The sequence below is a fragment of the Notolabrus celidotus genome, chromosome 22 (genome assembly GCF_009762535.1).
Source record: "Notolabrus celidotus isolate fNotCel1 chromosome 22, fNotCel1.pri, whole genome shotgun sequence".
Taxonomy (NCBI): domain Eukaryota; kingdom Metazoa; phylum Chordata; class Actinopteri; order Labriformes; family Labridae; genus Notolabrus; species Notolabrus celidotus.
This window is the reverse complement of record NC_048293.1, coordinates 328,034-472,212: the sequence shown is the minus strand read 5'-3', so window position 1 is coordinate 472,212 and position 144,179 is coordinate 328,034. Positions and strand designations below refer to the sequence as shown.

The 144,179-nt window shown below is 41.1% G+C and overlaps 4 protein-coding genes across 19 annotated transcripts in view; 2 read left to right on the top strand and 2 right to left on the bottom strand.

Annotated features, from left to right (window-relative positions):
* The window catches only part of bag5 (BCL2 associated athanogene 5), a 28,220-nt gene extending 5,610 nt beyond the window's left edge, over nucleotides 1-22,610 (top strand). For all 3 annotated transcript variants that reach the window (XM_034674919.1, XM_034674918.1, XM_034674917.1), the window contains exons 2-3: nucleotides 10,076-10,972; nucleotides 13,851-22,610. In XM_034674919.1, coding sequence (XP_034530810.1) covers nucleotides 10,110-10,972; nucleotides 13,851-14,391 — 1,404 coding nt within the window. In that variant the 5' untranslated portion in view covers nucleotides 10,076-10,109 and the 3' untranslated portion in view covers nucleotides 14,392-22,610. The remainder of the gene's footprint in view (nucleotides 1-10,075; nucleotides 10,973-13,850) is intronic.
* A 27,576-nt stretch (nucleotides 22,611-50,186) lies between these two features.
* Nucleotides 50,187-72,569, bottom strand: trmt61a (tRNA methyltransferase 61A). Its single transcript, XM_034675801.1, has 4 exons — nucleotides 72,398-72,569; nucleotides 70,032-70,384; nucleotides 59,498-59,764; nucleotides 50,187-50,905 (listed from the first exon to the last, which is right to left on the bottom strand). Exons 2-4 carry the CDS (start codon nucleotides 70,360-70,362, stop codon nucleotides 50,589-50,591), a joined length of 915 nt encoding a protein of 304 aa, XP_034531692.1. The 5' UTR covers nucleotides 70,363-70,384; nucleotides 72,398-72,569; the 3' UTR covers nucleotides 50,187-50,588.
* ckba (creatine kinase, brain a) lies at nucleotides 71,852-77,458 on the top strand. Of its 2 annotated transcripts, none has more exons than XM_034675800.1 (8): nucleotides 71,852-71,984; nucleotides 75,106-75,293; nucleotides 75,408-75,562; nucleotides 75,697-75,829; nucleotides 76,255-76,426; nucleotides 76,525-76,648; nucleotides 76,749-76,938; nucleotides 77,074-77,458. In XM_034675800.1, the coding sequence occupies exons 1-8, from the start codon at nucleotides 71,962-71,964 to the stop codon at nucleotides 77,250-77,252; spliced, it is 1,164 nt and encodes a 387-aa protein (XP_034531691.1). In that variant the 5' UTR covers nucleotides 71,852-71,961; the 3' UTR covers nucleotides 77,253-77,458. The 2 variants fall into 2 exon arrangements, with proteins under 2 accessions (XP_034531691.1, XP_034531690.1); XM_034675799.1 differs by lacking the exons at nucleotides 71,852-71,984; nucleotides 75,106-75,293 and adding exons at nucleotides 73,823-74,002; nucleotides 74,447-74,648.
* Nucleotides 77,459-78,865: 1,407 nt separating this feature from the next.
* Nucleotides 78,866-143,924, bottom strand: mark3a (MAP/microtubule affinity-regulating kinase 3a). 13 transcript variants are annotated; one of them, XM_034674553.1, is made up of 19 exons: nucleotides 143,570-143,920; nucleotides 143,251-143,493; nucleotides 135,518-135,700; nucleotides 133,617-133,670; nucleotides 121,792-121,840; nucleotides 119,293-119,358; nucleotides 116,105-116,175; nucleotides 113,504-113,560; nucleotides 107,893-108,129; nucleotides 107,026-107,166; nucleotides 102,830-102,929; nucleotides 99,083-99,195; nucleotides 98,618-98,765; nucleotides 97,465-97,682; nucleotides 96,831-96,934; nucleotides 92,113-92,385; nucleotides 90,214-90,240; nucleotides 81,268-81,312; nucleotides 79,450-79,795 (listed from the first exon to the last, which is right to left on the bottom strand). In XM_034674553.1, exons 2-19 carry the CDS (start codon nucleotides 143,299-143,301, stop codon nucleotides 79,450-79,452), a joined length of 2,283 nt encoding a protein of 760 aa, XP_034530444.1. In that variant the 5' UTR covers nucleotides 143,302-143,493; nucleotides 143,570-143,920. The 13 variants fall into 13 exon arrangements, with proteins under 13 accessions (XP_034530442.1, XP_034530447.1, XP_034530448.1 ...); XM_034674551.1 differs by having other exon boundaries at nucleotides 78,866-79,795; nucleotides 143,251-143,894; XM_034674554.1 differs by having other exon boundaries at nucleotides 107,047-107,166; nucleotides 143,251-143,894.
* Between the last annotated feature and the right edge of the window lie 255 nt (nucleotides 143,925-144,179).

The following is a 144,179-nucleotide window of genomic DNA, read 5'->3' as shown; positions in this document are numbered from 1 at the left end:
GGCCAAATTAAGGCACGAGGTGTTTGCCAAGCTGGAGTGGATTTTCCTGAGATTATCCTAATAAATACTCAGATTTGTGAGCTCTGGCTAATGCTGTTCATCCACTCGTCTAAAAAAGCCCGGCCCCCTCGCCCCTCTTACATAAAAGTACTTTAGGGAGATACTAATACATAATCCTGTCTATTCTAATAAGTGTCACTGATGCCACCAATAACAAAACATCATGTTGTGGCTTACTCACATCCAACAATCACATCATGCTTCCAGGCACCTTGGCTAATAACGACAGGCTGTCATATGACGCAACCTCTCCCTCTGAGCCATGTTCCTGTGCAGAAACTCCAATCCGCTCCTTATCTTAATCCTGTGTTTTAGCCTGTAGATAGAAGCAAGTCGACTTTGATGCAGGCAGGGCGTCTGTGTGTGTCGATGGGGGGAATTTCCTCACAAGCAGCTTCCCTTTACTCTCTCTGTTCTTTAATTTATCTCTCTTTGTAGACCTTGTTTTAAGGCTGGAAGTAGTCCTCTGTTTTGCAGACTGAAGAGGTTTGCTTGATCATCATGGATGGATTACTAAACTGGCTTATCAGGTATAAACAGAGAGGCTAAGAGTATACATATGAGTTGGCTTTGAGTGCAACTCCAATTTTAGCTCAGTTAAAAATAAAGCTGCACAATATAAAAATACATGCAATGACATTGTTTAATAATGCAATAATGAAATCAGCGTTAACTCCCATTTCAATGTCTACCTGCTGTTCTTTGATAAACAACACCAGTGTTTGCAGCATGTTTCTTCTGAATCCAGAATAACTCTAGGAGGCTTTTTTAACCACTAAATATGCTCTGAGTAAAGGCCAAATCCCAACAGATCCGTCTCCGGACTGTCTCCGATCCGTCATGGCACCGGATCTGATAGGTTTCTATTCTAGTCAATGTGTTAACTTCCACTGGATCTGCTCCGTTGCGTTCCGGCTGTGTTTCTGATCCGGCAGGTCGGAACCAAGCGGCAACCTCCGGTCTAAAAATATGAGTCCAATGCGGAAGTGCTAAAAACTGCAGTTCATCGAGGATCCGCTTGAGGCTGGCTCCGGAAGTACTGGAAACCACATACACACCAATTCAAAGAGACGATCTTTACAGCAGAAATAAACATGTTTACAGCCTGGTTCAAAAGACCAGTGTAGTCTGGATAGATCATTTCTCAATCAGCACACACTGTACGGGGGGTGAATTTTTTTCTAACACGGCAATTTCTAAGATATTGAGATTACGAGTCTTCCAATGAGAGGCACAGCTGACTTGATTGACAGACGGGAACACTGTAGCTGTTGGCTAGGAGGCTCAAAGCCCGCCTCTTTACCTCACATTCGCTCGACAGCAGCAATATGGTTGCCGCCGCCGATTGGCCTCAAAACAGTGCTTCAGAAACACATGGGTGACGTCACGGATACTCCGTCCATTATTTATACAGTCTATGGTCGCAACGGATCAGATACGCAAGACTTTTATCCGGATGCCGGAGCACAACGCATCAATCTCAACAGAGCAGATGGAGCGGGACAGGAAGTCAGGTTTCACCAAAACAAAATGAAAACATCTGGTTAATTTTCAGAATAAAACACTCTGTGTTATCACCAGATCGTATTTCACTTAACTACAACAACAAACCAAAGTCATGATGAGCGGAGCCAGGCCTGGAGTCAACAGGTCAGAGGTTTTCAGAGGACCAGAAAGACAACATGGATGAGGAGAGGAGGAGGAGAATCCTTGATTCACTGATACCACGGGAAAACCTCGGTCACATGACTCCAGCTGTCCGGCGGTCCTGCTCCGTGCTGCGTTCTAAAAACGCAACCGGTGTGTGTTGACGGATGAGAGAGTACGGAGCCGGACCGCAGCGGATCAGAGACGGACCGGACACGGATCTGGTGGAAGTCCTGTGTAATCTTAGTTTAACTGTTGATGGCTTTAACTTCATCTGACTGCAACAAAGTGGTGCAAAAGTAGGGGCATTATAACCACAGCAACATCCAACAGGTTAAATTATGGATATGTTTTTAAAAGGATTGCACATGTAAAAAAATATTCTTTTTTTTTGGCAGACTTTTGTCATTTTTGGTCTTAAACCAGATCGTATTTTTATTATTGTTATATTTATTGTTTAAAGTTATATTTTTGGGCATTTTTACCTTTATTAAAAAGGGCAGCTGAAGATAGACAGGACAGGAACATTTGAAAGTATATTATCCTGTAGTTATTGCTGTTCATGTTGGAGATACACACCACACTGAGGCTCTGTGTCGGGATCTCAATCAGACGATCAGAACACTTCCCCTGTCAGAAAATAGAGCCTGAATCTAAAGCTCCTCTCAGTTTCACATACACTCAGTACAGAGCGCTGCAGTATTCTGTGTTATACTCACTGTCAGTGTAGATCTGCTGTAGCAGGAAGCTTTGAACTGGAGACAGACTCCCTGCCTTCATCTCCAGTCTGAAGTGAGCTCTGAGGTTCAGGTACGGCTTTCTAACCTGCTGCACCAGAGCGCTGTGAAACGCCGACAAAGAGATGAGAAAGACAAAACTACAAAATGAGACACAAGAGCAGCTACAAAGGATAAAGAGAGACCTTAACTAATTTGAAATGATGACAGAGACATGCAGAAGGATGACACAACTACCACAACTACCGAGACCTCGAAGCGGGGTCCAGAGTACATTTTTGGCAGCCTGGATGTCAGCCTTGTAGAGCTGAGTAATCGCAGAAGATACTTTGGAATTTTTCTCCTCTCAAAAAGCACAAAGCATCCTAATTAGCAGACAAAGAAGAAGACTCAGCTGCGGTTAGTGTCTGATACATCCACTCCAGCTCTTTGTTGCTGGAGCTGCTCAAACTCTGGAGCACCAGCCTTCGACAACTCGAGCACACAAATAAACAATGTTGATGGAACTCAGAAGGTGTGTTTGAGTAGGCTCAGTTATAAAAGTTAGGGTCATCTACATGGAAGTCATTTATTATGACCATGGCGAATAGGTTATTGGGGTGTGGAGGAAGATGATTAAAAAGAGAGATAAAAGGAAAAGATGGCAAACACAACGACATAACGAGTCACAAAATACAAGAACAAAGTCAGATTTGATTCAAAGAAGATCCCTGAGGGCTGCTTTGAAGTGCCAAACAAATACAAGGATACAAAACAAACTACTCAATCAGTGAAATGACTACAAAGAGACAGATGTCTTCTTCAAAAGACACAATGTAAAAACAAAAGAACTTAAAAAATACAAAACTACAAAGAGGCAAACTGAATTCAAAGAGACCCTTCTACAACAAAGCACACACAAAAAGGAGATATGACTACAAAGGAAAAAGATGGTGTTAAGACACAAAACACGTCAACAAAAGGCACAAAACCCAGAGACAAGAGATAAAACTACAAGACACAGAACAAAGTCAAAATATTCACTGACTGGCTCCAGTATAGGTCTTAAACCTCGCCTCCTCCATGTTAACAGATGGGACATGAGCCTTCTCGAACACAGTTCCTGTCTTTATGGTTAGTTAATAACAGAGGATTGAAGACCAAGAGTTCATTTTTCTGACTTTAGTATTAGATAGTTATTAGATGCTATAAAAAGTGGTACAATTCCACGATTGACACTCCTTTTGACAAATAGCAGAGCAGAGTAGGGGAGGAACAACAAGAGAAGACTTTAGACTTTAGACTTTATTGTCCCCTTGAGGAAATTCTTTTTCACAGCACCTTCTGCGTTTCCACAGACATAGACATTCATGGAACATACTGTACACTGCACGTAGGGCTGGGCGATATAGCATTTTATTGATAGATCGATATCTTTAAGACATATCTCGATACACGATAAATATATATATTTATATATATCGATATTTTTAGGCCATATCTTGATACACGATAAATATAGAGAGATATTTTTAGGCCATATCTCGATACACAATTATGTCTCCATATTTTTAAGCCATATCTCGATACACAATATATATATATATATATATATATATCGATATTTTTAAGCCAGGGATAAGGCTATTGCCTCATCCCACTACCTGACGGGAGTGGGATGAGGTAGGTGTTGTTCAGTGGGTGTATGATGTCCTGGTCTATAAAGGTTGCGATGCGTATGATGGCCCTGTTGTTTAAGTCTGTGAGGTTTGGTGTGGGGAGATCGATTATTTTAGAGGCTGTGGTGATTATGCGTGTGAGTTTGGCCAGTTTGCGCATGACTGACAAGAAGAAGACATGACAAACTCTAACACAATAGTTGATGAACTTTCCATGACCTTGAGTGTTTGTGGCATCCGTAGGTTAAACATATTCGGTTTGCTGAAGCGGGTTGGACGTTAATAATGCGGTTTCGAGATACTGCACAGGTTCTGATTCCCAATGCACAACATACCAGCACAAACAACACTCTCTGCTGAACTCTTTTTAATTGAATCTTCTGTTTTTTCTTGAAGTCAGTCTCTTAAATAGCACAAAACATGAAGATGTTTATCACCACTTCCTTGAGCCCAATGTGACATCTTTAAATATCAATACATATTCAGTTTACAAGGTCTTAAAACAAAGAAAAACAATACATTAGAAGAGAGAAGATGTGACATTTTGGCTTTTAGGATAATTTAATCTTGTTAGCTCAGTGAAAAGCGCTTTCATTAATGTGACTCAAAAGTCACATTTAGCTGGCGGCACATTTCTAAGTGGTGTTGTTGAATTGGGAGTACATTTCACAGCTTTGGGCACCTGTGACACACTTTATTTAACCCAATTCTCCTGCGTGAGAGGGAAGACGCACTGAACTGTTGCATATTTTGGGTGTTGGTCAGCCGCGTTTATCTCTCAGTATTTAAAGCTCTGTTTGCAGGCAGGATCGTTTTAATGTGGATTAGAGAGCGATCAGCTTCATGTCAGCCAGCGAGCCGGATAGAGACACACAGCAATACTCCGACCGGTTGTCATGTGGGTGTTCTTCATTTCAAGACCAAATGTAGGTTAACCTCATTCATTCTCTTGCATGATGGTAATGACGTGGTTTCATGAATATGTGATTCGGGCATTCTTCTTGTCTCATGTGTACTTCGGGTGTCAGTCCATCGATCTGAGTCCTGCAGAAAGAAAAGACTGATAAAAGGGTCAAGGTTAAGAAAAGACTCTCTGTTTGCTGATTTGTTAATTTTGCTTAAAAGAAAACCTCTTCCTGTGATAGTGAGGGCTCGTGGAGGGACATATTCACAGATTGTGACAGGCTGTGTTGAGAACACACAGGATAATTTCATTGTGGAGCAGATTATAATTTCGGAGGTCAGTGGCAGCAAACTAATCTGGATGTATGTTTGAGCCAAAATGGGCTCTTTAGTTTTGCAGTTGTTTCATTGTTAAATAAACTTCAGGTTACACAGCTCTGTGTTTAATTTGTATGCAGGTCCAACATGACCGGAGCAGCGTGTGTAGGTGGAGGCAAGAAAGTTTTTGACTATTCTGGTGTGTTGGAATGAAACAAGCTTTGGTTTGAGTTTCTGTAGCTTTGTTAGAGATGTTTTATTTAACAGAGTATTTGAATCCATTGTACCATGAAACTTACATATAATCCTCCTAATATCCATACTACAATTATTCGTTCAACGTTGTATTTCTCACCAGAACATGCATCTTAAATCAGTTTCACATTTCACCCTTCAGGGGCTTATTTAACACTATATTGTTTTTTGAAAACTGGTCTCTGAGACACACACTACCAGTCACAAGTTTGGACACACCTGCTCATTCAATGGTTTGTATTTATTTTAAAGGTGACATATCATGCAAAATGGACTTTTTAATGGTTCTCTACCTGAAATATGTGTCCCTGGCATGTCTACAAACCCCCCGAGAATGAAAAAAATCCATTCTGCCCCTGTTCTGATTTCTCCACCTTTCTGTAAATGTGTGTGAAACGAGCCGTTTCAGACTTCAGTGTTTTTCATACGTCACAACAATATCCGGTCTGTAATGGAGTCAGAGCTCGGAGCTTGTTCAGCCCATAGACCGTATAAAATAATACTGAATCCCTCCTCCGTTTTTCATTACCTGCACACATGTGTGCTAACAAGGAGCTTAGGAGGGAGGCATGCTAGTTGTAGGCTGTCTTAATAAACACAAAGGTCGGTTTTACTCCCCACGTCTGCAGATTTGAAGATCTAGTGGATGATTTTTATTTGTCATGGATAAGTGCTAGCGCTAGACACACGTCGACATACTGACAAATAAAACAAGAAACACAAAATCTGTGACCAATCCTTCAGAAAGGTCCTGCTACAGGCGCCTCTCCGTCAGGATCAGATTCTGGATCAGATTCAGAGGGTTGAAGTAACCCGGGTCTGTGAGCAGCCGTGTATATTCAGCCAACATGTAAACATTAGATCAACGTGCTGGACAGCCGAGGCACATCCACTTCCTGAGGGGGCGTGGTCAGAGAGAAAACAGAGTGTTCTGAGGAGGGCTGAAGAAGAGGGTTTTTCAGGCAGACCAAAATCTGATTTCAAAGTGTTTTTTTGAGCATAAACTTTAAAGACATGTTTTGGGGACCTCTTAGACCAATATATATTGATGAAAAAAGCGTGATATGTCACCTTTAATTATTTTCAACATTGTAGATTAATACTGAAGACATCAAAACTATGAAATAATCTGGTTTTACCATAATCTGGATTACAACAGTAGTCAAATAGGACTATCCATTGTGTACTAACCCAACCTCTGAACAACACAACTGATGGTCTCAAACACATTAAGAAGGCAAGTCATTCTACAAATGAACTCTTGACAAGGCTCATGTTCATTAGAAACCATTCCAGGAGACCACTTCATGAAGCAGACCGAGAGAATACCAAGAGTGTGCAAAGCTGTCCTGAAGGAAAAAGGGGGCTACTTTACAGAATCTAAAATATAAAACAGATTCTGATTTGTTTAACACTTTTTGGTTCATTCAATAATTCCATATATGTTCTTTCATAGTTTTGATGTCTTCAGTATTAATCTACAGTGTTTACAATCATTACAATAAATACAAACCCTTCAATGAGAAGGTGTTTCCAAACTTTTGACTGGTAGTGTATTTATATTAATATAACATTTAAAACAGAAGTATTCTTCATCTCTGAAAAGATCATTTTAATTTTTGTTAAAATGTTAAATCTTTTGTTATATTGATAGAAAATTAAGGACCATTACTTAGCATTGTGTCTGCATCTAACACCAAACACACAGCAGTGGTTTTAGGCATGAATTATAACACAGAGAGAGAGAGAGAGATGATCCATCTGGTTTGGTGTCGTAATTATTGATTTTGACATATTTCATAACCTAAGCTAAAAACTCTTCACAGGGACTTAAAAGCACTACATCCAGTAATCCCTCTGTGTCTCCTTTACAAGGTAAAGTTAAGTCACTAATATCATGATGTTCAGTTCTGATTAACTGTTAGAGATGTATTCATTTAGCACAACTGTATTAGTGTGGTTTTATACCAGGACCGTATTTTGTTAAGAGGCGGTTCTTTTATTTTGTTAACCTTATTAGCATAGAACAGGTAGAATAATGGACTCGCAATATGGTGCAATCCAAACTGAGAGATAGAAACACAGATACATTTTTACCTCTCTGACTGCAGACCCAAACTTTATAAAAGTAGGTCTGAGCGATATGAACTCAAAATAAAATCATTTTTTATGCTGCATATGTTAGTGTTTTCTGGTTTGCTGTGGTCTTGAACAACTCTCAGTGCCTCAAACATCTCCCACTCGCCTGCATGCCTCTGACTGTGATGCATAAATAACTTAGTTGTGCTGCTGCTGCTTCTTTATTTTTTGTCACAGAAGTCGGGCAAAACTTTGCAGCGGACAGTGTTTGCTCGAGGTCTAATGCTGCAAAACACGACCACGTCTGTTCGACTGAGGGGCCTGTTTTGAAAACAAACTCACTGTTATGTAACGGGGCAGTGTATAGTGAGCAGGCGGATGGGCAAATTAGAATCTGGGAGGGTCTTGAGGAATTAGATTAAAATGAACATTTCCACTGACGGTAAAGTTAGACGAGGTGAACAAGACTTCTGCAAGAAAGCTACGTTGACTTCTGTCCTCAGACTGCTCCCCTACTTAGTGGACACCCTGCAGAAACTCGTGTCGACACATCTTTAAGAATAAATGAGGCAAATGTCACAACTGTTTGTTGCTACTATCACTACCCCTCATGGTACTTTGGAGCCATCCGCAGCTTGCTTTAGAGATGCTCTTCCCAGGACAGTATCCAATGATATTCTCCATGATGTCACTGAAGAACACCAACTAAGATTTCTGCCAGTGTCAACAGGAAGAGGTGAAAAGTGCCCGACTTCTTTACGCAGATTGATTTATTTAATATGACGTGTGTGATCAGGTTGTCCCTAGCATCGCCATTGCTACTGAGAATTAACTGCTTTTGTTTTGGGTTGTGACCATCGGCTGTATAAATAATGGACGTAGTATCCGTGACGTCACCGCTCTGTTTCTGAAGCACTCTTTAGAGGCCAATCGGCGGCGGCAGCCATATTGCTGCTGTCAAGCAATTGTGAGGTAAAGAGGCGGGCTTTGAGCCTCCTCACCAACAGCTACAGTGTTCCCGCCTGTCAATCAAGTCAGCTGTGCCTCTCATAATGGAATGGTTATGAAATAATTCAATACAGTGTGTGCTGATCGAGAAATGAGCTACCCAGACTACACTGGTCTTTTGTACCAGGCTGTAAACATGTTTATTTCTGCTGTAAAGATCGGCTTCTTTGAATTGGTGTGTATGTGGTTTCCTGTACTTCCGGAGCCAGCCTCAAGCGGATCCTCGATGAACTGCAGTTTTTAGCAGTTCCACATTGGCCTCATATTTTCAGACCAGAGTTTGCCGCTTGGTTGTGACCAATCAGAATCAAGTATTTCACGCGGCGGTGTAATAATAAATAATGTCACTCAAAAGGGAGTGCTGTTGTAATGATTATCCGTACGGCTTGGCTTGGTGCCCTTGCTATTGTTGTTGACAATAGCAGCTGCTATCAGAAGCCACGCCCCTTCTTGATTCTGATTGGTCAGTGATTAAAAAAGTGATACTGACGACACTGAACTGCTTTTAGGTTGAATAGAAATTAGATGCTTCCAGTACAGAAACGGAATCAGTGGACACAGGCCCTGATATAGACATTCATATTCATACAGTTATGTTCACCTCCCTTAAAATAAAAACTGAATTTGTAGCAAGTAATAGAAGGATGGAGGTTCAGTTTCTCAAATGACATGACAGTTCCAGTTAGATAAGGCTGGTAACAATGCCAGAAACCAGCAGCTAGTCTGGAAGTGACAGCAGAGTAGTGGAGCGTCAGGATTGCTCACACATAAAATGGATTATTTTCATCTTTAATGACTCCTCAGCCCCCAGGCTGCTTTTCTGACACGTTGAGCCTGACAGAATGGCCTGCAAATGGGAGATACAACTTTTTATGCTCGACTGAATTTTTGCCTATGATTTTTTCTTTTTGTGCCTGTGGGCGACCGTGCAACATAACAGCCATTGTATTTTATCAAAAGGGCATATTTTATAGCTGTAACATATTGTCAGCGTGAGGATGCTTTTGCTGTAGATGTGAAGAGAGATGCATAAAAATCATACTTGTGTTTCCACGTGATGCCAACACAGCAAGGCTCATTATTAACTTACAGAGTAGCATGTGGAAACAGGGTTAGAAACATTCACATCAAAGGAAGCACATTGATGAAAACTTCTCTGGAGTTGGCCGTGATTTAAATGTGTGTCTGAGGTTGCAGAGTTTGTCTTATTGCCAGCTGCTTTGGCAGAGATCCAGACCGTAGTTGGAGGTCCTATTCAGCCCGTGAGCATCTGAAAAGAAACTTTTGAAGTAATCCTCCCATTCTGATCTGTAGAAAACAATGCTAGCTCTGCTGAGGCTCTGTTCCCGCCTGCTCTGGATTGTGTCTCATTGTTCTGACTTCACTTTCATGCTGCCTTCTTTCTTCCAGCCTGTTTGGGAAGCCCTTTGATGGAGGGAAAAGGATGGACCATGGTGTCCCACAGCAGCAGCAACAGCATCCGATGGAGCAGCAGCACCAGCCGTACCACCCGCAGCATCCCGCCATGATGCGGCTGTACGAGGTGCAGAAGGAGGTGGCGTCTCTAGGGCCTCAGGTGTGCACCTTCAGCGGCATGCAGAACGACCGAGACTACAAGCGATTGGAGCGTGAGCTGACGCGGTTGCTGCTGGAGGTGGACCAGGTGGACACTGAGGGAAAACCAGAGCTGCAAGGGGCGAGAAAGAGGGCGGCGCAGGAGGTGGAGGGCTTACTGCGCTACCTGGAGGAGAACGCCACACATCCATCACGCGTGGCCATCGAGGATCTTAGCAACAAGGCGCGGCAGCTGGTGGATGAACGCGTGGTGGAGCCTCAACGTTCAGGTGGGGTCACTGAGATAAATGATGAGCTGGTGGACGCCCTGCAGGAGATCGTGCTGAGGCTAACCCAGGTGAAGACTGAAGGGAGGGTGCCTCTACGCAAGGCACGCTACCGGGCGCTGACACGACTCTGCGCGGTGCAGGACGTCCTGGAAGGTCGCACGCAGCAGCAGACCCTCTCTCTGCCTCTGTCAGGGGAGACCCATGAGGCTGTGAACCGCATCAACCAGGTGATGGTGAAGGTGAGCGTGGCACGCAGTCAGCTGGTGGCTCTGCTCATGGGGCTGAGCGGGAGGGACAGCTGCGCCCACCTGTCCCGGATCCTGACGGAGATGCAGGTGGAGCTGGACGCTCTGGATGTTTCCGGGAACGCGGCGATTAGAAACTACAGGAAACAGGTGGTGGAGGAGATAAACGGGCTGCTGAAACATCTGGACCTGGAGGGGGAGGGCGAGGACACACGCAGGTATGCAGAGGAGGTGGTTGAGTAGAGTGGAGGCGTATCTATTGATTAATGTCATTATCAGTTCATCTTCAGGTCGCCTTTCTTTACAGATCAGCTCTGTGAAAACTGATGAATCCAAGGTCTTCTGTTCGGTCGGGCCAATATTTCCCAAACAAAGCTTTTCAGTTTACTGTCAGGGAAGACCAAACATCAACACTTGACGTTGCTGAAAAACCCTTTATAACCATGAATAAAGCAAGATTTCAATTCATCTTGTGTTAACTGATTGTTAACACAAAATCCCGGCAGTACGCTTTCTGCTTTTCATTAGCAGCTCGGGTGATAAACCGGAGGAGAGAGCTGTGTATTGTTGTTGAATTTTAATTTTGAAATTTGAATTGTATTTCACCGTCAGGACTGAATTAGACTCCACTCACCCGAGAGAGAAACAACTGCAATAAAACGCCTACCCCGCACTTCATTATGTACGAGCAGACGCCAGCATTGATTCAAGGGCCACTCCATTCACATGTTGTTATTTGTGCTGCCCTGTTTGGAGGCTTCAGTTACAGCTAACAAGAAGACGACTTTCATATTTTAAAAACATAGAAATATGGAGAACTCTGCATTTTAATATTCATACGCTTCAAAGTGTCAGAACAGACGGAATAACAGATCATCAGAACATCGTACAGTGGAATTTAGAATAAATTACATATTTGATTTTCTTTAAAATATGATTTCATTAACCAGGGAAACCTCATTGAGATGAATTATCTTTTACAAGAGGTTTCTGCCTGTTAAAGGAAGTTTGTCCTTGCCACTGTAACTTGCTAAATGCTGCAAAGTGCTCTGCTCATGGTGGATTAAGATGAGATCAGACTGAGTCCTGTCTGTAAGATGGGACTGGATCTGATCCTGTCTTTGTTAATAATATAACACAGAGTACGGTCTAGACCTGCTCTGTTTGGAAAGAGTCTTCAGATAACGTTTGTTGTGATTTTGCACTTTATAAATAAAGATTGATTGATTTAAAGATTGAGTGACCTGGTGTCCAAGATCAGCAGCAGAGCGTTCCAACAGAGTTACAGAAAGACAACACATCATTTGAAGGCATGACGACATATCCTGGATCACATGACAGGAAGTCATCAGTCAAAGCATCCACAAGCTGATGCATCCTCCTCCAATGTCGAAACATTTCGATTGAAGTCTTTGGAGGAAGATACATCAGCTTGTAGATGCTTTGAATTATGACTTCCTGTCGTGTGATCCAGGATATGTTGTCATGTTTTTAACCCTCCTGTTACTGTCAAATTTACTAACATCTTTTATCCTTGGGGTCCCCAGAGATTTAAACCTCCAGAAACTGATTGTTACCCAGGTTTATGTGTCAGGTACTTTATGTTTCTTTGTTGTCTACCTAAATAGCCTTTAGATAAAATACATTTTAAGCATAACAGAATTTAAAGCATTCAGAAGGACTTTATTATAAAAACAGAACATCAAACTGCTGCCAGTTTGTCATGCTCTTGTCGGCCCTGCCTTGTTTCTATGTTATCAAAACGACACAGGACTCATCATTGAATGTCTTTAGAGACATGGTGGCTGGAAATATTAGATCTCAGTCTGAAGGTTGGCGGTTCGATCCAAGGTCCTGCAGTCACATGCTGAAGTGTCCTTGGTTATAGTGACCTCAACATCATCCAAAACAACCAAAACAAATGTGGGTAAATTAAAGAGGTTTCTTATGTTATATACAGCTAAAACAGCCTGGGGTCAAACTGACCCCAAGGAACACTGATGCGTAATTTTTCTTTTACAGGAAATTGGAACTTAAACATTTTAATTTTATATTTTCCCAGTTGTCCCCATTAAATTAGAAAAAGTCATGAAATATGAAGCCAAAGTAATGATGTTAGTCATTCATTTAGAGACGTTAAACATTGAATGGGGTCCAATTGATCCCAAGGATAACAGGAGGGTTAAATGATGTGTTGTCTTTCTGTTACTTTGTTGGAACATGCTGCTGCTGATGAGTTTAGCCAGATCTTCCTAGATGAAGATTATTTTATACGACAGGCAAAACTCACAAAGGCTCCTGACTCGTAAGCGTATAATGACATCAACACCACACATTTTTTTGTTTGCTTTTTTTTGCTTTTTCACCATTTTATTTGCTTATATTATATACATTTGATATAATTAACCATTACATGCTGTACAGGTCTTTGTAGTTCAAGAGGACACTATGTTAGTCTGATTACTAAATGAGGCTGAAGACCACAGGTTTGAAAAGAATCAAATATATTTGAGTTTTGGATTTCATAGAAGCTTGACAAAACTTCTACTTCCTCTCCATCTCTTTTTAAAATATTTATTTTATTTTCATTTATTGCACTTCATGTAAAATGTCTTTAATCACTGAGAAATGACCTGTATAAGTCTTACCAATGATTATTATTAGCCTGCTTCTCGTCTCTGCAGCAAGAAGCACAATTATCTCTGGCAACACTGTCAGGTGTCCAGTTGCATTGTGGGTAATGTTCCTACCTTGAATGTGGACCAAATCATGTGGAATAGAAGTAATATTAATAATTAATAATTGTTTAAGATGATATGGTATTCACACGATAATGTATAATAAATATAATGAGTAATGATTTCAGCCATTTCATCGAGACGTATGAGCATCTTATCTGCAGAGTTATATTACAGCTTATGAAGATGCTCCACTCAGGCGGTGGTGTTTCTTACAAGGCAAGTTTAGTTATTTAGCACTCTGCAACAAAAAGGAAATTCAAAGACGTTAAAACATCACAGAGGAGGACATTTAAAAATCATTTAAGTTAAAGTTGTTGAGTTTTCAAAGCAGTGATCGCTGTGTTTGTTTCTTCAGGTACGACTTGGCTCAGAACAACTCCATCCGTGAGATCGAGGCGGTGCGAGCTCACGTCTCCCACCTGCGAGAGGGCGTCCTGCGGCACTCCATGATGGGCGACCTGAACTTCAGACCCAAAGCCGAGCTGCAGAGCCTCCTCATCCACCTGGACGCGGTGGACACGGCCAAGAACCCGTGCATCAGAGAGGCTCGCCGCCGCGCCGTGGTCGAGGTCCAAGCCATCATCACCTTCCTGGACCTACGCGAGGCTCTCCTCTGCCGCCAACCCGGCCCCAGCGAGCACCCGTCGCACCGCACCGTATGGCTGGTCCTGGGCAGCCTGTCGGACCTCCAGGCGCAGGTGCTCGGCTTCGACGGGAAGCGGGCCGATAAGAGCTACATGATGCTGGAGGAGCTGCTGACCAAACAGCTGCTGGCGCTAGACGCTGTGGACCCGCAGGGCGACGACAGCACGAAGATGGCGAGGAAGCAGGCGGTGAAGTTTGCGCAGAACATTCTGAACTACCTGGACATGAAGACGGACGAGTGGGAGTATTGATCCACGAGGAGGGGGAAGCCTTGTTGCTGGGCGGGGACACCTGATGAAACATCGCTGCTGGAATGAAAGGATGAAAATGTGTGTAAATAAAAAAGAATAAAAACTGGAATGTTGTCGTTCCAAAGGCTGTAAATATCGACTCAAATCCCCAGAATGCACCGCAGCAGCGCTTTTCTTTCGTCTCTTTGTGGTAGTTGTGGCTGACCCTGCAACACTGAACTCTTTTTGTGGAACACTCTTTTTATTTCTTTGGGTGCTCTTTTGAAGATTTTCTTTGAAACTCCTGTGCGTGTGTGTCTGTGTGTGTGTGTGTGTGTGTGTGTGTGTGTGTGTGTCTGTGTGTGTGTGTGGGTGTGGGTGTGGGTGTGTGTGTGAGAGATGTCGTCAGTTGTCGTCATGTTTGGTTGTTGAAGCCTGCTGCTGCCAAAGCACTAAATAATGCCTGTTATCGTAGTTGTTTCCTCCAGACTGCACTTGATATTGACTAATTCCCTGAATGTGATGGATTGCTTCACAGTTCCTTCCCTGTCTGGTCTGATTTAACCAGTTGATGGTGGAGACAGCAGATGTGTGTGTTTATCACGGTGACCTGATTAGGGAGAGTCCAGTGCTACCATGAGACCAGACCTCAAACCAAAACACAAAAATATCAAATTTTTTTGAGTATTTTTACTCATTTTGTATTGAAATTAAACTCATTCTGATTCAGTTTGATCACTTAAACTAAATTCAGATTGGACATTAATTCAATCTGCAGTGAAAGTTGCTTTAAACAATGAGACTTTTAGGGGCATTTATAAAGCAGCATCAAACGGTGAGCCAGAGTTGTTTCCACAAACCTCACGCTGCTGTTGACGATGTGCAATCTGTGTTTAAACAGAGATGTAATTAGAGACAGATCAGTGGGAGTTTGCAGTACCGGTGTAAGGTCACCCTCCACCCTGTGTGACCCTGTTTATCCCCTCAGCGTTTGGTCAGTGTTTCTGGTAGCGCTCCAGTTCACAGGACTGTGACAAACTCCCCAAAACCCTGCAAACTGCAGCTGTCGCAGGCAGCCGGTCCAATAACAGACACAGACGCATCGATAAAGTGAACAGGAAACCGAAAATCTGTGCAGGAATATAATCTTGTCAGCTGTGAACAGGATGTTTGAGAGAAAGCAGGATGTTTGAGAGATAAAAGTACCTTCCCCTCTTTGCTGCTTGTGTAGCTGTTAGTCTGTAATGTGCTTCAAATGTTTGTTGTGACGTGTGTGATCGCGTAAGGCTATAAATGGATCAGGTTTGAATTCAGAGCTAGAGAAGAGGAGGCAAATTTTCTTTTCTATTTCTTTTTTTTTTTTTGCTGTTGCTGCTGCTTTTTGTTTCTACCCACTGCTTTCTCCTGAGTGTGACTGTGAGAGGTCCCTGGAGAGAGAGGAAGAGGAAGGGAGGCGGCGATATCCTCTGGATTGACACATCAAGGCTGGAGATAACAGGGCCAACAGTTGAGTCCTGCGCAGCGGAGGGTATTGACGGTGATCAAGGCCGACTGAGCCTTCTAGAAACTTCTCGAAGCTGCCGCTGCTCGAGACAGTGGGAGGGAGGGAGGGGAAAGACTGTGAGAGAAGTCCAAATCTCTGTGCCTTTATTTTCACCCTTCCCTTTGAGCTGGTTCGTGTCGTGCAGCGACTAAAGCAACGCAGCTGCTCAATCTGATATGTATCCATGCTAAAGCACTGAATGTGTTTATGGAGAGCACCTTGGCCGCTATCGCCACGAAACATTTGCACTACTCGTCAGAAATTTTCAATTCAGTATTTGTCCCCCGATGAAGACCGAAGGTGATGGCATTGTGGTCTGGTCAATAATTTGCAGCATCACAGAAGGATAACAATCCATGCTGCAGGCAATAAAAATGAGTCACAATGTGCTTTCACACTGCAAACAGCCTCCATGACAGGGTGCTTCTGCAAAAAGCAATTTGGCAGCTGAAGCCCAAAATTTATGGGACAAAACTGAATAATTAGCAGATTAAATTGCATCACAGCGATGACCTGCAAAATAAATACATTCTTTTTGAAGAGATGGAAACTGAGATTATATTCTCTGCAGAAGACTTTGAGCACTTGACCTTAGAGACAGCAGCTAACAAATTTAAATGAAAGGCGTCTCATTTCGGAGCTTTCATTCATATCTTAGAGTCTCTATCGGCAGATAGACTTTTCCCAAAATGTATTGAAATTCAATTTTTTGACGAAGAATTAACTTTGCTGACTAGAATCTTTCAGTGTGAAAGGCTCACAGAATGTAATGGATCTATAGCAAATGACAGAGCAGTTTAGCCTCTTTCAGCTTATTGTTGTTGTTTTTAACAAAACTAAATTCCTTTGAGCCGCTCTAAACGCTCTAAACGCTCTACAGTGTCATTGTAGCCTAAAAGCTTTGACAAGCCCTCTATTCTTTTTTTTAAGTTTTTTTTTGCCTTTATTGATAAGCAGGAAATGTGGGGAGTAGAGAGTGGAGGAAGACATGCAGCAGATGGTCACAGCCGGGAATCAAACCGGCGACATCTGCGACGAGGACTGTAGCCTCTGTATGTGGGGAGCTTAGACCGTTAGGCCACCAGCGCCTATAAGTCCTCTCTTCTTTTCCTTCTTTAAAGCAAGAAACCACAGCCAGTGAGCTGTTGGTGAACATTGTAGAGCATTTAGCAGCTACCAAACCACGATTTCTCCCAGGAGCTGGTGGAGACCAAAAAAGGAGCAAAAAGAGACATTAATTCATCAGATGGGCACAAACATGGCTCCAAATGAAAACCTCTATTATTATCTAAGTGGTTCCCAAACTTAATCTTCTACTTACATCACATCGCCACATAAATACATCTCCACATACACTAAAACACACGGTCAAACACTGTCTGCAAATAGATGTATCTGTTGAATTATTGGGAATGCTGTCTGCAATAAAAACAGAACTGCAACTTCCAAATTTCTAATGTCCATCCATCAAAATCCCTGATTGGTTGCAACCCAAAGTTTGGGAAGCACTGTATTACTTCACTGGCTTGCCATATTGACTCTTAAAGGTTACAATGTGTCTGTGTTGTGTTTGCTGCCCTGAAGTGACCAAAATATCCGTTACTAGAGATTTAAAGAAATAAAAGTGTCAGCAATTCTAGAAATGATTTTAAAACTCTTTGGGCAACTTGAAAGAGAGGACGCCCAAACCTTCTCAGCTGCAACAATTACAAGTCTCACCTCTGGGTTGACAGACTGATTGTCCTCAACTGTGCATATTAAAAGTACTTTAAAAGATTGGAAATGTAAGCATGGGAATTACATTTTGCTGAAAAGAATTGTGTCATGAGAGAAATTCAATGTTAGATTGTTTTGTCAAGAAGTCCTGGAAAAAAAAGAGGGAAGCCTTGGATCTCATCTGATTTTGTTTGACAGCTGATGACATCAAAAACTTTGCTCTTTTGACTTTATCAGCTTATTTTCCTCTTTGCAGTGTGAACACAACATTTAAGGGTTCAAATGTCCCGAAAGTTTCAGAGCTGTAACCAATCATTCCAGCTTTGTTACTCATCCCAGCCTCTTTGACACTCGTCGTGTGTCGATGCTTTTTGGATGCACAAAACACAATCCAGTGAACTCCCACAGACCCTTTTTTTCGTGTGCATTAAGCTGCTGCTGCTGGAGGCTTCTTTCTCCAGCTGGTAGCCTGCAGCGCGGCCTCCTGGGTATGGAGCTGACTCATGTGGGAGGAGATTAAATTAAACAGTGTTCATTAAACATTGTCAGCCTGCCTGGCTGCTGTTGCAACAGATGCTTTCTCACAGTGAACCTTATGCTCTCTCAGACCAAACCAACCCGGACACACCTTAAGTTCACATGCTCTTTTTTGTATGCAGTATTATATATAAATATTGTACATTTGATCTTGCAGTTCTCTGCATTTCTGTACATTGCTTGCTTTTTAAACTTTCATCTGAATAATTTATCAAAGTTTTACACTATATAAAGAAATGTTGCTTAGATCCTTTTCTCTATCATTGTTTGAAGTGTCTCGAAACCATTGGATCATTTTTATTCTGTATTATCTGCGCCTTCATGAGTGGGCCTTCTGGCAACCCTACACATTTTTACTCTGTGGTTCAAACTTTAAAGGAGGTAGGCAGTGAGGTAAATGTTTCTAAATGTTTTCCTGAAGTGGAGGTTGTTTGATGTAGTCTATGCCAGCAAGGCCAAGCGTGTAACCCGCCCAAAAGTCCAAACTTTTACGCGTGCACATCCTTTTCTGTGCTGTGTACATACGGACCCACGTACAGAGTAGACTCGCAAACCAATTTCTCTCAAAAGAGCTTGAATTGACGGCAGTGTTTAAATGCATTTTGTGGCTGTATGTGATTCAGAGAAAGAAACACTGATTTTCTAGTTCCAGAATAGTGATTACTTATTTTTATGACAACGAGTAGTCCTTGCATGAGTGTGAATGTTTGTCAGTGACTGATTTAAAGGACTAGCGACATTTAAAGGATAAGGCAACACGTGTTATCTTTCTAACTTCTGTCTCTATCTCAAGAAGACCCAAACCATAAATCTTTCCCTTAACAGAACGCTAACTTTTCACATCAGGTAAAAAAAAAAGCCTGGTCATTATCTTAACTGTAACCTTTTTAGGAAACGTTGGCGCGTTTGAAGAGGATTATTTCCATCTGCAGATTAATCTAAAGAGGAACATGTCATCTGGTGACAGTGAATATGTTAACATGCACAAAACACTCTTTTTCTGACAGTAATCTGATTACATGGCAGACAAAAACATGGAAGTGAAAACAATTGAAGGTCTAATTCCTGAATATTTTCATGTGCTGTTAATATGACTCCAAATATATTAATTCAGCTACCTTTTACTAACTATTTTGTCCCTTTCTTTAAACACCATGTCAGTCAGGATCACCCGGGTCAAAGAGAATTTTCATATGCATGCAGGAAGTTATATTTGTCTATATATGGCTCTGTTCTGAGAGCTCCCCACCCTTCCACATGTGTACGTGGAATGCAAAAGCCTGAGGCGGGGAAAGCACACCTTGCCTCGCTTTCATGTGCATACATGAGAAGCCAAGGCAGGGAGAGCAGCAGCAAAGACCCCCAGCTACAGAACAGAGTGAGCACCTGTGACAATATATATGAAAGTGGTAAAATCAGATACAGCATAAAAAGGAGGAGCTGGGGTGGAGGGGGGGTGCACACACCTGTCTGAGCTGTCAGCTGACAGGGGCTGAGTCGACTTTGGGTGAGCCTGAGCTAACGTGATGCTCGATTAGAGAAAATAAAAAGTGAAATATGGCATGGATAGGGTTTAAAATGTAAGATTAGATTAATAGATGCTTTAATAAGGATGCAAATTTTAAGTTAGAGTAAAAGTGCTTTACTGAATTAATAAGGTTCACCTGCTCCTCCTGCCTGCACTCACATTCTCCTCCACCAAGACGCCCTGTATCCCTGAACACACAGCTAAAACACTAAAAGCAGCTCCAGGTCGTCTAGAATATCTGAACTTGGTGGCACTGGAGTCCATTAGTGGAGCGTTTCAAAGATTCAGATCCAGTGGGTATTGAAAGGCAGCTGTTTGATGTCCATCAGCCCTTTGGAGGACGATGCATTTACACTGAACAACAAATGGAAAGTGTCCTGCAGATTCAGACGTTTGACGTTTTTATTTTCCTTTCCTTTGTATGAATGTAGCTGTTGAGGAATGTTTTTTTTCTTTGTATTTTATGGTACCAAAGTTTATTTCAATATGGAAGGATTATAATTCATTTGGGGATTTGAGATGGCGACAGAAAGGTTGTGGAGATGATGTCTTTACAGTCCCTTGGGGAGAGTATGACGTTCATGGTTGTTAAAGGAAGGTGAAATGTTCCACAAATCTCCAAAACATGGCTGAAAGAAAATGTTTTTAAAGAAAGAAGAACTGAACACCAGCTGAAAACCTTTTTACAAACCACAACCAAAGTGATCCTGGGTGTGATTTTAACTTGAAGCTGTTAACACCTCTCCTGTTGATGTTAAGTTACAGGTTAAAGATCGGCGGCCACTTGCACCAGCTGAAGGTTGAGTCTCAAGCCAGTGCTAAAATGACCAATTCTGAAATGTGAACCACTGTCAAAGTGATGAGTTGTCATTATTTATTGTATAAACCTAAATACCTGTGGATGCTTCAAATAATCAGAGCAACAAAACGTGACGTAATCCTGAGCTGGTTTAAGAAGTTCCAAAACCCAAACCCCAGGCTTCTGGTAGAACATGATACTCAGGCTTTTAACGTTACAGTATGATCCAGTTTGTTGTTTAATTGAAGCGGTAGCAAACCCAGAATATTCCAATGTCAGCGTCGGCCATCTTGGTTGTTTACATTTGTAGCCAGTCACATTAGCAAGACAGTTCTTACCCAGTATTGGTTGGTTCTTGTTATTTTCTTCTTGTGTACTCTAAACTTAGGGCATCATGCAAGACCATTTTTGGATGTTCTAAGTCAGGTATAATGTACAGTAAACAGGTGGTTATGCAAATTAGAATCCTAACAAGGTGAGCAGGACCCCAACGCAAGGAGTCACCCTGTCAGCTCCTCCTTCTCTGAGCGTTGTAGTTGACACAACTTTCAAAATAAATGAGGCAAACGTCACAACTTTGAACAGTGTTGCTGTTCTCACTAACCGTTAAGTTGCATTGTAGCAATCTGCAACTTAAGGCTCATTTGTGCTTTCTTTATGTATGAGAAAAGTCCCACACGTCTTTTATGTTGGGTGTGTAGATGATGCATCCACAAACTTGCCTCACTTCTCCTTCGAACCGACATTCAGTACCCGTCCAAACTCCGCCCAGCTGTCCTGACGTAGTTGTCGGTCAGTGACTAGGTGAGTTAGCATTTTGCGGATGTCTATAGTTTTTAACCAACTAGCACACTCTTTCCTCAAAACATTCCTCCATTTCCAAAGTTATTGTTCTTCGTTGTGTTTTTCCGGTCTAGCTTGAACAGTTGGCTACACTGCTTGACATTGCCTCCGCTATTTCCAGTGGTCATGCAACCCTTGATCCGTATCCGCAAGCTTCCAGAAAATGTGCAGAAATACGGACAAAATGAACCCAGAGTCTGGCAGAAGGCTCCGTCCATATATGCGTATTGCACATCGGGTATAAATGAGCATGTAAAGATGCTCTCAAAGCGTTGGTGCTGTTGCCTGGATTGCAGGACAGGACCTTATAAGAATTGGTAGGGGCCCAGTAGCTCCTCAGGCTGATGTCACATCTGTGAACTCTAACTGTCATTATTTCCCAACAAGGATGAGGTTTTTGCCACAGTGTCAACAGGCAGAGGTTAAAAAATGACTACTCCTCTCCTGGATTGATTTGATATGACGTGTGATCAGGCCGTCCCTGGCGTCACTTTTGTAAATTGCTATTGAGAACTAATTAATGATGTTATGACGTTTCAATCAATCAGGATAACGTATTTAAAACAGCGTGTTAACTTTTCCTCTTCAGGATTTTTTAAATGTCTGCAGAGGTTTTAAGCTTCACTTAATCTATAGCTCTCTGCAGGATTAACCTTTTTAAATGTTTTTCTATGTGTCACACAGTCCTGTCAAATTATATAACAAGTCTTTAAAGTAAAAAACCCATTTTACAAATTCAGACTCATCCAGGTTTGGACTAAATCTCAGCTGGTGCAAATCCTGCTGAAGTCAGAAAACCTTCTATTCAATGCAGGATGAACTTGAAGTGATGAAATGAGGTGATTTATGAAGTGGAGGGAAGGATGCTAGAAAGCAAAACTGAAGGAGAGGCTGCAAATTTGACAGGAGAGAGAAATTCACCGAGCCTGGAGATGTTCCTTATTGAGCTTGAGTTCTTTTTTTGTTGTGCACTTTTTATGTTCTTTAGTCTCTGTTTGTTCTCACTGTTTTGCCTTTCTTTCTGCGAATGGCAGGAATGTGTTCTGTAACGGTCAAAGGTTCTGCATTGCTGTTATTTTCCAGATCCGTTTTCTTAAGTCGCCTTTAACTGCATTGATTGTGACAGACTCTCTGCTGTTTCTCCTCTGAGACGCGCTTGTACAAAAAGCACACAAAGACTGGAAAAAATAATCTGTGTGAATGCTCCATGGATGGTTGTGTTTTGAATTTGTATTCCCACTGCAAAATAAAGACAGTGCGTCTTGAACACTGAATGTTAATGTCTTTTTTTGTTATTCCTGAGTCTTGCGTTTCTCTGGGGAATGTGTGAGGACCTGATAGGTTCCGTTAAAGGTGATCACAAAGTGGGGGAACTTTTAAAATGCTTTCTCGGGTTATTTTAAGAGAATGTACACAGAATCGTCGGGGGACACTGGATAAAAGACATTTCATGGACCACAAACTCGCTCTGCTGTAAGAGGGGCATTAAATTTTCAGCTGATGCTCTCATCCAGAGCAGGTGTCTCCTGCACAAGGGCACTCCGACAGGACACATGGCTGCTGCGGGAATCAAACGTGCTACCTTACAGATACAGGACAGTTTTATGGAGACCTACAGAGATTGTATCTGTGATTCTTGAAATGAGACTTAAAGTCCTGTGAAGAGGTTTAATACAGTTATAGGACAATTGATCAAAAGTTATGCTGATGAAAACCACGAGGAAACATTTTATCACCAGCTGCTTTCAGCGTAAGGAATAAAACTGTCGAGCCATACAGTCAAACGCTACTGATGGTGCCTTTAAATGGGGTTGTGTTTACTGTATTCATGAGCAGAGACTATAAGACCGCTCACCTCTCGTGGTATTCACATCCTAAGTCAAATTTTTCTGAAAGCTCCATGTTCGCAAGTTTTACGGTGCCTGATGCGTTTTCAGAAATGGCAACTCTCATGAAATCTAATTTTATTTACATTAAGTCTTTTTTCTTCATAGTTTTAAATATATTGTGGTGTAAATATTAGTTATACTGCAAAGTGTAAAAGCTGTATTACAACTATCTTCCTTTTGATCATTACACACTACCAGTCAAAAGTTTTGACACTTTCTCATTGAAGGGTTTGTATTTATTGTAATGATTGTAAACACTGTAGATTAATACTGAATACATCAAAACTATGAAAGAACATATATGGAATTATTGAATTAACCAAAAAGTGTTAAACAAAGCAGAATCTGTTTTATATTTTAGATTCTGTAAAGTAGCCCCCTTTTCCCTTCATGACAGCTTTGCACACTCTTGGTATTCTCTCAGTCTGCTTCATGAAGTGGTCTTCTGGAATGGTTTCTAATGAACATGAGCCTTGTCAAGAGTTCATTTGTAGAATGACTTGCCTTCTTAATGTGTTTGAGACCATCAGTTGTGTTGTTCAGAGGTAGGGTTAGTACACAATGGATAGCCCTATTTGACTACTGTTGTAATCCAGATTATGGCAAAACCAGATTATTTCATAGTTTTGATGTCTTCAGTATTAATCTACAATGTTGAAAATAATTCAAATAAATAAAAACCATTGAATGAGAAGGTGTGTCCAAACCTTTGACTGGTCCTGTACTTCCAGCAGTCTCATCTTTTCCCAACGTTAGCTTAAAATCCAGGTTGCCATTGCCTAACAAAGGTGTTCCCATTCGGTTAGCACTTGAACAACAAGCCTTTCCTGTACACAACTTAACATAATACTATAGAGACAGGGACTGGCTGGGCTAGTATAACAAGTCAAAATGCTGTAGGCTGCATTCTAACATCTTAAGACTACAGCAAGTTCCAAATGTAAGGATAACATTTGGAAGAGACAATCAAATAACAGACATTTGTATTGTGAGTGAAAACAACTCCCTGATATCAATATAAGAGATGATTCTGCAGGCCTAGACAGGAACTGAATGATAATAATATAATATGTCTGTTTCTGGGTGAATGAGGGACTTTACTCCAGGTTGTTTTCACCAGAGAGTTCAGGGTTAATGTTACAAATTTAAAGTATTTAAAAGTTTTTGCGTTTACTTGGGAATTTGAAATAAGGTCAAGAGCTTTCTAGTACACACACAGTCTCCCTTGTGATAACGCAATGCAGGTCAGGGGGTTTCAGGGGTTTTCCCAGTGATGATAACACCAGCGAGAATACTGGACTGAGACAAGACCACGGTCACGTTGACTGGTTTCTGACCGCCAGTCCGCCTCCACAGAGAGACTCTCCATGTGTGGGATCAGATGACCTTTCACATCGTGAGCGGCCAACACTGAGTCTCTCTCAGCTCGAGCTCACGTCCGCCCTCCATCACCAGCAGCTCTAACTCGCCGAGCAGAGCCACCCCTCAGGTCAGGTGCATTTACATTTCATGGATCTGAGCCGTTGTTTTTCATTCACAGGCGCTGAGATTCAGTGAAAGGGAGGAGAAGCAGAACACATTCCTCGACTGCCAAGTTTCTCTGTTCTCAGAGAATTTCTGCCAAGTGCCACATTGCTCTCTGAGTCTTTGATGCGTTTCCAAATGACACGCTGGAGGGGGACGAGTAAGTGGGTTTTAATCTGCTTAATAACACTTAAAGACAGGCTTAAACTCAAACTGAAACAAATGGATAAGACTCGTTAAACATCCCAAACTGTCAACAGCTACACGAATACCATTTTCTTTTTTAGGGGAAAAAGTATCAAAGAATGAGAATATGTGGATTCTTTTTCTATATATCCAACAGGAGTTTAGTTTTACAATACAGACTGTTAACAGTGATGAATATTTGAATCATTTACTTCTTTAAAAGGCCACGGGGGAAAAAACTCCTCTCTGAATAAAGGCCTGTTTTCAAACCTTAGAGCAAAGCCAACATACATTCTGACTGGATACAGATAGAAGTGAAAACAAACAACTCATTCTTTATTCTGACAGAGAGGCTGATGTCCCGACCATGTTCATTTCTAACCTAGTTGCTTGTATGCGGTTGAGAGCGTTATGTTCTCCATGGGCCCCTACCTGCATCGACAGCCTTTTATTATTTCACCTTTGTGGACCCCTCTCCCATGAGGGCCTCATATACTCAGCACACTTTCCCCCCCAGTCCAGTGCCCTCTGACTGAAATAGCATAAAGCTCTAAATGAATTGTTGTGACGTGGTAGCAGGAGATAAAATACATTTAAAAAACGTACACAAAGTTCCTAAAACTTGTACTTTGGTACAGAGGATCAGTCAGGTGGAGTGTTGTCCTGTCTCTGACCTCTGACCTCCTTAAAAAGAAAGTTTAAAGGAAAAGAAACCTTTTAGTGAAGAGCAACATTTCAACATGGGACAGTCCTGTTTCACATACAACCACCAGAGGGCGCCACATGCTTAGGCTCAGCTGGCAGCCTGTCAGACAGAAATGTGTGAGGGGGATGGGGTGAGGGGACAGATCTGCTCTGGGCGAGGCTCCACACTCTGACACACACACACACACACACACACACACACACACGCACACGCACACACACACACACACACATGCACACAGACAGTGGCAGACAGTGCATGGCGTGTTAAAGCTCTCTGCTGATTGCATAAGATGTAACATAGAGGTGATAAACGCTCAGGACATTTCTCTGAATCACCAAATCAACATCAATACTATCAAGGCTGTGACGACTTAACAGAGGCTTAAATTAAAACTCGATGAAGATTAATGCTGCGGTGCAACGCTGCACAATGTATGAAGGTCAGGATTCAATATCAAAACGACCCTTTCAACACTTCTGCTCAATAAATTCAACCAAAACTAAGGAGTTGTTAATGTTTGGTTTTGTTAAAATATTTTACTGAGTGTTATTTTAATTTCAAACTGTATTTAGAGTGCAGTACTGGAGGCATACTTATATTACTTCCTCTATCTGGACGAATCAAAATATTAGACCAAAATACACGACAAAGAAAGACAACATCCTGAATGATTTTTAGCTTTCAACCAAGCGGCAACCTCTGGTCTAAAAATATGAGTCCAATGCTGAAGTGTTAAAAACTGCAGTTCATCGAGGATCCACTTGAGGCTGGCTCCGGAAGTACTGGAAAAACACAAAAAATTCAAAGAAGCCGATCTTTACAGCAGAAATAAACATGATTACAGCTTGATACAAAAGACGAGTGTAGTCTGGATAGATCATTTCTCGATCGGCACACACTGTATGGGGGATGAATTTTTTTCTAACGCTGCAATTAAGATATTGAGATTACGAGTCTTCCAATGAGAGGCTCAGGTGACTTGATTGACAGGCGGGAACACTGTAGCTGGTGGCTAGGAGGCTCAAAGCCTGTCTCTTTACGTCACAATTGCTTGACAGCAGCAATATGGCTGCTGCCGACGATTGGCCTCAAAACAGCTCTTCAGAAACTTTCAGGCTTTACATTTCAACAGATAAAACTCTCTGATTTATAAAGTGTATGAGCAGAAAAACAAAAACAGTTGCTACAATCAGCAACCAAAACCATATTTACCTCCAAGGCATACCTTCGCAAATGTAAGCTTATTGGTTAGCTTTAATGATAGCTTTACATTATTTAATGTTTTGTGCAGAAAAAGGAACAAAAAAAGAAAACAGGAGCTAGGGATGTGCAATTCGAATATTTGTTCACTTTGTAAAAATCAAAGAGTTACTTTGAATATTTCTAAATTTTAAAAGTACAATTTTCCATCGTTTTTACCGGTGCCTAGTTGTAATACGGTATTCCCGCCAGACAGTGGCAGTTATTCGACATATCGTCCAATAGGAGCCAATGATTATGGAATAGTATTTTGGCTTAAATGCCCATCCCTAACAGGAGCTATGACCTGCTAACAGCCACAAATTAACTTCAATCCATTGCCAAACATTCGTCAATGTTAGCTTTTTTGGTTAGCTTCTAGGCTTTCAATTTCTGATTATAAACCAAAGAAGACGAGAGCTAAGATAAGCTAATAGTAACTTCCAAATAGCCTCCATCTTTTCATTGTATTGTCAGCTTAAAGGCTTATGGGACTTCTAAATATGAAACATGATTTTATTTCTGTGTTGGGCAGATAATGAAAGAGAGAGAGAGGAGCTAGGTGGGGGAAGCATTGTGACATCTGAACAGTTTAGTAATGATCAGACTCACTGCACACTAAAACACTCGATTCATATTTTCTTGTTGGTTTCAAATACATGTAAAAGTGAAACCTTGTGTTTGACCTCTGAGGCTGGAAGCTAGGCTAAAGAGCATCAAAATGGGTAACTATGAGGATGAGCTTGCAGAGATTAAGAGGAAGGGAATGCGTGTGTGTGTGTGTGTGTGTGTGTGTGTGTGTGTGTGTGTGTGTGTGTGTGTGTGTGTGTGTGTGTGTGCGCGTACGGAAGGTTATATCATGAGGAACATAACATCCAAAATGGACAGAGACCAAGACATGAATTAATCACAACAAGCATGAGACTCTGAGAAAGCCAAGACTGTGGTGCAGAGCCAGTAGATGAATAAATCCCTATTAATAAACCGAGTGTATGTCTGCTTTTTCTGCGTAAAAATAGCCACATAGAAGAATCAGTGTGAACGAGAGCGAGGCAGAGAGAGAGGCAGAGGGAGCCTGGGGGTAAAACAGAGAGGAGGACATGGAGAGATGAAGGGAGGACAGTGTGTAGTCAGATGTGTGGGGAGTTATGTCATGCAGTATGCAGCAGGGTCCCTGGCGCTGTCAGCTGTGCAGCGGTGCAGAAACAGAGGAGGAGGAGTGTTATGTAATATTCCCAGAGCCTCTTTTACTGGGTGAGAAAAGCCTGCATCGATTAGTGTAAGCTGCTATGACCACAGGGCTGAGGGGGTTAAAATAAAACCCTTTATAATCTGTTTGACCTCTGTGGTGGATACAATGATGCATCAAAACGGGGAAATCTGCACAATCTCAGTCAGATTTTCCTCTTGATGTGTTCACTGGTGAAACCCATCCCTGTTATAAAAGCCTCTGAAGATTTCTGCAGAGGAGCTTTAGGTAACAGATTGATTTCCTGTATGTTCGCTTACATTTTGCTGCTGAACTTTCAAAATAAAATACTGCAGTATGAACATCTGTACTTTGAGTCACATTAAAATGCATGTGTGGCAATAACTGATCCAGCCTTAGCTCCCATATTCACCTCCTTAATGATGATTGCAGCCCAAATGTCTGAGGTTTATTGTTTCACAGAGTCTCAGAACCAGGGTGAAAGTGCATTACCATCATCTACAGCGCTGGAGCAAGAGTTAATTAACCCTCTACTGCGTCAAGGAGAGACGACCTTCAGAGTAAGGGCGCAGGAAAGACTTTTAGCTACAACTTTTTTATGCACACATCCATGACCCACTAAAAATTGATCACAACTCAGGAGATTTATTTTAAGAAATTATTTTCTCATCACTTTTTAACATCTGCAAAGAGTGATGAAGTTTGGAGCCTAGAGGCCAAACACAAACAATGAACAAACAATGAAATCTCTTTTTACAACTCACTTTTACTGACTTGTTTTTATGTGACTTCACCCTTTTGACCACTTTTTAAAAATGTATTTAATTTATTTAGATTTTTTATCAAACTAATTAATAATTTTTAATTTTATTTCATTATTTGTTGTTTTATTATTTCTTTTTTCATTTATTATTCTAATGTTCATAATCAATCATTTTCTATTTTCTCTGTTGCAATGTCGTCATCTTCTTACAACCTTTTTATTGTCCTTTAAAAACTTTATTTACGTATTTATTTATTTTATTTATTTATTTTAAACCTCTATAACAATGATTTATTGGTCTACTGTCTCACCACTTTATTCTGTTTAATTTGCATGTATCCATTATCCAAATCCTGCCATGCTTTCTTTGTTTGTTTGTCAAAGCAGTTTGTAAACATTTGTTTTTAAAGATACTATATAAATAAAGTTATTATTATTATTATTATTAATAATAATAATAATATAATGTTCTGCTGCTTTGATAAACTTTGAAGCTAAACGACGTGAGTTATCTCACTGAAATAATATTTTTAAATGCAATGACAAATTACAGACCTTGTTGGAAGAGTGGGTGTCCCTTCTAAGGGCCTTTCCATCATGATAATGTTGACTTCTATTTTATCCCAAGAATGTAATCTAATCTAACCCTGTGTTTCTCCAGTATAGGCATTGTAGGGAAAAACCAGCTGCGACCTAAATTTCCATGTTACAAAAATACAAAGTTTTGTCCTCTTTAAAAAATAGAAAGTAAGGGATTATTAAAATGATCTTTACCTGACTTATTCAAACATTGTATCATCTAACCTTCTGAGATGTGATATAAACCATTGCAGTTCTATGAATATGATTCAAACAGATGTTGATCAGTAATGTAGATCCATTAAATGAGAATATATCTTTAAAAGTGAAATTAAAATGCAAATGTTTTGATTTAATCTGAGAATGATTCCCACAGAGAGCATGAATCAGGAGCAACCATCACCCTGAACAGAGAGAAGCAGTCAAAGGTCCCTGGTTTCAGAGAGCAGGCGTTCTGTTGCACTATGATAAGGATGTTTTTTTATTATAAGCTCCTTATATAATTGAACTTAATGTCACGTTTGAGTGTGTCTGTGGTTGTTAACTGTGGGGGGAAACTGTGGGGATTTTCCTCCCGTCTGAGGACACACGCAGCTGGTCTCCAAAATGTAAACAATTGACTCTGATGCTATGACCTGGTTTCGGGGTTTAAGTTAACATTTTTTTATAACTCTATAAATAAACTGATATGTAACCTACTCTACACCGGCTCTGCAGTCACACTTGTATTCTGCCTTTATAGTAAATATTCTAAAATGTCTTACATCATGTTGTTTGTCTCTCTGAATAAATTCAGCTCTTTTTTTCTCTACATGTTGACACACTGCACAGCTCTGAGTTACATAACCACAAACTGTTTTTTTACAACATAATTCATCAACAGAAGGAAAGCAGCAACACAGAACTGGTCCAGCAGATTGACTTTATGGATGGCACAGTCACACACTGCTTTTTGATTTATCGCCATTAAAGTCACACACACAGACGCTCATGTTCTCCTGAGGATGGATCTTACTCTTGTGATCCTTTGCTTTTAGCTAAATGAGAGGTTGAATGTATGGTTTGAAGTAAGTCTTGACATTTTTTTATTATAAACTTAGTGATACATAATGATGGTACCAGAAGGATGAGCTCCAACGACTAGCTGAATCTAGTGACTCTTGAGGTTGCATCATTATCATTGTAAGCTTTAATAGGGAAGACAGTTTGGAATTTGAGTTAAGATTAAAATGTGTTTATTATGTAGGTGGTAACTATTTACATACAAGTTTATGTAAGTTATTATTGGTGCATGTACGTTGTTATAATTATTTCTACAGTGTCATTTAGTTGGGACCAAAACATGTTGAATGTACTTCTGTGGTTCTAATTACATTTACCTGGAGCTCAGTCATCCTGGCCTCTCATTGGTTGGTTCTGTGACATGTGATTGAGCGACAAGGAAGTGTTTTTATGCTGATCCAGTGTGCCTAAACTAAAGGTGCTTCGAGAAAGTTATCCGTCTCCATCCTGCTGTTTCTTATTAATAGAGTGATCCAACCCATCGAACCCTCACATTACATCATGTTAATATTGTAATCTGTTAAATACTGTGGTTTAGTGCTGATAAAACATCACTCATTGAGCTTGTCACCAACAATGTTGATTTATTTGATTTGATTTGACTGATTTTTGAGCATTTTCTCAATTAAAAGTTTATATCTTTAATAGAGAATGTGAAGTTATGTCACACCATGTTGCATGATGGGCTGTGTTCACCATCTTCAGAGGTACATGCATGGCAACAAACTCCGCCTCTGATATCTACCTGTCTTGTTTGCCTGAAATCCCCAAAAATGACATGATAGAACAGTGCTGCTGCATTAAAGACAAGCAAATACAATTATTTCTCAATTCCTAAGTGGAAAAAAACAAATTAGCCCCAGTGTAAACTTATGTCAGGAAGGAGGGCAGGGAGACAGTAAATTGCCATATTGACATTTTGTCTGCTGCTAATTGTTATTGAAACAAACAAAAGTTGCTTTTCCTCTCTTTCTTTAGTGACTTCATTTCTGCACCCATGATACGCTATTCTGGATGATCTCAGCTGCTCTTCGTGTTTGCTGCTGTTTAGCTAACATTAGCATGCTAACACAGAAAGATAAAATACCCCTCGTAAGAAATAACATCGCCATTATGCTTTTTAAAGTTACTTTTAGGGCACAGACTTAGCCTAATGGTTAAGACATGCGCCCATGTATTGGTTGGCCCAGGTTCCATTCCAGCCTGCGGACCCTCTCCTGACTGTCATTCCCCCAGTTTCCTGCTCTATCCACTGTCCTCTCCTGTCTTAATAAAACTGTAAAAGCCCTAAAAATATAAATTAAAAAAAAGGTATTTTTAGGGCTTTTTTTTAATCATTATTTGTCGTGATTGACTGATAACAGATCAAAAATGTGGAGAGAAGAGAGTGGAAGGATGACATGCAGTAAAGGATCAAGAGGCTAGGAGTCAAAGCTCTGGGATGAGGACTGTAGTAGCTCCCATGCTCTTCACATGGGGTGCAGCACTTCAACTGCTCAGCCAAACCAACGCCTGGTGTCATTATTTCTGGTAAGCATCAACATGTTGATGAGATTTAAGAACAACATTGCATCTTCTTCCTATCTGTTGCTTTTCTGGTGACTCAAGAAGAAGACCACTTCTGATGATAGCAACAATGACTTATCTCAACAATGTGAACTATTTGGACGTTTTTTCTGGACGTAAACAAATATTCAAAATCACCAAGGAAACTCGCATGGATTTGGGTTTTCAACTCTACACCGTCGCTTGGGTCAGAGGAGTGCTGGGGATTAGTGGGAAGCATCTCAACGACTCTTCACCGAACTGGAAACCCTGGCTGTGGTCCAGGGTCCATCTGCCTGCTGTAGTGGTCACAGTGACTAATTTTACTGGAAATTTACACAGAGGAGCATTCAGCTCTGGATCAAGGCAGCTGGAGAGGTTTTTTGTCCTCTTTTCGGGTCCGTGAGCAATTCAGGGAGTCAACCGAATTTATGTACTGTCAGTTCATGTAAAAAGACGGCTCCAAGGTTGGGGACTGCAGACAAGACTCTTCTTATTTCACTATTTAAAGTTCTCCTGCTGAGCGTTCTTCTGTTTTCATGCGTAAAATACTGAAATAACTGCCAAACAAAACAGATCTGAATCAGAGCTGGCTACTTCACTGTCTAATAGACTGCATTTGTGTATGTTTGACCCTCCTGTTTGAAGATAAAGATAAACTGACTACAGGGTTCAACAGTTGAACTTCCTTAATTATGGGAACCGTATCTTTATTTTCCTGTTCTACAAGATTCTCCCCCAATAAGACACGGGATTCAAACTGGCCCTCCAGAAAACCAAAACACACTTCTCTGTCTTTTTGGTTGCTCTGACCCGACAGCCTGAGGATTTCAGACATTTGGAGAAAGCACATCACGCTCCAGTTGAGTCAGGATTTATATAACCTCATTAAATACAGACCTAGAGTAACCTCTTTTACAAAATGTTATAGTTCAGACCAAAAAAACTGTAAAAATTACATTCAATTAATTTTTTTCCCCTTAACCATGTCACATGTCCACATGTTCTTAACATCTGTGAGCAAGCAACAGTATAAGTACAAGTTCACTTACATTAAGACCACAGTAGTGATTATTGTTTTGAATAAATTGTGGAGCTCAGGGGCGGAACAGAGGAGCAGCCTGTGGTGGCTTCGGCCCACTTTGAAATGTAGAATACACATCGCGTTCCAAGCTTCACCCTACGGCCACCGTAGTTCCACCAGACCAGTGTCTAAATAATATTCTATTTCAGTATTTAAAAAAACTAAAAAACATGAATTACAGGATCATATAATTTATCGCCAAGAAATAATGTCAGATATTTTGTCATTTAAAGATGACTTAATTAGTTTTGCACAGTTCTTTATGTTAACCCCACCTTGCCCCTTATGGCCAGTCCCCATTGTTTAATTTTTTAATTTTATTTTTTTAAATTTAACTTTTATTTTACCAGGAATATCCCCAAAGTCTCTTTTACAAGGGAGTCCTACCTACCTACCTACCTACCTACCTACCTACCTACCTACCTACCTACCTACCTACCTACCTACCTATCTATCTATCTATCTATCCATCCATCCATCCATCCATCCATCCATCCATCCATCCATCCATCCACCCACCCACCTACCTACCTACCTACCTACCTACCTACCTACCTACCTACCTACCTACCTACCTACCTACCTACCTACCTATCTATCTATTTATCTATCTATCTATCTATCTATCTATCTACCTATCTATCTATCTATCTATCTATCTATCCATCCATCCATCCATCCATCCATCCATCCATCCATCCATGCGTCCATCTCGTGAAGGATCATTGTGTAATGAAAGGGGCTGTAACATCAGTACCTGACAGTGAAGGGGACGGTCACGGCCCACAATTGGCCGGTTTCCACGACAACAGCAGGAATTACACACTCCTCCGCTGCAGCTGCCCTGTGTTTGGCCCGCGGATATTATTGTGTCTCCACTCCCACGTTTTACATCTGCAGCTCACTCTGAATCTGAGTGCAATCCAAGAAAGAAGGCAAAGAGCAGCAGTGACAGAGTTAAGTAATGTGAGCTGTGAGCTACAGTAAAGGAGATTTTAGTGTCATAAAAGTCAGATTAAGAAGACATTCCTGGTGTTGAAGTCAGCTTTTTGTGGAATATAAACAGAGATATTTATTTCTTCTTTGCACAAACACACAGACATGTAGTTTCCCCCTTGAGGAGCATGACTCCTCCAGAGAAAGATGGCACATGCACTTAAGTATTCCTGCAAGCAGAAACACAGTAACAGCATGCCTGGATCAGTGGGAGCTTGAATGCCATGTTTTATTCACATCCATACAATCGAATGTAAAGTGCTATTCACAGCAATGGAGAGCCGGGGAGAGCATCCACTTAAAGCTGACGTCTCTATTTCAGGATGTGAAGTACTCATCAGCGTTGGCTGGATGACAGGAGACAGGGCACACCTCTGTCTGAGCTGCAGGGGGCAGCCGATCACTGGCCAGGTCTGTCTTACCTTTCATGAGATTTCTGCTGCGTTTGGGTTTTTTTTAACAGAGTAAAACTACTGTTCACTCACGCTCCCATGTGGGAATGAGAGCAGTTTGAACCTAATCGTTATAACAAATGTCTTGGAAGAAAAGAGACAAGAGGGGGGAAAAAGAAAATGGGCCTCTTCTGGTTGCGCTTCTGCAAAAATCACAGTGAAACAAGTCTGGATGGAGAGTTGAACAATCCTTACAGGGGCAAGGGTTGTAAGACTGGTTTATAGGGAAGTGAAAGAAGACTGAACAATGAAGTGAGTCCTCTTTTTGCAAATGATTGTTAGGAAATGTCAAAGCTGCCCTATTAAAATCAATAAAACCACATTTACAGTAGAGATATGGGACAATCTCCTGCTCAGATTCTGACCCTTCGTTCAGTTTTATATGACGGTTCTGTCGGTGGTTTAGTTGTAAATTCTGACTTAAAAATTAAAAATGTTACATCACGGCTCAAATTCCTGTATCAATTTAGGTAATGGGGAGCAAAGTAAAAGGACACATAAAAGTAAGCCAGGCTGAATCAAAGAGTTTTATAGATGGACAGTAATCGCTGACATAGAGAACAGGCAGGCGTTCAAACAGAGAAGTGTTAAAGCTTAAAGGCACTGTGGAGAGTTTAACTGATTTTGAAATAGTCTCACTTTTACACTGATGCCGCTTCATGTCACACAGAGCAACAGGAGCGACAAGATTGGTTATTTCTTTACACTGAAGTTTAGCGCCTGAGATCAGGGCGGATTTTGGTCATCTCCCTGAAGTGTCTCTGTTCACAGCTCTGCTGGTAAAGTTTGGCCGTCAGAAGTAAGTCAGCGAGCAGGAGGAGTTTTATTTTTTAATCATTTTCTTTTGACATAATGTTTTATCCTCATGGCTGATTTTAAAGCAGGATTAATAAAATGATGAACACTAAAGAGTAAAATGGTTATGAACAGGATTGGTCTGTGTGCCTGCGTGTGAATACTGCTCTTTGAGGACAAGAGCGTTAAAAGAACATTAAAAGAACATGGGGGTGCAGGTGGTCTAGCAGTCTAAGCGCTCCACATACAGAGGCTACAATCCTCATTGCAGAGGTCGCCGGTTCGACTCCCACCAGCAGATCAAGGCAAAAAAAATCCCCAAAATATAACTTAGGAAAACAAAGAACATCATGACCAAGCGGCAAACTCCGGTCTCAAACGATGAAGCCAATGCGGAAGTGCTATAAATTGCAGTACATCGAGAATCCGCTTGAGGCTGGCTGCAGAAACACCGGAAACCACATAGATATGAATGGGAAAAAGACGATCTTTGCAGCATTAATAAACATGTTTACAGCCTGGTTCAAAAAACGGCTTGGCCCTATGAAGCTAATCCCACTAATGGCACACACTGTACGGGGGTGAATTTTTTTCTAACGTGACGGTTCAGAAGATATTAAGATTACGAGTTTTGCCCAAATAAGGACATGACTGACGTGACTCCCGGTCGGGAACACACAGCCATTGGCTAAGAGGCTCACACTACGTCACACTCTGCCTGGTTGAGTTCCGCATTACCAATATGGCTGCCGCCGTCGATTTGCTTCAAAACAGCTCTCAGGAACAGATGGGTGACGTCACGGATACTACGTCCATATTTTATACAGTCTATGATCATGACACATTATCAGAGATCTGTACTCCATGCATTTGCTTCCACAGCAAATGCATGCTTTTGTTATGACAGTGAATGATAGTGCTCATGGGAAATGCAGTCTTCATCCCAGAAAAACACGACTCACTCTGACCAAAGATGTCACCAGTATCAACGCAACATGAAAACTCCTCACTGTGTCTTTAATTTACTGATTTCTGACTGTAAAAACACATTTCAGATTTTTCTCCTGCCAAAGTTTGACAGATTTAATTCATTTTTATTTGTTCAGCACATTTTATAGAGAGTTAAACTTCTGCTACATCCACCTGTGGCGACATCTCAGCAGCAGTGGCAAGAAAATCTTCCTTCCGAGGCAGAAACTTCAAACAAAACCAGACTCATTGGTGAGGAGCTTTCTGCCTGGACTGGATGGGCTGGAAAATATGTGATAGAGGGAGATGCAGAAAGACAGAAATGTATAGGGACAGACAGACGGACACATAAAGGAACAGACTAAGTACCAGCTCTGTTCAGCAGGGACCCTTAAGAGGTCCAAACTGGTACAGTGACTTTTGTTTCCTGTTAAAGTTGAGACTCACCAGAGGCTTCAGGGATTAACTTTAAACAAATTGAACCCAATGAAAGTGATGGAGCGTCACGTCTGTTCTGCATCCTGGCACTGCCTCTCGTCTGCAGCAGTGTTGTTCTTCGGCCAAAGTCCAAACTGCGGCTTCATGTCTGCCCCCCCGTGCCTCGCTGCACGTTCACCAGGCGCAGGACGAACACACAGCAGCAGAAATATGTGACACACCTTCTCCTCTCTGCAACAGCTTTAATACATGCAGAGAAACACTGCATCACTGCACCACTGCTGACACACACACACACACACACACACACACACACACACACACACACACACACACACACACACACACACACACACACACATTAGAGGATGATACAAGGACAGTTTGACTTTTAAGAAACCTGTGCAAACTGCTCTGTTGTCTTATGAAAGGCAGAGAGTTTGTAGGTCGAACTAACACCAACATCTTAAAGGTAAAGTAATCACTGCATCGCGTTCTAGCACTTTAACACAAACACTTCATGTTGAACGCTGCTGTAAGCGTAGGAGTCACACCTAGCAGCCAGGAGAGATCTTTTACAGCATTTTATATAGTTTCTATTGTTAGCCAGAAGTCAGCTGTCTTTATTTGCAGCTCATCACTCAGCACAGACTCGTCACAATGTTTCTATTTTCCAAGGAAGCACAACACTTTGGATTGAGCTCCATGCATCCCATGACAGTGACTCATACATGAAGCAGGGTGTACTCAGAATGTCTGATTTTAACTCCTGGGACTCTTTTTACCTCGTATGTGGAAGAGGGTGCTTTTAGAGATGAGTCCACACTACAGTACTTCCTGATCCTGCTTATCCCTTCAACTTTACTTGAAGCATTTTAGCACCGTTCAGCGTGTTGTTTTGTTTTCCCAGCACTTTACTGTACCATCATTTGTTTGTTTCTGGACCTTGAGTTTGATGTGGTGAAGTGATCATCAGCAAAAACCTCTGTAGACCCCAGAGACTGTATAAATAATGGACGTAGTATCCGTGACGTCACCCATGTGTTTCTGAAGCGCTGTTTTGAGGCCAATCGGCGGCGGCAGCCATATTGCTGCTGTCGAGCGATTGTGACGTAAAGAGGCGGGCTTTCAGCCTCCTAGCCAACAGCTACAGTGTTCCCGCCTGTCAATCAAGTCAGCTGTGCCTCTCGTAATGGAAAACCTGTAATCTCAATATCTTGAAACTGCTGTGTTATGAAGAAATTCATCCCCCGTACAGTGTGTGCCGATCAAGAAATGAGCTATCCAGACTATAATTGTTTTTTGAACCAGGCTGTAAACATGTTTATTTCTGCTGTAAAGATCGTCTCTTTGAATTGGTGTGTATGTGGTTTCCAGTACTTCCGGAGCCAGCCTCAAGCAGACACTCGATGAACTGCAGTTTTTAACACTTCCACATTGGACTCATATTTTTAGACCGGAGTTTGCTGCTTGGTAGACACGGTCAAGCTTCAAGTTCTTGTGCAGTGTATCTAAGAATGCTTTGTAATCACCTTGGAATCAAACATGGAAATCTCTTAAACCCGGGTCAACCTCTGAAACCTTACTTCAGCATTTTAACTCAAGTCTATATAAAAACTCATTGAGTGGGAGGTTATCGAACACTACCCTACAACCCGCTCTTCCTCCTGTGTCAAACCAGGAATAATGTCTCCATGTGTCTGCTGATGTTGCTAACACATTAGCCCTGTCAGCTGAAGAGCACTTGGTGATTTAGTTTTTATAAAGATAGTTTAAACTTGTTCTTGCAGAGTTAAAGTTCCTCTAACAGGCGGTTCAGTTCAGTGATCACCCCGAAGATGTGTAGCCCTTTAACTCTCTGCTGTCATTCTGTTTTGTTATCACAAGGTTGAGCTCAGAGTAACCTGTGACTGGCAGTATGTTCAGCCCCGTAGGCAGCGATTAGAGCGGCACTGAGCCAACACGCAGGTCACCGGGTCCTTCACTTGGGTCGCCTTTTTTATGACTCAAACATCCTCAATGAGGAAGCTTTTTAACATGTGACAGGAGCAGCAGCCAATCAGAGAGTTTGTAGAAGTAAGATAAGATACTCCTTTGTTTGTCCCTCAACAGGGGAAATTCACGGAGTTACAGCAGCAAACAAGGAGGTGTACAGTACAAGAATTTAACAAGAATATAGATAGATAAAAAAATAAATTAAAAAAAGTCCATCAGAGACGACAGCTTGGCCATAACTCTCCTGTCAGCCACCACCTCCACAGGGTCCAGATGCTTCGTAACAGTTAACACACTGAACAAACTGTGATCTTTAAAAGAGCATAGAAAGAGTTTATCTCTTCTTTAATGTACGTAATGTTTACATATTTTTATATACCAAAACTGCTGCTATAGATATGTTTTGCAATATTACCTGTTTGTGCAATATGCTAGTATCTATTAGCATCCCACATTGATTACACAGACGGGTAACGTTAAACTCGACTTTCCGAATTGAATGCATGTGAATGCACCGAGGTCGGAAGACCGACTTCTCAATTCGGAAACTGGGACCATCCTTGAAGCACCTGAATGCAGCACAAGACACTCTTGTTAAAGAGATTTTAACCTCAATGAGTCTTTCCTGTTGAATAAATCAATAGATCAACAAATGAAATGTCAGAAATATGTTAAAGCTGAGAAGACTGAGAAGTCACGGCCTAAGCAGAGAAATAAAACAACCCTGTGAATAAATACGACTGCAGGCGGTCATTACTAAATGAGAAACACTGCACAGATAGATCAGGGAGCTGACACACCATGTGCACGCAGGAGCTGTAGGGAAAGTACTGCTGCCGTCAGCACCTTATCTGCACCAAGTGTAAATGTGGAGCCTGTTCTTTGTCTGCAGGCTGAGAGCACGTAAGAGCAGATATGCACCATGGACAGTGCCTCCTGTCTTTTTTTACAGCAGCATGACTCTGCAGAGGTGATAACAAAATGACATTACTGTGTGATACAGGGAGAAGAAAGGGAACACCATTAAAACATTTTACACACTATCATTCAGAGAACAAACTCCTTTTGATCCTGTGAAGGAATTATTTATATGTCAAATTTTGTTATTGGTTATAATATACAACCTAGGGACCTGAGCCATGTCTACAACTTAACTTTACATGTGCTTGCTTCATATTTTATCATAATTTGCAAACCATAACGAGAAGCTGAGTCATCCCATGAGTAAGTTTTATACTGCAAGAAAACTAAAACACATGTCTAAAACATGAATATGAGAAAGATGGGAAGATATGATTAAACATGTAAAAGAATTGCATTGTGGGACTTTTCAGAATTACAATAAAGCCTGCTGCCAAAAATAGGATCCACATTGTGCTAGCAGTTTGCAGTTTTTCTGTTGCACGCATTGTGGTCCTTGATTTTCTGTAACCTAGTTTCATTTTTAATCTCATCCCTTTGCTGTTTCATTGTTCGGTGCATCCCGAATCCTCAACACGCACCGGTATTCTCTTTATCAGACGCTGTCTAACATTGTTTTCATATATCTATCTATTGTCTGAACTTGAAATATGGTCCTTAAATAGATGAGTCACACTTGTTATGCTACATATCTCTCAAAGATCAAGATCTGTTCAGCTTGAGAGGCCTGGAGAGAAATTAAATGATGATAAGATAGCTATGTCTCCAAATAACAACGCACACAGATGTTCTTAAAGATAAAGGCTGGTACATCAGAAGTTTCCACAGAGGGATGAGTGTCCGTATCTTTTGTTCTGTAGAAAAACCAGCTGCATGAAAGTTTCTTTGTTTTTGTAATTATAATAAGTTGCAAACACGTCTCTGAGTCATGTTTTCTGCAATGGGAGGACACTTTTATCTTGTATTCGTGCATTTTGGGACACAGAGGACGGCATTTTACTGTTATTGTATTGTTACCGTGTAACACACAGGGACACCAAACTTAACCAAATTACAAATCAAATTCTTGTTTTTTGAGATTTGTAGAAGAATTTGCTTTCCAATTAAAATTTTCAGCAATGAAAACACTGCACTGTGTCGCTCTGATCCCAGGTAGCAGCATTTAAGAGTCGTTTAAATGCTTACTCACTTATATTAAATTCCTGCAGTGTGATGGGAAAGTGTAAGAGGGTATTCAACTTTTACACGCATGTTATTAAAAATGTGTTATAAATATTTAATCTCCTGCCTGCCTGCTGTAAATCCTCTCCGAGCTCCCTGTGCTCCGTGCAGAACACTGGATTCATTTTAAAACTGTAACAAAGCCTCAGCTGACGGCTCAGTGACGTCAGAGCGAGGCAGAACAAAGCCTCGCCTCTGACCTCTGCAAAATCGCCGCCGATAACACACATCGAGCAGGAGGCAGCCGCAGACACAAAGACTTACTGTACAGACACAAAGACTCAGACTGATTCTGTACTCAGCGACAGGCGTGGGCACTTCCTGTCTGCAGTTCTGGTCCTACAGGAGAGATGATGCTTATTATCAAGGGACATCTTCAACATCATGTCAAACAAGATGACAGGAGGATTTTTGTTAACTATCTTTGACTAATGACTCCAGATAACTTACAGGCGGGTTTTGGCATTGTATTTGTATTTTCCCATATAAGACCCCTTTAGTAGTGGAATGGACTACCTAGATTAATTTGTACATACTCATATTTGTGAGCCAGTAAGTCATTATGTATTTTTTCAAGCTGCAACCTTTGATGTAAAAAAATGAAGCCAATGCAGAAGTGCAAAAAACTGCAGTTCCTTGAGTGTCCACTTGAGGCTGTCTCCAAAAGCAGAGGAATCCTCATTAACACCCATGATAAAATGTCCATTTTTACAGCAATGTTAAACACGTTTACAGCCTGGTACAAAAATGGTTTTGGACTACATTGCTCATTTTTTTTACTCATGCACACAGGAGGAGGTGATCTTAGATATTAAGACTATTTACTTTAACTCTCCCTGTCCCGTTAAAGTTACTAACCATAGTGGAGTCCCTGAGCTCCCTTGTCTCGTAGGTTCCTCTGAGCTGCCGTAGACGTCCTCCTGCTGTGGACGTTCCAGACTCCAGCTGATACGGACGTGCTGGACTCCAGCGGCAACAGCTTCTACTACTCGTCTCATCACTATCACCGCTCCCTCTCTCTCTTATTCTCCTCTATCCCTCTTTCCAGACCCAACTTGGTCGAGGCAGATGTCTGTCTAACATGAGTCTGGTTCTGCTCGAGGTTTCTGCCTGTTAAAGGAAGTTTGTCCTCTCTGCTGTGACTAGCTAAATACTGCGATGTGCAATGCTCATGGTGGATTAAGGTGGGGTCAGACTGAGTCTTACCCTGTCTTGGTGTTTGGTCTCTTTTCATAATTTGACATAGAGTGGTCTAGACCTGCTCTGTTTGTAAAAGCGTCTTGAGATAACGTCTGTTGTGATTTGGCGATATACGAATAAAGACTGATTGATTGATTGATTGATTGATTGATTGATTGATTGATTGATTGATTGATTGATGGACTAAAAGTTGTGCATATATTTGCATAATTAAGGGTGTGGCTTAGTTAAGCGACAGACGGATGCTTGCAACTGTTTGCCAGGAGGCCGAAGGTATGTCTGTTTCTAGGTTGACCTAAAAATAGGTTGAGTCAGCATTTCCAATTTGGTGACTGCCATCATGTCTTTAGAAACCAGTGGGTGATGACAAATCAGAAAGTAGGTGCGGCCAGCGCAAAGAACAGCGGAAGTGGACAGCCCCCTATACTGTCTATGGTATATTCATGAATGCTGGCAGATTTCAGAAGATCAGTTTTGGTTCTGTTCATCAAGAAATAGATCAACAGATTCCTCTGCCCAAACCATTAATGCCAGTTTTTCCATTTCCATTTAAAGAAAAACTTTATAATCCGCCTTGTATTTGAAATCTTGATCAGAAACCCTTCAGTCATATTCATATTCTTCATAATGACTTTAGAGTTTTACAACATAAATCTGGACGGTTTGGATTTTTAAGATGGATTTTGGGCCTTGGTCTGTTTTTAAATACCTCCCTGTGTCTTTTTGAGGTCCTTCCACTAGCATATTCCTCTTAAGTAAACCCCCCCCCCCAAAAGAAGCACACAACAACCCTCTATTCCCAGGCCAATAATGGTCCCCAGTGTTCCCATTTTCAGTGCTGGACTCCTGCCAAACCAGTCCTTCCATTAAATGAAGACACGGCTGCTGTAGTGAAACACAGATTAATCTGCCACTGTTGTCCTACTTTGGGGGCGCCCCCACACCTCCGCCATAAAGACGATTGGCTGGGATCCAAACTGTGCCGCAGGACCGTTAGCGAGGGTCGCAACCAGACCAGAGTGGTGTTTTAATGAGCTTGGTTCCCAGGAAGGGAATTAAACAATAGAGCTGAGATCTCATTGTGTATAGAGTATAATGTGTGCAAACCCCAAAATCACAAAAAGCTAATTAAGTCATTAGCACAACTCAAAAATGTAGCACTAGGCTATAATTAGAAAATGTGAAGATAGCAGCACCAGAATGATAAGGTGTCTTCTTTGGTTGTGCTGCTGATGGGGTTTGAAGCTTTTAGGGGATGAGATAACATTTTATATATACTGTAAAGTATCCCGGACACATGAGCAAAGAAAACTTGCTGCCATGTTTTTAGAACAAAAATATGGGTGTTAAGAGGACGTAACAGTGTTTTCTATAGAGGTCACGCACTTCTTAATGAGTTATCATGAAGTATTTCTACACAAGGGATGATTATCAGGCCGGGTAGCTCATTCTGTCAGGTAGTGTATGGATTTGCTCATCCTCTCAGGCGGGTAGCTGATACTGATGGGCAGCCTATTCTTTCATTAGGAGTAGTTGATCATGACATCTAATGACTCTGCCTAACACATTCTGTCAGATAGTTAGCTTTTCTTGTCCAGTAGGGTACTTTATACTAATGGGTAGCTTCATCCGTCAGGCAGGTTAACTCATCCTTTCAGCCATTGGAACCACTTTTATAGGTAGCGCATTTTGTCAGGTACGATAAGCAACTCAGAGGAAGTGTGACCCATGCTCTCAGGTAGTGAAGCTTGTTCTGACAGGCCAGGTAGTTTATTCTGATTGGTAGGTAATGGTGTAAGGACAGAGTTGCTCGGCCATTCAGGCAGAGTAGGTCTTCCTAACAGGAATCTCATATTGAATGGTAGCTTGTTTTTTCAGGCAGGGTAGCCTGTTCTGAAGCGTAACTCATATGGATGTTTGGTTCATTATTTCAGGCAGTGTGGCTCATTTTGATGTAGAGCTCATTCTAAGAGGTAGCTCATTCTGTTGGGTGAATCATTTTGATTGATAACTCAATTTGTCAGAGTAGCTTGTTCTGATGGGTAGACCTTCTGACCGGTTGGCTCTTACAGGTACTTTATCCTCATTAAATGTTTACGTTCATTTTATTGTCTTATTTACTTATATGTATTTGGTGGATTGTTGAATTAAAACATAGTGAAAGCCTTTTGAAAAACTCAATATCCAAATTGGAAAGTGAAATTCCAGACACTCTGCTCGACAAAGGCAATCTTGTAATTTCACCCTGACAGTAGCATTACTACTTTAATCAGATTACCTGTTATAAAACACACAGGGGCATCTTTTGTGTTTCCCTGGCAGGACGAAGCAGCATCGGCTTTCCATCCCTCCGTTGATCAATTGTAATTTCGGCAACAACTGGAACCGATTCAAACGCGCTCCTCATCAATATTTTATACAATGATTAGACTCCAGAGGAGGCCTGTGGCTTTTAGTGCTCTGCAGGATGGAAACATACGGCCCTCGCTGTGAGACACACTTTTTATGGCTTTACAACAGACCTTCTGATACACTGTGTGTGATGTTTCTGCTCCTGATCTCTGACTAGTGTAGTAAAGTTAAAGAACAGCGAGTCAGTCTGTCTGCATCAGGGCAACTCGACGACGAATTCAAAGTTTTATTCATGTTAAGGGGAACTTTTCTGCACACAACACCTTTTGAGGAATATCCTTCACTAAGTATAGCACTTTCACACCTGTGCAGATAAACCAGTGTGTTTATTGTTCTTCTTTAGTAGGCCAGACACCAGAGGAGTACTAAAAGAAAACCCTGTCTTAGACAGAAGTTGTGCTTTTTTAGCTTACGTAACAGTAATTAGGGTCAGAAAGAAATAAAGAACATACCTTAAATTTGAAAGTATTTCAAGTAAGTCCATGCCTTTAAAACTTTTGGAAATTCTTTTCGCCTAAATTAGTTTTCTGGGATGCATTTTCAAAGTTTTTGTTCACAAGAAAGTTGGAGTAATGTCCTAATCTTAATCTGGAGGGTGGTGTTCACTTCCTGTCTGTGTGTCTGTGCAGCTTTCCCCTGAAGTTGGTAGGACATAGGTGGAGTAAAAGTGATATAAAGACAGAGAAAACACAGTTATGTAAGAGTGTCATCAAGAGGAAGGACAGAGAGAAGAAAAAAGGGTAAAAAATATTCATTAAACAAATGAGGAACAGTTCATTAGCGATTTTGTTGGGAGTGGAGGATTAAGGCCACATTATGAAATTTGGAGGCCAGGCCAACAAATCTGACATTTAAAAAATGTAATTTAAAGTAAGGATTCAGATTTTCTTTCCCCAAATATCAGATTTTTTTCCTCTCTATCCTAACAATAAAAATATATATATTCTAATGTCCCTCATCCTCTACCATAAAGTGTTGATATCTATGTGTTATGTGATTTGTAAACAGTTTAAGTGAAGAGTAAAAAGTAAACAACACACAAGAAATCAATCAATAATAAGACAAAATTATAAAGAAAGTAAACCTTGATGTTATTATCATAATCATATAACTATATTCCTCCTCTCAGAGAGAGAGAGAGAGAGAGAGAGAGAGAGAGAGAGAGAGAGAGAGAGAGAGAGAGAGAGAGAGAGAGAGAGAGAGAGAGAGAGAGAGAGAGAGAGATCTAAATCCTCTGACCTCTCTGCACAGGGATCAGGAGCAAACAGACTGAACACATGACCTCTTGGTGAAGTTACGAGAAACAGAGAATTATATTAAACCCTAAACACTAACTTTCAATCATCATGCTCACTTTGACTTTGATAAACATGACTTACTGATTTCATTAAAGTCTATCTCTGCTAGTGTTTTGAAATCTAGAGATCTTAACTTGTGTAAGAGGTTTGTTTTCTAACCATCAAGCAGCACAGATTACTGTCAGCGTCTCTTTTCAGCCTCTAATCTCATCATCACTACTTTTCTCATATACCCCTCTTCTGTTTTAGTCCCACCAGGATTAAAGGGTTAAAGAAACACAACAGATCTCAGAGTGTTTCCTCTTCTGTCCACAAACTGTCTAATAAAAGCAGAGCTGCTGCGTACACGTGTGAAAGAAGAAGGTGCGAGGAGAATAAAAATTCAGCGATAAAGTCTAAATTTAATTGAAGCTTTGTCTTTTGACGTATAACCACCTGACAAAGTGTTACCTCCTCTCTGTGAACCATCAGATCAGAGACCAAGAACATTGCAGTTACTTCGATCCTCAAAACTTTGTCCCTACTTTCTGCTTTCTTTAAGCACAGACACACAGGTGAGGGCCTGACACGCCCTCTCGTCTGGTCATGATCATGTCCCGTGCCGCCCCGCCCCGCCCTGCCTCGTCTCGTGCTCACTCTTCTGGTTCTGGTTTCAGGCGTGAATGTTCGCCGCCTGCCGTCGTTGTCAGATCAGGAGGGCAGAAGACAAGCTGATTAAGCGTCAGGATTTCCAGCAGCTCAGAGAATCTATTCATGGCATCGGCCGGAGCAGATTATAGACCCTCTGGAGCTGCCTGCTGCATCTGGTCTGCAGGGGGGGCGGTTTGCTGAGTGCTCAAGGGATATTTCAGCTTTCACCCAATTACATGAGTTTTCTGGAGGCTGACCAGAGAAGCAAGTATTTATCTAATGGAGGGTTTAATAACCTTCTAGTCAGCCTCATGATGTTGGGTAATGCAGGGATCTCCAGCTTCCCTCAATTCAAGGATCCAAGTCCCGCTTCAGCTCGACATACAGCTGACACCAGTCCTGAGTAAATATTGATATAGATGGCAGGGGGTGTCTGCTGAAATTTAAGGTAGTTTCAAATTACAGGTAAATTTTGACACATATCCACTGAGCAAATAAACACCTCCACAGCATCAGAGGGTTCATTACTTCAAGCCTAAGAGGCAGCATTCATACAGATAGCTTCAGAGCAGGTTTGGATGAGTTATGAGTTAAGCCTGTCAAAGAAAGTCAAGGATGCTTTTTATATTTGAGCAATACTTTCGCTTCAACCATCTTTTTTAAACACATAACACACCATAATATTTATTATTATTCAAAATAAATTCAGGGTCATATTGCTTCACACTTTATTGAGCTTTTTTCCCAGAGGGGACACAAGAGGAACAAAATTTAGGGTGATTCCAAGACCTTTGGGGAGACACTGACAAGATCCTGAGAAGCTTTTTAAAGGATCCTGATTCACTTTTACGAGATCCTGAGGAACTTAACTTTAGTGAGACCCTAAAACGTTTTGTAAGGTCCAGAGATACTTTTGCAAGATCCTGGGAAACTTTTTTGCAAGATCCCAAGACACGTTTGCAAGACCCTGACAAACTATCCAGCATTACTTTTCTGTTTTGGACTCTGTTTTGAACTCTGTGGAAAGTCCCTGCACACTTGAGTCATGGCTGGCTGTGCACAAAAGCCAATGTTGGTCACCAGTTCAGAGAGCAGCTCGTACTGATGGACACCAGGTTGTAGCTCGCTCTGTAGCTCACCATGGTTGGAGAGAAATGTCGATCTTGTAAAACCAATTTTCTCCTGTTTTCGTTCATGGTAAATATTCAGCATATTAAGATTCTGCTTGGTTGATTGCCATCTGGCGGTTTTAATGTCTGCTGCGAGATGGCTGCTCTATCCTCTCTAGAAAGTCATTATACCAGTGGATGCATTCATACACATCCAGCAGTCCAAAAACATTGCTAGCATGTATTACAAGTAATGTTTGTGTCTCCTTTGTGGTTCTAAGTAGATTTGTCTAGCCCTTGTTACTCTGTTTTTGGTCTCAACCAACTCCTATGGTGATATCTTGAGCTGCTAAAGGCTGCAGTAAATGCTATTCTTTAGTCCCGGGCATGTCGTGTGTATTAATCAAGAATGATGAAAACCCTAAACCGAAACCATAAAGTTCCAGGTCTTTAACCCCGAACCAAAACAAAGAGCTGAAAGATGCAAAAACGCTCCTTTGAGCTGATGAGGTCAGCATATTTTTGTGAGAATTCTCCTTTAGTTTGTCAGAATATCACATTACATCCAGTCATCCCAGTCTGTGCAGCAACAATATCAAAGTAGCCTGTGCCTATTATGTTCAAGCACTGTGCGTATACCTGAAAGTGTAAACTCACACATTTCATCCTGTCATTATCTGCCACAAACTGAATCATCTTTAAGATTCTCATTAACATTTTTCACTCCCGACAGCAGGAGAAAGAATCCAAAAACACCCTCTTTAATCACAGAAACAGACACCTCCTCCACAGGGATCATTACTCATTTCCTCCACCTACACAGCCCCTGCTGATGATCGAGCGTACGAACCAGAGAACTCAAAACACCCAGCTCCAATTCATCCACTTCCCTGTTTCCACTGTTTTACAGGAGCAGCTGGAGCTTCATTTCTCACCTCTGATCTCCCCTCCTTGCTCTAAAACAACACCAGGAAACATCATGGACTGCTTTTGACGGGTCCCCACTAAATTTCTAGTGGATTTTGCGACTTGTTAATTATCAATTTGGCATCAAAACCAGTCTCAGACTGATTGGATCTGATCTTTGGCCGGCTCAAGAGGTGGAAAGTTGGCTGTTCTAACTCAGCCACCAGGTCACATAAACTCAGATGCTTCAATCTTTCTCCAACACTGCCGACTAAAACCACCACAGTGCTTTTTATAACCCACAGTAAGCTCAGGATTATACCGTAAACCAGCCCATACCAGCCCCTGATACACACCAAAAGACTGGATGCAGCAGGAGGCTTTGACTAATAACAGTAGCAGCAGTCAAGTGTTGTAGCACTTAAATACACATTTAATGAGATATAAAACATGTCAGAAAATGTCAGATTGACTCATTTTCTTTCATTTTTCCAGTTTTAGCACCAAACACCAAGAAACACAATCGTTCACTGAAGCTTCAGAGAGAAACATTCCCTCAAAGATGAATGAGTTCACGAGTCCAAAATTAAATAAAGCAACCCTGATTTTCCGGAGCTTCCTTGGTGCACCGGATCTCTTCTCACACGCAGGGAAATGGGAGAGCTCATCAGTCAGTGTGGTTATGAAAGGTGGCGGAGGCTGTGTGGAGGATCTGCTGCTGTGTTCTGTGTTTGACTGAGGGTGTTTTTTCTGCCTTTTTTGGTGCTGAGCCTCTGCAGGGAGACGCCCGTAAGTAAACAGGATAACCAAACATGCCACGGTAATAAAAGAGATCAGTGACGAGGAGACGGTTTAATAAAAGGGAAATGTTCTTGTGTGCAGAGGCTTTCAATGACAGCAGAGCTAATTTAGCAGTAGCATCAGGTGTTAAATCAGAAAAGCAACTTGGCTCATCTTTAAAAAATGAATGCACATGATAAACAGACTACTTACGTAACGCTGTTCTAGTTTTGAGACCACTGGAGCAACTGAGGGTTCAGGGTTTGACCCATAGACTGTCTAATAAATGGACGTAGTATCTGTGACGTCAACCATCTGTTTCTAAAGCGCTGTTTTGAAGCCAATCGTCAGCCGGAGTCATATTAGAAATGCTGAACGCAGCATGACGTCTGTTGAGCGATTGTGACTTAAAGAGGCGGGCTTTGAGCCTCCTAGCCAACAGCTACAGTGTTCCCGCCTGTCACTCAAGTCAGCTGTGCCTCTCATAATGGAAAACCTGTAATCTCAATATCTCGAAATTGCTGTTATGAAAAAATTCACCCCCCGTACAGTGTGTGCCGATCGAGAAATTAGTTATTCAGATCGAAGCCGTTTTTTGTACCAGGCTGTAAACATGTTGATTTCTGCTGTAAAGATCGTATTCTTTGAATGGGTGTGTATGTGGTTTCCGGTGTTTCTGCAGCCAGCCTCTAGTGGACGCTCGGTGAACTGCAGTTTTTAACACTTCCGGAGGTGTCTGCTTGGTTTCACCTTGAGACACCTAAGAGCTGGGGATTACACCGCTAACCTTGCAACTAGGAGATGACCCGCTCTACCCCTGGGCCACAGCTGCCTATAACTCACTATCAACTGATGAAGACTGCATGATTCATTGTAAAGCTGCAGAAAAGTATCAGGAGACTTTAAAGTGTAAAAATATGACGAGCAAAGAAACAAAGGATCTTTTCACACGTTTATTGTACTGACTTGAATACAAAAGTGCAAAATAGAAACAAATAAAAGACTTTCCTCCTCAAACAAAAGTAAGCTCTGATTAAAAAGGGAACTAATCAGTCATGATCCAAAAAAGCCATGAGGTATATTCTCCTCAAATGAAATCAGCCTGGTTTGGCGCTTGATGCAAACAACAAACCGGTGCCAAGAGACAGGAGCTTTTCAATTATGTAACGCAAGTCTGTAAATCCTCTTGGTGCTGCAGTGCCAACCGGGACCTGGAGGAACCTGGTACCCCCGCTGGATTATCACAGTCTTATTAATATACAAGGAAAATGCACTGGAGCAAGGCGGATTATAAACCACGTCCTGTTTACTGCTGCTGAACATGAAGGGAAAAATAAGCTTTAGGTTCTTGGTTTGGTAGCAAAGGTGAGGTACCCTGTGTGACCCGGGATTTCTCTGGGTGGGGTGGTGGTCTTCAAGGTGAAGGAAGCCGGGTTTGGAGCAGAGGTGGGAGCGGTTTTCTCTGTGCTGTTGGGCTCAGCTGGAGGAGAGAAGGGGTCTGTGCCGAAGTCGGGGAGCGGCAGGGAGACTGTTCGCACATCGTGGACTCTCAGCAGGACCTCCAGGGTGCTGATCTCCTGGAAGCCCTGATCCGCCAGAGCCTCGCACGTCCTCTGAACCTGCTCTATACATGGAGAGAAGGAACACGCACGACCTCCTGCAGAGAGAGAAAGAGAACAATGGTTCCAAAATGAAAAATCATTCCAGATATCTTGTTGATGTAAATGTATCCATACTGGGATTAGGGACGCGTTTAGTCTGCATCGGAAATATTAGTCGGTTAAACAATTAATACTGCTAATATCTATATCATTGTTGGTGTGTATCATACCACAGGGCCGCATTTAGGTGGGGTGTAACAATCATTGTCAGCCAAAGATGCTTGTTAGGGCCCAAGCACCGACACGCAACAGCGGCAAGGCCCTATTGGAACCCTAACATTTTTTATTATTCCTTTTTCTTTCTTTGCCTCTGTTGAGTCTAAGCTGAAGCACAGACACCTCCACTAGCTGGGGCTGTAGCTTCAGTTGATAACTACTGACATGATGCTATAACACTCTACTACCTGTATGTAAAGAAGCACAGATGACAGATGACATCTTGGTGAAGTTTGTCTGTAATTTGATCTAGAAAATGGAGATACAGTTGTATTCCCTTATAAACGTTCCTCGTGTGTTCTCACACAGGTACCGGCCGGAGAGCTTTCTGTTTTTATGCCCCTAAGCTGTGAGACTCTCTGCCTCTGGACATCAAAACGGCGAGCTCTCTGGTCATTTTAAAAGTAAACTTAAGATTTACCTTTTTAATCGAAATTTTAACTTGGAGTAATTTATTTTTAGCCCTGTTCTGCATTATTATTATTATTTGAATTATTATTTTAATCATTACTATTTTAATCATTGCTTTAACATTTATTTCTTGTATTCATCTGATCTTGTTAACGCTACCTCATTTTTAACTTTTCTTTCCACTCTTACTTATTTGATTAATTTTACTGTATTGATTTTATTTTATTGTTAAGTATTTTATTGATAATCATGCCTTTTATAATTTGACCATTGCTGTTGTTTTGTGTTTCTCTATTATTCTGTGAAGCACTTTGGGCTGCATGTTTATATGTATGAGAGGTGCTACATAAATAAAGTTGAGTTGAGTTTGTAAGTTGTGTCTGGTTACAGCACAGACATGTGGACATTATCTTCAAGAAGTACTGAAGGATGGTTGTGCTAGCTCTGCTAGTGTTAGCCAAACTTAGCAAACCAATCTGAGGTTGTTTACCTCTAGATGTCGTGATCCCCTGGTTAACCGTGTTAATCTGAGTGTTTATGTACCTTTGGACTATAGCCGGTTAGTCTGAATTTGTTTTTGTCTCTTAAGAAACTAAGAAATACATGTCAGTGCAGCTATCTACAATTTGCCGTTATGACTACATGCAACTTTAGAAGTCTACATTTAAAGTTATGACTAGAAATGACTCAATCGCAGATATCTATAAATATATTACATTTTGTAATATAAAAATGTAGAAATACAGGTTAAAAAAAAATCTCCTACTAAAATTACATTCCTAATAGTCAGAAGGGCAATGACAGATATCTAGAAAGGTATTCTAACTATTAAAAAATGAATTTAAAAAAAAAAAAAAAAAAAAATATATATATATATATATATATATATATATATATATAATATATTTAAACAACATTTTTTGAGTCTCTGCTCAAAAATGTTTGTCATGTTTTGATTTTATACAGTGGCCAACAACAAGACACAAGTTACTAAAGCAGGAGAAGGCCACAGTGTCGGCCGAAGAATGAATGAGACCAGATATGTTCCAACTGAATGAAGGAGACACGTTTGAGCTTTTAAAAACTGTGTATACTGAGGATCAACACTGCAAAGAGGGTGTCTGTCCTACCTGCCATATTAATCTTCAGGCTGTCTCTGCTGTCAAAATGAACAATTGAAGGCAGAAACTCCACAAAGTGTTCTTATGATCAAGTGTAGTTAAAGACACCCAGAGAGAGAGAGAGAGAGAGAGAGAGAGAGAGAGAGAGAGAGAGAGAGAGAGAGAGAGAGAGAGAGAGAGAGAGAGAGAGAGAGGGAGAGAGAGAGAGAGCGAGCAAGTCACTGCTGTTAACTGTTGTAATTTACTCAAAGTGATTCTATCTAAGATCATGACAAGACCAGTGCAGATCCACTTAACACGGGTGATCTGCCCGCCTTGTTCTCTGAGGGCCAACATGGCAAGAGGGGATTGTTTGTGAGATTAACGGAGGATTTATGAATGAGGTTACTTACAATGATTGCACAATTAACCAGCCTTGAATGGTTATTTTGACCACTTGAGTGTGCTTTCTGGCATTTTCAGTGTTCCTTGAAGCATAATATTTCTCAAAGAGTCTAGAGAAGATGTTCACTTTCATAGTTTTCTCTGTGTGGAGTCAATTTAAAAAACAGTCACGGACAAAAGATAAATAATCAAAACCAGGAAGAGAAACTGAATACAGACTCAGGGGAAATTTAGGCTCTCTCTTGGGAAACCTGTGAAGCCACCACCTCTATTAATAATGTGTTTTTAACACCCATAAGCACTTTTAAAGCATATCTTTTCCCTATGAAAGCAGACCTGTGACCTGTCGGGCTCCAGGCTGGAGTTTGTGGATCATCAGGGGATGAGCAGGCGCTCTGATAAACAGAGATCACCTGCCAGCTCCGGCCTCTCGTCTCTAAATGAAACCCTGCAGAGATTGCAGCGGGGGGCCGGAGCAACGAGCCAAGAAGACTTTCACTGGTTGACCTTAAAGGTGAAGAATGTGGCTCTGACCAGTACAGCTGGAGACGGGAGGGTTAGAGTGAAAACAAGTTCATATATTATCTACTCCAAATCTGATTAAGGAGAAGCTCATTAAAAGAAGGGATGAAGGAACGGAGGAAAGTACACGTCTCTTTCTTTAGGTAGATTTTGGAAGTTTGAAGTTATTTCCATAAAAATTGGATTGAATTACTTTCAGAAAACTTTTGTTTTTTGTTTTCCAATTTCTAAGTGTCACATTTGAGTTTTTTTTTTGATTGCATCCTCTCAATAAAGACATGATTTTAGCTAACAGGTGTCAGCATCTATCATTGTCCAACCAACAACTTTGAGTGTTTGTCAGGAAGTTTTTTCTGTCTTTGTTTGAGAGACAAAGACCTTTAACTTGGCGGCTGGTAAACACTTTGATAATGCTGAACATCAAATCAACCCTCAACTAAAACCAGCAGAGCGACAAGGAACAAGCTTAGCTAATGTTAAGCCTGATTCATGCTTCTGTGTCCTATCTACACTGTAGTATACACTGTAGGTCTGCGTAGCCCTGTTTAGGGGTGGGAATCAAAAATCGGATCCAACTTAGAACTGGTTCCAATTGATCAATTCCATCTGAATTGTACACCTCAACTGTTATTGATTCTTTTTAACGATTCATTGCCCAGCACAACGTCACGTCGCACTACATTGCATTACGTGTCACACCTGGACGAAAATGAGGCACTGAGAGCGGGTAAAATACCACAGCGAGGACCCCCGGAGGAAAAGCGTTTTTCCTCTCCAAATTGAAAGCTTTTCATCCAGGCTCGAGGGGCCACGTCCGGACTCAAGTGGCCGAGAATGAGGTCAACCTATTGTTCAGTATGTTCAAGTTGAATATGTTCATGTTCAGTCTTGTGCAGACATAATTTTGGAAAAAATAAAACGGTTCCTTTTGGTGCAGAAGACTGTGTAGAACTACTTTTTCCCCTCAAAAAAATACTCAGGAATGGTTAGGAGAATTGATAAGGAATTGGATTGATAAGCAGAATTGACAATGGCATTGACATTGATAAAATCTTATCAATTCCCACCCCTAGTCCTGTTCCTACGCGCAAACCTATGCGTGAAGCCTGAAGGCACCTCCTCCAAAATGTGACTATGCATCAAAACGACACGGACAGCAGGCCATGTGATTGGTCCGTTGGGTGGCATCGTATTTCCTGCATTTACAGAATCGTCGTGCATTCAATCCCCTCTGACGTCTCCTGTCTATTCTTCTTTTTAATAATTACTGTATGATCAACAGCAACACAAATTAACATAACGTGCTCAGAGTCGCTTTAGTTCCCTGTGGACAATCAAGCAGGACCGAAAACAGGCGATCTGACCAGGATTGAAATCCCACTATCTATAAGGGTTTGGGCAGAACATTGCAGAGACGCTCGGACGCACATTTAGTGCTTACATTGGCATCGGCAACTACGACAGATCAACGCAAAAGTATAAACACCAGCTTCAGTGTCCACTCCGCCTGCAGCTCCTCCAGACGTCTTGTGTCTTCTGAAAAGCAGAAACACAGACTTCTGATCCAGTTCTGTTCTATTTACTGGTTTTAATTGTTTACACCGGTTTGTTTGTTTATTGCCTGATGGTATAAACACATGTCTGAAGTTATCATCATGTTACATGGAGTTACTCCATGAAACAGAGAGTAAGTCTGCAGAGGGCAGCCGTGTTGAAGGATCCACTGTGTCTGATAAACATCACAGGACATCTCAGGATGTTTCAGATAGCAGTCATTCCTTCTGCCAACAGGACCAGTGTTCTCACCCGGGGCGGCCATAAACACAACTCAATGGTCTCCTGGAAACCAGGACGCACACACAGGAAGAGGCCGGGTTGATCATTACACCAGGGTGTCTGAAGTGGTTATTAACAGCCTCAAATATTAGCCTATGTCTACAACTGGCATCCATACATGTGTAAACCTATGATTCCTAATCTAGTTCTTGAGGGTGTGTGTTCGCTGGACATGTTTGCTTTATTCTTGCACAACAATTCTCAAGAGATAGAGCGAGCAGGGAGGGAGGATTAAGTCTGCCAGGGTCCTGGGTATTTCTCAGAGAGGAGTAAATACAGGGCCGGGCCGCGGGCCAAAACATTACAAAAATTACTACTCTGAGTCGAGAAAAAAAAAGGAGCTATTTCACTACCACTGCCACGATAAACCACATCTCAGCAACTTCTCCTTCAGCCTGAGAACAGGTCTGGAGTCAGTCTGCGGTAATGTGCAGGAAAATAAACAACAAGGTGATGAATTTCAGCTGAGGGTGACACGGCTTGCCTCCTGTAGCTTCTACTCCGCAAATAACTTGATGGATATCAGGGGGAGTGCTTGATGAGTTTTCTTCTAGTAAGGGATAACTACTTTAAAGAACACAACACCTTGGCTCTATACTTTTCTATCTTTCTGCAGCATATAGGGGCGGTGTCACTCAGCAGAGAACAGAAAGTCTGCTTCAAGTAAATCGAGCATTTCCTTATGGAGCCACGTTCACCGTCTCTCTGTCTGCAGCATAACCCTGTATGGTCATGAGACTGCTTTCACAATGGCTGCACTTTATCAGTATCTGTATGTGCGTGTGTGTGTGTGTGTGTGTGTGTGTGTGTGTGTGTGTGTGTGTGTGTGTGTGTGTGTGTGTGTGTGTGTGTGTGTGTGTGTGTGTGTGTGTGTGTGTGTGTATATCTGTGTGTGTGTGCATGTGAGGGTCAACAGCTCCTGAATGGAACATGTAGCAGTGGCACCATAAAAGGGATTCAGAGAGGAGGAGGCAGAGCAGCATTCCTCTTCATATTGGGGCTTACTTTTTAACATCATGCTGCATTTATGTGGCGCAGGAAAACGCAGCGTGAAATAAGGCTCTCCAGCTCATTAACCACCGAGCCGTGGTGTGTTTCAATTCTTCTGTTGTCATGCATGTTAAAGAAACATCCCTCAAAGTGTGAGGTATTCATATTTTGGGGCAGATGGTCACTGTACTTCAGTCTGACTAAGAGATCCGTTTCTATGTGCTCTCCTCTATCTATGCAAAATAAACCTTGACGTTTCCTCTGTCCACCTGAGTGATTCACCAACCTGCCCGGGCATGCTGCTGCTGCTGCTGCTGCTGCTGCTGCAGCTGGTTGTCACAGAAACCCAATCATGCAACGTGCCACAATACCTAACTTTGTGCACACAAACACACACAGAAACTCACACAGGCAAGGGCAAAGTTAATGAGGGCTGTCGGCTCGGATCGATGCTCGTGTGGTGTGCAGAGGGAGGCGGCCTGGCCGGAGGGGCGGGGGGATAAAATCACAGGCTGGTCTTCTGAAACCTGCACAGTCACACTCATGTTGCTGCTGTGCTGAGGTGAGTCACAGAAAGTCAGCAGCAGGTGACACTGAGTGTTCCTCTGAGACTGCACCACTTTGTGCTTTAGTGTATTTATACGCAGACACAGGAGGGCGTGAGGGCTGCAACCAACCACTGCTTTAACAGTCGACTACTCATTGATTACTCAAACGATTCATCAACTAATCAGATAGTGAAAACAGAGTTACTCAATGCTTCTTATTCAACCACCTGCTTTAAATCTAAAGTCAAAACATTCCAAATATCTGAATTCAAGCCATTCTTTGTCTCTGCTCTTAACATAACTACAGAAGTGTTTGTGCAAGATGGATCATTGCGTTTTACTGTGCAGCGTGGTTACAACATTAATGTGGTAAGAGTTTCCTTCACCGTTTAGTCGTAGGAGAGGAGCTAGAAAAAAGAGAACGAAAGAAAGAAAAGGGAAGTGTGTTCACAAGAAAAGGTTTCAAGATGAGAGGACTGAAAATATAAAGTCACACAGCGCGGCTCTAACTTTAGACTTCTAATTTGAATGTCACAGTTTGTGTGACATCCGGCCTGCTCTTCCAACACTCACATCACCGCCGTTCTCCCCTGATGAGCAGGTTCTTGCAGGTTCTTGCAGGTTCTTGCAGGCTCTTCTCTTCGCAGTGTTCAGGGTGAAACGCTCCTGGACTTTTTTAAAGCGGTAGTGTTGCATCAGCTGCTGCCATGATGTTTCATTTACAAGTTGTTTCCCGGTGGCTGTTTTGCATGTGCAACACTCAGCAGAGATAGCGAGGGTGTGAGAGGTCTCACTTCTTGAGGACTCATTTAGTTGTGTTGTGTTGACTTGCCCCTTCATAACTTCTTATTCACATGCACCAGTCTCAGGAAAGATAGAGGAAGGATCACTCTTTAAGTTTAAACTCTGGAAACGTTAAAATGACGTGATTTACTAATTATCAACTATTAAATTAATCTGCAACGGATTTTGTCAACAATTTTTGTCGACTGCGTTGAGAAACTGTGGCTCCTCTAGTAGGCATAAACATCTAAATGTTTCTGCTCACTTTAGTGAAGGACGGTACCAGAGCAGTCGAAGACATCCTGCTTGGTACCGGTGCCAAAGACCCCTCGATTTCTCAAGTGCCTTCAACACCATTCAGCCGTTGCTTCTGAGTGACAAATTGGAGCACTCTGGAGTGGATCACCTCCTCACGGCCTGGATTCTGGACTAACTCACCGATCGTCCACAGTATGAGGGCCCAGAGGTGTCAGTCCGACACCATCGTATGCAGCACGGGGGCCCCCCAGGGAACGGTTCTGGCTCTGTTCCTGTTCACCCTCTACACTGCAGACTTCATCCACAACACAGGGAGCTGCTACCTGCAAAAGTTCTCTGACAAATCCGCCATTGTTGGCCTTAATCATCAATGGGGACGACAGGGAGTACAGAGAACTGATGCAGGATTTTGCAGTCTGGTGCCAGAGAAACCACCTCCAGCTTAATGCAGGAAAGACCAAAGAGCTGGTGGTGGATTTCAGAAGACGCAAGCCCCCTCCTCCCACACCAGTGAACATCCAGGGAACGGACATTGAGATTGTGAAATCTTACAAGTACCTGGGTGTTCACCTGAACAATAAACTGGACTGGTCTGACAACTGCAACACACTCTACAAGAAGGGACAAAGCAGGCTCTTTCTGCTCAGGAGACTCAGGTCTTTTGGTGTGGAGGGGGCTCTTCTGAAGTCCTTCTTTGACTCTGTGGTGGCATCAGCCATCTTCTTTGGAGTGGTCTGCTGGGGCAGCAGCATCTCTGCTGCTGACAGGAAGAAGCTGAACAGACTGGTGAAGAAGGCCAGCTCTGTCCTGGGCTGCCCACTGGACCCTGTGGAGGTGGTGGCTGACAGGAGGATGATAGCAAAGCTATCTTCTCTGATGGACAACACGTCACCCCCCCTCCAGGAGACCATCACAACACTAAGGAGCTCATTCAGTGACAGACTTCTTCACCCGCGGTGTCTCACAGAGAGATACCACAGGTCTTTTCTTCCTGCAGTGGTCAGACTATATAACCAATAATATATATATATATATTTATGTTGTAGATAGGATTATTTTTTACCTATTTAATTTTATTGCTAATTAACTTATTAATAATTTATATTTTATAGGCTCTTGTTTGCTTTATATTTTTTGCACTGTTTACTTTGTTACTGTGACACTTGAATTTCCCTGTTGTGGGACGAGTAAAGGATTCTCTGATCTTATCTTATCTCCAGTCTTTTGTTGTTCCCCTTAGGTATGGTTAGATCTAAGATTAAAGCCAGTGTGGAGTCTAAATGTGAAATTTAAAAAATATATATATATTTTTTTTATTTTTCGAGACAGTCATGTAAAAAAATTGGAAAAGGCAATCTTCTAAATTTCAATATTTAGAGTTTTTTTTGTTTTTGTTTTTGTGCAGCAAATAAAAAAGGATAATGTCAGAATTAAAAATACTGTGTTTTTCATAAGGGCTAACTTTGTTACATTTTATAATGCATGGTAACTACACGTGAGGACTTCAGGCTTGTCTCACCGTGTCTCTTCATAGCAGCCTTGGCGTGTTTCACGGCCTCCCACGGGCTGGGGATGTCCAGGAAGACGGCATCTGCCACCCCGGTTACTCCGAAGCCGTCCTTGCAGACGTCCTGGTTCCTGACTGTGACCAGGTGATCCACCCGGTGCTCCTTAAACTCCTCTGCCACCTTCTCCGCACGCTGCTGGTGGAACTCCACGGTGTGGAGGTGACCCGTGGGGGCGATGGTGCGCAGGATGGCGTGGGAGAGGGAACCGCTACCCGTCCCTAGAACAAAGACGATGCAGGAGGATAATGTTAGAGCAGAAAAAACCACCGCATACACTTTTAAAATGTCTGTTTGTGTTAACTTCCAGGTCAATGAGGTTAAATATCACTTTTTCACACTTAGAGCTCTGATGATAAGTTCAACCCTTCAAGTCACGGATAGAAAACAGCTGTTTCCATCATGATCTGACGCTCTGAAGGCCAAATGACAAAACAGCTGACGCAAGAAAATACTGGACTGATCACCTGATAGCTACTATTGTTATAGTCAGAAAAGCCTGTATATCTAATTTTATCTAACTCTTAGCTGTTCTCCAAAACACAGAGGTAAAGCCATGTATTATCTCACCACTATTCTCTCTCTCTCTCTCTCTCTCTCTCTCTCTCTCTCTCTCTCTCTCTCTCTCTCTCTCTCTCTCTCTCTCTCTCTCTCTCTCTCTCTCTCTCTCTCTCTCTCTCTCTCTCTCTCTCTCTCTCTCTCTCTCTCTCTCTCTCTCTCTCTCTCTCTCTCTCTCTCTCTCTCTCTCTCTCTCTCTCTCTCTCCTCAACTCGGTCTCAGCAGATGTGTGTCTAACATGAGTCTGGTCCTGCTGGAGGTTTCTGCCTGTTAAAGGAAGATTGTCCTTGCCACTGTAACTTGCTAAAGGCTGCAAAGTGCAAACATTGTCCACCATAAGTGCAACAATTTTACCGAATCGTGCAGCGCTACACATCCATCTCCAAATCTATCGAACATCCTCACCAGAGATTTCACATCCAGTCTGTAGCTGTGTGCCTCAGCTGTCCATTTGGAGCACTCTGGATATGGGGGTAGAGGGTTCAGATCAATAACTGTACCAAATGCATTAAGTAAGAGTGTTGAAACATTAGTCCAAAAACCCTACAGCTGGGAACATTTCAAAAGAACAACCCGCAGCCTTGAGCAGCAAGATTTCCTGTCCTATCCGGTGTTTGCATGATAACCATGTAAACATGATGACCCAGAACAGACCATGCATCATCAACAATTAAAGTTCATGCTAAACATGCTAAATCTGTGTAATCCTATAAAGCGTGAGATGTACATGTTCTTCCATCTAAAACAGCTCACAGCTGTTCCTACACACCCACATGCTCACACTGACTCTCCCCCCTCTCAGGACTGATAAGTGGATGCTACACATCAGAGTGGGCCCTCTTTACCCTGTAGTGCCGGCTCGTCTTTAAATGCCCACTGATGTGCAGTTGCAGAGAAAGTGATGTGAGAGTGTGTGAGCTTACAAGAAGTATAAATAAAGCCGGTCATGTGACTTGCGGCTCGGGGCCTGCACATACCCCGCCCCCACCTCTTCTTCTTCTTCTCCTGATATTACGTCACCGCAGCCTTTGTTGGTGTGGTGACAAAGAGGGCAATGTTAACTCCACGGCAGCACTTTGACTTGCTAAGACCTCACGCTGCCAAGTCTGAGGGCCTCTGGGTGGAAACAACAGGAAGAGGGAAGCGTTTCTGGATTTTGACGACTGTGATAACACATATGGATGTGGATAAATGGATGCACAAGAAGCCACAACACTCCCAAATCAAAGCCCTGCAGCAGAGAGACAAATCATAACACTCTGATATATTAAAGATAGAGACAGCTTGTATTGTTCTGGGTGAAGGACTAAGTGTGCTAGTGGCACCTCCTATCACTGATGTTCTGAGTAACTGTACATCAACATCAAGATCATTCAGTGTCTCCATTAAAATACAAGTTGAATATGACGCCCTGCGAGCCAGTACACTAGTGATAAAGGAATCCTGTCATCTCTTGACTCTGTAGATAAGATTCAGGATTCAGTTATGTGTCAGCTGCCAGGGATGGGTACCTTTCACATTTGAACCGATACGGTACCAATATCTGGTACCTGGGAATCGGTACCGGTACTCAACGGTACTAATTTTCAGTACTTTTGTGTGTTTATGTGGTAATAAATGTTAATTTAAAAAAAAAAATCTCAAATTTGTTTAATTTAATATATTTATTTCATTTAACATGAATAGGTGATTAGATATATTAGCTGACACGTGCTTGTGGTGTCTAATTGCTCTTTCTGGAGTTTATCAATGAACACACGTGAATGTCTGCAGACGGGACAAAGTCGGTCCGTCTCTTTATAAGACCAGGACACACAACTTACTTGTTGGGCGTTCACGCACACAAGAACAGTTTTAAACAGGGCAGGTAGTCGGAGCGAGAGAGTCCGTCTCAACCATAGACTGTATAAAATAAACATAGTCCTCCTGCAGCTCTGCCTCGCGGTGAGTGCTCGCGCTGTCAGCTGCAGGTTCAAATTGGCGCTCTCCCGCGCAGATGCAGAGAGCAGAGAGCAGAGAGGTCCACCCGATTAGTCTCCAACTTTATTACAGGGCGAAAGTATGGAAAATCGCCTACTCTTCCACTCCCTCACAGTCACAAGGATGCGTTCAGGTACCCAAACATGGTACCGTTTGATTTTACGTGAGTCGGTACTCGGTAGTACCAACGGAATTCGGTCGGTACGTATAAAAGTACCGAATTCGGTACCCATCCCTATCAGCTGCTGATGTATTTTTTTTTGTTCATGATGATGCTGTGTTGGATTCAAGTGAAAACCTCCGGGGCAATGATGCAAAAATAAAAAAAAGTACACCAACTCGAGTGTCCATTTGGGGTTGGCTGTAAAAGCAAAGGAGCTTGCTATGCCCCGTATACAAATGCTTGTTTTAAGAGTGAAATTAAACATGTTCATGTAATGCATCCAAGATAATATGAAGGATACGTTCTGGATAAGTTTGCATAATGAGGGATGCTCAAATTGAAGCAAATGCAGAAGTGTTAGAAACTGCAGTTCATCGAGTGTCAGATTGAGGCTGGCTCCGGAGGTACCGGAAACCACATACAGTCATGGCCAAAAGTTTTGAGAATGACACAAAATTTACATTTTCACAAAGTCTGCTGCTTCAGGGTTTTTAGGTGTTTTTGTCAGATGTTTCTATGGTATAATGAAATACAATTAGAAGCATTTCATAAGTATCAAAAGCTTTTATTGAGAATTACACAGAATTCATGCAATAAGTCAATATTTGCAGTGTTGACCCTTCTTTTTCAAGACCTCTGCAATTCTCCCTGGCATGCTGTCAATCAACCTCTGGACCAAATCCTGACTGATGGCAGTCCATTCTTGCATAATCAATGCTTGGAGTTTGTCAGAATTTGTGGGTTTTTGATTGTCCACCCGCCTCTTGAGGATTGACCACAAGTTCTCAATGGGATTAAGATCTGGGGAGTTTCCTGGCCAAGAGCCCAAAATCTTAATGTTTTGTTCCCCGAGCCATTTTGTTCTGACTTTTGCTTTATGGCAAGGTGCTCCATCATGCTGGAAAAGGCATTCTTCATCACCAAACTGCCCTTGGATGGTTGGGAGAAGTTACTCTCGGAGGACGTTCTGGTACCATTCTTTATTCATGGCTGTGTTTTTAGGCAAGATTGTGAGAGAGCCCACTCCCTTGACCGAAAAGCAACCCCACACATGAATGGTCTCAGGATGCTTCACTGTTGGCAAGAGACAGGACTGATGGTAGCGCTCACCTCGTCTTCTCCGAACAAGCCTTCCTCCAGATGCCCCAAACAATTGGAAAGGGGATTCATCAGAGAAAATGACTTTACCCCAGTCCTCAGCAGTCCAGTCCCTGTACCTTCTGCAGAATATCAGTCTGTCCCTGATGTTTTTACTGGAGAGAGGTGGCTTCTTAGCTGCCCTCCTTGACACCAGGCCTTCCTCCAAAAGTCTTCGCCTCACTGTGCGTGCAGATGCACTCACACCTGCCTGCTGCCATTCCTGAGCAAGCTCTGCACTGGTGGTGGCCAGATCCCGCAGCTGTAACACCTTCAGGAGACGGTCCTGGCACTTGCTGGACTTTCTTGGGCGCCCTGGAGCCTGTTTGGCAACAATTGAACCTCTCTCCTTGAAGTTCTTGATAATTCGATAGACGGTTGACTGAGGTGCAATCTTACTCGCTGCTATAAACTTCCCTGTTGGGCCCTTTTTGTGCAATGCAATGATGGCTGCACGTGTTTCCTTGCAGGTAACCATGGCTAACAGATGAGGAACAATGGTGTCATGCACCATCTTCCTTTTAAAGTGTCCAGTCACTCAATCATGACAGATTGATCGCCAGCCTTGTCCTCATCAACACCCACACCTGTGTTAATGTGTGTGACACCTGTGTGTCATTGAAATGATGTTAGCTGGTCCTTTTGTGGCAGGGCTGAAATGCAGTGGAAATGTGTTTTTGGTGATAAAGTTCATTTTCAAGGCAAAGAGGGACTTTGCAATTAATTGCAGTTGAGCTGATCACTCCTCATAACATTCTGGAGTATATGCAAATTGCCATTATAAAAACTGAAACAGCAGACTTTGTGAAAATTAATAGTTGTGTCATTCTCAAAACTTTTGGCCATGACTGTACACACCAATTCAAAGAAGACGATCTTTACAGCAGAAATAAACATGTTTACAGCCTGGTTCAAAAGACCAGTGTAGTCTGGATAGATCATTTCTCTATCGGCACACACTGTATGGGGTGAATTTTTTTCTAACGCAACAGTTCAGAAGATATTAAGATTACGAGTTCTTGCTCAAATAAGGACATGACATGCGGTTGTTTAAAATGATCAACTGTGCAAAATATAATTCCTTATTATGTTAATTTGAAGCTGCAGCAACATGATGTATTTAAGTGGCCACATATTCAAACATAACTACACAACAAACTGCAGCCTTGCATTCATCAGACTGACATCAATCCTCAACACACCAATCCTCATCTGCACAGGAGAGTCTGCTGTAGAGAATGAGTGGCTGTGCAGCTGAACTCACCACTTCCAAACTTTATCTGCATAAACAGACGATCAATCAGCAGAGAACCGACTCTGGACGTCAGGCGTCATGCCAGGCTGCCGACAGGTTCAATACCCAACCTCTTTATTCAGAAGCACAGGGTGGTAAACTTCCAGAAACATACTGGGAAATACAGGGAAACTTGTAAATACAGAATGAAATTTGGCTTTAGAGCTCAAATATTTAACCTTAGTTCTAAAATTAGCATTTAGATTCCTAATCTGGGATATCTGACTGCACAAGCGGGGTTTTCCAAAACGACCAGCGGACACTCAGAAAGAGATCCGGAGTATTAAGTGCGTGTAACAGGAGGAACCTTACAAGACTGAGTGCATGAGACAGAAAGCCAAACAACTTTCCTCTAAACAAAGACTCCTTACAAACACTGAGCTCCCAGGCACAAACACAGTCAGGTAAGGGTTAACGAAAGGCCAACATATGACTTACCACTGCTTTTGGTTTGATACATACAGAGAAAACTTGGGTCATCACAATCTGATTCAGAGAGGAGGGAACACATGATAACAGCAGCTGCCTGAAGTGATAACCAAAGCTTTGAGGAATCAGTGATAATCAGTCAGGAGTATCTTGAGAGGGACAATGATGACGTTGTTTAACACAAACACGACTGTTTGACACAAGAAGTGAAGAAATGGTCCAAGGAATGAGGGTGCGGTAACAAAAGGACAAGAAAATCTCTGGCAAACATTTTCCAGAGATAAAAATGTCAGCTTTGGACACCAAGCCCGAGCAGCTGTTTAGTCATGTTGTGACTAAGTGTGGGAATTTGAGTAGCCAACCCTAATTTGCAAATCTTAGCACGCTTGCATTTGCAGAATCGCATTCAACACTCAGAGGAGCAGAGGCTGATGAGTAATGTTATTACGTTTACAGATGTAGGACTAGGGCTGCAAGATATTCCATATTTTCAATATCACAACACCAGCATTTGTAATAACCAGATCCTAAAAGTCAAAATATATCGCAATAAATTTAAAATGTACTCAAATCAACAATCAATGCTTTCTCACTCAGAATGCTACCATGTTCACCATTGGATGGAGGCCTGGGCCGTGCTTTCATACTGTTGTGGTTCAGTCCGATGAAGGTCAAGCTAGCTGTTGGCTACCCTCTGACCAATTGGTGTCCATTGAGTGGTGCAAACAAACAGGTTTCTTTGAAATCAGGAGCGACATGATGCAAAGAGTCTAATATACACTATTTCATGTTAGCTTATATTACTCACTTCGAACTGCTACCTACATTTTTCCGTATCCTGTAGGTCAGGCATGTAGATAAAACCTACTTAATCGCATTTATCTGGTATAAATTCTTGTTTTAATATGTTGCATTATCGGTGTACCGCCAAAATAAAAGATACTGCAATATCAGTATCAAATATCGTGCAAAGGGCCAAAGTAATCCATGTCAGTAGCAAAATGTTAAGGGTCCATTAGCTCAGACATTTCCATGTACCACTTAGTTTAGTGACAACAAATAAAATGTACAACAGAAGATTCAGAGTTTGAGATTAGTTCTGGAGATCCTTTGCCATTGACTGGAGAGAAGGAAAATAGGAGGTAAGGTAGAAAAGTCAGATGACAACCAAATTTAACACGAGTCATTCATGTTTCAAGATACTTCACCTCTGGGATCCTTTAATGTCTGTATCAAAGCTTGTTATTATCCAACTAATAGACACTGACATAACTGACTGGATAAATCAGACCTGCCTGTGTGTAATAAAGACATTCATAATGATTCATCCTCTGGGGACTATGCATTTACAAATTGAGTCCACATCCTTCAAACCCAAAATCTTTACTTTCATTTTCTTAAATTGCCTGCAGAGAAATCTCCTCTTCTTGACATCCAGCCTGGTTTTGCTTCTCATAAATCTCCTCTAGTGAGATTGAGCTTCAGTAAATGCAGAACAGAAACACAGCTGACCTGCATTTCAGGTCAGCAGCCCCCTCCCCCACCATGTTTTCATCCTCTTGTATCACAACCCTTGAGTACAGAAGCGTCTCACTGACTCGACGTATTGTTCTGTGAGCAGATTAGAAAAGCCGCCATGAGTCACAGGTTTCCTCGACTATCTGCATCAAAGAAACTCACTCATTAAAGGGCAATTCATCATCATTTGTGCAGTTATCCGCTTGTCAGAACAATAACAACAAAGTGTAGTGAGAAGATGAACAATGCAGTGAGATGTGTCAGTGTGTTTCTGTCCTTGGTGCAGAGTTGGAGGTTCATGTGGATCTGGAATCAGCTCTACATCTTGAGCTGTCACATGCCTGAGGGGTCAGATAAGAGATTCACTTCCTGTCCACAGAGCCCTGAGACATACGTTGTGAGGGATCACTCTGTATTTGTTGAACCGATGCAGATCACACAACAGAGGTCAACAATTGTGATGCTAATGCAGTGCTATTTTTAGCCGTGCCAGAGACATGACTCTGGGGATTGTAAGGTCAGTCAGTGCATCAGTGATATCGCAGGAGGATGGGTTGCCATGACAATGTGAACAGACGACCATGGTCCCAAGAGAGTTTATACTTAAAGTTTAGAGATGTTTCCTTAAAGGTACAGTGCGTAGACTTCAGCAGCATTTAACAGAGCAGACTTGGTGGACTTGGAGTATAATGTGTGAGATTGTTTAAATTAGTGTTTGATAACTTAAATATAATGAGCTTCTTGACTCTACATAGGAGTGAGTTCTCTGCTATGGAAGCTGCCACCTTGAACTGTGATGTTTCTACCGTATCACAGAACAGACACACTAGAAACATAAGTGTTTTTGTAGTTGTTGTTTGGTGCAAAATATATGTATTGAAATAAGTTTTTGATGGAGAAATCTTGACAAGAGGAGGATGATGCTTACCATGCATCACAGGAGCTTTTTGTCCTCAAAGGCCACCGTTACTCCACCTAGGGGGGTGAGCAAGGGAGCATTTTGGTGCCCTTAGTGGATTAAAAGTTCAACTTAGCTGGTTTAATACCTCCATGTCTACTGGATGGTGTCTGTACGGACCTTCACGGTTCCTGGCTGTTGATTTCAAATAAAACAATGAACATGATACTGTGAGGAAGGTGTGATTTTTTACATCTAATATAAGAAAGCTGTTATAGTATAGATAATTTAAAACCAAATACATTCTAATATGGTTTTAGGGATGCTAGTTTGGCATAGTGTTTCATTCACACACACCATGTACAGGAGCTGTAGTCCTCAAAGTGGGCAGACTGGATTCAAATCCGACCTATGGCCCTTTGTTGCATGTCGTCCCCGCTCTGTCCACTGTCGTATCTCCCAATAAAGGTAATATATGAGTTTATAAGTATATATTTTTTATGTAAATCAGAACAGCAACATACATAATAGTACTATTTTAGTACAATCTAAGTAACGAGATTATAATTTGCAGGATTTGCTGCTGCATGTATACTGTTCATAATGTATACTGTTTTTTTTCTTTGAGGTTCAATTCAGTATGAAAAAACACAATAGTGCTTTTCTGCAGTATATAGATATTTTTCCACATCTCTAACCAACAGATAATTGTCTTCTTCAGAGAATTAGATCCAATTCAATGGAAAACTTACTAATTGCCCGGCAAGAACTGTCCCTTTGCTGCCTGTGCACCCTCTGACCGGTTGAACTTATCATTTTTGTGAAGCCTCAGTACTGTGACTCAAAAGCCCCTGAGCTACAGAGAGCATTTCCTGAGGACACTGGCATCATAACCTGCTGAATACAGGTAGTAGAAGAACACATATCCAGATCAGGCTGCTTCTAAGGTGACACCTCCACATGACCAAATGCTTGTTGTGGTGAGAACATGCAGCAGAATGATCACCTGTTAGCCTTGTATGAGTGCCGCTTACTATAAAAATGCTCCCTTAGTGGTACTGGTTAAAGACTACCAGGCTGAACGTTATGAGTCACCATCGTGTCGTACAAACGCTGATTATCACCTCACCGAAATATAATGATACTCAGGGGTGTGTGCAGGGAATAAAAAACTGCATCTTAGACACAGGTGAATAAACAGAATGCACGATAAACTATTGTTGCTCTGAATGCAAATGTGTGAAGACTTACAGGATGATTGTTTTGATGAATATCAGACCGTTTGAATATCATGACTGTATGTGGATGCAAGGCGTGTTAAACAATCATTAAAAAGGCACAGTAATGTGATCGCAATGCAGATAGTGCAGCCCTCTCCTTACTTCCTGAGTCTGTGCTGACTAAACAGATCTCCTTCAGACCTCGTTCATCACCCGAGAGACCCCTCCAATCTCCACTTGCACACATACACACAATTTTCACAGAGTACAATCAATACACTGACATGGGCAGGGCTGCCAGCTGTAAAACATGATGAAGCACTGCAACACACACGCTTAACCAGCCTCTCCCATCCCCCTCCCTGTCCTTGGGCTGGAGGAAACTGCAACCAGCTAGCTTGTAGAAGCACAATGACACATTAAGAGGGACTGGACTCAAACAAGGGAAATGGAGGATGAAGGTTGAAGTGTTCAAGACAGATATTTCAAATGTATATATAGTCAGAAACATCTCAGGCTGTCCCATGATGGGTAAAATCTCCAGCTGATATCTGTGGAACAACGAACATAAAGAGATTGCTTTAGATCTTAATAAATAAAACATAAGGGGGAAAGAGACTCGTCGTACATTATGTCAATATGTATTATGTATTACTTGATAACAGACACAAGTCTGTTAGTTCATATTAACCTCAAAGCTCAGGGTTAAACAATCTACATGTTCACATGCTGAGTGCGGTACTCCCTGACTCATGCTGGTGAGCTTCAAGACAAACAGCATGCAGTTTGGCAATGACAGTGCAGATTCAAGTCAGCACAGAACCTAGATGTTATGATATGAGAATTTAGATGCCATAATACTTTTGATTCCACCCTAAAGCTCATCTCTATCCTATAAGACACCTTTTGGGAACAGCCTGCCTGAGGATCTGAGAGAAGCTGGAGAAATTGAGACTTTTCTCACTATAAATATAAAAGGTATTTATTCAGTCTGGCTTTCATGGAGGGTTTAGCAATTTAATTACTGACTTTTTAACTATTATATTAATGTTAATGTTGTTTTATTAATTTTCACTGTTTATTTTATCTTAATTTATTATTGTATTTATCTACTCAGTTTTATGGATATTTTTAGCCTTCATTTTATTTTCACTTATTTATTTTAACTATTTATATTCACCAATACCTCAAACTGCTGACATCATTCTCTCCAAACCAAATGATGTGATGTTTGTTTATCTAATTTACTACTTTTATTACATGTTGTCCTTGAATCTGAAGAAACCCTCACCAGACTCGCAGACGACGGACCCAGGCTTTAGCTCCAGCATCATGGTGATGGTGGAGATGTCGGTGGTGTAGAGGATCTGCGTGCGGTGCGGCAGGGAGACCGTCCACAACTCGGGTGTGGGATGGAGCACGTGGACCCATCCACCTTTGCTGCAGGTGACCTTTGACCCATAACGCTGACCGATGAGGTCTGAGGAGTGACGAATAACCCCGTAGCGTGTCTGCGTTTGAGCGCCTTGCTGCACCTTGACTGGCATTGTGGATTCATGGCCCAGGTGGATGATGGCAACATCTCCATCCTTAATGCAGTCTGAGTACTCCACAAAACTCATGGTGGGAACTGGTACTCTGTCTCTGTCACAGAGGAGAAAGAGATACAGTTAGAAAACTATTCATCGACTTGAAGGCTGCTTGAAACAGTCTGGTATAAAAATTCTCATAGCACTCTGCAGGCCCGAGGTTCTCGAGTTTTTCTTTAGTTCTGAATGAAGATTTTGAACATGCATGCCAGGAACACTGTCTTTAGACTTAAAAATGGACTGACCACAATCGATCCAGTAAAGCAAGAGAAACAACATCTTTCTCTAATTCTGTGTTTTTGATTTTAACAATAATTTATTGGTCTACTGTCTCACCAATTTATTCTGTTAAATTTACGTTTATTCTTGTTAACCTTTTGCTCAGTATTCTATTTTTGCATTGTTAGAATTCCTACACTCTTCTCTGTCTGTTAAATACGGTGGCCCTGAAGTGCAAATCCCAACAGCAATTCAGAAAACACAACCAGCTACTGGACGGCAGATTATCCTCAGGAATTGGAAGACACCGGGAGAACCTCCTTTTCTGAACTGGGTTACTGAACTTAGCACAATAGCTGCATATGAAAGGATGTCCTATAGGATGCAGGACAGAACTGAAAAATATCGTCTGAAATGGGGTTTGTATCTTGATGGGATTAACAGGCCCGAATGAAGATCAAGTGTGAAACTTAAAAGTGGATCTGTAATTTTATTTTTATTTTTATTGTTTTCTTGTTAAATTTTTGTCAATTGGATCTTATTATTTTTATGTTCCTTTATATGCTAAGCCACTGTAGACGAAAGCACCTGCTGAACCCTCTTGGTTAAGGTTTTGTGTGTGGGTGGGGGTGGGGTAGAGGGTATGTGTTACAAACAGATGTATACCATATATTATTGCTGATTTGTCTTGTTTGTTTGCAAAATAAAAATGGAAAGTCATAAAAAAAAGAAAACACAACCAGCTGTAGTGTTTTCCTAATTTGTTGTTGTGATTCACACTTCAGGGCCACCATAGTTAAAGGGTTATTTTGTTTTCCGAATCCTGCCAAGCTTTGATGAATCCATCAAAATAAAGCTATTATTATTATTACATCATTTTGAATATGGGTTGTAGAAGTTTTGCAATTTTAACAGGTCAATCATTTTTGTCTATGCCCAAATTTAACATTCAAATGGAAAAAGATTCCTTTAAAAGCTCCAAAATATCCAACCTGATATGTGATAATATGAAACACTTGCATCCACATAGAGATGCTGCACGTTGTAGTCAGTTGTCTATATATTGGGTTCCATTGTGAATCGATTTACACTTTTAAGTCACATAATAAGACTTCATATAGAAGTTAGTATCATTCCCTTTTTATATATTGAGACACTTTGTTCAGAACTTTGAGAGAAATTGGATCCTGTTAGTAGTTTGGACAGCTCTGTTCTTGATGCATCTGCGCATCATATTCTGTCATCCTGGTTTCCTTGGTAACCCTGATGCTCCTGCCTCGCGACCCGTTATTTTTGAAAGTGTAGATTAAGGGTCGTTACTTTTAACAGCTTCACTTTCTACAGACGGAGTCTACAGACGGAGTCTACAGATCTTACTTTCCTACACTCTTTAGGTTTGAAAGGATCAGAAACATGTCGGACAACATTGAGAAACTGTGAGTAACATTAACGAATGAAGTTAACACTGTATTTATTATGTTTAATTGAAATCCTTCTGTTTTGTGTGGATTTGTTTCGAGTCTGGGTGATTTTTTTGGTTCTGGTTAGACGTTATAAAAGTTACCTAACAAGCTAGCTTCAACTGGAAGTTTCTTTCCACGTATTTTAACCACTACTTGAACTGATGTGACAGTAGCTTACATTAACAAAGGGTATCGACTCGCACTCTTGATACAGAGTAGAGATGTTTTTATGTTGTATATCCCAAATACATGATAAAGTCACAGTGCAAAATCCCTCTAATCAAATGAATGAGAACGAATACCACTGCCTGGACGTGCTAACTAGCTAGCATACATTAACCGTTGGTCTAAATCTCTGCTGGGACCGTTGGTGGCGCTCAACGTACCTGTAACGGACGTTCTGTTCTTCAAACAAACACAAACTGAGGTTGATTAAACGGAAAACACCGGGTTAGAATGCCGTTAAATGAGCCTGTGGAGAGCACTCTGCTCCTCGTTAGTCTCTTCACACACGTGGTGTTGTTTTCAGAGGAAGTGGAGGAGGCACAACCGGAAGTTGAAGGCTTTTCACAGAGTTGTAGACCCCCTGTGACAGTAGAGTTTCTGGTTAGAGGCACTCCAGGTGATTTGTGTATTTGCAAAATGTGCATCTTACTCCACAACGGAGCAACTTGTAGCAAAAACGAAAGAGACCATGCTGCAGGATGACAGGTGTGTCTGGGATGAGGGATGATGACAGAGAGGACCAACTAACGTCATCACAAGGAAGTTAAAGAGAGGTATGAGACATTTTAAGATTGTTTCTCAAGTGAAACAGATTATATAGACACAATATATGTAATCACAATTGTATTTATTTTAAAACGCTCAAGTACAAAAGAAACGTTTCATAATTACAATTATGATAATTAATATTATTAGTATTATTGTATTGTAATTATCATGATCATTTTTATCTTGCTTTAATTTATTGTGTTTTTTTTTAACTTTTTGTTTTTCTTGATTGTGTTTTTAAATATATGCTATATAAATAAAATTTGACTTGACTTGACTTGATCATTATATTATTATTATTATTGATAATTTATTTCTTATTTTTTATCGTTATCATTGTTTATTTATTAATTATTTTTATTTTTATTATTAATTCATTTTTTATAGTTTTTGTTATTATTGTTATTATTTATTATTATCATATTATTGTTATTGATCATTTATTTTATTATTATTATTATTATTTATTTAATAATTATTTGTATTACTATTATTAATTTATTTTGTATTGATATTATTATTTATTTTTTATTGTTAGTGTTATTAGTATTCGTATGAGGATGGTTATATTCGTATGAGGATGGTTATATTTTATATTTTATTTATCTTTTATCATTATTATTATTATAACTATTATTATTTTTATTTTTATTTTATTATTATGTTTTTATGTAGTCTATTATATTATATTTGAGCACATCGAAACAGTACATTTTTCAGTGTAAGTCTATATTTATAGTAGACATCATTCTCTTCATCCACAATAGAATAATCATTTTCTCAAAAACCCTTTAGTGATTTAATTTACATTAGTTATTTATTAAAATCACTTGAGCACAACTATTTCCTCCAAATGTACCTGAATGCTCGGGAGATCAGTTTAATGAATGTAAATATTTGTACTGAATTATCTAATGTCATGTTTGTATAAAGTGGAACATTTTACCCAAACAGCTGAATTTGTAGTGAAATCTGTAAATATAGAATCCCCACTCCACACAGCCTCCAACCGAGCGCGTCCAATTGAATGAATGGAGTAGAAATACTGACCAATGGGAGGAGAGATGCTTTGCTATAAAGGATCTCAAGTCATCAGTCTGACCGGAGAGCTGCTGGGACGCTGCTGCTGGTTTGTTTGTTGCTCCTCGGTCGGAAAAATAGGGATCTTTGTATCAACCCCTGGTAGTAGTAGTAATCCACAAGTCCGAAAACAACAGGTAGGAACCTCATTTTATTTCACTCATGAATATAGTCGCGCGGCTGGAATACGTGTTCTTTCTTTCTTTTATTGTCGATGAAATGATGACTGAGCCCCAGAGACGGATTATCACGGCCTTATGAATATGTTCCATTTAAATAACACGGAGTAATGAGAGCTCATCGAGCATTTCGATTTCACTGCAAAATGATTGAATGCATCTGAAATCTGTGATTAAAAACCTGCATCTTCAGCTCGTTTTTGCACCTGTTTCAGCCTCATTCAGGACACTCTGTTCACTGCAGGAGATCCCATTGTCTAGATGTGGTTGTGCAGTCACTCGAGCTCAAATGTAACATCCATGATAATCTCTGAACGCGCTCTAGACGCGATGCTCTTTGGGGAGGGGGGGTTACACTGCTGTTTTTCACCGTGTCTTCCCTCCATCCATCCTCCGACCCAGGGATCAGCCATGCCGTTCGGTAACACGCACAACCAGATGAAGCTGAAATACGCCTCGGAGCAGGAGTACCCGGACCTCAGCCAGCACAACAATCACATGGCCAAGCTCCTGACTCCTGCTATGTACGAGCGGCTGAGGAGCAAACAGACACCCAGTGGATTTACTCTGGATGATGTCATTCAGACTGGGATTGATAACCCAGGTAAAAACCCGAGCGAGAAAACCCCATCTGTTCTGCCTGGTCGACCGAGTCTAATGGCCGCTCATGTTCTATGTTCTATGTTCTATGTTCCTGCGAGAGAACACTAACTGCTTTCTGCACTGTGACTTTACCAAAGGGATCAACTCAGTCAGACATTTGTAGAAATATGCAGAGCTGCTGAATCAGTTAGAAATGCTCTTCCATTATCTGAGAATATTGCTCCGCTTTATGGTAAAGATTACTGCTGTTACATAATGTATGCAGAGCTGCAGCAGATAATCCACTGCAGCTTTCACTCTTTCATATCAGTTCCAGTCCTCCAGTGTAGACCATCGTATCGTATGCACAGTTTGTGGTTCATGTTTCAAACAATCCAGAGGTGTGTTCACGCTGGCCTGCTCAGCGCTGCAGTGTAGCAGGTGACTCTCCTCACCCTGTAGACTGTGTTTCTGTTCAGCACTGAGAGTATGGCCAAGCTGACGGTGAAGATGCTGTCAGCTGAGGAAGAGTTCCCAGATCTCAGTCAGCACAACAACCACATGGCCAAGTTCTTAACCCTGGACATGTACAGGACGCTGAGAGAGAGAGCTACACCCAATGGCGTCACCATAGATGGTGTCATTCAGACAGGGGTTGATAATCCTGGTACAGTTGCACAGTCCCATCCTGAGACATGATGACACTGCACATTCAGCTTAGAGAGGATGTTTCTCCATCCCTCCACCGTCTCCCTTCTGACCCCGTTTTCTTTGCGTGCAGGCCACCCCTTCATCATGACTGTGGGCTGTGTCGCCGGAGACGAGGAGACATACGAGGTCTTCAAGGAGCTGCTGGACCCCGTGATCGAGGACAGACACGGAGGATACAAACCCTCAGACAAGCACAAGACCGACCTCAACCCAGACAACCTGAAGGTACAACAGGATGTTCCAGGATCACCGCACACATTCTGGAGACTGCAAAGAAGCAGTTCTATTGTCCCAGTGTTTTTGTCTTTGTATAAATGTAGTCCTCTGCTCCTCATTAAACATCTCCTGCTTCTCTTAAGGGTGGTGACGACCTCGACTCCAACTACGTCCTGAGCTCCCGTGTCCGAACAGGCCGCAGCGTCCGTGGCTTCTGCCTGCCGCCTCACTGCAGCCGAGGAGAGAGGCGCGCTGTGGAGAAGCTCTCCATTGAAGGTGAAGAGGCCACTTGAACCCTTTTTAATTGAAGCACATTGTTACAGACCGCACAGGGACTCTGCCTCTGTATTGTCTGTACAGTGTTTGCACACACAGACATGAGTGCAGATGAGGGATTCTTTCTTTGTAAACAAACAAGTGTAGGAGGATGCAGCCTGAAACACGGTGATGCCCTGAGAGATCAGAATGAGGCTTCTTTGTCTCTCTTACATGGCAGTGGGCGCCCTCTAGTGGTGGTATGAGGAATAACAGATTGTAGTACAATGTCGGCAAAGAAAGGTCAACTTGAGATGATTCTGACACACGGACTTTCATAGGACAATCATCCAAAATGGCTGCCACACCTGTGTGTGTGTTTCTGTCACTGAGGGGTCTGACATTTAGAGGGTTTTGTTTTTTAAAGCTTTATCTCCTCCCTGCAGCTCTGGCCTCCCTGAGCGGTGACCTGAAGGGGAAATACTACGCCCTGAAGAACATGACTGACGCCGAGCAGCAGCAGCTCATTGATGACCACTTCCTCTTTGACAAGCCAGTGTCTCCTCTGCTGCTGGCTTCAGGGATGGCCCGGGACTGGCCTGACGCTAGGGGCATCTGGTGAGAAATCTTCTCTTCACTTTCATTTCTTGATGTTTATGAGAAAGTTGAATTTTAAGGAAACCTGGACACTTTTTAAACTTGTCTTCTGTCTAAAGGCACAACGACAACAAGACCTTCCTGGTGTGGGTAAACGAGGAGGACCACCTGCGTGTTATCTCCATGCAGAAAGGCGGCAACATGAAGGAGGTGTTCAACCGCTTCTGCACCGGACTCACTAAGGTTTGTAGAAAATATAACGTTATCTGTTCTACCTGTAAGAGGAGTGAGTCATTTATATGACTTGTATCAGGACTGACTGAACCTGGTTCTTTTGTTTTAGATCGAGAGCCTGTTCAAGGAGAGGAGCCACGCTTTCATGTGGAATGAGCACCTCGGATACGTCCTCACCTGCCCCTCTAACCTGGGCACCGGTCTGCGCGCTGGTGTGCACGTGAAGCTGCCCAACATGAGCAAACACGCCAAGTTTGAGGAGGCTCTCAAGAAGCTGAGGCTGCAGAAACGTGGAACCGGTTTGTACACTTAATTTGAATTCTAGTTCATATTGTCCTCTTTGACTTCCACACTTCAGCTGTTTTAAAGTCACATGTCTGTAAATCTTGTAATCTTCAGTAGCAAGTGTATTAAGTCTTGTCTTTAATCTTCAGGTGGCGTGGACACAGCCGCTGTGGGCGGAGTGTTTGACATCTCCAACGCTGACAGACTGGGCTTCTCTGAGGTGGAGCTGGTGCAGATGGTGGTCGATGGCGTCAAGCTGCTGGTAGAGATGGAGAAGAAGCTGGAGAAGGGTCAGTCCATCGACGACATCATGCCCGCCCAGAAGTAAAACGTCCTAACACCCCACCCCCTACCCCAGCCCCTTTTCCCCCTTCCACAGTACCGTCCCGCTCCCCTCCCCACCCGGTCTGAATGAATGTTTGACTCTGTCCTGGAATGCACTCTGTATTACACAGTTTGGATTTGTTTCTGTATTTAAAACAAACGGCTCCTGTATGATGAGGATGAAATAAAATAAAAATGTTCTGGTTCATGTTCTTTTGTAAGCTTGACTTCTTTTAGCACAAAGTCCCATCACCCTCAAGTCCAATTCAAGTTAAAGCTTTCAGGAGAAAATGTTATTTTGAAGACAAAGGAGATTATTCAAGAAAACATCAGCTGTGGTAGATCACGACTAAACTACAAATGGAGAACCTTTTGATGCTAACGTTAAAACTAGAATCCTAAAATGTGCACGTGGCTTCAGTTAGCTCTACAGCAGGGGTTCCCAAAGAGGGGGTCGCGAGATGTCTTCTAGAATGTATTTATTTATTTAAAAGTTATCTAAAATAGTAAATTTAACCAATTATAGCTAACCTTGAAATAAAACCTTGAAAATAAAAAATGTGATGAGTTTTCTGTCTTTTTGCAAGATGACTATATGACAGTCATTTGGCAAAAAGATACTTATGTGACATGCTCATATAGGTAGGTTAATTTTCTGCAGACCAGCTAAATGAAGCCACATTAAAACACTGAGGGACAGTGGGAACCCCTGCTCTACAGTACATGTTAAAGACAGCAGTCCCTGATTGTAGCGAGTGATTTTTGATAACTCCTAACTTTTTCTATCATGGGGACAAACTTGAGTTTAAGAAATTCTGACAATATGCATCATTTTGATAATTGGAGCTCAGGAATGTACAGTTGGAAATTGCAGGATCTTAAGATCTCCAGCTTGGCCAACACCGGAGATGAAAGGACCTGCATCTGCTGAGCTGTGTCCCTAAACTTCAAGAAAAATCCCTGATGTCCTGCTGTTCATTTACAAAGTTAGATAAGATTACAGCCACCAGAAAGACGTGGTCTCAAAGCTTTGACACCTTGTTCAAGGTAAGTTTGAACATGTAGCGGGAATTATACTTTAAATATTACAATTGTTTTACAGCAACTATATTCCTTATTTTTGAATGGAGAAGTAAAGCTATGACATACTTCAGAGTTTTGTGCCGGACATCCGGTTTAAAATTTTCATCGTTTCCGTCGTACCAGCTGTTGTGACATCCTGACGGCACACATAATTCCTGTTTTCCTTGAAGACATCACTTTCGAGGGATTTGTTGCTCTATCGGCTTTGATTTAGTCAAGCTTCTGGCATTTACCATTGAACCGGAAGTTCTTCACAAAATAATGAACTGCCTGCGTCCGTTCAACCACTGAAAATAAGGTGAATATCTAACCCCATAATGATGTTTTCATGAAGTTCTTATTGAGTTACTAAAGGATCAAAGTCACAATACACTCATAGTGGTCTTAAAAAGTGAAGTGGATCAATAGTTAGACTCATTAATAAACGTTCATCTTTAACGTCAGGTTTGTCGTGAAAAGGAAAACATGTCGTCTTTGTAACATTGTAACAAACATTACAAACACTGTAATAAAGGGTCAAACAGGAAGCAGGAAGTGAAGCAAACATCTTTTATATTTTCTCTTAACTGTGTCCAGTTACAAAATAATCAGTGTGAGACGGGACGTTCAAGTTGACAGACACTTTAATTGAGACATGAGTGACCCCCCCCCCTCTTTTTTTTTTAACCATGTGGGCATTTACACGGACTCCCCATCATCTCTACTGTTTTTTAACGAAATACAAAAAGAAAAAAAACCAAAATGGAGTATTGCAGTGAAGCCATCTTGAAAGTAAGATACAATATTTACACTGAAAACAAAAAACGCTACGTAATTTTTTTCTTTTTCGAGGAGAAAAAAAGAAATAAATAAGACTAGAAATGTTTTTTTTGTCCACATTCACAGCATGACAAATCATATTCAACTCGTTAATGTCGACCCCGTGTGGCCAGAATAGACTGAGATATTAGTAGGTAATCAGTGATTATTGCCAAAAGCCTTAATCTATACATTGTAATATTCAATACATACTCTGTATTTTGTTTAAAAAAAGGAGACATTTGGAAACTGCTACTTGGATGATTGTACAGCTTAAATACTTCTAGATATATATATGTATACTTTTTTAACCCTTTTGTTCATAGCTTTAACTCGTTGGCAACTTTGGAAGCAATGTTTTTGAAAGCGATGGATGATCCGGATATCCGTTTGAACCTGACGCCGTTGAGGGAGAGACGGGGGAGCTTGCAAACCTCCATCTCCCACTGCACCAGGTTCTCGGCTCGCCCGTCCCCGTGGACGCAAAGAAGCAGGAAACTCTCTTGCTGTTCGTAGTCGCAGTTGTTGGCGTCGAGCACCTTGCGAATCTCCCGCATGATGTCGCAAGGCTCCATGGAGCTGGTGGTCCTCATACTCCAAGTGAATCTGAGGGAGCGGGGTTTACCGTCTTTATTTTCCCCTTTTTGATCCCCAGGTACATGGCGACTGGTGGAGGAGAGAGAACACACAGATGAGTTCAAAGATCACTTTTTCATGCTTTTCTGTCTTTAACCACTTTGACTTTTTGTTCTTTAGTAAACTGGAGATCTGTCTTCAAACAGTCAAAGTGGTTTAGGGTCAACATTTAAAGGAATAGTTCAACTTTTTGGGGTTTTCTCGTTCCTGCCAAGAATCAAATCAGAAAGTGATGCTGCCGTCACATCTGTGCAGTAAATATAGATCTACAGCCAGCAGATAGTTCGCTTTGCATAAAGGCTGGAAGATGATTTAGATCCTTAAAGCTCCCATGAGGAACTTAAAGGTAGACTAAGAAACCTCTTACAATTGCTGATCCTGTTCTGTCCATGTATAAGGAATCTTTCTTTTAACAGCTGAATGTTTTAATCACAAAAGGAAGGCTGTTTCTTTAACGTCTGCCTTCCAATTTGAGCTTATTTTAACTCATTTTAAATGCAAATTTTATATTTACTTTTAATATATTTCTATATATATCCTTTTCTTTTCTGTGTTTTATTATATTTGTCATTTTAATTGTGCTCTTTAATGCTTGTCTGAATGTTTCCAATGCTTTTAATGTTTTATTGTAAAGCACATTGAGTTGCCCTCGTGTATGAAATGTCAGTCCTTCATATAACCGGCTAAAAGCTCCACACAGGAGCTTTAAAATGATATATTTAAGGTTTGAGCTGACTTCTAATTGAACTCTTGGCAAGAAATGTTACCCCAAATATTGAACTGTTAATTCCTTTAAATATTTAGCATTTGTCTGGTGCGTCTTCACACCAGAATATATCATAACCCCAGTTTGTCTTCTCATTTGTAATCCTTACATTCAAGTCACAAAGCTGCTGTTAAAAAAAGGTGATCAGAGATACTGAGAGGCTTTCACAGTGTGTGCTAATATGATGAATGTGAAATATTAAAGGATTCTACAGTTATTTTACATCCCTGGACTTTAAGGCAACAGAAGTCAGTTTATGTTGATGTTATCAGGATGGTTAAACATGTTTTACTTCTTTTTAAGGGTTTATTTTTCACTTCATTAAAAGTATTGTCCTCTAGTAAAGCTCTGTGACTTTGAATGTATCGTAAACTGGAGTTAGACACATCCATGCTTAAGTGACGACAGTTTTGTTGCAGGGTTTCAGAAGCATTTTGAAGGTTGACAACATCACAAATATGCCATGCTAACAGAGCAGCATTCAAACACGGTGCCATGCAAAAAGTTCAAAACAAGCCAAACCAATCCAAACGCTCAAAAGGCTCAGTGCAAAGACAAAAAGCTCCCACACACACACTCAAACCTCCCAGAGACAAACGCAGAGCGGGGTTCCTGTGGGGGCAAGTCCAGACTGCAGACGAGGACAAGCTGAGGCTACGTTTATGAAGAGGAGGGGGCAACACATTTAGAGGGAGGGGGGAGGGGGGGAGGGGGGAGGGGGGGCAGGTAACCTCACCTTGAGCCCTCAAGTCTCCCGTTTCTCTCAAACTCGGTTGAGACTCTGAGGCGCATGAGAAGATCAGGGAGGGGAAACAAAGAAGAAACAAAAAGATGTGGATTGTGCACAGCAGAAATTCTTTGAGATTAATCCAGTGAAAAAAAAAAAGAGAATCTGTGACGTGTGATGTGAAAAAGGAGGAGTGACACCGACGTGAGACCACCACCGAAAAAACAAACAAAAATAGAAATGAAAGAGTCGACTCCCGGTGAAACACCACGAGACCAAAAATAAACAGTGACACATGTTCAGACTGTGAGACCCCCAAAACTGAAAACACGAGGGCACAGACAATAAACACCCTGTGGCACAAAGCAGGACAGACAGTGCAGCTTCACAACCAGTGTGACTCAGTGGAACCAAAACAGGGAGGAACACCAGCTATACGACAGGGGGGGGGGGGGGGGGGGGGGGGGGGGATCAGGTAAGGACAGATTAAAGGGAGGGGTAATGGTGGTGCAATGTTACGTCATATATATTTATATTTTCTCTCACTTTATTCCAAAAACATGAAATATTAACTCTAATTTGAACTGAAACAGATCTCAAACTGGATTATTTTATTCCTCTTTGGGTTGTTTCAAAGTAAGACTTCATAATACAGTCAGAGGTGAGGTTATCATTAAGAATATTCATGAATTTCAGTGTAAAATTACTTTAAAAAATACGTACTGGCCCTTTAAAAGCTATAAGGAACATCTTAAAGTATCAGGCTGATGAATTGATTTAAAGAAAAGACCATTTTCAGGCTTTGCTGCCTTTCTTTGTTCTTTTAGGGACTGAGTTTTGGAGATTCCATGACATCAGATTAACATTAACCCGGTTTAACATTTTTCCTCAAACTTTTTTACTCGTAGGACTCGACTGATCCTTTAATTGTTGTATTCAGTTTATTTATTAATCAGTCTTTATCAATCTTACTTAACATTTGAGCTCTAATGTTTAATTTACGGTCCTCTGTATATTGCTGTGCTTATTTAGGGCCTGTGTCCACTAACAGCGTTTTGAGGTGACAGCGCCCACAACCTCAATTTCATAGTGCCTCTCACCGGCACTTACAGGCCGTCCTGCAGCACAAAGGATTTCCTTAAGTCTGTTTTAAAATGCTCTTTATGCTTAAATTTGCTTTCATTCAATAAATGTTGTCAGTGGACACAGGCCCTTACAGCTTTATGTAGAAGCTGCTTGTGGAGGGATTAATAAAGCTGTTTGAACTGAGCTGGATTGTTGTGATTAGTTTTATCTTTATTTGAGGTTAGCGTTAATCATGAAATAACCGAGTTCAGCTCTTCTTTTCAACTCCATCATGTAATCTTCAATGAACCCAGCAGGTTTTATTATTGACTTCATATTTGACAAATTTGGACCATCATTTATTTTACCTCAGCATTCGATGATCACTTTGTTTCAGTTTCTCTTTGAAAAGACAATAACAATTTCATCTAATGTGATCTAAAGTCACCTCATCCTAACACTGGGAAGAAGTGAAGCAAGAGCCAGGCCCACAAAGAAAACCAGGACACCAGGACATGAACAGAGAAACTTTCCAGGGTTCATGGGAGATGGGAAACTCTACCATCAACATGAAGCACGGTGAGAGTCTAAGAGAAGCCCCGACAGAGATTAAACCAAACGTTCCTGGATGAAGATTAGAAACCCTGAGTGACGCTGCAACACCTTCAACAACTACGCAGACCAGCTAAGAGTTTGTCCTGAAACTTTCAGTCTTACAGTCGGGTTGATCATTCCTCCGCCAACATGAAGTGATTCTTCAATAAGTTGCACTAAAATATAAAAAAATGTACTGTTCTCTTAAACTTAAGGTAGATCTAATCCTGTGTGTGGCCGCCTTTTAATAAGTATTTTATAATCATGCAACAAAGGACTATAAGAGGTAAGATTGGACTGAACTTTATTGATCCTGACAGATGGCTCAAATGACAGAGCTAAATATCTATAAGACAAAAATAGAGTGCATTAAATATGAGCTCATGATATAAAAAGCATAACGAGGGATTCAAAAATAAAGTGAACAAGGGTTCAACGCAAATAAATGCTTATATTAGCAATGAGGGGACGATGGTAAAGTTTGGATTTCTATCCTCAAAAATTGAAATATTTATCATAAAGGCGGCACTTTATAGAGTTTTACAAGGTTTGTGATATTTGGTATCACCAGCTAAAGTTAGACACAAAAAACATGATTATTTTAAGGAAATATCAATAAATTCATAAAATTTAGGCATCTAAGAGGTACGGAATATTAATTTATTTGCATGATTAGACAAAAACAAGCAGTTTTTAAGCTAAAATCCCAACTTGAATTAATACTGCAATAAAAGATGAAGTATACTCTAAGAGGATTTTGTTCAGATGACTCTTTTGTAGTCATGGTTATCAGAGAATAACTTTCCTATGAACAGAAACACTTGTAGGGGTTCTGCGTCCATGTTCTGTTCCTCAACCTGACTCATCAGCTCTTTAACAATGTGAAAAGAATTTCCACATATCGGAAACCAGACCCTGAATCACTCCAAAACAAGAGGAAAATGTCCGACTGATATCACAGAGCAAACTCCCTCCCTGCTGCCCAGACAGGACGGGCTTCCCAGCATGCACTGCAGCCTGGAGAAACAGAAAAACAGGACGGGTGGAGGAGGAAGCCGCTCCAAACTCCCCGACAGCTAAAAGAGACTCAACAACAAAAGGACATGTGAGCAGACAGGACTGACAGCAGGTCCCGGGTCGGTCAGAGAGGCTGTGAGGATCACACAAGACCGAGTGGGGTGAGGCAGGGAGAGGAGGAGGAGGAGGAGGGTAGGGGGGTGAGGTATGAGGGGGAGAGTCCCTCCACATAACCGACACTGAAGACTTCAAAGTCTCAGAAGAAAGATTGAGGGATTGAAACAGCCCCTTACTCTAGATCTTCATCTTCCTACAACTCTCTATATCTTCCGCTCCTGAATCTGAAAGAAAAAATGGGAATCTGAAAACAAAAACTGCGATTTTCTCAATGGAAACATGACAAGAAAAAAAAAGAAAGAGAGAGGGAAAGAATATCAAAAATGTATGACATGAGGAGAGGCCAAAAAAGAAGTAAAAAAATGATGGAAGGATGATGAGAAGGCAGGAAGGAAGGACAGACTGAGAGAGACCGGAGGGCAGAAGACTTACTAAGGGTCTTTCCTCCCTGGGTAGAAGGGACGGCTGGCCCTGTTTTGGCCGTCTGCCGTTTGGCCGGGTCAATAGTGACCCTAGGCAGAGGAAGAGCAGCAAGAGGTCAAAGGTTAAAGGACACAGGAAGGTTAGGAGGACAAAAAACACACAAGCTGTGAGGAGAGGAGGAGGAGGAAAGGAGGGAGGTGACTGAACCTAAAACGTCCTGAGGAGGAGGAAAATGATAAAAAGTTGTTGGTTAAGTGGAAAGAAGAGCGGTAGATTTCTTTAAGAGAAATGTACGGAGGGTCCAAACGGACAGAATGGAGTAAAGGTTATCAGACGAGTCAGGAAGGAAGGATCGAATGAAGAATACTGTTAGTTAAATCATCAGAATGGAGAGAATGTGGATGCTAACATCTCTGTGTAGGGGTTTGAAGGAGCTGTTAGTGCTAATGACAGCATGCTAACCCATCCAATGAAATGTTGAATTGTAGCAGGTACTGTCAACATGTTTAGAATCTGTGCTTCTAAGCCAATCAGCATCCAACTTAATTACAGCTGAGGCTGAGAAGTATAGAAGTAGTCTTAAAGGCACTTTGGTGATACTCATTAGATTTTATCCTCAGGGGAGCATGAATGGATGAACCACATTTCACATGAATCCATCCAACTGTTCTTGAAACAGAAAACCAAAGGTGCAAAACTCATAATGCTAACGTTAATGCTCTCACCTTTATTTGAACATCATTATAATGAACAGATATCCTCTGGGGACCATGAATCTCTGATCAGAATCTTGTGGGGATCAATGCAATAGAAGTTCAGAAAACATACTAAAGGATTGTTATAATTATGGTTAGTACTATTACTATTATTACTGTTATTATCATGATTAGAATTGTTTAGTATTAAGTTATAGTATTTGTATTTATTTATTTTTATTTTTAATCTATCGAACTAATAACTATCATTATTGATACTCTTATCATTACTATTCTTATTAGTATTATATATATTCTTATTAGTATTCTCTATTTGTATTTACTCAATTTCTTACTTGCCCACTGAACCATTTTCCCCTTTATTTTTATTTTTATTATTATTATTATTTATTCATATTTTCATTTAATATGTATGTGATGGTATTATTATTATTCCTGGTGATTACTGTTATTAGTATTATTTTTATTATTCGTAGTAGTATTTGTATATATTTTAATTTATTTATCTCTTATTAATATTAATTTGTGAATGTATTTGTATTTAATGCTTGGTCTCTATTAATTATAAATGATTTAATTTAGAAAATATACTAGAGGATAAATGAAAACTTAACTTGCTGGTAGTCTTAGAGGACCATGAACCCTGAACCATGTATTTCTTTAAGATACTTTGACTTAGATAAAGTTAAAACTGTTGGTTTCTTCTCCCAAATCCAACTCAGTTTAAACATGAATTCAAACCATTTATTTTGGTAATTAATTTGATTCAAAACTCACAATTTTCATTATTTTGGTCCTGTTGTAACTCAGGATAAAAACCCCAGAATGCTGTAAAACCTCTAATAAACTCTGTCCCAGTTAGAGGCAGGGTTACTCTCAGTGGCAGGGTGGAGCCGCGTGTTTTGACAAATAAAGGAAGCTCTGAATTAGAAGCCCGGATACATTAATTGTTTATCTGGTCGTCTGTGCATAAAGCGCCTGATTCTTTACTTTTACCGAATGCCACATTTACTGATCACAGCACAGACACAATGGAATGCTGTCGGGCTGTCAACAAATCAGCAGGAAGACACTTCTCTGTGGCAGGAGGAGGAAGGTCTATGATCAGCTGGAGCGTGTGCTACAGTCTCCTTCACGTTGATCAGGAAGAAGGCTGAAGACATTCATTCCCCCATGAGTGACCGGAGAGACAAAAGGACCTTACTGACTGCTGGCTTGAAAGGCTGAAATAACAACGGAAACCACTTCTTCACTGGGCAAAAGTTTTGTTCTTAAAATTGCCTCTTATTGACACCTGTCCAAATAAAGGGGGGTGAGTTTACAGATTCAAATAAAGAAGACTACAGTTTTAATGTTTGGTTATTCTTCTCCATTCTCCTGACTTCACTAACACCATCATCCACTGATGTATTCATCTGTTTTATGAACCCGTCTGATAACACTGAACCACATTTTGCTTCCGTAGAAATGAAGACAAACAGTAAAAAACAAAGTGAGGTGATAAGAGTGAGATGGGAAGTGACAGACGACACCAGAGTGCAGCGACTCGAGGCTCTGGCTGACGGAGACACCGTGAGAGGAAGAAGACTGTCCACCCATCAGCCACCAGAGGGCACTGCTGAGCCTCCAGACAGCGGCCTGCAGGGGCCATGAAAGCCGTCTACAGTCCTCACAGAACATACTTCACTTTGACCACAAACATTAAACTGAATCAATAGAAGAAGTCTCTGCATGATTTTTAGCTCCCTGGACTGCTGTTGTCCAAACCCTGATCCATCTGAATGTGGGAGAATAAACCAAAGTGACTCCTTGAAGCACACAGATGAAGATAACAGGGATTTAAGTGACAAGTGTGTGAAATGGGAGATTTAAAGAGATTTCTAGGTGTTCTGAACGTCTCTGTTGGCTTGTTTAGGCATGTTGATCTCAAGAGGGTTAAAATCTGTTTGTTTTTTTCAACCAGTGGGGATGCTTTATTCTTTAAGTTAATTTTTGGGCTTATATGCTTTTATTTTAAAGACATGACAGTGGATAGAGTGGGACACCGGGGAGGGAGAGTGGGGAATGACATGTGATAAAGGGCCTCTGTGCATGGGGCGCATGCGCTTTAAAAGAATGGGTCCACGATTGTTCAAGATTCCTTGCTTTAGTGATTGATGAGGTATCAATTCAACAGTTCTCTTTCTGTTCTGTTAGATATCAGTTTTTAAATTTGGCGTAAGAGTGTGTGAAGCTTTGGTGGATAGATGTAGACAAGTTAGCGGTGGAAGAGTTCAAATAAAAGTTAGATAAGGGATCGTAGAGCTGGTTAAACTTCTTTAAAGGTCATTTAACTACGTATGCTAAATTCTGCATCCATTTGGAGTAGATGTTATTTAAAAACCAGGATATTTTTTCAGTATTTAGAGGTAATAGATAGCTCACATAGCTGATCAAAAGGCAGCTACATGAGGAGAACACCTCTGACATGAAACCCTGAGAAGCGAAAAAGTTCCTCAAATGAGTCTCAGATCTGATCTAGGAAGACAAAGAGTTCCCAAAAACCAAACACAAAGAATCAAACAACAGGCCTTTACCCCAAACTCCTACATCCAACCCACAGCCTGTTAAGAGACAAAACAACTCTGAATGGATAAAATGAAATCCTGCACAGAAACAACGATGTACACAAACGCAGCGTTTTCAATCCCACGACAGATCTTTTGGTCCATCATGGCCCAAACATTTCCTCCTGTCTGTAAACAAGAAGAAATCTCATCCTTGATGATTTCCTCTGTTCAGACAGTCACGAGAGATCACATCTGAGGCCACAGAGAGTTAAACAAACAACAACAAAAACAACAACAACAGGGTCTGCTCTGTGGTGGATAAATACAGCAGGACTACGTTTAAGGCTCCGTCGGAAATGTGCATTTTTAACAGTCCAGAGAGGGAGAGAGGGAGGGAGAGAGAGAGAGATAGAGGGAGAGGGAGAGGGAGAGGGAGAGGGAGAGAGAGAGAGAGAGAGAGAGAGAGAGAGAGAGACCGGTTGTTTACAACAATCGTTGTGGTGAGAAAACAAACCACAATCAATGGTAGCTGCGAGAAGCGACCCCATGCAGGCATTAGCAATTGATTAGTGGCAGGCTGCTTCGTTGTTGCTGTTGGTTGAATCGACTGATTGTTCAAGGAGTCCGGTCAGCTCTCACAATCAGCCGTTATCCACTCAGAGCAACCACAGCCATGCTGAGTACATTTACACACACACAGCACTTTAAAGCTGCTTAAAGCTCATCTCATGATGATTCATGATCAGTGGATCTGTTATTGTTCATTAAAGTGATCAAAGATGTTGATTTGTCTTTCTCTTACTGCAACACATCCCTCAAGTATAAAACAAGTTCTTAATGACTCACCAAGAGCCAGATAAGAGGCTTGATAGCACTCACATGTCTGCACATTAAATATGACGCTGGAGCCAGTTAGCTTAGCTTAGCATAAAGACCAGAATGAGCACCTTGAAAAACTCTTTCCTTACTGCGTTCATTTCATCATCACTGCCTACTTTTACTGCAGAGTAAAATATTCAGATAAGACAAAGATACAGCTAGCAGCTGGTTAGCTTAGTTTAGCATAAAGACTTGAAGCAGAGGGAAATAGCTAGCACAGCTCTTTACAAAAGTAAGACATTTGGCCCTCTAGCATCTTGCAAAGCTCGATGATGAATCCTTTATTTGTAACGCAGATATAAAGAAACAAACAGAAGCTCATTAGCTTAGCTTAGCATACAAACTAGGAGCAGAGGACACCTGCTAGCATTGCACCAGTTTAAGCTGCTGTTGGTAGGAATGGTGTAAAAAACGTTCCTTTTTTTATCTGCTGGGTTTGGAGAAAAGGTCATGATGCCCATTGGTCTCTGCCTTTTCCAAAGCCTTTGTATCAAACAATGTTATTATTCCCCTCGTTCCCATAATGACAGACCAATCATAGCTAATCTCCAATCCTCTGTCCTGATTGGTTAAGGGGCCGCCCCTACTACATCCTCCGATTGGTGATGAGTCCGGCACTATCGTGACTGCACACGCTGATCTGTGTTGGGGGGCTAAGAGGAAATCTGGTTGGGAGGGACAGTGTTGACATTCGAAGGCCCTCTCTCTAAACAGATGTTTACTCTGTGACTACCAACAGCAGCTTAAAAGGGGAAACTAAAGCTCACCTATGAAGAGTAGAGGGCAGATCACATGAAACATTACTCAAAGGAAAGGTATTTATACGACTAAATCTTTTCCTAATTAGCAAAGTGAGGATCTCCATATCTTACAAGAGAGCGAGAAACTGGGGTTTACATGGAGTCAGATGATGTCTAGGAAGTTTATATTGTGCTAAACAGTGTGCAATAACCAAACTAATAACCAAACATCCTATATCAGTAGTCAGTTTATCAGGTACACTCAGCTACAACGAAGCACAACAACCTTTAATGCAAAAACCTTCACAGATCTGTAATGTTTTGTTTTTGTTTTCACTGTTGAAGATGTGCTGATTCAACTTTATGACCATTTGAAGGGGTTGATGTTTGCTCTGCTGTCGAACTGTCGTGAAACTTCAAGTCACAAAATTTACTTTCAAAAGTCGCTTCATGAGTCGTTACGAGTTTGGGAAAGTGATCCTCTGCTCTAAGAGTCACAACAAGACAAATCATGAAGGGTTAATAACTTCAGACAGATCAGATCAACTAAAGCTAACTGACAGCTGGCTCCAGGTTCATATTAACCATGCAGACATGAGGACTCTTGAGAGCTAATAAGCAGAATGTTAATCAGCTCTTAATTTGAATCTCTTTGGTTGGCTCACATATATTAAAAGTATAATCTGATGATAATCTGCGTGCATGTAAACGTACTCAGAGAGAGTTGAGTTCTGCTAAGCGGTGTTAGTTCAGTGCCAGCAGCCCCACACGTCTGCAGACTCTCAGAGGAAGATTTTCAGTCAGTTTGTTTTCGTTATTTTTGGCACAGAGCGAAAGGCAGTACAGGAGTCCTACCTTTTGGCAAACCTGAATGACATGTTTCTACAAACAGAATCAGACAAAGAAACAGTGAAAATGGTGAAGGAGGAGTGAGAGGAGCAGGGGGCAGGAGGAGGAGCGAGGGAGGAGGGAAGGAGGGAAGGAAGGAGGGAGGAGAGGGAGAATGAGGAGTCTGAATGAGTGAACAAAAATGGGTGATTGGAATCATCAACAGTGGAGGGGGAGATTCAGCTTCTTCAGAGATTATCATGATTTCAATTCCTCATTTCAGCTCAGTCATTGCAGGAGTGGCGTCGCTGCCCGGGCTGCCGCTGAAGAGAACATGTTGCTCTTCATCATCTTGCTGGAATGATGTTTGAAATGAAGGCCGCTTTGACAATCACTGCTGCAGATTCACGTTTGTTACACAGAGACAAAAATCCTAAATGCTCGTCGAGGGAACTTTAATAAATCTGTTGACACTACACTTATAGTTTCCTCTTTTAGTCACTCGTCTTTGTTTTTATCAAGTAATCTGTCTAGTGCTGTTGATTGTGTGTGTAAAAGGTCATCTTATTCACTTTAAACCAAATCTACCTTCAAATTAAGTAACCTAACCTATCTATACTCACATTAAAGTAGAAATACGTTGCTGTAGAACTGCGTCTTGTTATTAAAGGCTCAACAAGCAACACTCTGCAGGGAAATTTATTGTCTTACTTTCTCAAATTGTAGAAATCTTGTGTTTTTTTTGATACGACATATTTAAAATATAAAAGGGTTAATCAAATAAAGTCAACATGTCTTACTATGCATGGCTCCCTTTAAAGCTTCTCTAAATTGAACATTTTGTATATATCTTAAATTGGTATTATCTTTATTTATCTGTTTTTAGTTTTACTTATTTAAACTCATTCTTGATTGTACTTATGTCTGGGTTGCTGCAACAACCGAATTTCCCCCCGGGATCAATGAAGTAATATCTTATCTTAACTTGACAGTATTTGAGCTTTAATTCAAATACAGAAATAGAGTCGTTAAACGTCGACCAGAGCTTCAATTATTCTGTTTTATTATAAGACTAGACGATCTTTTCGAATTAAGTTATTTCTAAAAATTTGCATAAAAGAATGTTAATTTTAAAGAAAAAGACATATTTTCTATTTTATTGTTGCTTTTATTTCAGCCAATTTAAAATATTGGTGTACAAACTGTGTTCCATTTTTAAGTTATATAATTTTTTCATTTTTTGATCCTTTTTTGACACATTTTTCTACTTCTATTATTTATTCACTAATTTTCTCTTTTTTGAGCTGCTACAATGAGTCAGATTCCCCTGAGATGGATCAGTGATAGTTTTCTTAACTTATCTGAACTTTAGCAGCATTCAAAGTTTAAATTGTTTTTTAAAGACCAAATAAACCAGAGTAAGATTGCTGTGTCACCATTAATGTGCAAATATTTCGCCATGATTCTTAATAAAGAAAACGATTAGCCAACATTTTGATAAAACAGAACTAAAATGAGTAAACATCTTCTGCAGTGACCGTTAAAGACATCCCGTTTTCACAAAGGAGGTCAAATTGTGGCTCATTTAGAGCGGTTTCAGTTCTCTTTGGTCGGCAGCCAGGCAGCGACAGATCAACAATTGAGACTCAAGAGTAAATCACATGGTACAGGACAGTGAAGTGTTCCCCCCAGCATGTCATCTATCATCCTAACTCTACAAGGCACTGTGTTGATTGGCTTCTAATCAGGCCAGACAGAGTCACAGGAGATGACTCTGCACAGAGCGGGGCTGGAGTCTCTCCTCTCTCTGTTTCAGTCTCAATATTTACAAAAAGGAGTCAAAATGAAGCTTTAAAGGATCTGAAGAGAAAGAGAGGTAAACCCCAACCCTTTAGTGTGACATCACTGAGGTGTGTCTTCTCCTACCTGCGGGTGAGTTTGGAGGTGAGTTTGGAGAAGAGGTTACTGGTTCCACGACTGCGGGTCTGAGAGAGAGGGGTGGCGTCGTGTGAGAGTGTCGGTGAGGCCGGTGGCCCGTTGTACGTGGCCGTGCGGCGGTCTCTCAGCTGGCCCCCGTGGAAGGTGCTGCGGCTGGCCGTGCCTCGGGGGAAGCGTAGTCGGTCGGGTGTGGTGGCGTTGGCGATGCTGTGGATCGACGCCACCGGGTTCCTCTGGGTGCCGGGCGACACGGCTACGCTGCTGAGGTGGAGGAGGATGGAGGAAGGAGAGATTAGAGTGCGAGATAAAACACATGTGGACAGTTTTTCCACAGCAGACATGTTCTTCCTTTTTTTAAAACCTGCACCTGAAGGTCACATTTAAACCTTTTAGTTATTATTTGAAATTGAAAAGACCAAAGAAGGTCAAAGGTTACTGCTAGAGTTCAATTTGGTGGAAGAGCATTCTTCTGCAATGGAAAAACCTTCATGACAGCTGCAGCATGTTTCCCTCTTTATCCATTAAAGTGGCTGAGAGGTTGTTACACCTACATGGAGATCTGACTCTGCTGAGAGGTTTGCACTAAATGAAACCTGCAGGTTAGATGTGACACAGGGAAGGAAATTAATACAAAATAAATATAAATTATTCATTTCATTATGTGTTTGTTCAACATTTACAAGCCAGTTTACTTATCTCATTTCATAATCTGAGTTTGATTTATTACAGATATGCAGGAGGGGAGGAAGCTCGATAACTCATTCAAATTTGTGATAAAATGACAGTTTTTTATTCATTATTACGATCCGTCTGACCTCGTCATCTTTTTATAAACTAAATCTAAAACTGAACCATCAAATAAATAGTTCCCTACGTGCATCTACAGGTTTGTATATATTCTTGTCTGATGGGTTAGGTGAGAAGGATATGTAAGTATGTTTCAAATAAAAGAATACAAACTTAAATCATCCCTCTGCAAAGCTGTGAATTTGTTTTTAGTTCATGTTTGAGTCTCAACACGGGAGGATCTTATTACAAAATGCTTTTAAATATTTTTGTATCATTCACTATTATTATTATTGTTATTATTAATAATATTATCATTATCTTTGTCATTCTTCTTCTTATTTTTATTAGAAGTCTTTTTTCTCTTGTTTTTAGTAGGCTGACTTTTTGTCCGGTTTGATCTATAGAAAAGTGATCACCAACTTTCAATGATGATTAATATAATGTTCATTCGATTTTTTTTTTATTTTTAAAGCTTTTTTTGGGGAAATTAAATTAAATTTGAACAAATCTTATTAAAAAATGCTTTTAGATAATTTGTATCGTTTATTATTATTATTATTATTATTATTATTATTATTATTATTATTATTATTATTATCTTAGTTACTATTAATGTCATCATTATAATTATTATTTTTAGAGCTTTTCTTTCTCCTGTTTTTATTAGGCTGAATTTTTGTCATATTTATTCGATAGAAAAGTGATCGAAGACTTTCAATTATAAGTTAATTTGTTTTTTTTACTTTTCTATAATTTTTTTTCTGGGAAAATATCAGAACATGTTCAAGCTTCTTAAATTGTAGGATATGCTGATTTTCTGTACATAGATTCTTTTTTCTTTTTTAACAAAAATTAAGAATCAAAAACAGAGATTCATCAGTTTTGAGATGCTCAAACCTCTTCAAATGGTAGTGGGGGACCTGTGGCACTTTGCTTATCATGTCTTGTCCTGTGCAGTTAAAGTAACCTTGAACTTTGGCATTTTTTTAAGATGCTAATGTTGTCCCTGAACCCTTTAAAAAAAACTGGTACAGTAAAAACGTCTGAAGCTGAAGAAAAATTACAAAATAAAACTCTAAACAAAATTAAAGAGTTACTCTGACATTTTGTCTTACTTCAGGAAAGTAAATTCTGAATATGAGTCCAGGCTCAAATTTACAATAAAATTTCCAACCCTGAACATCAAGCCTCCTAACACGTACAACAAAAAGAGTGAGTTCTGTGTTTCTGATCAGTTAGAGCCTAAACAAAAACAGCGATGGTCTTAATGCTGGAGCAGCAGGGGAGCTCAGCCATCGTGTGGGACACCAACATGTGAGGGAGGATCCAGACGGAGAAGATCAGGGGTCAAAGTTCACAGCAGAGGATGGAGGAGAGATCAGGAGCAGAGGGCTGTGAGAGTTTAGTCATTGCGAGTGTCTGCAGCAGAGACAAGCGTTCCTCCGGTCTATGCTCGAGCAGCAGGATGATGCAAACACGGAAAAATATGATCACAGAGTTCAAGCCGTGTTCATCAGGGGAGGCAGCTTGGGATCACTGTGAGGAGTCATATTTTTCTCTGCTTGTGCCTCCATTTATATCAGTGTCTAAAAACAAGGACATCTGGAACGTGCAGGCAAAAGTTTTTAAGTGACAGGTACTTAACTTCAAATCTGTTTGTAGTGGTAACTGACCGCATTTTATAGCTAGGTGACACAGTGTATGCATGTAGAGTCAGTCCACTGTGTGTCAGACCTTATCGTAGATCGGTCATAGAAAACGAGAAACTCGTGCCAGAGGATGTGGATCCGGTCATCTACACTACCAGTCAAAAGTTTGGACACACCTTCTCATTCAAGGGTTTATATTTATTGTAATGATTGTAAACACTGTAGATTAATACTGAAGACATCCAAACTATGATAGAACAGATATGGAATTATGGAATGAACCAAAAAGTGTTAAACAAAGCAGAATCTGTTTGATATTTTAGGTTCTGTAAAGTAGCCCCCTTTTTCCTTCATGACAGCTTTGCATACTCTTGGTATTCTCTCAGTCTGCTTCATGAAGTGGTCTCCTGGAATGGTTTCTAATGAACATGAGCCTTGTCAAGAGTTCATTTGTAGAATGACTTGCCTTCTTAATGTGTTTGAGACCATCAGTTGTGTTGTTCAGAGGTAGGGTTAGTACACAATGGATAGCCCTATTTGACTACTGTTGTAATCCAGATTATGGTAAAAGCAGATTATTTCATAGTTTTGATGTCTTCAGTATTAATCTACAATGTTGAAAATAATTAAAATAAATACAAACCATTGAATGAGAAGGTGTGTTCAAACTTTTGACTGGTAGTGTATATCCTTCAGCGACACTAGAACTGTTTAAATATTCACTTTCCTAAAGAACTGATGACAAATAATGAACGTTTTTATGATATTCTAATTGTTCGAGAGGTAATAGTAGATTAAATCCAGTTTAATAGGCTTGATAAACAAAGATGGAAGCTTTGGACTGCTGTGGCTCAGTGCTTGACTGGGAGGTCTCTCAGCCAGAGGGTTCAAGTTGACCCCGACTCTTGCCCTAAGGTTGCTCCTAAAGATATGAAACGAGGGGTGAGTAAATGTGTGCATGATTAGATTCATGTCTGATGAGCAGATTGGCCTCTACATCAGTGTTTGAATGTTTGTGAAAGGGTGAATGTGACACACAGCGAAGTGTACGAGTGCTTTGAGTGGTTGGAAGCACGATGAGAGTAAAACTAATCTACTGTTTTTAAAGAGGCTTCAGGTACTACGTCTGAGCTCAACAAAGAGGTGTGCTGAACAGCTGAGGGACAATGGAGAGAAGTCTTTTCTCTGTTGTAATGCTAATAATCCTATATCATCATGATCTGTGTATAAGAATACTGAGGTTGGTTGGGGGATGTTTCTCTTTTACTTGCTCACAGCAGATGAAATATGTTTCAGACACTGATAACAAAGATGCACGCTGTCCTTGCTTTCTCTGCAGGAAATGGTGTCCATGGTTTAGTTGTGGGGTTACAGAGTGTGAAGCTGGCTGGATGTGCAGGTTAGCGAGGGGCCAAACAGGGGCTGAGACAAGAGAGGAGACAGACAGGGGGGTTTGGAGGCCCTGCTGTCTTACTTGGGCGAGCAGTAGTCCAGAGCGTAGTAGGAGTGGGGCAGCGTGGCCCAGCCTGCCTGGCAAACGTACAAGGGGCCGACGGTTTGATACCTCTGCTGCACTGAACTGGACGAGGCACCGAACGCAGCAGCCGCAAAGGCAGAGGAGGGGCTAGTGGCACAAGCCATCTCAGTCATGCTGGTCATGCCACGATGAAGAACAGAAAAAAAAAAAAACACCCCCAAAAAACCACAAACACACACAGGCAGAAATGAAAACAAGATCATGAGAAAGTGAGTACAAGACTGAAAGAAAGAGGGAGCAGAAGAAAGAAGATGAAGGACTGGAACAAAGAAAAAAGGAGCCTGTCTGGGTTTGGGAGAAAGTCAGGCCTTATATGGAGAAAAGCTGCTATTAGAGCTCAACCAGTGTGAGCTCAGAAGGCTTACAATTATTTCTGCATTTAGCCGTCCAACATTCATATTTATAAGTCAAGAGTGTGACCACATTTGTGTTTATAATAAGGATTGTTGCATTCTTGTTGGGTAGAAAACCTCTAAAGCAGCATTAAAACCACTAAACTGGCAAAAGAAAGCAACGGCTAGTGATGAAGTAAAAACTGAATCAACAGACTGACCCTCTGTCGAAGGTCCCACAAGAATGTGCAGGCTCAATAATGTCATTACAAACCAGGAGGGAGAAATGTATACTCATTCAGCTTCATGTGTGTGGACTACTGATGATGAGGACAGACTTAAGTTCCGATCTCTGTGAGTTTAAGATGTTTCAGGAAAGGGTCAGAGAGCTTCCCGTACCTGTTCTCCTTCCCGTTAGGAATGACAGAGAGGCGGTCTGTGTTGTTTCTGTCGCTGCAGACGTACGTGTTCCTCCTGGTCATTCCTGCCGATGCTGTGTTATTCTGCAGATAAACAGACAGAGATGGGATATTTAATCTCTGCAGATTGTCGTGTTTCAGGCAGCGCTCAAGATAAAAACAACAGCTCACTAGGATCTACATTTACTTCTTTACCTTCAATGGAATGAAAAGTACAACATATTAAGAATGATTACACAAAATTATAAAACCAGAGAGAAGCACAGGGTTCATAAAGCCTTCAAATTCAACATTGAAGCTCTTTTTCAATATTTCAAATCTAGAACAAAAATCTGGATGTCTTCACTCTCATGTTTTGATTGTTTAGTAAAACTTGAAGGTAAAAACAGAATTGTACACCCAAACTAACTGGTTCAAAGTCTGTTTGTTTGGATCATGTTAACTCAGCCAGGTCTGATTAAGTACTAGTTAAAGGTTTTAACAGTGTTAGGATAAGATGGATCCTTGTGATCTCTGTTGCAGGCGAACAGTCGACAGTTTCTCAAACAAAAAGAAGAGAATCGAGTATTTGTTTCTGTCTTTGATCTCAGCTGTGATGTGACGACTGAACTCACGCTGGGGCCGGTGGTGGCTCCTTTCCTGCGGTCAGGGATGTCGGCCTTGTTGGGGTTGTTGGCGTTGCCCAGCAGAGGGCTGGCTGGTGGCGCCCCGCGGCTCCCTGGGGTGCTGGGTTTACGAAGCTGGACTCCGCTCTCCTCCTTGGTGTTGTTCTCCGCTGTGGTGGTCTGACTCCTCTTTGGATGAGCCATCCCCGGAGGGACGTTCTGACCGACTGCAGGGAGGAAAAACAGAGACGCAGATGTTTGATGGATGACTCAGAAGATGGGATCAGTACGCCTGGCGAGAAGCCGTTTTTAATTCAAAATGTGACAACCTGCTAGAAGAAAACATGACTCTTAAAGGGACAGAGCACGTTATCATGAGGACATAAAGGTAGTTTCACAGAAAGCTTGAAGTGTAAGTGTCTCTTGTTTGTGTTTTATAGCTAAATAATGAGTTTGAAGCCGTATTTTGTGGCTTGGGCTGAAACTTTAACTCGTTAATCAGTCGGCAGAAATTCATTCAACAACAATTTGGACAATCAGTCATGCAGAAACGCCAAAAAGTCCTTAAATCAGCTTTCAGATCAGAGCTAAATGTTGGTTTTTCTTGACTTTTATGATAGTGAACTGAGGGTTTCAGTTTTGGACTCTTGTTTAGGGCAAACAAATCATACTTCTTTAGTTACTGAGCCCTTAATCAGCATTAAATCCCTTTATTCATCAGATGTTCAAATGATAGAAGAAGAATATATAATCCATGTATTTGATTTACCATTCAAACATGAATCCTACAGAAGAGTCAAAGTCTCCTCTGAAAGAACGCTGAACAAAGCGTGTGAACGGCTGCTGGAACTGGAGCTTAAAGGGTTCTCAGTGTAGCAGTTTAAGCTGACAGAGAGGAAGCAGTCCACACCTACGTTATTGACAAAGCATTATATCACAGAGGACAGCAGTGAGCTGTGCAAATAAGCTAAAGGTTAAAGTGCCTCCATCATGTGACCGGTTCGATTTAACTGCTTTCATCTGCCTGGCAACAAGATACTGACTGAGAGCAACCTTTATTAGGAGCTTATTGAGCTCACCCCCTCTAAAGATGCAGGAAAGTCACATTCAGTTAGACTAACAGATTTTGTTTTCAGTTCAACTTTGACTTTGTCCTCCTCACCTTGTTCACTGTAGCGCCTCTGTTTGTGGTTGGAGGAGACGCTCCTCTGGACTTTGAGGTGGGAGGGCGACTGGCCGTTGAGTTCGCTGCTGGGCCTGGGTTTGGCCAGAGACAGGTTGCTGCTGGAGGCCGACTCGCTGGGCTCCAGCTGAGGAGACAACACACACGCACACACACACACACTGAATCCTCCTTTCACAGGCTACGTTTCTACTGTTGACATGTATGACGAGTGATTCATGAGTGCTAAATTGTTCAGAAGTAACTTGGTGCATTCACACTAAGATGACGATGCTCATACTTAACCTGTGCATTTACAGTTTTTGACCAAGGTGTCTGACCCTGTCAAAATGTCCATGTTTAACCAGTGTAATTGAAGCCCTTTATATTCTCAGTCTCTAACATTCTCTGCTCTGTAGTTTAAGAACTGTATCATGCTCTTATATTGAAAGCTTGTGCTCGTACCTCTGAGGCCTTCCTGCCCAGCAGCAGGTAGGTGGCCGTGATCTCGTCGTACTTCATCTTGGCCAGAGACTCCTGGATCTCCTCCAGGTTGTAGCCCATCCCTACCATCACGTCTGCACGAAACACAAACACAAACACAGCTTATTAAAACAAAAAGTTTCAACCAGCTGAATGAACACACACAACATGAAGGGCTTGATATTAGCTGCAGTTGTTAGTCTTTTAGTGATGTTGTATAAATGTTAATCATTTTACAAAAATCGATCTTTAGTCTGGAGACTCTGATTACATTAAAAAACAGGTCAGTGATGAAATGATTGAGAATAAAAAGAAGTGTTAACTCAAATTTAAAGGCTACGGAAAGACTCAAACTGAACACCTTAGAGGGAGCAACAAGTCAGTCATTATAAGTCTGACTCAAGCTAACATGTGCAGCAGTTACATTAGTGTCTCTAATGGAACTGCTGCACATGTTCATGCTTTATACATTCATACTGATCACACACTATAATCAGAGACCCTGACTCTTCTATAGACTCGTGTACATCACTCTGCACTCAGCTGCTTCTGACACCTCTGATGCTCCTCTGCATTATTATGTCTCGATGCTTACAGCGCCAGATAAATGATTCAGAAATTCAATCTCAAAAACAGCTTGTGTTTTGTTTTCCTGTCACAGTCATTGTTGGCTCTTTAAATATTTTGATGATAACGATCTGAGTGAGAAAAAGAGTGAGACAAAAAAAAAAAAGAAGATCTGCAGGAAATAACAATAACAGCATATGGCAGGCGATTAATTTTGCATGTAAATATTCTCACTCTGCCATTTTCTGTGCAGAGATTTTAGCACACGAGCATTTCTGAGAGGAGATGATTCAGACAGCAGCAATGATCAGGTAATCACCTCCCCAGCTCTCCAATCAGCATCTCTCTGCTTCTGATTTATCGAGGAAGTGGAGAGAGTGTGTGTGTGTGTGTGAGAGGACGTACACACTTACACACATGCACGCACACAGGTCTATGACGTGGGGCCTCCCCCGTCTGCTAGCTCACGTTTGCAGCAGCATGCCGGAGGAAGCAGGGAGGTGTATCCTGCTGCAGCCTGGTGTACTTTAAACATTTATCTGTGCGTGTCCGTGTGCGTGTGCGTGTGCGTGTGCATGAGCATGTGCATGTGCATGAGCATGTGCATGTGCATGTGCGTGTGCGTGTGAGATCTCTACAGCATGCATTATGTGAAGACTTTTATCCTTTCATCTCAACACGACGCAGCATATTAATCTTTAATAGACTCTTCTCTATCTGAGAAATGTTGGAGAACACAGCTAATGAAAGCAGATTACATCTTCAGAGATAAGACCGGGCCAACCTGGGTCTCATTCTTCAGATTTCAAGGTCTAAACATGTTGTGTGAACATGCACACGCTGCAGAAACAGATCCAGGGGAACGCCTCATGAAGGTGCTGCAAAACCTGCTATCTTCTGGTGTGATCGAATTTAATATTTTCACGCCAACATGGAGGAATTAATCCAAACATGTGATGAATTAAAGTGAAATACTGAAACCCTGCTCATCATCCACCTGTAGGGAAACACTGAGCGAGACCGGGGCTGAGAAACCAGCTGAGCCGCTGTTACCAGGCAGACTCTCTGATAACCATCTTTCATGCTCCTCTCTCACTTTAACCCTCCTCCTCCTCCTCCTCCTCCTCCTCCTCCTCCTCCTGCCTCTCTTGTTGCCCTCTTTCCAGTGATCTCAGGGTTGCAGCATTAGACACAGATTTGTTCTTCATTCAAGCAAATAACAACAGACATGTTTTTGATCCCTTAGTGATAAGGGTTAGTAATATAATTTAAAACCCATTATTACTGACTTGCTTTTATGTGACTTCATCTTTGTAACTGTTTTTAATTTTTTTTTATTTGATTATTATTTTTAATTTTTATCCAACTAATTAATTGTTTTCAATTTTATTTGATTATTTATTGTTTTAATTAATTAATTAATTAATTAGTTAATCAATTAATTTCATTTATTATTTTAATGTTCCTAATTTATGCTTTTCACTTTTTCTAAATTTCTTGATGTGATGTCGTCCTCTTATTCTGAAAACCTCTGTTATTGTCCTTCTAATGCTTTTATTTACTTAACCATTTTTAAACCTGTTTTAAATTCTGTTTAATTCACGTGTATTCTTTTTAACTTCACGTTGTATTCTGCTTGCATTGTTTAAATTCCTCCTCTCTGTCTGTCAAAAGGTTTACTTTGTTATCTGAACCATGCTTTGTTTGTCAAAGCACTTTGTAAACATTTGTTTTAAAGGTGCTATATAAATAAAGTTATTATTATTATAATCCAACAGGAATAAAAAACAGCAGGCATGTTTTAAGCCTCTTTCGGACTTCAAATGAGACTTTCTTTTTCTATCAGTTTAGAGAATGGCTTTTTGAAGACATGGAGTTAAATTATATAAATGTGGAGATCAATGTCCTCATCACGTCCGACAGTCGTGGTCCTGGTTGTTGAAACGCAGCGAGTTAAAGTTCATGCATTGAGGAAGTCCATGTCTTTCTATGCTCTCTCTGGCTGCAGCAGGGATTCATTTTAAAGCTTATTTTACTAAATTAGGAAGCCAATCTGCAAATCCAAAGACACAAAGACATACAATGACAAGATTTGGAGTAAAAGCTTTCATTAAACTTTCATTTTCTCTCCGTTTCAGTCTGCAAGAAATATAAGATGCAGGACTACAAAATCCAGAAGTAGCTCATCTCTATCAGGTGGGAAATTGCATTGTGGGGGAAAATTATAGAACTTCTTACACTTTAATATGATAGTCAAAGAGTTGCATTCACATTTGAATCTAATGTCTGTAGCATGACACTTTCCTGGTTATCTAAGCAAAGTAGTTTTTGAGGGTTGCTGTCTGTGTGTAACAGACGTTCAGCCTCCATGTATAAACCTGCCACCTCATTCACATCACCAGATGTGTATCTGGAGCTCTTGCAGCAGGTATTGCTCTTATCCCTCCTGAAGTCACGACAGTCAGCGACACTGTGCCGCGTGAGACGCCTTCTCCTGAAACGCTTGTGTTTTTTATTCCAGGAGAGGTTCCGTCAAAGTTTTATCTGCATTGTTTAAGAATGGGGGATTCCTCTCTGAGCTTAAGAACATCCCTCTTCCCTCAGCTCTCTTTTTCTCTGCACTGACTGGGTGACTGGGAGTTTGCACCGGCACATGTGCCAACCTCAGCTGCTGTTATGTAAGAGCCCTCCCCCCCTCTGTTCACAGCTTTCATCCAGGGCACGGCGGGGAGGCTTCTCCTCCCTCTCTCTGTCTTCACTCTCTCATTCTATCTCCACATGCACCAGCACGGCTCCCATTTACTTATTCATCATCACGTTTCATCTTTTCTCTTCAAGCTTTTCAGCGCTGAAATAATGAGACTGTTTTCTGCGTAGTGGAGCTGTAACTCCTCGAACGTTCAATTTCACCCAACATCAGACAAAAACAGTGAAGAAGAGAAAACACAGGGCTTGAGTTTTCACAGCAGTAAACAGAAAGGAAATTTCTGTTACAGCAGTCCACTTTTCTGATTACACAACAGGGTCTCACAGGCCCCACGGTCATAAGAGTGGAGAAAAACTTTTAAATGATCAAGCAAACTTTCCCCTGAAGGAAAGAAGAAAAAACACAGTAATGGGATTTTTCCAGCCACATCAGCAGTCAGAGTTTTATCGTCTTACCTATTCTCTTCTGGTCCGTGATGTCCAGCTCGGGTTCAGTGTAAGGCTTAAGCTCATCCTCCTCGAATCCTGTGTTGATCCATCGATCCTTCATGATTTGCTGCAGAAGAAGAGAGGAACAATTAAGGGTCTGAATGAAGGTGGATTTAATAAAGCTGGTGCATATTTCAAGAGTTTAATATCATAGTTTTGATGAATTGGTTGGCTTTATTTTGTACCTCAATACAGAGCATGCAAACAAATGTAATGATGAAAAACAAGTGCAGAGAAGCATGTACATTATCCATTACATGAGTGAAATCCATACACTGGATAAAAACATGAAAGTGGTCTCTGTGACGTCACCCGCTGGTTTCTGCAGAGGCATTATAAAGTCCAAAGATGGCAGTCGCCGTAGCTGAAATGCTGACTAACCCTAACTTCTGATCCATCTAGAAACTGCTGGTCGCATCATCTGAACCCCAATTATACATAACTCTCCTTATACAACAAAAAGATGAGTTCTATAAAAAAATCAGCCTCTGCGTCACTTTCATGAATAAAAGAACGAGGTTCAGAGACTAAAACCATTTTGATGTCATGTCTGTCTCTGCTGTAAAGATGGAGCCTTATGAGGATTCCTTGTCTTTTGGAGTCAGCCTCAAGTGGACACTGAATGAACTGCAGCTTTCTGCAGAGGCTTCATTTTGAACACCAGAGGTTGCCGCTTGGTTAATCGTCCAATGAGAGTCAAGAGTAATTAAACAACACATTTAGTCCCTTAGAATGTGTGAGTATGTATTTTGAGATGGCTCAACTTGAGGGCGAAATGTAAGTATACTCACTCACTTATCTGATTTGTTGCTGCCATAATGAGAGGTGGTTTTCTGATCAACTCCTTCTCACACTTCTGTCCTTTTGCCTTCTTTAACTGACTGTGGACGGTATGAAACATAGAAGCTAGTCTCTGTAACATCACACACATTGGTTTCTGAAGAGGTGCTTTGAAGTCCAACAATTGCAAACAGCACACTGGAAATGCTGACACCTTAACTTTGGGTCTACCTGCAAACGGGCGCAGAGGAGGAGCTGAGGCAGGATTAGCAAACAGCTACAACTCTCACCCAAGTGTCCTTCAGCTGTGACCCCAAGTATGCAAATTAATTCAGAACTCTGAGGTTTTGTATTTTCTCAACAGATGTGTGTGGTGTGTGTCATTGAAACTGAGCATCACCTCTACTTGTTGATGTTCCTCTTCCTCAATCAGTAGTACTAAATTTAAAAACAAAAGCTGTGTAACTTTGATAATATGTTGAATTTATGAAGCTGTTAAAATTATTGTTTTAACAGCTTGTATTTATCTATTTATTTCTTGTATTTAACAGATCTTTCTACCTTTACTTATTTTATACAATTTTACTGAATTGATTTTTAAGTATTTTTTATGATCACCATCTTTTCTCTTATTTTAGTCTTTTATTATTTTACCAATTTCTATGACTTTCTGTCTCACTGTTCTTCTATGAGGCACTTTGGGCTGCATGCTCGTACATATGAGAGGTGTTATTGAAAAGAAGTTGAGTTAGGAGGCTGTGTGCTTCATCTCCAAAAGCTACGTTGTAAAATTATAAAGTACAGCTTTAAATGTTTAAAATGACATTTACAGACTCAACTCTTTAAAATCTGACATTACATTTAAATATCTGTTCGTTGTGTTTCTGTGTGTCAGTGAATTTACTCTCTCTTTGTAAAGTTGATTTTAAAGAGCAAACTGGCAGAGGATGACCTGCACATATTGAATGTGATAGCATCAATAGGCCTAGATTATCATCCTGCCCTTATAGTGCCGCGCTGCATCACGTGTTCAGACCTTTATTTCCAATCCGCATCTGATCAATTCCTCTCTGGGGTTTAAATTAAGACTGAGCCAAACTAATTAACCCTGATCATGCTCTGATGTAACTGCAGCTGGAATCTAGGGCGTTAAATCATGGGGTGTCTAAGGCGAACATATGTGACCCAACAGCTTTTAGTTGTATTCACTTCATTTAGCTTGATACTGTAGAATAGAAATGTTTCCTACTAAAGAGAGGCAGAAAACATCTCTTTGATCAAACAGCCTGTTAAAAACGCACAAGTCCACCTTTAATCCTGATCAAGTTTAGAGCTCAGGAGACAAAAATAGTCTTAAAAAGGAAATAATGTTTCATATGTTAATGATATTCTGCTGGGAGTCAGGTAGGGCTGCATGATTACAGCAGAGAGATGATCATTAACACATTTTTCTCACAATGTGATCATCACTCTGATTGATCCGTGGAACAGTTCTCTCTCTGTCCTCTGCCTCTCACATCAAACATGACTATTTTAATCCCAGCAGATGCTCCCAGGGAAATGAAACGTCTAAATAGTTCTTCTGTCATCTGATTAGGAGTCGTGGGAGTCTAAATGATGGTTGGCATTTCAAACGGTTATCAGATACAAGCTTGTATCTATCAGGACATTTGGACACATTTTATAGAGGTCACTACTTCAGATATGTCTGCTGTCAGAGGAGAAGATTGTACTTCTTACTCTACTGTTGTTGCAGATTTTTCAGGTTTAATATAGAAATACATTACTTTTAATTACAATCATAAAATTCAGATCAGTTTCCATTGACTGCTCCTTCCGCACATGCTCAGTAGCTTGGAGAGATTATGTCCTGTGGAAAACTCGTGAAAACACAACTACTGGGTTTCAGGCTCACAGATATAATCAAGAATCTTTCTTTAAATATTTATTCTCTCTCTTTTAGACTTAAGTTTCTTTGATAAACCTGTGCAGATGATCTAACTGACAGAGATAAACAGTTTCAAAACTTCCCTTATTTTAATCCAAATACAGAACTGGACCCAGAGCACCTTCTGTGTTACTCCACAGACAAATGAAACCTCAGTTAATAAAACTCTGGTTTGTAGGGTGGGCTAGTTTGATTTCTGGTTGTAATTGAGTGTTTCTGCATCAGTGACTTTAACAGCCATGTTACTTTCACTTCTGCATCAGATAGTCTTTAGTTAACTTCAAGCAACCATTTGTAATCCCACTCTTAATTTTCCCCCTTTCATTTTTATATACATGTTTATATTTATTTATCCATGTTTATTTTATGTTTTGTTTTGTTTGTTTTGTTTTATGGTGTCACATCTGTATAGATATTTTAGTTTAATTGTCTGGGTGAGTGCTTATTAAGGATCCAGTGCTCAGGGAATAATGACATATTGTTTCTTGTCTCTGACTGTCCTCTGTTACTGTTCTTCTCAATGTAAATGTTTCTTGTGACCATATTTGAGAAAAAAAAACAAAAAAAACTTTAATTAAAACTAAAACTAAATCATCCTCTTCAAAAGTTAAAATTAACTTTGATGGGTTTAAATTATGTGAGAACTTTTGAAAAAACAACTTTGAACTTGGAAAAAGAAAATCTCAACATTTGTTAGTTTGTTAGTAAAGAGATAGACCGCGTTTTTTTTTCTGTGGGGTTGTATGAGGTGTCAGTCAATAGTGAATGTACGTGTTAGAGCCGACCCCGTCTGCAGCGTGACAATAGCCTAGCTGCTATTCCAGTTCTCCAGCCGCTCTCTCAACACAAGGGCTGAGCTGAGCAGCATCCCCTGTGGCTAACACCTTTACTATTGACAAGTACCTCAAACAACCCCTGCTTCAAAAGAGCAAACTATACCTTTAAAGTGAATTTTTGTCAAAGTGTCTTCTAAATTCATTTTGGACTTGGCAGGAGATTGGCTCAGTGCTGCTCTCAGACAGGAATAAACCTCAGTTAAAGAAAGATAATCACTTAAACTAACAAACGGGCTCCTTTCTGGAGTATTAATAAGGATTTAGACTCCGCTAAGCTGTGTTTTTGGTGCGGCCCTGAACCTTGTGATGTACCCTTTACTCATACATGAAGGCAGAGATGTGAACAAAGAAAATTTTGGTACAAACAGAAGAATGACGATGTATTATTCATGGTTACGACATCAGAGAGAAGGAGGAGTGTGGGCTGGAGCGCACGGAAAAGAGGACACCGTGGGTGTCGGAGGAGATGATGTGGAGGGGTGATGCAGAAGCCGGGAGGAGGTGAAGGGGGTTGGTTGGAGAGGTGGAGGATAGATGACATTCTCCGATGGTGTAGACGTACTGTGGAAAGTGAGTTAAGAACTGAGAGGTATATTTACATTTTCTGCGTCCTCCCTCACCTCGAGAGTACCCCGCTTGGCCGGGTTGAGCACCAGGAAGCGCTTGAGGAGGTTCTCGCAGTCTGTGGACATGTAGAAAGGGATGCGGTACTTTCCTCTGAGCACGCGCTCCCGCAGCTCCTACAGAGAGGAGGACAGCAGCAAGGGAGTTAGCAAAACACTGCAACATGGACTGAGTCACAGGAGTCTGCTGCCTGAGTGAAGAGACACAATGTACGCACAGTGTGAAGAACATTTACATGGAATCCATTGACTGTGACCGTCTCGGCCACAAGGACTGTCTTAACTTTAGAGAAGTAGAGGGTAGCTTTGGAGTCTGTTTAAATACTGGATCCGTCCTTTAATTGAGGCGGGATGTGATTACAATACAAGCATTCAAAACATGCGGTGGAGGACAGTAGAGACAGATAAGCAGACATAGTCAAAGCAGGGATTACATTAACAAAGTTGCAAAGACCAAAGGAAAGGAAAAGAGAAAGAGAGAAATAAAAAGAGTACTTTGGTCTGATGGCCTTTGAGGAGGAGAAACAAGGGTGAGTGTGTCTGATCTCTGAGGATACAGGGTAAGGAGCTGTGATAGTGGTTTCAGACTGCTGATGATAAAAAGGTATGGTCCAGGGAGGGGCTGAACTTTTTATCACTTCTGTACAAAGCAGACATCTGAGACGTCTCTGCAGAACTTTGAAAGTTGTACCCACAACTTGATGTCTGGTTCAAAAAAGTTCAAGGTTTGCACAAGAAACTAAATCCACAGAGACACACACAAGCAGCAGGGAGAGAATGGGGCTAAAGTAACAGAGTCAGTGTGTTCTGATTAAGTGTCCAGGATCCAGTTCTTTCTCCTACCTTTAGGTTCTGACCGTCGAAAGGCAGCGATCCACTGACCAGCGTGTACAGAATGACCCCCAGACTCCAGACGTCCACCTCCGGTCCGTCGTACTTCTTCCCCTGGAAAAGCTCAGGCGCTGCGTACGGGGGAGAGCCGCAGAATGTGTCCAGCTTGTTCCCCATAGTGAACTCGTTACTGAAGCCGAAATCTGCGATCTTGATGTTCATGTCTGCGTCGAGGAGGAGGTTCTCAGCCTAAGAACAGAGAGATAGAGGTCAAAGGTTATTATCTTTGAACATCTGATCCAGTTACTCTTCTGTTCATGAGTCTTATTTTTAAACTGGATGATATTTCATGTGTCGTCCTAAAAGCTGCTTTAACTCTGATTCATCGTCAGTGTGGGGAGTCAGAGATTAGCAAGCTTTGGGTGAAACGTACCAAATGAATTACAGACACAAGTTATCAATTAACATGATCACATCTTCACAGCTTCCAAAACGCACTGAATTAAAAGCAGCTACCTGAAATTAATCTCTCTTTTACCACTGTGATGGCTGTGACAGTTACAGTACAGTTCAGTGTTTTAGACAAACTTTGAATACCTGTTTGGTCATAGATGAGACTCACTCAATTTTCAAAATTAAAGCTCCTGTGAGGAAGTTTTAGCTGGTTATGAAACAGACTAAAATTAATATCATTTTATTTTTTGTATTAATACTGAGCTGACGAAGGCAAACAAGATCATCATCACAAAGAATTACTATTTCTAAGCGTTTTTTTTCGATGTCCACATGCTGCTGCGGGGTAGCTGTAGCAGCTTTTATTCGTACTAGGGATGTCAACAATTAATGGAGTATGGATTAATTGATTGTTAAGAACTTACTTGAACACTTTTTTTTGTTTGGGTTTTCTATCACGTGGAACAAACATGTGGTCTCATATTTGGTTCAGCTATCAGGGAGGTGTTTGAAGTTTAAAGCATGTTTGGACAGAATCAGCTGACTGAAGGTGTTGCTCACAGCAGAGACGCTCAGCTGGGGGCTGCGGCTGAGTGACAGGTCTCCACGGGCGCCTTTTTTTCTCCGATACCGGACTGATTCTGACCCGGTTGCACTCCCGACTGACACCTGACCACGCTCACATGCTTATTTTTCTCAATTAGAACGAGTAGACAGAAAACTGGACACTGTGAGTCTGAAATATGTTTCTGTTCAGTTCCCTTGTTGGAGTGCGAGTCTTCACTTTAATGACTGTGTCTGCAGAGATTATGATCCTGCTCCACACGTTGATATTCATCGTGTTTAATATTTTGAACACCTCAACGTGATCCGTAGCTATTTAATACTGTCAGTTATATACATTGTGTTGTGAAGGAAAATTTGATTCAGGGGAAAAAACGCATTTGGCATTATTTTTGACATGGAAAATGTTCTTTTGTTTTTAATGATTAATCGATAATTTATAGTTAACAATTCCAAAGATCGATCAAGGAGAATACTTGAAATTTACATCCTTAATTCGTACATTTTCCACAGCACAGATCCTCTAAGACTGATACATTTGACTGTTACAAAAAAGCAGGATGAGATTTTTTTTGTTTAAGGATAACATGCTACTTGTGCAGAACACTTTCTCCACAAGGAGCGCCAAAATCAACTCAAACCCAAAGCTTCTCACAGGAGCTTTATATAAAAAAAACCCTAGGTGTTATTTTTGTTTGATAATAGACTTGAACTCTGCTATGATTTCTTTATGTTTATTACACCCACATCCACAGAGTGATCTGGTTTATATAGTATGATGTCATAAAACAGTTTATATCTCCTTTGTGAATGAAACTGTCTCAAATGTGGGTGAGCGCTTCAACTGAAACATCTGCTCGGTGCTCGCAGTCTGCTGCGGGCCAAACACTAATAAGGAAACTGAAGGAAAAAGAGCAGAGAAATCTGAAATCAAGCAGAAGGACTGAAACTCTATCCTGAGAGGCTTTAGCTGCACAAGGGGGGAAAAAAATCTCCATGTGACTGAAAATGATTAACGTTGTAATATGAAAAGTTCTTACAGTGTGTGTCAACAGTGTCTCACAAAAACTAAGTGGCATCAAACCCTGAGGCACGGTGGTTAAAAATTAACAGTTGTTCATACGAATGCTCCCTCACCGTGACACCTGTGACATCTAGGACACCCTCCCTCATTGCACCCATAACGCCCACATGAACGTCTCCCTCCTCCTGCATCATTCATGAAGCTCTACACAGGAACAGTTTAAACATGCAGAAAAGATACACGAGCTTCTCTTAGCTGAGTGACGCAGGGATGAAAACACAAAAGCATCAATATTAACACTCAGAGAATCTGAATGCGTCACATGAAGGCGGTCCTCTTTCTGATGCTACAGGTGATGTGGTGGAGAACATGTGAGCGGTCTAGAGGGACACCTACTTGTGCCTCTATAATCACTCCATCGACAGCGTCATAGCTGCACGCTGAAAGGTGGTCGAGCAGGAAAAGGGCAGGTAGCGCCTTGTTAGCAGCATCTGTGTATCACACATGCTGTGTTAGTGCCGTCAGAGGGAGTATGGGATGATTGCTATATTGCGTAACACTGACGTCAGCTCCTCTCTCTGTGACCTTTCTGTTCAGTGTGAGTCAGACGTAATCAGACGAAAAGGTGAAGGCACTTTACTAATTTCAAGTCATCATGGCGGCGCTGATTAACGTGAACACTCATAAAAAAGTAGATCAAAATAAAGCTGAACATGTTTTCTTTACGGCAGTGATTCAATAAACAACAGACTAAAACTTTTGGTCGCTTGAATTATGTACATTTATTGTATTATATTTCACGTCTTTTTATTTATTTCAGAATTTAAATGCATGTCGGTTAAAGAGCTCAATGAAATGCTCAAATTCAAAATTTAAACCTGATTATCTGGTTCAAATTTAGTCACTTTTAATTTTATTTTACTTTATTTATTTATTTTAATTATAGCATCTTATTTTCTTTTAATGGTTTAATATTTTAGTGTTTTATTATCTTTGAAATGTATTTTATTTTGGTGAGTTTAATTTCCTGTGTTGAGTTTTGACATCTTATGTTTCCTCCAGTGTTTCCTCATTAAGATATCATGAGAGCGTTTCCTCAGTTCCTTCAGAAACTTTTATTTTATTTTCCATTTAATTATTTTTATTGTTATTATTACTATTGTTGGATCTATAGTGTCCTCAACCTTAGGATTGTGGGGGGGGAGTTGGAGTCGGGGCTGGGGTTGGGATTAGGATGGGGGGTCTTTTTATTTTTATATGGATTTTCCTGTTTTTTATATGTATTCTATTTGAAGTTGTTTTTATGTACAGCACTTTGTGTTACAATGTCATTGTATGAAGAGCACTTTATAAATAAAGTCTGATTGATTGAACTACGCTATGATGTTTTTGTATTTAGTAAGTGGCTGCACTAAATTCCTCGATTAAGAGACGAAGAAGAAGAGAGTGGTTCAATTTGTATTGGTAGACGTTTTCATGGTCAAAATTGGACTAAAGGACAAACGGCTCATGGAGTCACAGGAGCGTCTTGTCGGGTGAGCAAGGGAGGTCTAGACTCCAGCTGCAACAGACATCTCAGCGGCTACAGCTACTTCTATCTGTCTCACCACTATCATCTCTCTCTCTTCATCTCCCTCTAATCCCTCTCTCCAACACGGTCTCAGCAGATGTGTGTCTAACATGAGTCTGGTCCTGCTGGAGGTTTCTGCCTGTTAAAGGAAGTTTGTCCTTTCCACTGTAACTTGCTAAATGCTGCAAAGTGCTCTGCTCATGGTGGATTAAGATGAGATCAGACTGAGTCCTGTCTGGAAGATGGGACTGGATCTTATCCTGTCTTGATGTTGGGTCTTTGTTAATAATAGAACATAGAGAACGGTCTAAACCTGCTTTGTTTTTAAGAGCATCTTGAGATAACATTTGTTGTGATTTGGCTCTATATAAATAAAGATAGATTGATTGGGGTCTCAATCTGACAGCTAGATTTAGTTAAATACTCCCATTTCTACTAGGGGTGACCCCAAATAGTTGAATATTGGACGATTGGTTCTAACGAGCCTTAGTCGACTGCCAATCTCATAGTAGAATATTTGCATATGAAACGTGGATCATTCCATTCAAACCATGGGGGTGCTCAATGTCGAATTTTACATTATTTTCCTGTTTCCCTTAAAAATAGTGTCTCATATATCCTGTTTTTATATAAATATAGACTTATTTAATGTAATTCTGAGAACAGCTCTTGAAGTGTTAAATCTCCTTAAAGTGATAATTAAATCTCCCCTGGTAATTAAAGGTGGACTCTCCCATTTAACGGGACCTGTGGAGCAGACGTACCTCAGCTGGCCTTTAAATCTTTCTACGTTCATGGTAGCTCAAAATGTCAGGAAATTAAACTTCAGTTGATCCTAAAAACTAGTGATGAAGATGAGGAGCAGCTTCATGAAGAGGACTGTGAGATCAAGGATTACCGGACCACACAAAAACTGTACGGGGCCAAAAGAACGAGGAGGGATACCCAAAGCTGTCCGAAGTCTCAGAAACAATCCACAACATCCCATCCACCTCCACATCATCAGAGAGGATATTCTCAAAGACAGGATTTACAGTAAACAAAGACAGGAGCGCACTTCTGCCCGTACACACGATGGTTTTCCTCACGTACAGTTTGAAAAGACTCAAGCGGACAAAGACGAGATGAAAGACTGTTTTAAAAGGTTCTGTTAAGAGATTTAAAAACCCTTTAGCTGGTTCAGGTTTGATTTTGAACATTATAAACATGTTTAGCCTTAAGTTGGACAAACTACCCTCCACAGTGCTGCTCTCCTCTGTGTGAACACTGTTTAAATATCTCCTGATTCCTTACTCTATAGTGGAGCGTTGTTCCATGTTTAACGGATGGTGGCCTTATTTGAGTTTTCTCTCCTTCATCACCTCGTTGTTTTTGCAATATAGATTTAAAAAATCTACGTTTTATACTTATAATATTCTGTTGTCCCTTTTACTTTAAGCTATGAGTCTCTTAATTGTAAAGGGTTATGTGTAATATTGTCATGCGGTCACCATCATGCAGACTTTGTGTCAATAAGGAAAAACAACAGACATTCCACTATTAGTCCACTATGGGCAAAATCTGATGAATCAGATTCGACTAAGAAAATCCTTAGTCAGGCTCACCCCTAATTTCTACATACTGTACCTTTAAAGTTGTTTTAAAAAAAAAAACTCAAAACAATAACCCTTCTATAATCCAACAGGACAACTTACACATAGGACATAAAAGTCTAAAATTGAAGAAAAGATGAATTAAATGTGCAAAATTCTTCAAAAACACTAAAACATACTTTTGTTCAGTCATATGCTTTGACAATGGTGTAATTTGTGTAAGAAATGTGTTTATGAACAATATAAAAGTACACTAAAGGAAGATGTTTTTACATTAAATTGCCCCAAAGGATTCAGAGAATAGAGACATGTTTCTTTAATAATGCTGCAAAGTGTGCTCCTTTGAACATCTTGGAATTCTGGTTCATTACTAAGAGTAAAGCACTGATGGAGTAAAGTGCAGGGCTCCTCTGAACTCACCTTGAGGTCTCTGTGAACAATGTGCTTCTGGTGGCAGTACTGCACCGCCGATACAATCTGTACAAGGAAGAGAAAAAGACGAGCAGAGTTTAGTTGAACGTCTGGTGTTCTGTTTTCAGAGCGTGATAAAGGATGTGGTGGAGCAGGAGGAGGAGATGTGGTCGACAGCGACAGGAAAGATAAAACATGAACGCAGATGGGGCCGACGACAGAAGGAGGTTGAGACAGAACAGGTTTCCTCTGTGCAGAGTCATTTATCTGTCTCACAGTCCAGGTAACAGCCTGTACTAATGGAGCAGAGAGGCTGTGATGGATTACCAATACTAAGACCTGAGAGGGTTTAGAGGATGTACACTCTCTACATCTTACTCTAGTTTGACTTCTTACTGTTTGCTTCTTCAGCGTCAGATCAAATAGAGAGGAGTGAGTCTGAGCTCTGTATAGGAACCTCTCGGAGCGCCTGTTAGTGCTGCAGAATCATCTCCATTTGTTTGGTTTCTATTTTCATTTCTGCTGAAGGCAATACTTCCAAACCTACATGCTGCTGAACGCTGCTGTATCCATGCCCACAGAAAAGGGAACTGGCGAATGAGACCATCTTTGAAAACCGGCTGTAAGGAAGGAACCCATTACATGAATAAATTAAAAACTGTGTCCTGAAATGGAGCACACTTTGAGTCATTATGAGTTTTCTTTGTTGGGAGGGATGGGAACTGATGATTACAGAAGAGACAACAGTGCTAGATGTTCTGCTGGAGTCACAATTATTTCCAGAAAGGGTGAAAAAATACTCTTGACTATCTCAGGGCGAGCAAATCCTTTCCTTTTTCCTTTGAAAATGATTTATTGATCAATAAGCTAACCGGTAAAAATGGTACTTGCATCTAAAATCTCATCAGTTCAAATCTGTATATAAAGGATATAACAAATAAAAAAATGTGTCTCAACCAAGAGAACTTAGTTTTATTCTTATTCATGTGCTAACATGCTCCAGAATGACAATAACCTCTCCTGAATCTTGAATCTTAATGAAAGAAAAAGTGTGGAGAGCAAAAGCAGGCGTAACACACGCTGCTGTAATGACATAAAGGCTCCCATTGGTGGTAATCTGACGACTATGTATCTCGTCATTTCAACTTCAGCCACAAATCTGCATTTAGATTTCCTGACACCCTGGAAGGGATCATTTCGAGTCGATATGACCCGTATCAAAAAAAACAAGCATTGTTAAAGTTGTGTTTTCACCTCTTGAGGATAGAGACAACAAAGCATTTTCTTTCTCACAAATCTGAATCACAAAGTTGTTATTTTGACAAACTTAATTGCAAGTAACTCACAATAAACCCTCCTGAATTTTGAATCTTTAAGAAACAGAAAGTGTGGAGAGCAAAAGCAGGCATAACGAATGCCACCATAATGACATGCAGGCGATAATCTGTGGAGGATTTATATATCTCTTTAAATGGATATTTGCACTGAAGTGTAGCTGAAAATCCCTTCTACGTCGAACATTTCAACTTCAACCACAAATCTGTTTGATGCTGTGCAGCAAGAGCCAATCTGCATTTAGATTTCCAGACATCCTGGATGGGACCATTAACACTTGACATGACCCGTATTCAAAAAACAAGCATTCTAAAAGATGTGTTTTCTCCTCTTGAGGACAGACACCACAAAGCTTGCATTTTCTTTCTCACAAATCTGAATCAAAATGTTTTATTTCGACAAACTTAATTGCAAGTAAATCACAAAAACAATCAGCGTCCTGGTTTCAGACTGCTGAAGTAAAACATTGTTGAGCTTCTGTTTAATTTACTATCTACTGTTTGACTGAGACTCACCAGAGACAGATGAACGGGCACTACTATGAGGGAAATAATAAACCAAGACATGGCTGTGTTAATGTAGCAAACATTAACAGCACACTGAAGAGGAAATCTAGTCTGGAAGCTCTTCAATGCTAACCGCTAACTACACCTGAATTACTGACGAGCTGACATCTGTTTCCCAAGAGGCTTATTACCTATCGTCAGACCATGACAGACTATGTATGCTGACGGGCTCAGAGTTTCTACCTTAGCTGTCTGCAGACTGCAAAAAAACGTATAAATGCATGCTTAAACCTTCCTGAGAGGAAAACATAGTTCATGTTTTCATAACGTCATCATTCTGTATTTTTAAAGTCAACTAAGGACGAATTCAGTGAGACAACTCTGTCAAAACTTCAGGAAATCTAATACATTTACTGTCTTTTTAGTGATTAAAACAATGTTTTGAGCCTCAATGACGAGCAGTTGCTTCCAGTAAGCTTATTAAAAAAATGTCTTGATTTATGGTCATTAATTGTGTTGCTTGTAAAGATGTCACACTTTCCTTTTAAAGCTATTAAAGTATTCTAGTGTTTGGCTTAGTCACAGTAACACTCAGTGACTTTGGTCTGACTGTCACTGAGAGATGAATGATGGAGACAGAAGGAGGTTTGGACATTTGTCATCAGTCCTCGCTGCTCCAGAAGCAGGACAGAGGACGGCGACCTGTCTGAGGCAGAGCCGGGAGCAGAGGTGTGAAACCGGAACACTGCAGGGGGAGAAAGCTGGTTACCTGTCTAAATTTAGCCCTGGCCTCTTTTTCCTTCATTCTTCCATGTGCAACCAGGTAGTCGAACACTTCTCCTGCAAAAGAAACACAAAGAGAGAGGGAGTTAGACAGTCTCACAGAGCACACGCGACTGAGAAGCTGAATGAAAGTCAAAGAATAAAAGAGTGATGCAAAGAAGGCGGAGAGGATCGCAGAGTGAGTCATGACTAACAACGATAAAAATAACTTCAGGATGAACTTTCCTTTTCAGCTGGCCCCTCACCTTCACCCATGTGCTTGGTTCGAGGGTGTTTTTTGACCATATTGAGGCGAGCGCCGTGCTGCTTCCTCCACACTGAGCCTCTCCTGCAGGCACAAAGCTGCTGCCTATCTCTGCCGGCAGCAGATCCTTCCCTCGGCCCACGGTTCTGCACATTTCCAGCCAAAACGTGACTTTGCTCGCTCGTGTGCTAATTGAACTCGAGTGGCTGGCTTACGTGTGCAGGTCCATACCCAGGCAGAGAGGACTGAGAGAGGATCTAAACACAATAACAAGCAACAACACCACTCCCCCACTCTTCCTGAATCCTCAAAACCCTCCCACTCTCTCAGCGCTGACCTGCAGAGGCGGTCGGAGTGTTCGTTTCCGTACTTTAGAGCTCTAGAAAAGGAACAACTCATAGCTGCTCTCTGATTCACCTGCTAAAGACAGAGTGTGCCAGCTCACACTCTGCATGTTGGAGCTAAAGGTCACACTGCGGGCTGCACATGAGGATGAGATCGGGGAAACGGATCATGATATAATAAGAATCTTGCTTTAAAAATGAGAACAACTTGTGCTTCTTAAAAAAAAAGGAAGAAAAACTAGAAATCTGATCCCAAACAAATGTGGATCAGGAAGTTTGAAGCACTTCCTGGTCAGATGAAGTTCCTGAAAAGATTGCCTCTGTTTCAATGCAATCATCCCTAATCCTGTTGGAAACTGTATCTCCTAAACGTGTACACTGTGGTCAAATATCAGATCTTGAAAATTTGCAAACACAACACAGAGAAGAGGAACAGTCTGGGTCAGAGCAGGACTGCAGTCTGCCATGCCGGGCAAGAGGAGCTGAGGGCTCGTCCACAAAAATCGATGTGAAATCGGAAGAAATATTAGATTTACTTTATTAAGATGTAATGCAATTGGCGCGTGTGATCGGACCGCCCATCTCAGTGGAAATGTGATTTGCTCCTCAGAGAGCAGGTCTCCACAATTTGCCGTCTGCGCTTTGCTCAGCATTATGAGCATGACCTTTACAAGAAATCAATAACAGCCTCAGCCTTTTAGGTGGAGGGGAGAGAGAGTGTAACACTGCATGAAATGACAAATTACGAAAAGCTTTCCCCAAATGAAATCACAAAAAGTAAACTCAAAGTTGCAGAAGCTGTCACAGAAGGAGAAAAACATGTTTTCGTCCGTGTGTTTTGGTTTTAATGAAATCTTCTTGGGCTGAAGCTGTAAAAACAGGAATACTGTCACATTCAACAAAGTCAAAGTGAGATGATAAATGACATCTCCTGAGAGTTAACGCAAAAATGTTCACTTCTCAGTCCATCACTTGCTGCTTTTAATTTTTATACTTGTTATGGATAATAAGCCTCCCTTCTTATTCTTCTTTATTTGCTGTAGCAGGACGTCCCCTCATGTTCTACTTTACTTTTGAAGTCTCATCATTAAAACACATTTTGGTCACAATCTGAATCAGAGAAAGTCAACTGACCTCGATTCACTTGGAGGATTAAGTGTTTGTACCTTGACAAAATGAATGAATAAAGATACAGATGATGATAAAACCATCATCAACTCATCGCTCTGTTTAAGTGTCAGTCATGCAGAAATCTAACAGAGCTGATAGGAGTCAACCCGACCAACCTGTTTTTCTTGCTCCTACTTTCTTCTGTAGTTTCAGTCGGCCAGATAAGTGTCTTTATATCGACAGACTTCACCATGACTGGAGGTTATTTTCAAAACTCATGGTATCAAAAACCATTGGTTAATGTTCATCAATTTATTCCAAATGCTCTAAACAGATTTCAGAAGTTCTCATCAGGTCCAGAAAATCTGCTCTAGAGGATGTACGTTGAGGGATCAGGGTGCAGAGATCAAGACTTGGTGGCTCTTCTTCCTAAGCGTCTTCAAAGCAGTGAACCAACAGGGTGATTTATATGGAACCCCAGTCCCATCAGTGACAAAAACCAAGACGTAAATATGGTGTTAATGTTTGAGTTAAGGATTCAAAGGAGGCAGGTTTCACTCTCTATCAACCAGCTGATGTTTCAGTGTCGTCAGTGGACGTTGTGAGCCACACGCTTCACGTACGACATTATTGAGTCACTGAATCTGTTTTCGTTCCAGTGTGATGCAATTTGTTTTCAGCCGTGAATCAACTCGTCTAGCTTGTCAACACTTCGTCTCAGCTCTTCTGTCTTTTATGTGCAGGCACACGACAGAAATCCATTCAGTGCTTACTACATACACTTGCTATAAAGTGATTCCAAGTTAACACATAATTGAGACCAAATAATAAACTCCTCCGTTGTACTATCTGTACTAAATATGACATCATTTGAAGATAATGAAGCATGCGTTTGATTTCAGGATTCAGATTTGATGTTCAACTGCTGTCCTCTGGTGACGTCGACCTCTGTCTTCATACATTTACTGTAAACATCCCAGGGCCTCACTCAGACTTCTGCCCTTCTACATTTGTCCTCTCAGGTAGAAGTAAAGTCTGCAGACTGTACGCCGCTCCCAGTGTGCATAAATTATTCAAACACACACATTTATCTCGTTTGGTGTTAATAAATCATACTCAGGACCTCAGAAGCTGCACACAGCACACAGCACACACACACAGCACACAGCACACACACACATCTTCAGACTATAGCTGCTCTTTAGTGCAGCAGCCGTTGAGATACGGGTGTAAAGGTTTGACTTGTGCTTTATTGTTTTACAGCTGGAGCTACCTGCCTGCACCTGCCTCTGTGCAAACACACTTAAATGTTACATGTGTTCATCTCTGTGTGAAAATGCCAGCTTCCTGTTTTGAGGCGGGGACATTCTCTAATCTCCGAGGCTTATGGATTCACTTAACAAAATGGGACACGATGCAGGTGCGGGGTTTTCGGCTTACAGGGACGAAATGTTGATCAGTTCATTTTTGTCTCACCTCCGCTGGCGTACTCCATGACCAGGTAGAGCGTCCTCTCAGTCTCAATCACTTCAAACAGCTTGACTGAAAGAAGAGAGACACAGAGAAGATATTAAAAATTAAATCATGTCTGAAGACGGGGAGATTCAGACGGTGCAATAAAAAAAAAAAGGTTGCAAATGGACACCTGAAGACGAGGAGAGAGGAAGTCACGTGTACCTGTGTGTGTTTGCGTGTCGTGACCGTGTGAGCTCGCCAGTATTTACCGTACAGTCTAAAAGACTTTCTTTTTACTGCAGAGTGTCGAAGATATAAAAGACTGTGTGATGAGCGGCCGAGGGCTGCACTGCTAAATATAGATGAGGTGGGATGAAGACAATGAGAGAGAGGAGAGATGGAGATGGAGAGCGTGCGGGCTGCTGGTGCTTACTATCACTCTGGTAATTATAATCACATTTCTGCACAGCACATCACGGAGCGCCGGGAAACAGAATTTAAAGTAATTAGAGGGGAATCCCATCTACCAAAAGCAAACACACCATGGCAGGCCTGTCACATGTGCACAGTGAGCATGTGTGTTGTGGGGCGTGTGTTTTCAATGCCCCTGTGTGTTTGTGTGTGTATGTGAGGGAGTTTTCTGTTCCTCTTTTATGTCTCTGAACGGGATAAATGACATTTTGTGACCTGATGGGATTTTTTAAAGGGCATTTCGAGCCGATGAACGACACTACAGAATACAGACAGTGAACTGAAAATCTTCTTTCATTTAGATAACAACGATCTTTGAGTTAAAAGGCCAACATGTTGCTAAAATGTGAGGATGTGCTCCTCCTTTTAGATACTTTTTTTTCTCTTAATGTTATTCTATTCATCTATTTTTTAAATAAAAGGACAGAATAAGATTTTCTGTCTAAATCAGAGAGTTAACATTGTTTATTAGGAACCAAACTGAAGTAGACAGCACTGTGGTTATGTGGCAAAATCATGCACACTCTGCACAGATTGGCTGCTGTCATTTATTATATTTCACTTAATTTAAACCTTAATTTATAATAATAATAATAATAATAATAATAATAATAATAATACAATATATAAAATAAGAAAAATAAAAGAAGAAATGATAAAACAAAAAAGAATACTAATTAAAATTATGATAATATTAATAAAACATAAATAATACTAATATAAAATGTATTTAGTGCTTTGACAGACAAAGCATGGCAGAATTCAGGAATATGACAAAGAAAATAATAATAAAAAGGGAGAAGTGTAGAAAATGTAAACAATGCAAAAAACTAAATACAATGCAAAAGGTTAAAGAGGATAAACATTAATTAGATTAATGTTAACAGAAAAAAAGCAATGAAAAAGTAGGTCAGTATATCATTGTTCTAGAGTTTTTTTTTTTTTAAAAGCATTAAAGGACAATTAAAAGGTTTTAAGAAGACGACAACATCACATCAGAGAAAATACAAAAAGATGGATTATGAAAATTAAAATGTATAAATGAAAAAGGAAATAATAAAAAAAAATTACCAAATTAAATCAAATTAACTAGTTGAATAAAATTAAAATAAATCAACTTATAAAATAAGATAAAAATAAATAAATTAAAATTAAAATGTATTAAAAGGGGAAATCACATAAAAGCAAGTCTCTCTATTTAAGTCTCTATTTTATCAGCATAAACATCACTCCTCTTTATGAGAAGGCCTTTTTCTAAATCTAATATATAACACAAATTGGATAATTTTATATACATAGTTAAGATAATTATACATTATTTCAGATTTAATATTCTGTTTGAAACTCCATCTCTCGGTGAAGTGGTCTCCTGCCTCAGAAAGTTGGGAGAAGTTTAAATCCCATGTTCCTGAAATGAAGAAGCCAAGAAACTGAGCAGCAACCTCACTCACAATGACAGTTAGTGTTTGATGCACTTCTCCTGATAAAGACAAGTCACTTTATTCCAGCTTTCAATATCTGATGTTTTTGTAAGGTTGCTTCATTTTGCTGCAAGAGTTCAGCAGCAAGTCTCATCCGCTCAAAGCAGCACCATATCTTGTTATTGATCATATCTGTTATCATTTCTAATCTGAAAAGAACACTCAAACAACGACTCTTTAAATTCAGTATCAATTAGAGAAAGTTGTGCATGGTAGATTTGAAAGTAAGAGTCAAATGTCTCACAGTGTTTGAGCTTCCCCATACTTTGTCTGTCATACTTTCAGAGATGTTTACATTGACCATCTGTTTGATTTGCATGTGTAATCTCCTGTGAACTCTGTGTCAACCAAAAGTCAATAAAAAAATAAAAGCTCAACAAACATTACTCTTGGTTTCAAACAAGTGCTTTAAACAGTGTCAAAGAGTGTCCTGCGTGCTCATTGGGCTGTTAGGAGCAGAAAGGTTAAAGGTCAGAGAGGACCCTGCGTGGCGAGGGTCAACAAACACCAGACAGAGACATGATACCTCGTCTGAGATGTGATGTGACAGTGTGTACGATCCACTCACCTATATTGGGATGATTCAGGATCTTCATTATTCTAACTTCTCTGAAGAGCTGTGATAAAAGAGAGAAGGATAGAATTAATTTTTATTCTGAGGAAGACAGACTCACAACTTTATCAACGTTTCATTACAGCAAGTAGGAATATTTCTGAGCTCGTATGAAACATTAAAACAAAGAAGAATTCATATCAAGAATTAAAGTTTCATGTTTCTATCTGCTGATACAGGAAATACACAAATAACAAGAGACATGATTTGATAATAATTGATCATATAGCGCTCAAACCACTCAAAGCGCTTTACATTACACGTCACATTCACACACTGATGGCGGAGGCTGCTTTCATCAGTATCAACTATTAATGTTGACACAGGACCAATCACAGTTTGGGGTTAAGTGTCGAACCCCCGACCTCCGACCGACTCCACCACCGAGCCACAGCCGCCGCGACAACAATGTCATAAAGAAGCAAGGGGATTATGGGAGTTGCTGTCTTCTCAGTTACAAAACAACTGCTGCCTTTTAAAACTTCATTCGACTTGACTCTAGTGGGAATCGTTTTTAAAGACGAGTTAATGCAGTCAAGTTTAACTCACATTACGTTTCGTCACATTATACACATCAAGTCATTTTATCATATTGGAACAACTACAAGAACGTTAGCTAATATGTTTTCCTGGAAGAGAGGCAACCAATCATTGAGATGTTTATTCTACTAGATGATTAAAAACGTTGCCACACTCGCTAGTAGGCACTACGATAACTTGTCAGTTCAACAAATTATTCATATTTTGAATTTGTTTGGGCATGAAGTACTGGTCATACGTTGTGTTGAAGATGAAGTAAGGCCACCTGCCCCTAGCCAGGGTTGTAGCAAGTTAATGGAAATTGCCATAGTACTACAATTCTCTACTACCTGGATGTAAACGAGCACAGATGACGGAGAGCATCTCGTAACATGGTGAGGTTTGTCAGTGTTTAAACACTTGACTGGAGCAATAACCAGCTCAGGCATCTGCACTACCAGTCAAAAGTTTTTAAACACCTCCTCATTTAAGGGTTTGTATTGATTGTAATGATTGTAAACACTGTAGATTAATACTGAAGACATCCAAACTATGAAAGAACATATATGGAATTATGGAATGAACAAAAAAGTGTTAAACAAAGCAGAATCTGTTTTATATTTTATATTTTATATTTCCTTCATGACAGCTTTGCACACTCTTGGTATTCTCTCAGTCTGCTTCATGAAGTGGTCTCCTGGAATGGTTTCTAATGAACATGAGCCTTGTCAAGAGTTCATTTGTAGAATGACTTGCCTTCTTAATGTGTTTGAGACCACCAGTTGTGTTGGATAGTCCTATTTGACTACTGGTGTAATCCAGATTATGGCAAAACCAGATTTCATAGTTTTGATGTCTTCAGTATTAATCTACAATGTTGAAAATAATTAAAATAAATAAAAACCATTGAATGAGAAGGTGTGTCCAAACTTTTGACTGGTAACATTAGCCACACTTAGCAAACCAATTTGACATCATTTACCCGCAGACTCAGTGAACCCGTGTTTAATGCAGACATGTAATTTTAATTCAACAGCAGCATGCATTAGAGCTCTGATATTTCTTGACTTGATGACTTATTAAGCTGCATTTCTAGGTCACAGAGCAATAAGAATCCATAATTTAATTTTAAATGGGTTTTCAGACTCGACACACAGATTGCATTAATTTTGAAAGGCAGCACAAACCTCTTCCTGCCTTGTGTCTGATATATTTGCATCCTGATCACATTCCTCCTCATGTAGAGGAAACGTATAATCAGGCTCCTGCATCATTCAGCGGCTCAAAACAGGAGATCATGGGTTCAGGAACCCAAACACAGGCCCTTGTGTTGTGCCAACATCAACACACTCGTCAAGGAAATGTGATTATTCTGTCACCACCTTCACGTCATCTCCACAAACAGGATCTCCTGCAGCCCGGCGTCAGTTTCAACCAGTCTGAGAGATGCCTCCCGCCCTCCAGCACGGCCGAGGAGAGGGGGATCTGAATTAAGTTAAACATGCACCGTCACATCTCCGCCCTCTGCTCTAATAACAAGACATTGTGTCAACACACGCTCGCCTCCACATCAGCATTCAGAGTGACCAGACAAGCAGATTTGTAATGGCCAGAAGTGGTTTTTAGTCTTCCGCTGATCGAGGCACAAAAAGGAACCGAGTGCTATTTATTATTGATCTGCTGTTAACTACACCTCGGCCCTCTTCCCTTCCATAAAAATATAAAAAGGCATCAATCTTTAATGAGGCCTCGATGCCACAGTGAGGCAGCTGGTAGAGCTGCAAAAAGAGAGAGCAGACCGACACAGAGGTACACGGAGACTTTCACACAGTCACAAAGTCACGGCCTCCAGTTACTCATGTTTACCGAGTGTAGTTAATTCACTTCAAAACTGATTTTCCTCCGCCTTCATTTTGCAGAACCTTGTTGAGACATAAATCTCTATTTGCACTGCTTCCTCATTCATCTCTAAACTTTAATCTTTTCTAGGAAAGAGGAGTAACAAACACAATCAGGTGTGTCGTGTAGTTAAGACATGACAGATTCAAAACCACAGAACCTAAAATCTGCAGATCCCCGGGGACGCCCTGAGAGGAAACAAATGGAGGCGGACAGCAGGTGATGTTTCCACTCTCAGTGTGAGGCTGCACACTGAGCTGCTGTAACACAATGAAGCTCATACATGGAGTGACGTATTGTTACCTCGGTCACATCTCTTCATCCCTCAACCTTCAACCCGAGTGAGCACACGACCTCTCTGCACAATCACCCCCACCTGGTTCTCCTCTGTGGTCATATTTATGGCAGTAAAGTCTTTGGAAAAGAAGGTTGACAGGTAACAGGATGCAACAAATACCTCCATCAAGTCTGCCCCGAAAGTGAGCGCGCTGCTGGCCTCTGAGATTTAGAAAACAGCCATGTTGGAACACCATCATGGATTATAAGAGCTCAAACTGAATCCAGCCTGTGTCTCCTGCTGTACGTAACACAAGATCATGTTCTCTATCGATGTATTGCTGATTTTTTTTCCTTTTTAAGGTTATTTTTGGGTCTTTATTCACAGGACAGAACCACAGAGCAGCAAACTGAGTAGAGTGTGGGGAATGAAACGCCAGAACCTGACCCTCAGCTGAACGCTGCATGTTTGTTTCGAGGGTCTCTGTGTATGAAGTACGAGATTCAATGGCTACGCATAACCTGCTCCATTACTTGCCAGTTATTCTTAACGTTTACCATGAAGTCTGATTATTGTAAGACAAAGAAATCTGAAATACGCTCATCAGACAACCTGAAATCAGATTTCATGATTCCTCTAGAGTCCAAAGTAGGGATGTAAATTTCAAGTATTTTCATGATCGAGTTTTGGAAATGTTTGCAATCAATTATCGATTAATCCATAAAAAACAACAACTGAGTTTTGTTAAGTCAAAAACAATGCCAAATACGTTGTGTTCCCCAAAATTATATTTCCCACAGCAGCAAATTGCATATAGCTGAAGGTATTGAACACGGGTACATGTCTGATGCTGATTATCAACAACCAGGCTCATAAAAACAATCTCCATGGATATAGTATTTTATAGTCTTAACTACTAACAGAAAAGTACTTCAGACTCAGAGTCCAGTTTTCTGTCCATTTTTTCTTATTGTGAAAAATGGGCATGTATATTCGGTCATGTCAGCCGGGAACGCAACCGGGTCATAATTAGTCCAGCGGCAGATGTTGCTGCTCTGCAAACATAGCATACTAGCAATTCCCACCTGTGTGTTGGCTTTGTATCCGAAGGTGGGGAAAAGTCCTGTTTAAAGTTATCAACCTTCGTGTCCGTGTCGTTGTTGGCAGCAGTTTTGTATTGATCCTCTTTGAAAAGTGCACAGGGAGACCTGACGCACAGCCGCAGCCGCCAGCTGAGCGTCTCCGCTGTGTGTAACACCTTTAGTCAGCTGATTCACATTGAAACATGCTTTAAACTTAAAATACCTCCCTGATAGATGAGTGTAATATGAGACCACATTATGTTTGTTCCACGGGACGGAAAATAAAGGTTGAAAGGTGGAGAGGTTACGCTCACATAGTGTGATGTAAACAGGGCCGCTGAATTAATCATGACCTACATGAAGCATGTGACTTCTATTTCCACTTCCCAAGGCTTGACTCGAGGAAAAATGTCTGGAGTCATGAGGAGACTAACTTTTTGCAAAGCCTGCATCAACCTTCCTCCTGTTCAACACTTAGCTTAGTATTAGCATCTGAAACATGCATTCATTCCAGTTAAATGTACAGGTTTGTTATATTTGGATGGAAACCTGGATAATAAAGAGTCACAAAACATTATAGAGTGGTTTCTGACTTTACATAGAGAGGAACTGCTTTGTCCATTAGCACGGTAAACATGGAGCAGACTGTAGACATGTTGTGTTCGTTCTACAAAGACCTGGATTAGGACTACGTGTTTGGCTGTCTGGCAGACCCATGAGTTGAGCTAAACTCCTCCTTTCTGAATAAAGACACCCGTTTTTACTGGAACCCCCTGCGTCGGCACGTCACTGGAGTATATTTAATTTTTGCCTAGAAAGCAACTTAAATACAAAAATAAAATAGTAGTAAAGATAATAAGCATCACTGGAAGTCATGGAGCCTCAACCCGGTCATTTAAACACCAACATCCTGCCGTGAACGTCAGCGCTGGGGAGGTACTGAGACAATAAATCTCATGTCTGAGACAAGTGAAGGGTTAATTATGAGCTGCAGTCAGCAGGGCCTCGAGGAGAGTCGACCGGTTTCCAGCAATGTTAACAAACTAAGCCAGGAGGAGGGGAGGATGAAGAGGAAGAAGAGGAGTCATTACACTGGGCCTGTGATCTGGCTCTGCCTGTCTTTAAAGTGAGAATCCTCCTGAGTGATCACAAAGTACAGAGGGATCTATGTGAGCAGGTAGTTCTGGTCTCACACAGTCAACTTTATCTGATATTAAAAAGAATCCTTAACTAGTCTGAACTACATTACACGTTTGTGAAGTCTTCAACACATTATGTACAGTCCTGTAAAGCAGGAACAGGCTTTTCAACACCTGGGCGGCTTGAAGTACAGCAGACCCTACAGTGCATGGGAGCACTTTGTCAGGTATGTTCTGCAGTAAACAGAATTAGTGGAAAAACAGCCGAGCGGCAGAGATGATTCACCGCATAATCCAACCATGAGGTCGAGGACGTAAACCTGCTGCTGATCCAGTCATACACCGTGATGATGCACAGCTGTCACCGTTACACAATCTGCAATCTTGTGATCAATACAAAGCACCTTTGGGCTGAGTGACACACGCTTCGAGGGTGACATCACACGTACGTATGGCTTTGTCAAGTCGGAGTGGAAAGTTTTCTGCATTTTCCTGTTCAGGTTACATCAATTAGGGCTGATCTGAGGCCTGTAAACACAATCCCATGGGCTCCACATTAGATCCTGTGCTGCGTGTTTCTGGTTAACTTTCATCCCACCAGGTCAGAAACTTTGAGGTGAGTCACAACAAATTAGATTACAGCCTCAGCAGCATCAGCCCAGAACAATGGATGTCCACACACTTCGTTCTCAGTTCACAATTAAAAAAAAAAATGACTCCAGTTTCCCCCAAGAGCACTTTTTAAAGCTCAGAGAGCGAAGCTGCTTCTTGGTGCAGTTATTTGGTCCATCTGAAGCTTGAATGTTATTGTTTCCATCTGGAGGAACACGACAACCTGAGGGGATACGCACACTGGTCCAAATTAACAGCTCCAATCTCAGAAACTTCAGGACCTTTTGCAGAAAACAGGTTCTCTCCTTTTAAGGTGTAAGGACACAAATTAGGAAATGTAACCTTGTGAGCCGCCTGCAGACTTTCAGACACACTTTGAAAACCCTCAATATGGAGCTGTGTCTAAGATTTTAGAGGCTACAGAACGTAACATTGTGCAATAATTCACAAAATAACATTTATTCGCAATTAACAGGTCTTAAGTTTGCTGAAACACAATCATGATGCAGGTTTGTAATAGGGATGGACAATAATTTTCAAATATTCGTTCACTTAGTAAAAATGGAAGAGGTACTTTGAATATTTTCTCATTTTAAAAGTACAATTTTTCATCATTTTAACTGGTGCCTGGTTGTAATACGGTATTCCCGCCAGATGGTGGCTAGAGAGCATCTTAAAGATGTTTGCTAACCGCATTAGAGCTGGGGTTGGTAGTCAGATTAAGATCCACTTTTTGTTATACTGGTTAAAATGATCTTTAAGTCCCGATGGTAATCAATACATAATGTGTTCTTAAAAAAGAGTGAAAAAAGCTGCTATCTACAGCCGGAGTAAACCTGGGAAAACACCAACCAATCCCTGCCATCAGGAGCCAAATGATGAAACCAATCAAATCCCGTCCTGCTGTTCTGCCCGCCTCCTGCAGAGCGTACATTTCATGTTTTTTTTTTGTGTTTTTAACTTTCACTATGAGAATGTGTCGGTGTTTTCTTACCGCTGAGTGAGACATGAGTTCACGTAGTGCAAAACACAAACCATGTGCTGAGGACCGGTTTTGAATCAGTCACCATCATATGTTCGTGAATCAGCGGCGCTCGTGCATGTGAGCGGAGACGTCGTTTTGGAGGAGCTCCGAGCGGCTCGGAGGGGGGGAGGGGTTAGACTGAGTCCTGAGGATGTGCTACATTCAAATCCATGCTAGTTTTCCGTGACTACCAACCCTAGCTTTAAGTTTGCTGAAACACAATCGTGATGAAAGTTTGTAAAAAGTAAAAATGCAACTTTTCACTTTTAAATGTTTGTTTGTTGAACAGAGGTCAGATCAACCATTTCTGATGCATTCAAGGAAGTCAGGAATTCTTGACACTAACTAGTTTTCGTGTCAAAGTGTTAAGTACACTATTTGCTCAAGTTAAAATTTGGATCTATTACAGATTGTTAGCTGCATTGACGTGAACATGTCTATGTAAAAGTGTCTTCAGTTCACTGATAGGAGTTGGGATTTCATTTCAGCGGATGTGTTCTGCCTGCTTTTGCTCTCCATGTTGACTGTTTTTCATGTATTCACCTGAGCCTTCTATAATTTGATTGGCTAATGCTACTTGGAATACAAACAGACTTCAAACAGGAACCAGAACACCGTCTTGAAATCCAGACCCCTGAGTACAGAGTCTGGATTTTCATGTTGAATCTGTGAATAGATATGAGAGCCTTTGTTTTTGTAATGAAATTGGCTTTCTTTAAGCGTCTCTGAGAACTACAACTTCCTCCGATGGAAGACTTTTTTATGATGCCCTGTAGACGCCATGCCTCCTGGAAAGAAAAGGAACTAAAATGACATGTAAGACTTGTAAGCTGCTCCACCTGCATTCAAAGCAAAGGCTCAGCACAGGGATCAGAGGTTGTCCAAGACTCCAGGCATGATACAGACATTGTTTACATTTAATCATGACTTCCAATTCTGTCACACTCCCTTCCTGACCTTCGACCTAGACAGCGACACGACCGTCAGCAGGTTAAATCAGGACACAGGGAGACGAGAACAGAGCTGGAGCCGGTGACAGATGTGAACGTCGACTCAGCTCCTCCAAACTATTAAGAACAGAGGCTGAAAATAAACATTCAGGCTTCAGAGACGATATCCCCCGCTATCAGCCTCTCGCCAATTCTTGCAGTTACATAAGAGGTCAGGACACAGCAGTGCCGGCTCTGATGCAGGTTGGCTCCGACAGCAGCACCAGCTCAGAGGAACGAGGAGAGGAAAATAAACACGAGATCCAACCCTTCAAAAAGTCTTCTTAACCTGAAGGTTTCATACACAAACCTGCAGAGCCTGGTGACGTTCAGTCCGCTCTTACGACAGCAGGAGTGTCGATGTCTTTAGAGATAAGGCTGCAGTTTTTCTACATTTTTCTAAGCGCAAACAAAGTTCTTCTGTCTGTTATTCCCTTTTCCTAAAGTCTGTTTCTGGCCATCCGTTTCTACAGAGGAGGTAAAACTTAAAATACTTCACACAGAGCCAGATCATTCCTTCTGAGCACTGTTGGTTTTAGCAAATGTTACTGAACGCACTGAAAACAAACGAGTGGAAGTGTGGCTAGGTCCTTGAATCAATCATACTGGTAGTGATAAGAAATGTATCAGGTTCAAACTTAGTGTTTAGTTGCAATGTCTATTTCTTTCTCTTTTGCATTTTTGGCTGCACTGGCATTGTATTTCCCGTATTTACAGCACTTCCGGGATCCCCGTCCATAGGCCGTGTATTTCATCTCCTCCTCTCTATTCTTCATGTAATCATGTCTGTATGATAAACAGCAACATGTATCAGCTGTAGATTAACATAACACGCTCTGAATCTCTGTGGAAAAGTAAACAGAAACCGTAGCGGGGCCGGAAGCAGGTGACCGGCTATAAGAGAGACCACACTGCCCTCAGGCGTTTCAGTGGAGAGTTGCTGCGCGACACGGACACATCAACGCACAAGTATGTGGTGCTCATGTCCGTGTCAGGCCCTGCTGCGTAGGAGAGACGCAGAAGTATAAATCAGCCTTTGCACCTCTGTGTGTTCAGTATTGAGCAGTAAGTGGAACTCCTGTGACCAGCTCCTATGAACTCACAAACTAACACATTAAATGTTATCTTCTCCTATTAACTCACTTTTACGTTCTGGTTGTGTTGATGTTGGCGCCCCCTGTGGACGAAGCAGGAAGTTCCTTTGCTGCTCTTGACCTGAAGTAGCGTTTTCCGCCAAAATCAACCTCATCCCTCTTTAATTCAAATATCCAACCTGCAGCTCACAATGAATCATTAGGGTGGAAAATGTAAAGAGGATTGTTCCAGCAGCGCGCTGTTAATCTCCATCTCCCCCGCAGCAGTGGAGAGAGAAATACTCCATCTTCCCTCGGATGGTCTAGTTTGTTTTTGTAGGTCATACTGAGGCATCGCTGCTCATTTGTTTCATTCAAAACAGGCTCCAAACTCCTTACAGAAGCTCCGGATCCGTACGAAAACTCCAACTTAAGGAGACAATGTTGATGAATTAAGAATAATGTGCTAAAATATTTAGTGTTTGACGACTCACATGCACACTCAGACATGCACGTACACATGTTCCTCCCTGGTGGCTCTGACGCTACATATCCCCACCTTCTTTCCTCCATCACTCTGCAGACGAGGCGTATTGTGGGGCGTAAATAAGAGCCTCTAGGGTCCCGTCACAGGCAACCAGTGCTTTATGCTAGGGATGGGAATTTACCGTAATCCTTGTAATCGATTACTCAAATTTTCTAATGAACGATTACTCGAGTACTCGCAATTATTTATTTCTTTAACCATAAACAAAAATAAATAGATAAAAGTCTGTCGGACACGGACCTACCAGACCAGAATTGTAGTAAGTTCTGCTGCCTTTCCTTCACACAACTCTTCCACTCTCGTAGTTGTTGTTCTCTGTGATGGTAGCTTGGACTCCGACTGGACTAACGCGATCAGCTCTTTGAAGCCTTCTCCTTCCACAAAACTTAATGGGAGCATATCTCCAGTTACCATGTTGGGTATTATCAGGCTAATCTTCTCCGCTCTGGTTTCATCACAACGACGTGTGCTAACAGGGCGAGCAAAAGACGTGATGGGAGACTGCCTGTTATCCGTCTCCGCTGTTTTCTCCTTGTGCTTTAAGCGTATGTGGTGAAGCATCAAACTAGTATTTCTATGGTGTGTAAGTTTAACGCCACATATCTTGCACTGCTCATTAACTTCATCGTTTTTCCAAAGCACTTCCAGACATTATTTTTTATAACTGACATGTCTCAGGTGTCGTAGACGGTTCGTTTGTTGTCCTTTCGCTTTCGGTTGAATAACGTGTTTATAGAGAGTTGCCGTAGCTGCTGTAAAACAGCTGTTTTTGCTGAAATCTGGCTTGATGTGTTCTAAAGCTGAAGCAGTGGCCGGAGAAGTCAAACGTTTATATCCCGTTAATTATTTTCCTACCTAGTATATTCATTTAGGCGAAAACAAAAAGCACATGGTCACACATGTAACTCTGTATGATTATCTTGCCAGGTGCGCGAATAACAAAATGCTATTCGAATAATGGGGTCAACGGCGAGTACTCCAGTAATCGTACCCATCCCTACTTTATGCTAAGCTAATCAGCATTTGGCCTGGCTTTTTATTTTTCATACAAAGTGAGACTACGATATTTTTCCTCACCTAACTTGTCATCCCAAACGTCTGACTGTTCTCTTACAAAACGAACACGATGACTCTGGTGATATGAATCTGACGTGACCTAGATACTCTTTAAATAAGCCCCAAATCTAATTTATGTCAGGATTTCCTTTAACTCTGAATATCCAACTAATGAAACGAGAAAGGAAATGAAGAAGAAAAAAAGACAGCGGGCCTAAAAATAGAGGCCTGTGACAGGACCGGAGCCGTTTAATGTGTCACTCATGAAAAAAGTACTCAAAGTGTTGAGTTGCAGCTTCTTTTTCTGGTGTGATCCAATTCCTTAAAATAAACATTCAAAGAAATCTAAATCCCTGATGAACAGCGGGTAAAACAGACAGACAAATTCCTAAAAGAGTTTTCCCCCCCAAAGACTGTGACAAAGCAGTAACCTAAAAACAACACGGACCGCCGACAAAAGCTCCACGCTTTGTGTTTCCGTGAACAGCAGCGCTGTCATGACTCAGTGTTTTTCTGTCAGCGGAGTGTCACAGCCAGCGCCAAAGGGCCCGGGCCTCCGAGATACAAAGGCCAGAATCAATGGAGCTTTGGAAAAACTGATGGAAAACCACTAGCTGATCGCTGAGGGAGAGGGGAGACGGGCGACGCGGGGCCGGCTGAACATCAACACATCATCACCGTCGTCAGCAGCAGCAGCAGCAGCAGCCGTCATGCTCAGCCCCGTCCGCTCCGCTCTGTCTGATGAGCTAGGACATGTCGATTTCACTTCCAGGCCAAAATGTACAGCATCACAGGTCACTCACACACACTCACTCACACACACACACACACACACACACACAAACACAAACACACACCTCGCTAATGAGTGAGCACACAAATAAAGGAAGGAGGGAGGGACGGAGAGTTACGGGCAGCTCATTCAAACTGTAAAGTGAAACTGCTTTTCATCGGGGAGCAAAGGGAACATTCACTCTCAGCCTCAGAAAATTTGCATTTTAAAAGCGAAGCCGCTTCCTGACGTGGTCGATTAAACAAGAAAAACAAAACTGTCACTCCCAGTCTCAAGACAACCACACAGCATGAAGGTGAAAGAAACATCACTTCTGGCTTCACTGTGGAGGCTAATACAGAAAAACAGACGTATCCTTCAGCTCAGAGTTTTTGAGTCACACTCGTCTAAATCTTCAAATCAAATTACGAGGCACTAAACTTCTCAGATTTACTCATTTTTCTCTGACTTTCCAGAACAGAAATGATTAAACTCAACTCTACAACAGATCCAATCTTCTTTTTAACAAGCTCTACAGCCATAAACCTCCATTAAACCCAAGTGGAGCAGTCGAGCTGAATCATCTTCTCCACCTGCAAAAATCATCCCATCGCAATCATAAAAGCTCTTAACTCTATATGGAGAACACATGCTCGGTCCCAGCATGCCCTGCTTCCCATTTACACAATTAATACTCAATCTGTTGTGCTTCATGAATTTATAAACGAGTTCTGCCTCAGCGTGAGAGTACAACAGAGCAGAGAGAGAAGGAAGAAGGGGGGGTAAATTACCTTCTGAAGGCTGTTTGGGTTCAGCTGCGTCTTGTCTATTATCTTAATTGCCACCTGTGGAGAGAGAGAGGGAGAAAAAACAGCAGAGAAAGTGAGCTCTATGGGACAAAACAGCAGAGGAGAAGTGTGAAGAAAGAGGAAGTGGAAGATGACAGAAATGAGAAACAGAGTGAAGACTTCTGAACAGGAAAAAACATTCTAGACTCAGAAGAAGCAGCAAGAGTTTTATCTCCTTCAGAGGAGACACTTTGGTGAAATAAAACTGATGATTAATAAACAGAGAGATCAGGGGTGGATTAAAGGGGAACTTTATTGAATGCTGGATGCTGTGTTAAGAAGAAGAAGAAGCCTGCTCTTTCTGTTCATCAATTATGAACACATCAAATGCTCAGCAGATGCAGCTCGCCCTGAAAACATCCATTACTGCAGGCGTTAAAACCATAACATCGTCTGCATACAGCTGTAGTGGGCAGGATACAAAGATTAAAACGGCTCTTCTTGTATTTTAATTAAAGGAACTCAAACTGAACTTCTCCTTGATTTTAACTTTCCTAAGAGGAGAAATTATCGATGCAGTCCAAAAAACAGAACTCTTCAAGTACACAAATCTGAAATTGGCTGAATTCTGAATTAGATAAAGAAGCTTCAGATCTCCAAATGAGAAAATAAGGTTTCACAACCTGACTGCTGCTCCATGCCAGCGTCTGTTACGTCACACATTTCTCACCTCTCATTTGGGACGGGACAAAAGAAGTATTGAGATGTGGCACGCAATGAAACGCTGAATGTCAGCCCAGGAGCGTCGCCGCTGCCAGAACCTAAGAGCCGAGCCTGAGAGGGGGTGATGTGTAAAAACCCTCGTTGGAACTGATTTCAGCCCGTCTTAAAGGAGCCGCGGCTCTGAGTTTGAGTATTCTAGTCGAAAGCAGAGAACTTAGAGGGTGTTTTGAAGTCAGCTTGGCCCCTTTGTTGAGAAACGGACCAGGGAGGCAAGCTAGGCTATCATTTCTGCACCATTCCCCTCCGTGTTGACTCGGTCTGTATCCGCTCTCTGGTTCTTTCTCAACAAAAGGGCCAAGCTGACGGGTTTAGCTTACTAAGACTTGGGTACAGTTGGAACCGGTGAATCTACTCCTTTTTAAAAACTTATTCCAGTCCAGATTCTCTTTACCGTCCCACAGGAGGAGACCCAGTTAAAACCAAAGCACAAAACTGGAGGTAATGATTGTTACTGTTAAAATAAAGGACAATAAAAATCAACAAACTCAATCACAGAGCTCAAACAGAACGGAAAATCCTGCTGGGTGGAGAATGCAAAAGTCCTCCTGAAGACCTGCCTGTTCTAAATGTCCAAGGCCTCACCTGACACCTCCCTGAGACGCTGCTGACAGTTTCTACAAGACCTGCAAGTGTATTCTTCTAAAACCAAGTTCACATTTTCTAATATTTTCGAGTCATCAGATCTTATCGTCTATATCCTGGTTGTACTTTTCTGAGTTGTCTCACTCGATCACCTCATCCAGGTGCCAAAAAAGAGGATGCCACGGCTTCAATGTAATCCAGAGGGAAAATGTGCTACATCAAATTACATCCACTAAAGGTGCTTGTGTTTGCCAAGAGGTGCTACTCTACGCTGTCTGTGCTCCAACAAGACAAACTCCTCTCTCCTGTTATCATCTACATTTCCACCTTCTGAACCAGCTGACCTCTGACCTCTCGCTGAGAGATACCAGAGAGAGACTTCTGTCCTTTCTATATAATCTTAGCTTCTTGTTGAAATAATGACCTTTTTTATTGACATATTGTGTAGGATTAGTTGCAGCCTTTTCAGCCTGTTTGTAGCGATTAGTCTTTTATGTAAGAAGTTTCATAAATGTGTTTTTCTGTGTGTTCGTGCTCACCTCTCTGCCAGTGAGGATGTGTCGGGCCAGTTTGACCTTGGCGAAGTTGCCCTTCCCGATGGTTTTGAGCAGCCGGTAGTTGCCGACGTGAGGCTGCTGTGGCTCCTCTGAGCTGCGGGATCGAACGCCGGTCCGACCCGAGCGCGTGCTGATCTCCTGGCGTCCATTGCTGTGAGACGTGTGCTGTGGAGGACAAAACATATTTAGATGAGTTCAGGTGGCCTCATTATTGAATCCTGTGAAAGCTCGACATGAATCAGCTGTGACTCATGTTGACCCAGAGTGATGGAGCTGCTCGAGCTCAGGAGAGAGAAAACAAACTGATATTTATAGTTCAGCATCCAGACAAGAAAAGATGGCACAGATGGCCAATTGAGCCGGAATTTCAACAGTTTCATCATTTCTTCATCAGAGTATCCGAGCCTCAAAACTACACCAAGATACTGCTTTAGTTCTCCTACATTAAGATTCCTGCAGCACCTCAACGTCACGACCCCTGAACAAAAACTTGAGTCCAATGCGTCCCAAAGTACGTGACATTGTTCCTCAGCGGCAGGACGACTTTGCCCCACTATCACGCCTCACTGACATTAACACAGATGGCAAGCTGCAACACAGAGTCAACAGTCCTGGTTTGAACAGGCAATGTAAAACAGGCGCCATCAACAAAGGCGAACAAACTTTAAATGATTCCTTACACTTCAACCTAATCTGACCATTTCTAAAGGTTCATGTTCTGCACAGTCTGGACTTTTCACCCCGATAAAAACCTCTTCTCTGAATCAGATGTGAGGTGTACTTGATTTCCAGCATCAAGTTGAAGCAACAGATAAATGTTGGCTAGTGACAAAGGTGTAGAGCCAAGCGGCAACCTCCGGACATGAGAATTGAAGCCATTGCGGAAGTGTTAAAAGCTGCAGTTCATCGAGGATCCACTTGAGGCTGACTCCCCAAGTACCAGAAACCAGATACACACCAATTCAAAGAAGCCAATCTTTACAGCAGAAATAAACATGTTAAACATAAACATGGCAGAGCCATCGCTATCCCAACTCTCTGGAACTCTGTCTCCCTTCACACATCCGCAACTTTGACTCTCTTCAATCATTTAAAAATCACCTCGAGACCTTCTTATTCAAAAAGCCTACAACACAACCTCTACTCTTGCCCCCCCCCCTCTCCATGATGAGCTGTGGCTGATGGGGAGCTCATTCAGTCAGCACATCATCCCACCACGGTGTAAGACTGAGCGCTTCAGGCGCTCCTTTGTGCCCACCGTTGCTGTAACAACTGAACCCCCCCCCCCCCCCCCCCCCCCCGGGATCAATAAAGTAATATCTTATCTTATCTTTGTTCTGATTTTTAGATTTGCTTTATTTTTTTACACTTTCTGTAAAGCGACTTTGAGTACCCAGTTAGCACTATATAAGTCCTATAAATCATTATTATTATCATTTTTATACAAGCCCAAAAAAAGCACAGATGTGTCACATCTCAGAGCTTAGACACAGTAACATTTGTGTTCTTGAGTCATTATCTGCTCTTCAAACCTCCAAACAAACAGAAGTTTGACCACTGGCTTCTATAATGATCAGTTTAAGCTCATTTTGCTGCTTCTTGAAGTTTAACCTGTTGACTTGTTATCAGAATAATCTTTAAATGACTCCCAGAATGCACAGCAAAGACTTCCCCGGTCCCTGACTCCTCCGTAGTAATGAGAATCACGTTCAGCCACAGGCAGCTGATAACTTCATTTCTTTAAATGTGAGCGGGTTGAAGAGCAGTGCTCTGTTCTACATGCGAGGATAATGTTTGTGCTTGTTTCCAGCATGTCTGCCCGATCTCTTCCTCTTTTTCTTGTCTTGTTTTGAAAAGTCGTTGGTTCACTTTTTAAAGCCACAAACGGACTCTCTGTTTCTCTTCTGCGCTTGTATTGCAAATTACTGTGCAATCATTGTGTTGTTACGGCGCATTATTTTGCCTTTATGTGGCTTTATGTTTGATTTCTCAACTTGACATCATCTGGCTGGCAGCTCCTGCGAACGCTGTTTCCTGTGGTTGGCATGCAGACTCCGTGAAAACAGGATGTGGCCGAGCACAAAGAAAATAAGGTTTCACAAAGGTTACCGAGAGTTAAAAGGGTCAATCCATAACAGCAGTCTGGTTCACTTTCTGTCCCTGGGTTTGTAAACTGACCTGGATCTTGATACATCTCCACCTGGGTCAGATTGGTCGGCAGACGCAGGATCAAGTAAAGTTTAGGATCATTAGATATCTGGTATGTTTCATTGGAGCTTTCAAAAGGCAAGACAGCTAACTTCTCACGGCAAGAAACAGCGCTCTAGATAACCCGTTTCACCAGAACTCAGGTCTGGTTTGAAGCGGTTGGCACCTCTCTGATTCGACATGCAGACTTTTAAAACTCTCACTTCTTTAAGCGTCTGTTTCAGGCTGGAGAAAAAGATGACACTCAAGAAAACCCACTGCACTGCCTCTGCTTCTTTAAACATAACAAAGGTTAACCTCTCGGCGCAGGACGGGGATAATGGTGTCGTGATTTTGTGGTGCATATCTCTGACAGCACCACCAACAGAGGGATTGATTTCTGCAGGCCGCTGCATTCAAAAGCACCCCTCTGTGTCACAACAACTAATAAAGAAAAAACCTCTGATAGATACTCGGTGGGGCCTCGGGTAACGACTGTCCGATTGATGCCTCGTTAGCTGTGGCGGTGTGTCCTCTGCCCCGCCCGGCCCAGCTCGACCCCTCCTCATATGTGACCCCATTCACCCAGGAACAATGAAAGGGATGATAAGAGATGGAAAACAAACACACATAACTCAAACTTTCACAGAAGTTTAACTAGAGCAAGCAAAGAGGAGATTTAATAATTCATCTTTGAGATCACGTTCAAGCTGAAAAACATGGAGGTATGACACTGGCCCTCCACAAACTTTTCAAGAACGCATCATCAACTTTTTCTGAGGTTAAAAATATGCAACAACAGCACTCACACTTAAAGTCACAAAGAGAATATTTTAGGACTTCTTCAGTGATATCAAAGACGATAAAAATACCATCAACAAGGATAAGGTCACTGCTCAACGCCACAAAAAGAATGCCGCCTCTGGGAGCGATAAACTTGTTTTTCCTTCCACCACATCATCCCCTAATCATAGAAGAAGACAGACTATATTTTCTGAAAACCACAATTTCCATTTTCCCCCAGATAACAACTTCCTGTAATAAGATAGCCCCTCTGTATAATGTGACCCTTTTCCCTTTTCAGTGGTTACTCACGAGGCTGCGGTGTCTTCTGGCTGCCTGAGCGCCTGTCATGTTCAAACAGGAAAACAAGCTCTGCCCTGCTGGTGATGCCCATAAGAGAGGATCCCAACACAACACCAGATTTCCCCAACTCAGATACAGACACAGAGGCAGGCGGCTCTGATCGCGGTCAAGCCAGATGCAGACTGACACGCCGAGAACAGGATGCCAGAGGTTATCCTTTCAGATTAAAAGCGGTCAGTCTGACACTTCAGCATCTGGATAAGAGCTGTAATGATTCATGATGAAGCTGATAACTACTTTAAATAATCCTCTGTTCAGTTAGGTGTTTTTTTATTTTACTGTTTTAAAAAAAAAAAGTTTAGATATTTTATTTGATTCTATTTAATTATTGTTATTCACACATTTCTCATGTATTTAATGCTATTGTTATTATTATCATTATTATTATTATTTTACCTTTATTGGTCATTTCCTGTCTTGTTTTACAACCTTCCGGGTGTCTCTGGGATGTACATGTAAAAATTATAAATAATTTGTTTTTGTTTTTTTAAAGAAATTCTTCTCACCAAAATAAATAGAGAGAGAGATCTTCCTTCTCTGGAGCCAGCGTCTTAAATGTGAACATTTCTGACTTCTTTACGCCTCTGTTACACTTAACTACGGTACATATCTTTGGGTCTTGAACTTTTGGATACACTAATTGATGTTATTTAAGCCTTTTTCCTCAAATGTTATTGACTAAACATCATGCAATTACATGAAAACGAAATCAACACCTGTTTGCAGCCCTTTTGTAGATGAATCCCCTCAAGAAGAATTGAAATATCCAAGCCTTACAGCTAGGGAGGCTCGCGTTTAGTCAACTAAATGATTAAATGTCATCATCCTGGACAGTAAGCACTAGAGTAACTAGTCTTTTAGACAAGTTATGACCAGGGATGTAAATTCTAAGTATTCTCTATGATCGACCTTTGAAAAAGTTAACGATCAATCATCGATTAATCATGCCAAATGCGTTTTTTCCCCTTAAATCAAATCTTCCTCATTGACACAATGTATATAGCTGACAGTACTGATTAGCTACGGGTCATATTGAGGCATACAAAATGTTATAACAGGCTGAATATCAACGTGTGGCGCAGGCTCATAATCTCCACGGAAGTGAAGGTTCAGACTACAACATGTGGATTTACTGCAACAAGAGACCTGAACAGAAACATTTCAGACTCAGTGTCCAGTTTTCTGTCTACTCGTTCTTATTGAGAAGAATACGCATGTGTACAAGGTCAGCATGACGATGAAGATGATTAACCATCATTACTAACCAATGACAGGGGCAGAGAAAAAAAGGGCACGTTGAGACCTGTCACATAAAACATGCTTTAACGTCAAACGTCCCTGATAGCTGAACGAAACATGAGACCACATGACGATTTTTCCTTGTGATAGAACATCGAAACAAAAAATGTGTTTGAGTACGTTCTTAATCAATTAATCAACACTCGATTAATTGTTATCATCCCAAGATATGACTATTATTTGTATTATTCTAAGATTTAAATGTCAGTTATATCTTGTTTCTAAGCTGAAGCATTACCACTAGCCAAGGCTGTAACACCATAATGATGTAACAAGCTACTACCTGGATGTAAACAAGCACAGATGACAGATGGGATCCCATTTGATCCAGAAAATGTAGGCTGTGTGTAGCTTATTGGCATATAACCGGTCAACTGAAGCTATGCATAACCAGCACAGGTATGTGGACATTAACCTGCAAGGTGGACCGAAGGCTGAGATTAATTGTGCTCAATTTTGAATGTTATGAGTTTTTCCTTACCTTTATACCAGTAGGTTGCTGAGACAGTGCATTTCTGTCCAAAACTCAAACATGTTAAATTCACAAAACATCAATTTAGGCAACCAAGTAAAGAAGAAAATTCTCAAATTTAAGACTCAGAACCATTCAATGTTGCAAAATGACTTCAATGACTGATCATAAATCAATAGAGCACCCATAAGTGGCCTTTTAGTCACCAAAGAATCCTACTTTCTTCTTTACATCGATGGCTTAAGTCTTCATGTTCTGACTCCCAAAGTGTCCTGGTTTTACCTGAAGGAATCAATAAGGTTTCCCCCCCCATGTCTTATCACCCCGCAGCTCTGTGTGAGCGTGGGATTGGTCTTATCTCCAGCTGACTTTCTGCTGCGACCCTGCTGAGTCACAAGATTCTGATGATATCACATAAAGACATTAAGTGTCTGCATTACACGCATGGGAGACAGGAATGTAGGTACGGATGGAAAGAATTGAGGAATGTCTCGCGTATAAATGTGTACAACACGCTGAATTCAACAGAGACATCCACCAGAAGGAAACAAGAAAATCCTCCCACAGATGAGGTAAAGGTTAAAGCTCCACAGCCTTGAAGCTCACAGGTTTATTATGGTAGTAGAAAATGGGTTTTAACAGTGGCTCATATTGCTCAATTTCTTGTAAACAAAGTTTCTGCTCTGTTGCAACAAATACCGCGACTGTAATGTAAGACTATTTACTAGGGATGTAAGGATATATCACAAATCGGTAAAAATGGATACAAATAAGGGTGGATTAAAATCGATTCAACATCATTTGTATCTGGATATTATTTTTAAACAGTAGAAGGCGCTATCTGCATTATACTCCACTTGTTCAACATCATGAAGTCTCTTGCTGCTCTCTCGTCACTCACTGAGTGGAGGTGTTTTAACTTTAAAGCATGTTTCAGAATCAGCTGACTGAAGGTGTTGCTCACAGTGGAGACACTCAGCTGGGGGCTGCAGCTGAGTGACAGGTCTCCATGAGCACTTTTTTCTCTGCTGCTGGACTGATTCTGACCCGGTTGCTCTCCCGGCTGACACCTTACCGCATTCACATGTTTATTTTTCTCAATAAGAAGGAGAAAACTGGACACTGAGTTTAAAATCTGATCCTGTTCAGTTGTCCTGTTGCAGTAAATCCACATGTTGTAGTCTGAGTCTTCACTCTATGACCATGTGTCCACAGAGATTATTTATAAGCCTGCTCCTCATGTTGATATTCAGCATGTTAACATTTTGAACACCTCAATATGATCTGTAGCTGTTTAATACCGTCAGTAATATACACTGTGTTGTGAAGAAACATTTGATTTAGGGGGAAAAGATCGGTCCTGCTGACCGATCTTTTAATGATTAAACGATAATTGATCGTTAACATTTCCAAAGATCGATCACGGAAAATACTTGAAATTTACATCCCTAATTTAAAGAGATTGACCTTATTTGTTTTAACATTTAATACTTTTATTTGGGAATCGTTCACTTTCCATTTCTTTCTAATTGTTCTGAAATTTTCCAACAAGGTATTTTTGTACGCTGATTTTAGTTTTTTCAACACACCTTAAAAATGAAAAAGGATGACTTTAGAAATATAAGAGAACAAATATATATTGCATCTGTCCATATCTGAGAAATGAAATAAAATAGTAGGTATTTAAATTTAGAGTCCAATCCAGTTTTCTTGAAAATCGTTAGAGAATCGTGAGTGAACCATATCGTCAATCAAAAATCAGCATTAAAATCGAATCGTGGGTTGAGCGTATCCTTATATCCCTACTATTAACCTCATATTACAGTGCAAAATGTCATGACTTAGAAAGTGGAGGTTTGATATTAATACCAAACATTTGCTCTTCTCTGCTTTAGACTAAAAATAATCTTTGATTCTTGTTGCCATGTTTCAGCATTTAATCACCATTTTCAATATATTTTTTAATAGGTGAATGAATAGCTTTGCAATTATCATGAAATTCATGTTTATATGTTTGGTAATATGAAAACAGTATATACTCTGCAATAGCTTCTAAGGAACCTTTAAACTGTTACTTTATTTGACTTAATCACAAGTTAACTGTTAGTTTTATTTTGAAAATCCCGAACGGAAGTCGTACTATTGCTACCTTGACAACCTCCTTTCAGACAGACATTCTGCGCGTCACGAGGAGGCGGGACTGTAAATGTCCATATTTGGAAGCTGAACGGTTAAAACCTTTGAGTGACAGCTGGAAGAGCCAATAGAAAGCCGGGGCAGAAACTACTGTTGCCTGCCAGAACCAGCAGGCAAAGTACTGTAGTTTTGTTCTTGGTTGGGCCTAAATGTCTACATCCTAATTATCAACGCTCACATCAAAATGTATCCTTACATTACATTTATTTAAATAGAACCCGCCCACTGTGAACTACAGAGCAGAGTTAAAGGACAGGATATGTTTGTTTACGAATTACCAAGAAAGTACAAGCCCCGTGTGAAACAGTTACATTGAATGCATCACAATGCCGTTAATCAGCCCCAATATTTAGAGCATCTTCACTTTAATATACACACATATCGAAATAACCTCATTAAAGTCATTTATACTCACACTTTCTGTCACCTTCTCGTTGACCGTCGGTAAAGGAGTTTTTGTTGACATCTTTTATCAGTCCTTCTTCCACAAGACGCCTTCTGAATGTCCGAAAATCCACCCAAACTTCCCCTCAGTCCGACAGCCGAAAACTGGAATTCTTGCCCTGCTTTGCAGCTCTCTCAGGGGGGGAACAGTCTCAGCATGGATCGTGACAATTTTCAAAACCAGACCGGACGTGTTAGAGCCGAGCACCTGAACCTACAGACCGAAAAACAACAAGTAAAAATCCTCTCCTTTTAATCCCAAACTGAAGACTCACATGTCGCTTGCATACCGTGAACGGTTAAAGGTAAACTCGACAGCAGGAGGAGAAATCAGTGTCCGTGTGACCGATACTGTTTGAGTCCGTGAAGCTAACTAAACTAAGGCGCTGTCGGTCGCCACTTCCAAAAAAATCGCCCCGGGTTTTCACACTTTCCTTCCCCACGAATGTAAAACTGTGTCTAGAAAGAAGTCCTAGCGTCCGGTGCCAGTAGAAGGTAGTTCTTCGGGGGATTTCAGAGGTTTAGGTGGCTGAAACACTCGCCGTCGACTCGGTTTCTTCCATCTCCGACGGCCCAAAGTGAAGCTGCTCTGTCTGATTTAGGTGGGACCAAAATGGCTACTCAGCGGCTGGGCTGGATTAGGCTGCGTTCACGGACTCCTCACAGGCTCCGACAGTAGAGTTTCATCAAGAGGAGTCGAACTAGACAATTTTGTTGATTCTTATTCAGTAATCATGCAAAGTAATCCTCAGATGTAGTTCCTAAGTGAGGGTAGAGATATTATATTCGATCATACTACATGATCACAACTCATTTCTAGACCTTAAATTTGACTGTCTTGATTTTTATTTTATTTTATATTTTATATTTTATTTGTAACTGTTTAAATATATTAAGTAA

Bases quoted from the DNA above. Each gene is read 5' to 3' on its own strand.
- mark3a (XM_034674553.1), bottom strand. From the start codon at position 143,301: ATGTCAACAAAAACTCCTTTACCGACGGTCAACGAGAAGGTGACAGAA. The intron at 108,130-113,503 runs GTGAGTTCAGAG...CTCTGTTCTTAG, and splicing joins TTGTTCACAGAGACCTCAAG to GCTGAGAACCTCCTCCTCGA. The intron at 92,386-96,830 runs GTACGGGAAGCT...CCTCCACCTCAG, and splicing joins CCTAACGGGAAGGAGAACAG to CAGCGTAGCCGTGTCGCCCG.
- trmt61a (XM_034675801.1), bottom strand. From the start codon at position 70,362: ATGAGTTTTGTGGAGTACTCAGACTGCATTAAGGATGGAGATGTTGCC. The intron at 59,765-70,031 runs GTGAGGGTTTCT...TCTTTGTTCTAG, and splicing joins GTCCGTCGTCTGCGAGTCTG to GGACGGGTAGCGGTTCCCTC. The intron at 50,906-59,497 runs GTGAGACAAGCC...CTCTCTCTGCAG, and splicing joins GGCTGCTATGAAGAGACACG to GAGGTCGTGCGTGTTCCTTC.
- ckba (XM_034675799.1), top strand. From the start codon at position 73,838: ATGGGAGGAGAGATGCTTTGCTATAAAGGATCTCAAGTCATCAGTCTG. The intron at 76,427-76,524 runs GTGAGAAATCTT...TTCTGTCTAAAG, and splicing joins CCTGACGCTAGGGGCATCTG to GCACAACGACAACAAGACCT. The intron at 76,649-76,748 runs GTTTGTAGAAAA...CTTTTGTTTTAG, and splicing joins TCTGCACCGGACTCACTAAG to ATCGAGAGCCTGTTCAAGGA.